At 40.0% G+C, this 142,433-nt stretch overlaps 1 protein-coding gene across 1 annotated transcript; it reads right to left on the minus strand.

The window, feature by feature from the left end:
* Positions 1–55,237: 55,237 nt before the first annotated feature.
* Positions 55,238–104,596, minus strand: LOC150083748 (glutathione S-transferase 1-like). The gene is made up of 5 exons (XM_090378594.1): positions 104,456–104,596; positions 89,640–89,698; positions 78,552–78,693; positions 73,261–73,425; positions 55,238–55,411 (listed from the first exon to the last, which is right to left on the minus strand). The coding sequence occupies exons 1-5, from the start codon at positions 104,594–104,596 to the stop codon at positions 55,238–55,240; spliced, it is 681 nt and encodes a 226-aa protein (XP_090234720.1).
* Between the last annotated feature and the right edge of the window lie 37,837 nt (positions 104,597–142,433).

Here is a 142,433-nt window from a genome sequence, read left to right on the forward strand (position 1 = left end):
ATTCGTCAAAATTCTTCTGACATCCTTTTGAGGGAAGAAGACCACAGGAGGCATTGAATGAAGCGTGCTGGGAATGGTGGGAGGTATTTTACCAAGATCATTCATACATGAGTTGGAAGAAAAATGGGATGCTAGCAGGTCAGTTTTATCCTTGGCTGAAGTGACAATAAAACCATCTGGTTTTGACAGAGGTGGGAGCAGAGATGGGCAAAAGTTGTGGCCAATAGTTTCTGTAAGAGGCCAGAATAGTCGGCTATCATTAGGGCAAGAAGCAAGTTTTCTACTCAGCCTGTTCGAAATTTAGTTTGGAGTGATTAATAACTGCTTTACAATTGTTGCGAGCTTTGGTGTAGGTAGAAAATGAAACTGAAGAATTGGAAACAAGCCAGTTACGATATGCAACATTCTTCTCTTGAACAGCTTAGCACATTTATTGGAAAATCAAGGTTTAGATAAAGGACGAGATTTTAAAGTGGAGTGTGGAATAAAGGATTCCGTTCCTACAAGGATAAGTGTAAAGTGTATTCGTGTCAAACGGCACCAGGGGTTTCCTCCATCTCCGCGTAGTTTTCATTGTGGGTGTAACAGATCACTGTCTAGGCCAGAGATTTAAAAATATACGGATTTTGTAAGTGTAGTGTTATGTATCGTTGTTCCTCTGACCATTTAGATGCTAGATCCCTACTGAGGCCCAACGTTGTCCCACATCTCCCCGTGGAGGCAGACCAGGTACCAGGTAGATTTCTGTATATTCTGGCAGGCCCTTCCACCTATTCCTGAGATTTCAGTGGTTAGGGCCTTAAAAAAAAAAAAAAAAAAAAAAAATCCTTTTCTTTCTTCCGTGGGGTAGTTCGCTAATAGGTTTTTAGCCGAAATTGGTGCGCGATTTGGCTGTCACAATTTTGAAATTTATTTAGATTTTGTCGTGTGGGGCATACGCTGTGTTCTATAGGAACAGAGTAAGGGGGAAGACTGAAGACTGGGGGGAAAGATAGAAGTGCCCATGCCACACCAGAAGAGGAAGTATGGGTGGCGGGGAGGAGGAGACCAAGAGATAGTACCTCCACCCCGCCGAGGAGTGAAAGAGGACCGTGCAAGGGTACAAATCCAGTTCGCGAATAAGGCGCGTCAGCATAGTGACAGCTGTATGTCTGTCTGGTGGTCCTTCCTAGGACAATGTCCCGTCCTTTTTACCCATCTAATCGTGGGTTTCCGTCATTGGGTATCTTCCTTGGTTGGCTTGTATCTGTGGTCGTTTGTCCCGCTTTGTTGGCCGGTTATGTATAGATTTAGTCGTGGGCGTCATCCATTGGTTTGTCTCTATCAGTGGTGGTCTTTCCCTATGTTTATGTCATTGCGTTTGAGTTGTTGTGGATGGCTATTTCAGTTCTTCTTCTGTTGAAGATGTCCTGTGCGAAGAGTCTGAGTGCACTGTACTCTTCTTCTGAGTCTAATAGGTGCTTCATTGGTTTTTTTAGTATATATCGTAATCTGGTGATGAGTACTGATCTCATCTCCTCATAGCATTCGCATTCGTGCATTACGTGCTGCCATGTCTCTATATTACTGCATATACACGTTGGATTCTCTGTTATTCCAAGTGCATTTAATTTGGCATTAAACGGCCCATGGCCCGTCAGCAGAAAGGTGGTGTTTAACCCTGGGTAGAACCACTTTGGTGCCTTGGGACAGGTACTATTCACTTCGGATATAAAACGCCGGGTGATTTCTCCCTTGGTTGTCTCCTGTCATTTTCTCTTAAGGTGTTCCACATTCTCTGCTTTCTCCTGTCATTTTCTCTTAAGGTGTTCCACATTCTCTGCTTTTCGTTTTTGTGGTTGTTTGTGGGGTCTAGCGTGAATGCTTCAAATGTAGTCGGTGTGCGCTTTGCCAAGAGGTATATTAATCCGCATCTAGCCACCTCGAGGTCCACGGGAAGGGCTCCCACCAGGACCTGTAGAGCACTGGTACTTACAGTGTTCCAAGCCCTGGTGATTGTTAGGAGGATGTTGTGCTGGATTATTTCCAGGATTCTTTTGTTCACGGCGGTTCCCGCTTTAGTAAACCATATTAGGACTCCGTATGTTATAGCCGGGACAAATATAGTTTTGTAATACAGGGACTGTGTTTTCTTATTTAGTCCGCATTCCTTGCGTGTTACTCTAGCTATTATTGCAGCGTAGTTTCTCATCTTATCCTTTCGATTGATTAAGTGCTGTTTGAAGGATAGGTTTGAGGCTAGTATGATGCCTAGACATTTCATGTGTTTTACCAGCTTGACTGTGGTATCTGCAATTTTAATCTGTGGTGGTCGTCTGATGTTGAGGGCCCCATTTCAACAAGTCATGAGTTGGTTTTATTGGGGGAGATCTCTAGTGTGTGCAGTTTTGCCCAGCTTTGTAATGCTGTAATAGCTTGAATTCCAAGAACTTCAAGTCGTGATCTGGAGTCCGCAGCTACAGTTAGGACAAGATCGTCGGCAAATGCTTGTAAGCCTACTTTACCCAGGTCCAGAGCAAGGAACTCGTCGATTACGATGTTCGCAGGCGCAGTCCCAGGACGGATCCCTTCGGGCAGCTCCTGCGGACTGGTCTGGTCAGGCTTCGGAAAGGTGCCATTACTTTGATGTTTCTGTCAGAAAGGTAGGATTTAATGCAATTGTATAGATTTGCTGGGATTTCAGCTTTCCGGAGTCTGCCAAGGACGCTGGGGCAACACAAGATGTCGAACGCCCCGGTGAAGTCGATTGCGATGGCCAGGAAATATTTTTTGTTACATTGTGCTGTGGTATCCAGAAGATTTCGAATAGCTTCGATGTTTGAGAGTCCAGGTTTAAAATCATACTGTCTGGGTGACTCTAAGTTTGGTGCTCTGTAGTGGTTAACTAATCTTGTGTATAGTAGCTTCTCCATGAGTTTGCTTAGCGTTGATAGCAGTGCTATGGGACGGTATGAGCTTGGTTCTTCGGGTGGCTTCGTCGGGTTTTTCAGGATTAGCTTAAGGTGCGCTGTTTCCTATCGGATGGGAATCTACCTGTAGTGAGGCAGCAGTTGAAGAGCTGTAAAAGGGTTTCTGGGATGTGCTCCACTGCCTTTTTGATTAGTTCTGGATCCAGAAGGTCCGGGCCAGGGCATTTCCGCATTCGTTTTGCTGCTTCTTGCATTCCCTCCATGGTAAATGTTGGTTCTAGTTGTTCCGTCTTGTATGCTTCGTTGGCTTGGACGATTGCCTGCTGTTCATCACTGAGGGTATCTTTGGTGGTTCTCTTATAACAGTACTCTATACTCTATAACAGTACTCAAGATATTTGCCACTGAATCATCCCACGTTGTGGCGTCAATGCTGCTGTGGTTGTTTCTTCCCTAGGGAGTTTGTTTGTCGTGATCTTGTAGACTACTCCTCAGGGGTCATCATTTCCGTTCACTGAGACCGTTTGTTCCCCGGAGGCTCTCTTACTCTTTTTTATTCTCTCTGTATATATATGTTCCTTATTTCTCTGTATTGTTGCCTAAGGTATGTTACTTCCGCAAGGCGGCCATGTGATCTGGGCTCTCTGGTATTCCTTTATTTTTATCTGTGTCAGTTTTCATAGGCGTTGTAGTTCGGGGGTCCACCAGGGATTGGCTCCGATTGTAGGCGTTTTCGTTTTTATGGCGGTCTCGGCTGCCTCTGTTATTTCTTGTTACTATTTTTTGTCTTTCGTCGGAATCCACGGCCAGGCTACCATCCCCCTACCCAGGTCGTTCCCCTCTGTCTTCTTGGGCTTTCCTGATGAGCCGCTCCCGGAAGAGTTTCCAGTTAGCTTTGGATATCGGTTTTGCATTTTTCTTGCTATTACTGTTCTTGTGGTGGTCCTCCGGACGTAATAGGTGATGGTGCGCTGGTCCTACGTGGTCCAGGCATTTTGCGCAGTCTAGTCGGTAACGTGAGGTAATGTCAGCGTGAGGTCGATGGTGGCCTCCCAAAGTCTGCGCGAGTAGCACAGTGGTATCGTTACCGTCCTCCCCATACCGGGTGAAAAAGGCCGGAGTTTGAATCCCGACTATGACGCGAGGAACTTCTTGAATGGACTTTTTTCACTCCGTGGCTGAGTTAGTCGGGCTCAGGCGTGATAGCAAGGTTTTCCCTCTCCCCAGAAACTGGAGTTTTTCGTCCAGCAAACAGACAAATCGACCATAGAACACACGCAATAAACAGACATAATACACAGCACGGCAGATGAATTTAATTATTCGGGTGGCCTAAATATAATAGTTTGGTGGCCTCCCAAAGTGTATTGCAGAAGGCTGGGAGGCAAAAGGGTTGGTTTTTCACTGTAAGTAGTGAGTTGGACAGGAACTCTTCCAGCTTTTGCCCGTTTTTGGCGCCTCGTCACTCCGGGGTAGCACTGTGCCAGATCGGGAATCGGCAGTTAACGTCTGTGCCAAGTACAATTCTTTGTCCTGCTAGGGTGGTTTGGAGTGTTTGCAGATATGCAATGGCAAAGTCAATGTCGACACGACACCAGATTAGCTTACAAGGATATAGTGTGCATTGTGTTGGGGGAAAGGCGCCTCCGGTGGTTTCCGACATCTGCGCCATATGAACTCTGTGGAGACAAACAGTATCACTGTGAAAGCCGGAAAATTTTTTTGTGTTGTAAATGAAGTATTGTGCTGGGTTCTGTTGCGTGTCCTGGCTTTTGGCCGCAGGGCCCCTGGTGGGACCCCACGTTACCGGCACACACCACTAGCAGATAGCCAGGCTGCCCATAATTCTCTGGCTAGTCTTCTCCAGGTTGCCTGAGCTTCCTGGAAAGAGACCAAAAAAAAAAAAATAATAATAATAAATAAATAAATAAATAAATAAATAATAGGGTACAGGGAGAACAGGATGTGCCGGAGAGGGTAAAGGAAATGAGGTATAGACAGAGCGACGGAGGAGGTAAGTGAAGGCATCCTTCGCAGGTTGGGTGGGAATTCTCCCACCTAAGCGGAAGTGGAAGGAGAGGGCCCTCCAGACGGTGGAAAGACAATCACGTATCAAGAGAGACACGGATGAAACAATTCAAGCGACCTGAGTGTCAAGTTCAGTAGCTAGAAGTGGTCACAATCTAGGTGAAGATGTTCAGTACGTATATGAGAAAAGGATATTGATCAATGTGCATCAGTTCCAGGACATTGAACCAGTGATCTTCTTCTGGTGAAGAGATCATAGGCGAAGGCAGAGAAAGCGTGGTACTGGTCTTCCTCATTGATCAGAAAATGTTCATTTCCTCGAGGCAAGGCATCCATTTTTGATATGAGCAACGTTCGCAGGTCCTCGTAGAGCGGGAAAACATAGAATAGGTGATCCCAGTCTTCGTTTTCACCACAAAGACAGCGAGGGTCATCCACGATGTTCATAGAGGCAAGTTTGTGATTTATGGATCCATGACCTGTAATCAGGAAAGTGGTATATAACCCTGCGGAAGCTTTAGGGTAGATTTGGACTATTTCAGGTAAGAATTTTTTTAGTGATGGAACATTTTGGGGTGGTATTCCATCTGTTTTGCCAGGCGTTAAGAAGGTAGACTGCAAGGCGCTTTTTTTCTTCTTTGATGGTGTTTGCTGGGTTTGTAGTGAAATCCAGGATGGTGGAAGGGAGTCCTTTTGCGAGCCGGTAGTGCACGCCTTTGCGAATTATATGCAGGTCCAGAGGGAGAACTCCCGTCAAGACTTGGTGCGCTGGGTTGCTTACTGTGCAGCAGGCACGGATGATAGTGAGAAGGATATTACGCTGAATGGAGGTGAGCTTCCTTTGGTTACGAACAATTAGTGCACGATGATACCAGACACCTGCGCAGTAGGTTATAGTGGGAATAAATATAGCTTTGTATAGCATTTGCAGTGAGCGGCGATTTAAGCCCCAGTCAGACCTGCTGATCCTCACTACCATTGCCGTGTAGTTCCTGACTTTGCGACGAAGGTAGTCTATATGCGGGTAAAACATGAGCTTGGGGTCGAAAATTACCCCAAGGTACTTCATCTCAGTTGTCAGTTTGATGGTTCTACCAGCAGTTTTAATCTGCGGCGGCCTGCTTATTTGAAGGGTTCCTCTGAGTAGTAGTTTTCTCAGAGGATATATGGAGGCTGGCCCATTCTTCTAGCTTTGTAAGGGCTCCGTTGGCTGTTGTTTCCAGGGAAGCTCTGGAGTTTCCAGTGACTATCAGTATCAAGTCGTCTGCGAAGGCTTGGGTGGAAACATCCCCCAGATCTAGGTTCAGGAACTCGTCCATGACCACATTCCATAGGAAAGGGCCAAGGACAGAGCCATGGGGGCATCTTCTGTAGACATTTCTGGAGACTTGTCGATGGGCATTTCTGACTGTAACACTTCTGTTGTGAAGATAGTCCTGTATGCCGCTGTAAAGATTTGCTGGAACGCTAGCTTCTCTGAGTCTTCGTAGTATACTTGGCGACCAGAGCAAGTCAAAGGCCCTGGCGAAATTCACTGATATTACTAAGAAGTATTTGGTGGCGGAATTTTTGACTGAATCCGTGAGCTGTCGAAGAGCATCTTCTGCTGAACGGCCTGCCCGGAAACCGAACTGGTTTGGGGACTGGAGATTTGCACTTTAATAGTGTTTTTCCAATCTGGATAAGAGAAAACATTCAAATATTTTGCTTAAAACGGGAAGGAGTGCTATGGGTCTGTATGACCTTGGCTGCTCTGGTGGTTTACTTGGGTTCTTCAAAATGAGGCGTAGATTGGCCTCTTTCCAGTCATCCGAGAAGAGTCCAACTTCCAGACAATGGTTGTACAGGCTGAGAAGGAGATCTGATTGCGTCTCTGCAAGCTTCTTAATTACTTCTGCTTCAATGAAGTCTAACCCTGGGCTTTTTTTGTTTTTTGTTTTGCCAATGGCAAGTTTTAATTCATCTAAGTTGAAAGGCTGTTCTATAGAAGTGGTGCTGTAGGATACGTTTTCAGTACAGATTTCTTGTTGGCTGGATTGAGGATCTGTGTTTAGCGGGAACAGGGTGTCCAAGATGTTGTTTACTGACTCTTCCCATGTGAGGGTTGTGGTGCCCTGCGGGGTGACTGTAGAGGAGATGACCTCACCTCCGGGGAGCTTGTTCGTAACAATGCGCTACACAACTCCCCAGGGAGTGCTGTTTCCAGTCGTGGAGACTATGTGCTCCCAAGACTGTTTCTTCTTGGCTCTAATTAAACTGGTGTAGTCATTTCTTTGCCTACGATAGTTATTGCATAGTGCATCAACTTCATGAGGGGGTCAGGTACGGCGAGCATATTGAAATGATTTTCGTGCTGTATGAACGTGATGGCGGAGATGATCCAGTTGGTTGCGCCACCATGGGACAGCACTCGGGAAAGGGTGTTTCTTTTGATGCTGGTTGTGGTTGTGGTTGAGGTTCGTGAGATTGGTGTTTCCAGGAATTTGAAGGGAAGCTTGGACCGTTAAATTAAAGAGGTGCCAGTCTGCTTTGTTAATTGCATAAAGGATGATATCTATTGAGCGTTGAAAGTTAAAAGTAATCACCCTATGGTCGGAAGTTGTCCAAGCCTCGCGGACTTTCCAGTCAGTGATCTTTGTGGCAATGGATCTTGTGGCTGCTGAGATGTCTATTGTGGATTCCCATAGGGTATTACTGAAGGTAGGCATGTTGTTAGGCTTGTTACGGATTACAAGAGAGGATGTAGCGAGAAAGTTCTCGAGTTGCCGGCCGTTGTGATTGCCCGGGCGGTCTTCCGAGTCTCTGTGCCACATTGCAGAACGGCATTTGACGTCGGCACAAAGAATAATCTTCCCATCTGGGAGGAGGACTTGGACTGCTTGCAGATACCTGATGGCAGGGGCTATCTCTTCGCCTGGACGACAATACAATGAGATGATGTAGAACGTTCCCATAGGTCCTATAAGCTGGGCACACACCGCCCATGGGGTACAGAGGGCGTGGATTTTGGTGGTAGTTATGTGCGGGTTCCTAACAAGGATAACCGCCTACGGAGTGTCTTCTTCTGATTGTATAAATTTGTACGTAAGCGGATATCCCCTGACTTTTGTTGCATTTGTATAGGGGTCTTGGGTGAACAGGACGTCTGTATTGACTTCGTCAGCCTTTATTCTTATTTGGTCCACGACAGCACGCGCTCGCTGAGCATTTAGCTGCATAAATTTCATGATTGTACAGTTATGTCTTATATGGGGGCCATAGTTGATTCTTTGTAATTTCACTGACACGATCTGAGCAAACGTTGACATCAGAAGTTTTGAAACAGTAATCCGACCAAGGAAAAGAAGAAAAGAAATCTCGCAGGTCATCTCATTTTGCATTCTTGTAATGCCAAACAACACGAGGTTGGGAATAGCCATGAGATAAAAACTCCACTAGAGAAGAGACAGTCACCAAGTTGTGATCTGAGTTGCCTACAGGACCATTCATTTTGACCTTGTACTTATATGATGGCCAGAGAGAATATTTTCATTTTAGCGAAAATCAGAGTGTTGCTGACTAATATGAGCTGCATCCGGGGTTGGAGCGGAGAAGTTCTTGTTGGTTAACAGAATTAATCTTGATATTGTAAACGTGCAATCCTCTGTAACCAGAGCAACAGCAAGTATTTGAGACAGAGAGCCTTTCTTTCTAGTAATAAAGGAGTGATAGCTGCAGCTTTTAAAACAGGAATTCTCTTACGATCTGTAGAGCTCAACTTGATAAGCGGCTTATTTGGATTTCTGTGTTAATAGCATTTCAGTTTTATATTCGTAGATTGGATCATAGAATATAATTAATGGAATGTGAGAATTCTAATATTCTATTAAAACTTCGTTCTTCTGGTAATAATTAGACAAGAATTTATGTATTAAGTACTAACACAATTCCGTTGTAGCTGGGTTTTAGGGCATCAGCGAAGGCCATATTATTCCGTCTGTAAATTGCATGCGTTTTATGGTGGATTTTCTGTTCTGGACGAAAAACCCGAGTTTCCGGGGGAAACAAACCATGCTACCTCCCCTGAGACCGACAAACTCAGCCACGTCGTGAAAATGGCCTGTAAAAATTTCTCCCATCATCGACGGGACCCGAACTCAGGTCTTTCCCATCTGAGTCATCTGGGGGGGGAGAAGGCAATTCTACCACCTGAGCTACCCACGAGAGCCTGGTTATAGCACCCAAATTATTAATTTGTTATTTTATTATATAATTTATAATGAATATACAGTATTTTACAGTTATTGGCGCAATTTAATTATGAAATAGAAAGGAAAATGCATAGAAGTCCAATCATGTATGATTAGTTTTTTTCTGACCTTTTTTTTTTAGCTTATTTATAAATCTTACATAAATTAAGAAACTAAGCGAATATTGCAGATCGTTCTGATGTGCCATTTAGATGTAAAATACTATAACGAATTGCGATCGCTGACAGTTTTTTATATTCCTCATCAAACTTCGTTCATACTACAATCAACACTGATAATTTTCTCTTCTTGGCTTCCGTCTGGTATTGTAATATTGTATTATGAATTTGCGTAGTTTTGTTTTTGTAGGACGTATGCATGCAGGTACATTATAGTCAGTATAACTGCTACCTTTTAATCAAATCACTTAGAAGGATCTTAGAATTAATACACTGTGGAAAAGGTATTACGAAAAGTCTAACTGAAATTTTTAAGTGAGGATATGCACCGAATTCACGTGCCAAAAAAGTTTAGTTTATTGTTTCATAAAGTAGAACGCACAGATTCTACTACGAAGAGGCCGCCGTAGCCTCTTCGTAGTAGAATCTTCGTGGTCGCCCGTAAGGGTGCATAAGTACACGTCTTGAGTGACCAGGATTCAAGCCCGTGACTGCTAAATACTGTACTCTTTCTTATATTCTTTCCATTTTGTGAACTTCTCTGACCGTGTGGGCCTCCCGTAGTATAAACATAAAATTTATTTATTTATTTCACAAGATCATAAATTATCATTAGCATTAGTAGACGCATATGATTGCAGGAAAGCAAGCTTATACAGCACCAGCCGGGGGGGGGGACCGCTTTTGGATTTATTTAAGCTACAAGATGGAAGTTTGCTCCAGCAATCACCTACCCTCTGAGCAAAGGCAAATTTTCCCATATCTATTCTATAACTGTTTTTCCTCAATTTAAGTGTATGCCCCCTCAGGTTCGTAATCGGAGCAAGAAGAAGAATCCCATCAGCATTGAACCTGATGAAACCATTCAAGGCCTTATACACCTCAGATCACCTCGCAGATACCTAGTCTTTTTTGGTAAGAACATCCCTTTGTGTCTCTCATCAATTTTTTGCCCTTCTCTCTACTCGTTCTGGCAACTCTACATGAGGCCATCTTCCTAAAATGAGGCCTACACACCTGTACGCAGTACTCAAGGTGTGGCCTTACCATTACATTTTACAAAGGGATAATCACCTTATCCTTACTAGCAAACTTCCTGTATATCATTGACAATGGCCCATGACCTGCTCTGGCAGCCTGTCTGCACTGTCAGAAAACTTCATATCTGACCGCACAATTACTCCCAGGTATTTTTCCTTCTCTACCAGCCTAAGTGCAGTACCAAAGAGCGGTACGTTTCTCTAGGGTTACTGCTACCCATATGCAGTACTTTTATTTGTCAATGTTAAACTTCAGTTGCCACTTCTCAGCCCATCTGCCCAACTTTTCTAGATCCTGCTGCAGTAGCATACTCTCATTACTGTCATTAACAACCCTGCCAACCTTTGTATCATCAGAAAACTTCGACTTTAAGCCTGATATAGCTTCATCAATATCACTGATAAATATACAAAACAACAATGGGCCGAATAACGAACCCTTCGGGACTCCACTAATAACATTAGTTCACGAAGAGCAGTGTTTATTAATTATCATTCCCTGTCTTCTATTCAATGTAGCAGTTTATCCTTAAAGCCATACATCTCAAATTTGTACAGTTGTATTCCATGTGCAAGAGTATCAAAAGCTTTCTTAAAATCCAACTATATGATATCAAAATTATTTTTTGCATCCCGTTCCTTTGTGACCACATCATAGTATCCGATCAAATTGGTCAAGCAAGACTTCTCCTTAACAAACCAAAGCTGTGTCTCAACTATTAATGCAGTCTTGTCTAGATGATCCTGCAATACTTCTTTAACCAGAGACTCCATTATTTTTCCTGCAACAGAAGTTAAAAGTAACAGGTCTGTAATTACTCGTGTCACCCTTAATCCCCCTTTGTGAATTGGAGACACATTTGCACATCTCCAGTCCATAGGGACCTCCCGTGAGGCCGAGGAAGCTCTCGTAATTATGGCTAAGCGTTTGCTTACTTCCTTTGCTTCCTCCTTTAATGTAACTGGATAGATCCCGTCCATCCCAGGTGCCTTTCTTATGTTTAACTTCAACAATTTCTCCTCCAATTTGCTCTCAGTTATTAAAAAATCATTTAACTCCCTGCTTGAGTTTGATAAGCTTTTGGCCTCCACTTCCTTACAGATATTTTTTATGTGTGAATGTAGATGCTAAGTACTCGTTCAGTTTGTCAGCTATCTGAACAGGATCATCAATAATAGAACATTGATGTCAAGTGGACAAACCCGATTCATCCCCTTGTATAAGTTAGGACGTCTTTGCTGTTTTTCTTTGCATTCTTTGCCAAAGATCCAAGAAAATTTTGATATCATATACTTGGATTTCAGGAGAAAGAAAATTTAGCTTGTCGGCTACGTTTCTGGATTCTGTAATAAATCTTGTCTCCAGGTGAAGATGTTGGTTAATAAATCAGTAATTGTCTGTTCCAATCCTATATATCGTACGAAATATAAAAGGTTCGGATCAGTAATTGCATGAATCAGTTGTGATGAATTTGTATAACTGTTTTAAGAAAGTCTATCATGGATACAAGTCGTGAGGTGTTGTGAATGATCTTAGAAGGAAATGAAAGCATATACGATGAATCTCAACCCAGCGAAAACTTCACTACAGAAAAAACTCGCAAAAATTGGATTAAATGGTTAAGGATGCCCACTGAATAAAAATTAAATTGCAGGCATTCCAAACATCGCAGTTCGTGTAATCATCATCTACCCTTGTGTAGTTCACCCCTGTCTTTCGCTCGCTATGTGCGTGACCAAAATGAACATTAATTGGTTGGTCATTCATCGTATATTCATCTGATCGGACTGCGTTTTGTTTTCCTTAGATCAAAAAATATCTGTGCAGACATAATTTTTGTCGGATGCTGAGCTGTGAGTACTCGCAAGAGGAACCCTATGTTGCTGTTCAAGAGTTTTAGGTACATCAGCGACTTGGGCCATATGCGCCGTATATTTATCAGACCTTTCTCCGAGGACATAGTGACATAGTGTTTTTTGACAAGCGGCATACAACTTCGCATTTGCATCCCTTGTGAAGTAAGACAGTACTGTCAAGGCCAGATAGCATATGTTAGTGTATGTTCATGTTTGTTTAGTGTGGGTTATGTTGTTCATCTGGCCGCTTATCCTAGAGTCTGTGGAGCACCATAGACCGCTAGTTACCGTCACTGGCACTGGGAGCCGGACCAGGTAAGTAGGAAGAGAACTCTGGCTGGCCAACCCCGGGGTTAGCCTGAGCTTCCCAGGGAAGGGAAGCTCAGGTTTTTTCCGAGGAATAAAGACCGTCCCGCTGGCAACCCCCAATTACTCGTTCTCTATGATAGCAATCCGCGAGTCCAAAAACCCACCATTTATGTCCCGCAGTCAGGGTTTTCTCGCAAAATGTGCGCAGTAGTGTCAACAAATTAGCTCCTCTGCAGTCCCTCCTCCTCGATGAATACGATATCATTTGTATCCAGGAAACTTGGCTTAACTATGGAAGACAACTTACTCACATGGTCGCTCCGCACCGTTACAGAAATATTTGCAATGGCAGGGACCACAAACGTGGAGGTGGCGTCTGCATCTTGTTCAAAGACATCCACCATTTTGTGAGTGCACAACTCAGTGACTCACCAGCATTTGAAGCCATTTCTGCCATGTTTGTAGTCCATGGTGTGAGGACTCAGGTTGCGGCTGTTTGTTTACCTCCAGATCATAACCCCGACACAAGGGATGAACTTACTACACGGATTATAACACACCTCAAGCCTCACACGTACACCTTCGTTTTAGGAGACTTCAACATTCCCTTCCCAAGACATGATGTGGCTATGAGTGACCTCGTACGCTCCTTCTCATCTCTAGGCCTCTCTCTGACACATACGCGACCTACAAGACGAGATCAAAATGACCTCGACCTTCTGTTCCATAACCTGGACAATCTCACTCTCACAACATCGGTTTTTAAGTTCACATCGGATCATCTTCCAATTGCCTTTGATTGCGATAAAAGATCATAATCATCATCATCAAATTATCTGCTCCAGAGGGCTCTCCCCAAGGAGGTGTCCTCTCTGCCGCATCGTTAGAACCATTCCTTGCAAATCATGCTAATTTTACCACGTATTCCGATGATATAAAGTTCTTTGTTGTTACAAAATGCCACCAGTCTCTCCAGTCTACCACAGTGATCGCCAAACGACAGGTACAACAATTTGAAAATTACCTGAACGCGATTGGGCTCTGCATTATCAACGGAAAAACTGCTCAACTTACTATAACCAAAAAGAGAAATATAAACGATGTGAACGTCATGATTAGACTATAAAGTATTTAAGGGCAAAGGCCTCATGCTACGAGGTAGAATGACTAATATGTAGGTTAGTGCAAATGCATCATTTTAACATAGCTATCTACCAAAGTAGGTAAATTAATTAATTAAATTGGCATCGTTTTGGTTATATCTCATATTGTGACTGCCTTCTCAACGAGTTGCCATGGTATTGTACTACCTCGAATAAATAACACTTCACCAGTGGAGAAGACTATTGTTATTTATTCTCAGCGGATACCACCACCCAGACGGCACCGTTTCAAAGCTTGTTGGCTTCTCTTCGGTGGGAAGGCAGGTACCCTGGTGTTGCAATAGTGACAACCCAGTTATGAAGTATAACTTCACAATATGAGAGCTGCCTGATGGTGCATAGTGCCATTTTTACCTCGTAGCATGAAGCCTTTGCCCTTAAATACTTTATAGTCTATATCACTACGTACCATAAGGCATCGCTCATATTGTGAAGTTATACGTCATAACTGGGTTGTCACTATTGTAACACCAGGGTACCTGCCCACCCACCGAAGAGAAGCCAACAAGATTTGAAACGGTGCCGTCGGGGTGGTGGTATTCGCTGAGAATAAATAACAGTAGTCTTCTCCACTGGTGAAGTGCTTTTTATTCGAGGTAGTACAATACCATGGCAACTGGTTGTGAAGGCAGTCACAATATGAGATATAACCAAAACGATGCCAATTTAATTAATTAATTTAACTACTTTTGTAGATAGCTATGTTAAAATGATGCATTTGTACTAACCTACACATCATGATTAGTTAAAAAAAAGTCACCTAGCATAAAGATTTGGGCCTCACCTGGGACAAAGATTTCATGTTCTTGCCTCATTTTAATGCCACTCGGAAAAAAACATATGATGCTATATGGGCAGTGAAACAGGAGATCTCCAACTTCCATAACCCACATCTTATTACTATCTATATTCTCCGTTGTATAACCACATTTCCATTGTATGCCTCAACGATATGGTCCTCGGCACCTCCATCTTACCAAACCAGGTTCCTATCCCTGGAATACTGGATTTTAAAATGGCCAAATAAGGTCGCATGCCTACCACCTACAATCTCAAAATTTGTCATGCTCTCTAATCTAAATATGCTACCTTGGAAGTATCATATAATCTCCAGGAACCTTGTGATCTTCTCCCAGGTTCCTATCCCTGGAATACTGGATTTTAAAATGGCCAAATAAGGTCGCCTGCCTACCACCTACAATCTCAAAATCTGTCATGCTCTCTAATCTAAATATGCTACCTTGGAAGTATCATATAATCTCCAGGAACCTTGTGATCTTCTCCCAGCTTCTCTCCGGAAAATTAAGCTCGCCTGATATCTGGTATATCACTGCTAGACCGTCAGATCGTAATAGAACTCATACCAGCGCACTGCCATTCAGATCCAAGCTACGCAGCATGGAAACATGTTATCCCTGGATAACGTTTCCATTTAATTCCATGGAAATATTTAACAGGTTATCCATTGACTGTCAGAAGCTCTGCAAGGACAAAACGTACAGATCTGCCTCTCTGGCAGATATGTATGCCCTGGTCAAACTGTAGGTTTGTTTGTTTGTTTGTTATTTGGTTTTTAGGAGCATTAGCAACTAAGGCCATATTGCTCCGGGATATGCGGTGGTCATTCCCTGACCTTTCCGCATCCTCCGTATTTGGTGGTGACGGGCTCGAACCCCGGTCTAATCAAGAAGCGTGTGCTACGCACTGCTGCTCCTTCCCACCTGGCTACGGAGGCGCCCGGGCAAATGGTAGGTGATATAACTTCCACGATGCTATATTATCCACTTATTGTTATATTTATGTATCTACGATTATGTATTTATGTAATCAGATGCTGTTTTAGGCCGTGTATTGTATCAATTCATTTGAGTACTCTGTACATAGATTGTAAATAGTATGGCAATATTTATTTATTAATTATTATCATGTAACCTGTGTCTTCTAACTGGATAGCTGTAAAGGGACATTTCTTTGGAAATAAATTGATATTAATAATAATATTATTATGTCTTTAAATAGCTTGTGTGTTTTGTTTTGTAGTTGATTTTCTGTTTGCTGGAAGAAAAATCCGACTTTCCAGGACAAAAAAACCATGCTGCCCGAGACCGATTAACTCAGCCACGTAGTGAAACGGCCCATGGCATAGTTGGTAGCATTGCCTCAATGACGCGGGGAATTTTTATGGGTCTTTTTCACACGTGGCTGAGTTAGTCGGTCTCAGGCGAGAACAGCATAGTTTTTCTCCGTACAACAAACAGCAAATCGACCACAGAACAGACACAATTTACATACACTGAATACGGCGCAATATGACCTGAAATCTTGCTCTCTGTCTCCCCCCCCCCCCACACAATGGTCCCATTATTTTCTGAACACTACGTATTTTACACACTAGACATTCGCTGTCTCTCGAATCCGGTCTTAACAGGAGCAGAGCAGATCTGAGGGCCTTCGAGTGGGGTGTAATAGCTTACTCACGTTTGGCAGTCGTTCCAGTGAAAAAGGTCGTGAAAATCGCTAAGGTATCACGATGAATAATTTCGAAGGTGAAGTCAGCATGCGGAGATGAAGAAAAGGCGTCATTATCAAAGACAACTATGGACGGAAGTGCATACTCAAAAATCGTAATGCGCAGGCATTAGTCCGGACCGCGAGGCGAAACCGAAGAGGAAACTCGTATTCTGGTATGATTAAAGGATTGCAGCAGCACCCCGCCCATGATAACCGAAGCTAGGTTATCATAGGCGTACTGCTCTCGTGAGGACCATTGTAACGGAGGTATTTGCCTTCAGCATATTCATCCCCTTCCCCATTCAAATGGAGAAAAAGGGACATTGCTGTTTGTGTCATTCTAATTTAGAAATGCTGAGAAATTTGGTTTGTTCAGCGACAGTGATGTAAGCAATTCTCAGCACAAACGAGAACACATGCAGTCATTTAACACCAAGATGACAGCAGTGAACAAGAAAAATGGCAACATTTAAGAAGTGAACTGCGGAAGGTTCACGCTGCATGAGTTCTCGTGAAGCGGGCCACGGGCCGAAAGAGCAGTTCCGTATTATGAGTTGCGCATATTTCTGAATAAAATTTAATTTTTGTTATCAACATTTATATTTATAGTTTAAATACGAAAATCGAACAATTATCACATACCAATAATAACGTTCTTATTATATAGTTTTATAATCGTATTAAATACTCAGGAAAATTATTATAAGAAAGGAAGAGGGAAAAATCGAATATTACTGGGGGGGAAAAAACCCTGGATATTTTCAAAAGTCAGTGTGAAACGATATTTGGGAACATGCTAGTTTCAGCCCCCATCCCCTTTTTGTGGTGGGGCTGAAACACAATGATTCGGTAACAGTTCATTTCTGGATCCTTCCTCGGATAGCTTTGAGCAGGAAGGAGGACTGTTTAGACAAATGCTCAATGTGCATTTTTGCGATTATGGTCACAATAAAACCGAGATTACCGCATAAATCTGGGTTGGCTGGAACATAGGTTAAACGGGCTACACACAATGAGAGTTCACTGACCACCTGTCCAGGATCTACTGGTGGAAAAACAAGGAAGGAGTAATTGTCTTAAACCCCCGGTTTCTAAACGTGTTGTTTGCGTCACACCTGGCAACCCCCCGTAGCCTCAATTCTGTGGGTATCGTGTGGTCATGTGAAGCCTTCACGGTTTTGCGATCGGGCCCTGTACGGGTGAGTACTGCCTTACACAACAGCGGCAAATTATCAGCTGGGTGATTAACGCTGAAACTTGCACTTCTGATGTACCTAACAAGCATTTTAAGTTGTGGTTTCACCTGGCTCGTTGCGCGGAAGCCCAACACCGCCAACCAGATCTCAAATAATAGATTACTGTATTTTATAATGTGGCAAACGAGCGTAGCTCATTATTTTGCTCGGTGATGTATATTGTTGGCTCAGTCTGCCTTCAGAGTACCAAGCAAAATCATTTTTATCTGTGAAATGTCGTTTCACCAGACAGCTTGAATAATAATCACTAGATATTTATCTATTCTTCTATAAAATGTGATTGCTGTATCGCACGTGTGTAACGTCATATGAATGAAACAGATATCACTAAAGATGAGATAACGGACAAAGAGAAATTCATTTAGAGGGCCCATCTGAAGGACGGACGATCGCATACCAAGAATTCATTGTTAGCATGGTTTGTACTCCCGGAAAAGCAAGGATTAAAATAATTCAGTAGAAAAATGTTAGTGATTCAAACCCTCCCGTGTGTTTAGAGTAGTTAGCTTGCTGAAAGTTGTAGTACCTTGATACAGTATGGGTTGAAAGTTGGGAAATTAGAAGATTTGTCCACATTGAAATTCGGTTTCTGTAAGTTGTACTTTTCGAGGAGAAAAAAAAAAAAAAAAAAAACCCTATGCGGTGAGAGGATTTTTCCAGAACAGAGGTGGAGATAGAGAGAGTTTAGAGAGTTAATTGAACTGAATAAACATCATTCTCGATCAGTGGCCAGACTTTTCGTTCTCCTACCATTTGAAAAAACGAGTTTGCTATCTCTTTGTCAATTAGTTAGATTAAAGAGAAGACAAAGGAGATCAGAGCCAGAACGAGGTATTTCTGCGACCAGGTCAGCAACATCTACTTTATCGAGAGAGAGAGAGAGAGAGAGAGAGAGAGAGAGAGAGAGAGAGAGAGAGAGAGAGAGAGAGAGATGTGTATACGGTAGATGTGTATGTGAAATTTGTTTCTCTTGCAGGTGTTCTGAATACATTTTAGTGCTGTTTGGTTGAATTGCCTTCAAGTATTGCTTCCAAGTATTTTTCACTTGGCAGAAACTATACGTTTTTCTTGGAGGAATGACTCATTGACACGAACCACGATCACGTTACACAATACCAAAGTAAACAGACACTTGAAATGATCTCGTGCGCGAACACCGAAGCTGCACAATAGCTTAGAAATTCACCTAGAAGTGAAAATAAATTACGGTTGTGAAAGACGTTTAAAGAAATGTCTACTTGTATTTAGGAAGAAAGCGATTGTTTTTACTTATAAACAGATGGGATTTAAAATGTCCCGGCACTAAATTAAGAGCACCACTCACTCCCAAATTTCTCACTAGAACGTTCATTTTTTGATTCCTGTACACGTTCAATTCCCATCTCTTATTAGAAATTTATAAAGCAATATTAAAGAATACGGGTCATGGAAAGCGAGGAACTTTTTGAACATTCGAGGATTGACGCCTTAGGCAGATGCCTAAATGCGAGGAGTGCTTTGTAAATGCAATTAATTCTACTTTTCAGTTATAACAGAGTATCAGTGGATCACCTTGTTCTTTCTATCGGTCTGTTTTTTTCTCTTGCTTCTGAATTAAATACAATAATTGGATGGTTGAGGATAAAATTATTTTATCCACGAAAGGATTATATATATTTCTATAGAGATGAAAATTTTACTGTTTTTTGCGTTTTTCCACAAAAACGAAAAAATAGTAAGAGTGCTTCCACCTTGCCAGTTATAGCAGGAAAGAAGTCGCATACATATTTGTACAAATAAACGATGGCGAACAAGTAAAAACCTCTCGCAATTTGTCTGTATGTCTCTAGTGACGTGGATTTGCTCCAAACACCGCCTGACCTTGAAGGTTTGGGACTACAACACCGCAAAGTTACCGAGTCATTAGATGACCTGTTCGGCTGGTTCCGCAAAGAACAGCGCTTCAGGTTGCAAGCGCCTAGTGGGGAGTACTTCTAGACAACCTTTCTAAGGTCACAATGACTCTTATAAAGCGTAACGCTTGACCGGCGTTGCGTGAAGGAATGTACGAACATGTTGATCAACCCTTTCCAACTACGCGCTGTTTTCCGTACACAGTCTGTCTTTCGTCTACATTTTTGTACTGCGTTTTCTCTTCCCCCCTTCTCTTCCTGATGTGTTTGGTATCCATACAAATTACATCACGTGATAAAAGTTTTCATTTAAATCCTTAGGACCGATCGATGGTTTCGCATGACCCATGAAAAAATTAACTAAAATTATTGTAACTGTTACTAATTGTTAATTTTATGACTCATTTTAGTCGCATTAATTTTTAGAGCAATAAATACAATAATTATACAGTATTTTGGCAATTCTTTCGTAAATTGCATACGTTGCTATATTCTTCACATCAGACAAAGTGCGGTGACCGCCTCTTTTGAAGAGTGCGAAATTCGTTGTGAAATCCTGATGATTCTGTTGCAGTATAGTATCAAGAAAGCACGTTTTTGCACAGTAAATTCCTGCTTCGTAATCATAGGAAACGAGTTCATTGTGAAACAAACCCTCTCTCTACAACATTACTAACAACAGGTCATTCTAGCGGTGTTCATATGGTGGTGTACCCTTCATATTCTAATGCACTGCGTTGCATTGTTAATGCAATGTATTCGTTATATCGCATCAATAAGTTTTTTGAAATATGCTTCGTAATGAGCATATTTCAAAAAACTGTATTTTGAATCTGATCACCTTGGGAGACGATTTGGTGTGACATAGTTGTTTCCTAGCAACAAATGATGTTCATTTCGTGAAAGGTTTTGTTGCTGGTAGTGATTTAGGAAACGTTTCGCTCGCAACAATGATTTAATATGAATTTAAGTGCTTGGGAATCGAACTGAATCTCTGATAGAAGGTCAAAGGTGAAGTGCTAAATGGCAGCAGCTGCGGCAGTAATGAAGTCAAGACAAGAAGATAAATCGAGCCTTTGACTTTCGGGTTACACTCACTATAATCAATTTTCCCCACAAGTTCAGCTCTTTCCTTGACCACTTCACGCCACCTTTCCATCCCGTTAGCAGATCAATTTGACTCGTGTTCTTCATTATTCGTTCTATTTCGCGCAATCGAAACCTTCGGCTATTTCTTCTATTGACGAAGGCTATTAAACGAAATCCTCGAACCCGGGTGATATTTATTCAATCGTCGGTTGGTGGCTTATAAGTTCCATTTCCATGGGTTCGAGGGAAAATACCTTGACAAACAGAGAATGCGCTGAATTGGTGAAACATTAATCAACGTCCAGGTTTACGACCACTTTGTCATTTCATCAAGGAGGAAGTGGCTCTGAGGGAAGCGCAAATAGAAAAGGGATGCTGTCGAATGAACGGATAACTTCCTTTAAGGTAAAGGATCTGTCTCAGTTCGCCATCATTTATTCAGAAACTGCGCCCGCCCATTGTTCACAGGATACACCAGAAGCGATCAGCTCTTGTTATTAAATGAAATGATTGTATAGATCAGTAGTTTTTACCCTTTTAACGGCACCCCTAAGCAATTTATTTTATTTTGTGACACCCCTACTCAGTTTTCTTCCTGTTAGACCCGTCTCTGTGTGTATATATATATATATAAAATATGTATATGATAGTTTTACAATAATATAGCTATAAACAAAATTACAATTCATAATACAAATTATATATATACTGTATAATTTATTTTTATATAGAGGTACTAAATAAAGATCAATTATGTAGTACTACAAAATCACCACAAAATTAAAAAGATACCGTACTCCTTTTTATAATGAAATGAATATATAAATAAAAAATATATATAATAAAAAATAAGTTTAAGTAACTTAAACCCAAATTACGTGGTACCCCCAGAATGTTGTTGCGGCACCCTGGTTGAAAACCAGTGGCATATATATATATATATATATATATATAGTATAACTTTACCTTATCTATACATACACGGAGGCAGCAAAAGATACTAAACGGCTATTCACCATCACTATTTACAATGATGCTCAAAAAAATTGCGCCACTTGCAAAATTTACCGAATTTCTGTGAAATTTGGCAATATATCATCATCATCATCATCATCATCAGCCATTTTCAATCCACTGCAGGATGAAGGCCTCTCCAGCAACTTTCCAGTTCCTTCTGTTTTGAGCACTGGCCATCCATTTACTACTCGAAAACTCATGAATTTCATCTATCCATCTCCGCCTTTGTCTTCCAGGTTTTCTTCTAGCTCCTCTTGGATACCATTCCGTTATTTTCTTAGTCCATCTGTCATCATGTCTTCGAGCTATGTGTCCTGTCCAAGACCATTTTAGTTCTTTAGTTTTGATAAGAATGTCCTTTACTTGAGTTTGCTGCCTAATCCATGTGTTTCTCTTCTTATCTAACAGTCTGATTCCCAATATAATTCGTTCCATTCTTCGCTGTGTAGTTCTCAGCTTCTCTTCCATTCTTTTGGTGAGTGCCCAAGTTTCACTTCCATAAGTCATGGTGGGGAGTATACATTGATTCATTATTTTACGTTTCAGACAAACTGGAATATTGCTCTTCAGTATGTGACTATATTTCCTGAATGCTATCCATCCAAAATTTATTCTTCTCTTGACTTCCAGCCATTTATCATTATTACAGCTAATAACTTGTCCCAGATAAGTATATGACTCCACCTTTTCAATTACTGCTCCTTCAATCATTATTTCCCTTTCCGTGGCATACTTGTTCATCATTACTTTTGTTTTAGCCATATTCATCTTTAGTCCAAAATCCTTACTAACTGTGCATAACTGATTAAGATTTTCCTCTAATTCTTTGGGATCGTGGCTTATGACCACAATGTCATCTGCAAATCGTAAATGGTTTAGGTACTCTCCGTTCACATTGACTCCTTTCTGCGACCAGTCTAATCTTCTGAAAGCTTCTTCAAGGGCAGCAGTAAACAGCTTCGGAGATATTGTGTCTCCTTGTCGAACTCCTTTCTCGATTTTAAATTTGCTACTGTCTTTGTCTAGTCTAATAAAGGATGTAGCACTCTCATATATTTTCTTCAAAATCATAATATATGGAGTATCTATGCCTTGTCTTTCCAGTGCCCGAAACATTGCCTTATGCTGTATGGAGTCAAATGCCTTTTCATAATCCACAAATGCCAGGCATAATGGTGTTTTATATTCATTTGCTTTCTCCATTAGCTGTGATATTACGTGAAGGTGATCCATAGTTGAGAATCCTGTCATAAAGCCAGCTTGCTCTTTCGGTTGATTCTCATCAAGTATTCTTTCCAATCTGTTAGTAATGACCCTTGTGAACAACTTGTAGATATGGGATAACAAGCTAATTGGTCTATAATTTCCAATTTCTGATTTATTTCCTTTCTTATGCAGCAAAACTATGATTGCATTATTCCACTGCTTAGGCATCACACCTTTTCTAGTGCACTTTGTGAAGAGCCTTGCCAGTTTTTGTGTTATGTCTCTTCCTCCCAATTTTAACAACTCTACAGTAACTTCATCTTCCCCCGGGGCTTTCCGATTCTTCATTTTCTTCAATGCATGTTCTACCTCATCAGGAAGAATATCGGGTATGTCGTATGTGTTGCTACTTTGCAATCCATCTTCCCCACTGCTGGTATCATTCCCTCGCTCCTTGTATAATTCTCTATAGTAGTCTTCTGCTATTTGAATTATGCCTTCTCTGCTGTTTATAAGTACGCCATCGCTATTCTTCAGTTTCAGTATCATTTGTCTTTCTGTATTACTGCTCATGGCTGCTGATTTAAATCCTTTGTTTTCCCTTAATGCTTGTTCTACTTTTCTTGTGTTAAATCTTCTTATGTCCTCTCTGAGTCTCTTTCTAATGGCTTTGCATAACTCAGTATACTCAATTTTCTCCCTGTCAGTGTTTTTCTTGCTCTTCATTTGTCGTCTTTGGTTCATCATGACAAGTGTTTCTTGACTAATTTTTTCTTCTTTGGATTTCTGTTTCCCTATAGGTTTCTTGGGCTTTATCACTTTCAGAAAGTTGTAATATTCCTCCTCGATATCTTGGTCCTGAGCAGTCTGCAGAAGCTCAAACTTGTTCTTAAGTTCCAGTACATACTGCTTTTTCTCCTCCTCTGTTATTTCAAAGACCTTTGTATTATTTACTCGAGTCAGTTTTTTCCTTTACTTTCCTACATCTATATCAAGTGTACATCTTACCATTCTGTGATCACTTCCAACATTTACCTTATTCAGGACGGTAACATCATTCACAATATATCTTCTGTTAGTGAGGATGAAGTCGATTTCATTAGTTGTTAATCCATTTGGACTCTTCCATGTCCACTTTCTGTTCACCCTTTTCTTGAAAAAAGTGTTCATTACTGACATTCCTTGAGATTCTGCAAATTCCACAAGTCTTTCACCTCTTTTATTTCTTTCACCAATTCCAAAATTTCCTATAGTTCCTCTTTCTGCGCTGTTTTGCCTTTTTCCAACCTTAGCATTGAAGTCCCCCATGATAATAGTGTAGTGGGTTTTCTGCTCATCTACAAGACTCTCAATTTCAGTGTACATTTCTTCAACCTCTTCATCATCATGGCTCGATGTTGGTGCATAAATCATTATAATCTTTAGCTTGTACCTCTTAGAAATCTTGAGTATTAGTCTTGACACCCTTGGTGATGTACTTTTGAATTCCAAAATGTTGTTTTTAAAATCTTTATGGACCAGAAACCCAACTCCACCTTCACTCCTTTCACTGTTTCCATTGGTGTACAGCAGATTTCCACTTGATAAACTTATAAGTGATTCATTTCTTCTTCTTGTTTCAGCCAAACCGATGATATTCCAATTCACATTTTCTAGTTCCTTTTCCAGTTCTAATATCCTGTCTTCACCTGGCAATATATCATATATATTTTTTGTAATAGCATTACCCTATTACATCGTCCATCTTTAGTAAGCTCTCGTAGACGATGTCACGTGCCATACATGAATGCATCACCATAGCAGCAGTATAAAACAGTGCATATGCCACGAGCCACGTGGTGTTAAAATTGAAAACTTAGCCATGCAATAGCAATGGCTTAAGTTTTCATAATTTACACCGCGTAGGAAAAGTGCTGCTGCGTTGAATGCAGAGGGAAATTCTACACATGAAATAGCTAAAAGGATTCACTGTAATCAGTCAACAGTGGCACGTTTATTAAGAACTTATCAGAAACTAAAATAAAACTTTCATTTCCTTTCTTTTAGTCTAAACAAAAATAAAGGAACTGAATGTCCACGAATATCTTCTACAGCGCAGGACAGATTTCTGCTCCGTTCGTGTGTCCCAAACAGAAGATCCTTGTCGACTGATCTCAAACCAGCTTGGGAGAAAATTGTTATTTGTTTTTTTTTTTTTTTTCTTTTAGGAACATTAGCAACTAAGGCCATATTGCGGTGGTCATTCCCTGACCTTTCCGCCTCCTCCGTATTTGGTGGTCACGGGCTCGAATCCCGGTCTAATCAAGAAGCGTGTGTTACGCACGGCCGCTCCTGCCCACCTGGCTACGGAGGCGCCGCTTGGGAGGAGGATACAGGAGTAAAGGCAAGTACAGGAACTCCCCGACTTACGTAAGGATTGAGTTCCGCGGAATGTTACGTAAGTTGGAATTTCCCCCATGCTTGTGCAGCACTCGAAAATGTGCTCGCTGAATTGATTGAATAAAAAAAAAATAATAAATAAATAAATATAAAAAATTTAAAAAAATAATAAATAAAAAAAATAATAATAAATATATCTTCGACGAATATGTAAATATAATTATTTATTGTATTTATTCAATTTTTTTTATCTCATGCGCAGGAAAAATTACAAAAAGCGTGCAATTTAAAAATTTTCAAAATGATAAAATTACAAAAACAGAGAGGAGACAGGCATAACGTTAATAAGTTTTACCTCTCGAGATTGTTGCCAGAATCGACGTCTTCAGTTGATAATTACTCCGCTGCGGAGGTTGCGGATTGTGGAGCTTTAGAAGAGGTCGGCCGCTCAACCTTACGAAAGAACGTATTAATGGATGACTGGAAGGTGGCTTTTTTCTTTTCATCGTAGATTTCTTTGTAGCAAGCAAGCATATCATTCACCCCTCCGTTAATTTTTAAGAATTGTTCGCTGTCAGGATTCATCTGAAACCTCGCCATTGCCGATGCAATTCCACGAAATGCCATTGCCATCCCTCTGGTGATGAAGCGTCTCGGCTCCTCATTTGGTTCGTCTTGAGCTTCGTCAGCATTCTCTTCTTTCACTATCGCTGCCTGCAAGTCAATAAGTTCTTCGTTAGCTAATTCCTTCTCTTCTTCCTCTATTAACTCCTCAACGTCTTTGGCATTAACCTCCAACTGAAGTAGCTCTGCAACCTTTACAATCTTATCTGTAACTTCCTCATATGATTCGTCTTTTTCAAATCCTTCGTAGCATTTTATGCCGTGGGCATATTTTCTTCCATGCGCTATTTAAACAAACTTTTAGTAATTTCCGCCCAGGCCTTATTAAGATGGCGTGGTAAATATTGTAATATTTCCAAGTATCTTAACGTAAAAATTTTTATCATCGTCTACTGCAGACAATGGGTGAGCAAATGTTGTGCGTAAATAGTATGCTTTTAAATTCGAAATAACATCCTGATTCATGGGTTGGATGAGTGAAGTCGTGTTTCGCGGTAGAAATATGATTCTCACGTTCGAATTGAAATCATCTAGATGCGTAGGATATCCAGGAGCATTATCTAATAGAAGCAAAAGCTTGAAAGGAACGTCATTATCTTTACAATATTTTTCAACCTGGGGAATGAAGCAGCATTTAAACCAATCCTCATTGAGTGATATTGTTATTCATGCTCTCTGGTTCGATCGAAAATGCACGGGTAAGGTGGCTTTATTGATGCCCTTAAATGCACGAGAATTTCCAGAATGGTACACAAGCAGTGGTTTTAATCTAATCTCCAGCTGCATTAGCCCCAAGCAAGGGCATAGCCCTGTTTTTGACGCCTTGAAACCTGGCATTGTATTTCCCTCTTTGGCAATTTATGTTAGATCCGGCATTTTTTTCCAATACAGAGCAGTCTCTTCAATATTTTTTCCAACATCATTGTTGAAAAAAATATTGACGATGTCAATATTTTTGACATCGTTCTTTCCTTTTCCTTCATCAATAATTTTTCCCAACACATCACAAAATTACTCTGCAGCTGCAGAATCGGCACTAGCGACTTCACCGCATCCTTTAACGTTGTGGAAACCAGCGCGATGCTTGAACCTATTAAACCACCCATTGCTTGCCACGAACTTTGGTTGGGGTTCGCCATACTTATCCTTAAAATCTTTATAAATACTTGTTGCTTTTGCTTGAATGGTCATTAGACTCAGGGGTACTTGCTTCTGAATCTGATTTTTCATCCATATTATTAACAGCTGTTCCATCTTCGATATACACCTGAACGCTGTTTTGTGATCACTGTTGATCTTAAGTGCGTTGATCCTTTGACATGTTCTTTTACACGCAGACTGTTCTTTAAAATAGCATTCACTGTTGAAGCAGTGAGAGATCTAATTCCCATTCAGTAGATGACAAACTTTGTCCTGCTTCTTACTTAATCATTTCTTCTTCGTTTCTAAATCAATTTTGTTTCATTTCGTGGCACTACCACCAATTGCACTTTTCTTTGGTTGCTTTCCCTTCATGCTTGTAATACATAAATAAGAATGAAGAGAAGTTTCTGAATTTTTTTTTTTTTTTTTATATGATTGAAGAACACATTTCACCATAATATCGTAAAAATCCACGCAATTGCAGTTATCGGTATTATCGCAAATGCAATAAGATCGAGTTTACTTTACTACCTGTTTATAATTAGATGCACTAACAGAAAAACCGAATAAACCGACAACTGCAAATTGTTTCTATTCTTTTATGGTCGTGACCTTCAGAAACGTGCTTTAGAAAAATATCACAAAGGCATTCAAAATTGATTCTTATAACTAGAACATATGATAACGAAGAAAGGGTAGTTGCAATTTCCATTATAAATATGACCTTTTTGAGAGATAAATAGCTTAGAATAAGCGAAATTTTTAACTTCCAAGGACTTGGAAGGAAAGAATTAGGGGAAAAAAAAAAAAAAACACAATGTGTTATTGGGTTCACATTACGATATTTTCACGATACCTCCATTTATTCCTACATAATGCAAAATACGTTTCCACGATTTTTTAAGTATGCACCTGCCGGCAAAAACTTACATAAAGTCTAATTTTCGTAAGTCGAGTATTACGTAAGTCGGGGAGTTCCTGTACTGCTACAGTACATAGACGCCTTTTCTCATCGAGATCAGTTGCACGTGCCGCATGCTAGTTGGTCTGAAGATCGGTGGAAATGTGTTATTTTCTCTGTTGAATCAAAATTCAACTTGTATGGTGCGGACGGACAGCAGACTGTTAGATGTAGAAGAGGAGAAATTCATCCTGACTTTATCGTCTGAGGTGCATAGTACAAGGATATTTTTGAGACAATATTACTTCCCACAATTAGCGATCACTATGGGGATATTGCCAGTTGCATTTTTCAGAACAATCTTGATCCGTATCATAATGCCCTAAGTACTGCTTCATAAAATTAGAAAAAAAGTTTTAAATTTGTGAAACGTCGCACTCTTGCTAAAATACATGAAGTTTATTTCGCTGTCTTTATCCATAGGGGTGCAAAAATGGTTGAATGATAAATCAATTCGCACAATCCAATTGAAAATTCAGTTAGTAATATTAATAGTCATACAATGCAAGGAAACCACAGGCTTTTGCTGCTCGGGGAAAAAACAAAAAAACAAAAACGAGTAGATAAGAAAATACAAATTACAGTATTTGCTTCCCTCCTCACATTTATAAGTATCTAGTTTACCTTTGAATTTATTCAAACTGTCAGCCTCAACTACCTGTGAAAGCAATCTGTTCTAGCAATCAACGACCCGCTGGCTAAAAGAAAATTTTTATCTCACAATATAGTCTGAACCTCTCCTTCCCCCCCCCTCTGTAATTTGAATTCATGTACCCGAATTCTGGAATTATCTATATAACAGTGAAAATTCCGCCTTCGTTCATTTTCGGCAATGTTCTTGCCATCTTTCTCATAATTTCGGTGGATGACCTCTGATGAAGACTGAAATTTTGAATAACACTGCAATGTAGTCTTATTTTGCCAACTATTTGTCAATTTTTTATATCGTATTTGGTCACTTCATCCAACCATATATCGCTACATTTCATATTTCTTATCCATTTCTTCGAGTTCACTTCTCGTGTATACCGTATATTCAATAGTATAAAACACAAAAGCTTCTTCACACTTTCTTCATATCAGTATATAGTATAGTATAGTATTTTATGTAGGACGGCACCTGAACGTCAATTCATCCGCCTTTGTACACTGTGATGATTACAGAAAGCACTGTAAAAGGCCAGAAATGTGTGGTTATGTTATGTTCGTGCAGTGTGTGTGTTGTTGTGTTGTTTAGTTGTTTCTGGCCGTTTTGTCACCAGGCAGGCGATCACCTGGAGAGTCTGCCTAGTGTCCGTCTACACCACGGGGAGGTAGGCCACAACTACATGTATCGCGACCGCCATCGAAACGCTCTGGTTTACCAGCTCTTACTGCCCTAGTATCAGAGCAAAAAATAAATAAAAAATAATAAAAAATAAAAAATATATAATAATAATAAGAAAAATAAAATAAGTAATAATAATAATAATAATAATAATAATAATAAAGTACTTAAATGTAAGAAAATAATAAAAACTAGATAATAAAATCCTGTCCATCAGGCAGCCCAAACCCAGGGAACCAGCAAAAATAAATAAGTAAATAAATAAAAATAAAAAGTGAGAAAAAAATAATAATAATAAAATAAAATAAAATATAATAAATTAAAAAAAATTAAATAAATTTTATTAAATTTTTAATAAAAATAAATAAAAATTAGAAAAATATTTTTATTAGAAAAAAATAAAAATAAATAAATAAAATATAAAATTGAAAAAAAAAAAATAAATAAATAAAAAGAGAAAAGAAAAAAGAGAGGAAAAAATTATATATATATATATATATATATCTGAACCCGCACTGGCCAAAAGCCAGTGCCAGCAGGGTTCTCCACTAGGAAGTCTAGGAGGTATTCCGTAGTTCAGTGAAAAGGCGTCTCCGGCGATCAAAAGCATGACGAGAAAATTCTTGCAGGGACTGGAAATTTTCTGTGGTGCTTAGGAAGTCCGGCTCATTTCCGGGAACAGTGATACTGGTGGAGAGAAGAAGGTTCTGTCGAAGATCTAAGTACTGATGGCAGTGGTAAAATATGTTCCCAGTCTTCTGGGTCACCACAAGAACAGAGAGGTGATTCAGCAAGGTTGAAAGTTGCAAGTTTTGCATTAAGGGAGCCATGACCAGAGAGTAAGTAGAGAGGTACAGATCAGGATGAAACCATTTCTGGGTGGACTCTAACGTGGCAAAGGTGACGTTAGGGATGAATTTTAAAGTAACAAGACCCTTAGAGGTAGCGGACTGTCTGTCTTGCCAGCTCTGCATCAAAATATTCCAACAGCGTCGTTTCTCTGCCTTGGGATCCACAGTGACATCGATGGTAATGCCAAGAAAGGTGACAGGGACAGCGTGCCTAATGTAGAAGCACAGGCCTCTGTACATAAGAAAGAGATCGAGGGGCAGACAGCCGTTAAGGACCTGCAAAGCAGGAGTAGACACAGTTCAACAGGCCCTGCACATTGCCAGAAGCATTTTACGTTGAATGCTGTGAAGTTTAGTCCGTACTGAAACCTTCTTAACATGCCAGAACCAGGCGGCCATGCCATAGGAGCAAATTGGTAGAAACACAGCTTTGTAATATAATCGTAGAGAACGAGAATTGAGACCCCAAGATTGTTTAGAGAGACGCAGAAGTGAGAAGGTAAGTTTTTTGACTTTCTCTGAGAGATCTTCCAAGTGTTTAGTAAACGTAAGTTTACTATCAATGATCAGACCAAGAAATTTTAGAGAAGAAACCATGGAAAGTGATTTGTTTTGAAGTTTTACAACAGGTGGCCGTGAAATATTAAGCGAACCCTTAACCAGCATCATTTTAGTTTTCGATGAGGATATGGATAATTTATATGTGGTGGACCATTGAGAGAGATCTGACATGACTAAGTTGGCAGTACTTTCAAGGGAGGCACGGGAATTGCCCTGGATCAGCAGGGTGAGATCGTCTGCATAAGCCAGTTTGGAAGTATAAGGAATAGTTTTAAGGAGCCATTCGTCAAGAACGATGTTCCAGACAAGTGGTCCACAACAGAGCCTTGGGGGCAGCCCCTAGTGACAAAGCGGGAGATGGAGTTAGATCCAGAAATAACAGAAACTGTACGGTTTTCAAAATAACTTCTTAAAAGGTTATAGAGAGGAAGAGGACAATCGGCAGCACGTAAGCGAGCAAACAAACTAGACCACCATAACAGATCAAACGCCGCAGAAAAATCAATAAAAATAGCAAGAAACGTATTTAGAATTTACCGAGTTGACTCGAGAAAAGATCATATCAGTATATATACATTATGGCTGTAGGGTACGTTTGCTTAAGCAGTGTCCCTGATCCATAATTAATGTTATCTTCCTTTTCACTACAATTACTTGCCACCCTCTACTCTTACTTATTTTATTAATACTATACTAGGGGGCTCCACCCCGCTCGCTTTGCTCGCCAAACCCCGCGCATTCTTTTCTACGTAATATGTAGAGGTATGACGGAGTAAGTCAAATCTTTTCTACGTAAAAGACACGCCTGTCGAAACGCACTGATTGATATCTAATCTAATATATAAAAGACAATAGAAAGTGTAAGAAAAAACTATAAAAAGTAAAATTGTGTGAATGTTGAGTGAATGAAAGTTATTATTAATTGCATGTTCTATCTTAGCCTCTTCACTGGACAGAGTGATGGCTCTGCAGGCCCTCAGGGGGCCTCAAAGGTTATCCAAGCTGACGCCATGCTGTAGCTTTCCTAGCTGGTATGGTATGGGATGGTGATACTGACCATTAGGGTAATGCTCAGGCCAGTGTGGGACAGAGCTTCAAAAAGCACACTCCCCCATAGGAATCTCTTTCCCTATGATCTTTTATTCCTACCACCTGGGGTGGTTGAATGTCCTTTCCTCACCCTGGGGTGGTCCCTACCCCCTTTTGTGTGGGGACTCACCCCACCAACCACTTTCAACTACCACCTTCTGGAGCAGGATGGGCGTCCTGTACCAGGGGGTCCGTTACTGTCTCCCCTTTCAAATCAGGCGAGTGCCTCAACTACTGCCCCCCTCTGTTCTCTTCCCCTTTTATCCCACCCTTTTTCTACACCCCATTATCTCCCCTCCAATATTTGTTTTTTGAGCTCTCCTTTGACGCCTAGTCTACCAGAGCTTTCTTCCAGAAAGAGCTTTACAGAGAAGAAAGCCAGAGCTTTCTTCTCTTCTAATGTGTTCTGGTGGCTCGCCTCCCCGGAGCGGTGATGGAACTGCGGGTGTTAGCGGCGCTCCATTAGACTTTTTAGGTTCAAAGAACATCCTAATTACGGCTGACGTTAATGCGAAGTCCCATTTCTGGCACAGTCCAGTTCCTGATCCCCGAGGACGGCCGCTGGAAAATCTTATCCTCACCAGGAACCTAAACCGAACCATCCAGAATCTACCAAACCAACTACCTACATATTGCAGTTCAATAGGACAGTCAAATATTGATGTAACCATTACTACCAATGATCTCCAAACACACACATACAGAACTGGACAACCATCCCAGACTGGACGCTTAGTGACCACAGGGTTATATATTTCCACATTACTAATAACCAACCGCCAGTCCCTCTCAATGAACAACAGCCTGGCTTTGTCCGATTCTCCATGAAAAAGGTAGATTGGGCAACATTTGAAGAATCCATTAAACAGGACTTTCCAGAATCAGACTCCTCTCATCTCACAGCGCTTTCGCCTGAAGAACTGGCAGAAAACATCCAAATAGCCATAACCAAGGCATCTTATAGGTTGGCAGGTAAGAAGAGAGTTTGCACCAGACCCTGTGCTTGGTGGACAACAGAATTAACCAGTCTAAGGAGAGATGTCCACAGAGCGCGAAAACAATATCAGACCCACAGAGACTGGCCAGCTCCTGATGTCACCCGCCTCTATAGAAACTACATAAATAAGAAAATACATATTCCAGGGAAATAGCAAAAAGAAAGAAAGAGACCTGGTCCAACTTTGTAAATGAATCAGGTAATACGAATCCATGGGGATTACTATACAAGTTAGCACGAGACAAGACTCTCGCAACTGACATCTTTGGAACAATCAAATCTGCTCAGCAGGAAACCTCTAACTGGGCTGACTCAATCAATGCCATTCTCAACAAACTCTTTCCTGATGATAACCCCCTGGAAGACTTTCCAGAACACAGTACAATCAGAAGAGACAATGAAAAATACCAAACGTCAGTGCAAACTGACCAATTCACAAAACTGGAACTTGAAGCAGTTCTTAAGAAGATTAACATCAAACAATGCCCAGGGATATTGGAATATGCTTTCATTATTACATTACATAAAATTAAAGCTGAGCTCCTGCTACTGTTATACAGTAGCAGTCTTCCAGATTTGTTTCCCACAAATCTGGAAGACTGCACTACTCCGTGTCATCGTCAAGCCCAATAAACCAATTACAGAGCCGAGATCCTTCAGACTCATAGCACTTCTGGCCAACATGGGAAAATTTCTAGAACGGTTAATAGCTCTGCGCATTACAAATCTGTTTCTCGGAATCTGATCTCGCCTACACAATATGGAATTATCCCAGGTAGGTCCTGTGAGGAGGCCCTCTCAGACCTGGTCCTGCATCTGGAGATGTGCAATTACAAGTACGAAATGGCCTTGTTCATTGATTTTGAGGAGGCCTTCGACAACGTGTGGTGGGAAAGCGCCCTGGAACGCCTCAGATCGGCAGAATGCCCTCATAATGTCTATTAGCTAATCCGAAACTACTTTTCAGAGCGATCGATCATCGTAAAATCTAAATACCAACAGATCCACAGGCCTGTTTACCGGGGGTGTCCACAGGGGTTGCTTCTGGGACCCCCTGGTCTGGAATATGGTTCTTTAAAACTGGCACACAAATCATTTGAACATACTAAAGTCATTGCATTTGCCGACGATTTGACTGTCATCATCCCAGGTCATTCAAGATCGGTCCTTGAACAGAAAGTCCTTGATAGTCTCACCTCCTGGGTGGCAACCAACAAACTTCAGATTAATCCCACCAAAACAGAGATGAATTTTGAAAACCAAACTTGACACAAGAAGCCCCCCCCCCAGGTCAAAATTAATGGTATCCAGCTGACCCTGGTCGTGCAGGCCAGGGTCTTGGGCGTGATAATTGATCACAGGCTATCATTCCTACCTCACCTACAACACCTTTGTGAAAAAACCAGGAAGTTTACAGCCTCCATCATTAGAATTTCAAGAAATGAATGGGGCCTGTCCAGGAGGACCCTGCTCCTCTACCATAAAGTGGTATTCCTTCCCATAGTCTCATTCGCGGTCGGAGCTTGGTTCCACAGAGTGGTAATCGTCAAATTGAAGCAAAAACTCAACCAGAGGGCTATGCTACTAGCAACACATCGCATCTGCCGAACGGTGTCCACTGCTGCAATCCAGATTATTGCTGGGACTCTGCCATTAGACCTTTATGTAATATTTAGAGGATTATGCCTCAGGCTCAAAAAAAGGAATACCTACCTTCTTCATGGATATAGACCTATCGCTGAATGATGACAATAAAAGGGAAAAAGCTCGATGCTTTAAAGAGCTAATAAATGTCTGGCAAACAAGGTGGGACAATTCAACTGATGGCACTGTAATCAGAAATTTTCTACCGGATGTCTCCTTTTGTGATGTCGAAGAAGGTTAGTTCATGGTTTACCATTAGTCTGGAAACATCGTATCTTATTACTGGGCATGGATCCCTTAACGAAAAACTCCCGCAGCTAGGCCTGTTAAACACTGACCTCTGTTTCTGTGGAGCAAAATAAAACTGGCAACATCTTCTCCACGAATGTGCCTGCTATGAAGACATTAATTAGGAATGAGCTGCGAAATGAAGTCCCATCCTTCAGCATAAATCAAGCTGACTGACTTGTTCTGACCGCACATCACTTGTCTGCACTCCAGGCTTTTCCAGCTGCTGTCTTTGCCAGAAGGAAAGATATGCTTACTACTAATGCGGTACCAACATAACCTTAAGCACCAATCAAAGATCAACCTATATTTTTATTTTTTATTTACATTTTTTCCTGTCCTCACCTTTCTCTTCCCCCCCCCCCCCTTCTTCCTTCTTTTCTTTTTCTCCCTTTATTTATTTATTTATTTTTTTATTTTTCTTTCTTCTCTCAAAACCTGTACCACGGGTGAATGTTTGTGTGTGGGTGTTCCCCCCCTTCTTCTTTTTGCTGAAGTCCCTCTGGAATGAGCCCCCAGAGGCTCCTAGCAACACCAGATGGGTCAGAGTCTTTTTTGAGACGTTACGTGATATACTGGGACTGGACCACCTTCCCGTGGTGTGGACGAGTATCCAGAATCATCTATCCAGGTGACTGATGCTTCTGGGTAGCCAAGAGGCCAAAACAGAACATTGTTTTGATTTTTTTTGGCGCATTAGCTACTAAGGCTATAATGCGCACCAGAACAGAACAACAGAACACACACATAATATACACAAATCTACGTCACACACATATCTGGCCAATTTGTAGTGATACTGTTCTTCACAGAGATACGAGGTGGAGTTGAACTAATGTTCCAGGTGCCGCCCTTTACATATACACATGTTCATAGGCACCCAGGCCAGAGGAACAACACATCCCACACTAATACTTCACAAAACACACACACCCTGGTCTTATGCAGATTATTGTATTCTACACAGAGTAAAAACGCGGAGTTAGGGGAGACCTCGGTGCTGCCAGACAGAAAACGCTATGTCACTATGATCGATATCTAATCAGGAAATAATCCGTATAATTATTTACCTGTGCGCGGCATTCAATCACTATGTAATTATTTATCTTCCTTTACATAGGTCACTTGGGAAAAGAGCTTTTGCTTCGAGTTCCATAATACATGAGGAATATTGTTGCATCCGAAAGAGCAGGACTAAAATATTTAATTGAAATATTTACAAACTATACAGATATTTAAATATTTACAAAATACTAAACTACTGTATTGCAAATATACAATATTCATTAATATATAAAAATGTTACAATGGAACATCAAATGTTAGACAGTGAATTAGGAGGTAGGTGAACGTTATGGAGGCAGTTGTCAATAATTAATTGCATTTATAGTGACGTAATTGCCTCGCTCTCTTCTCCCATTGGCTCGAATAAATATCACTAGGAGGAAAATATTTTTAATGTAGGTATATATATAAATATATATATACTGTGCATATATACGCGCACACACACAAAAAAAAAAAAGGGTGAAAGCGGTTGAATTTAGACGTTGATTAGAATTTGGCGGCATTATTAGGGGCGTACTCGGTCGGTTTAGTTAGAGTGGGGGAGACTGAAGACTGGGCGAAACAGATAGAGGGATGGGGATGATAGAGTAGGCGTCCCCAAAGAGGTCAGTGGGGACGAGCCCCACCAGGCGAAGTATGGGAGGGCAGGGCAGGGAGGTGTAGAGTGTGTTTAGTGTCAAAGGGCACCAGGGTTTTTCCCCCATCTCCAAGTTTTCTTTGTGGGTGTGAAACTGAACTTTTCATCTTCCTCGTTTATTCATTCAGTTTCCGTTTTCTGGAACAACCTTCCTCAATACGTATTTCCTGAAAATTAGTCTACAGAAGTTCAAGTCAAATGTCAACAAATATCTTCTTTCGTCTTCTCAACGTCCAACCCAAACATGGTACTAAGTACTATAAGTGCTAATACCTCTCGTGTTTGGAGTTTTCATAAAAAAAAAAAAAAAAAAAGAGTTTTCCTCCTGGGTGTTGATTAGGCGACCCTTGCTCATTTGAACGGCTCTGTCTGTTCATATGCAGCCATGACGCATCTTTAGATTTAGTCCGGTAGTGAGCTGTATTTTTTGATTGAGAGATTGAATAATTTTAGAAAAACGAAGATTTGGGAGACACACACATAGATACACCCACAGCTGTAGGTATTAGAATTTCTCATGTAGATGTGAAATATTTTTACAAATCCAGACAATTACCCTTGTTCTGGAATTTTTGTTTCGACACCTTACGATGTAATTCGCCTTTAAATGTATTTTCCGTGACCCGCTTTTTTCACCTTGACCCAGCAAAACGTGGTTAACGCTTTCCCGTCACACATCAAATGTTTCACGGTGTAAAAAGGGGGGGGGGGGAAATAATAAAAAAAAAAACACCCACAATAATGACACGTGTAACCTGGAAAAACACCGCCGACAGCTAGACTTGTTTGCCGCTTATTAAAAAGAGGTCACTGATTGAAAAGTAAAAAATCTTTGAGTTGATAGAGTTTAATCGGTCAGCATGTTACATAAAACAATGTTTCAATTTCCACTTTGCATCTTAATCAGACGGAAAAATAAATTCTTCTTTCTATGATTTTCAAAAACTTCGTCTGTGTACAGGTAAATTTCTGTACCATTTCTTGCGATTCAAATCACAAGTGAACTTTTGAAATTAAGTGGTAAAGGACTGTTAAAAATAAATAAGTAAATAACTAAATAAATACTGAAAAAATGTTGTTTATTAATTTTTAAGCCCAAATAAATTTCACTGCATTGTCCACCAAAATCAATTGGATGCACTTCCTTAGATTTTATGTGTTTCTTAACTAACAGCATAACCCCTCCTCCCTTCCTGTCCTGTTTATCCTTCCTGTACACATTGTACTCCCTAAATTCCAATTATGCACTGCTTATGTCTGTTTGACACCAAGTCTCTGATACCTCAACAATATCTGCTTTTGAAGTCTTGACTAACACTTCCAGCTCATCAAATTTATTAACTATACTCCTAGCATTGGTGTACATGCAAGTATACATGCACCTGTTCCTACTCTTAGTTAACCTAACACAGCCCATGTATTTATTTGCTCCACTATGACTCCCAGTAGTGCTGGAAATCTCCATTACCTTGCTTTCCAGGCTGCTGCTCATTCTAATAGAAGCAGTGCAAGAATCACTTTTGCCTCTGCCTGCGGGCACTGTTAACCTTTCAGTTTGTGTAGCTCCCCAAGCTAGCAGTTTTCCGACCCACCTAACACTGCCTCGATAGCATCAGCAAATATTCTTGCATCCTTTCTAAAAAATAAAATAAAATTTCTGTTTATACTCCGGCACGACAACCAAGTCTCAGTAGAGTTTACAATAAATCGTCAATACAAATATTTACCGTATTTGGTAGTCACGGGCTTGAACCCCAGTCTACTCAAGGAACGCGTGCTATGCACTCTCGCTCCTGACCACTCGGCTACGTCAGGCCTAAATAAACAGAATACAAGAAACAGCACCGTATTCAGCAGTCACGGGCTTGAACCCCGGTCACTCAAGGTACGTGTACTTATGCATCCACGCGCCTGTCCACTAGGCTACGGCGGGCTTTTTTTTTATTTAAGTGTACCCTCATCCCTGTTGAAGCAGTCTCTCCTGTCAACAAGCACAGACCAGGCTGAAAAAAATTCTACCCCTTGAGCCTTGCACAATCTCTCCAGGGCCAAATTGATTGACAAGGCTCTTATCATATACTCGCTCCTATCGCGTCTGGGCAGAATTGCAGACACTTTCACATTCAACCCTAACTCGGGACTTTTTTTCAACATTGAGCTGTACTTGTTGAGTAAATCTGCAGATCTCTTACTCTTAATGTCATTAGTTCCAACGTGTACAAGTGCAAAGTGCAAAGTGTGTTAAGTGTCTAACGGCACCAGGGGTTCCCCCCATCTCCGCGTTGCTTTCATTGTGAGTGTACCAGTTCACTGGGAAGGCCAGAGATTTAAAAGTGTATGGATCATGTGAGTGTGTTGTGTTATGTACCGTTGTTCTTCTGGCCATTTAGCCGCTGGACCCCAGCTGAGGCCCAACGTTGCCCGCACTTCGCCCCGTGGAGGCAGACCAGGTAACCACTAGTTTAAATTTGCACTCTGGCAGGTCCTGCCACCTAGTTTCCTGGGATTTCAGTGGCTAGGACCTTTAAAAAAAGAAAAAAATTGCATGGGAATATTGCGCTAGAATTAGAAAAGCCAAAATGGTGGGCGAACAGCGTAATTTAGACACGGTTATTTTTGGCGTGTGGGGCATTCGCTTGCATACAGATAGAGTTGGGTAGGGAGAATGAAGACTGGAGGGATAAAGACAGAAGAATGGGGTCAATAGGGGAGACGACCCCAGGTAGAATCAGTGGGGCATGCCCATACCCCACCAGAGGGAAGAGTGGGGTCGGCAAGGAGGGGAGGAGACAGAAAAGCCGTCACCTCCCCCCGCCGGGGTAAGGGAGAAGAAAGGGCCGAACAAGGGAGCCGGCTCAGATCACTAACATGGCGTGTATGTAGCAAAGCTGTGGCTTCGTCAGGTCCATGACAGTGTACAGTCCATTAGTTGGTCAGTGTTGGAATAGGATCTCATCCACTGCTGTTCCAATAATCAGGGTGTCAGTGTGGGATGGCGTCACTAAGGGGATATAGGTCTCATCCAGTAAAGTCCTAGTCATTGTTGTCCGTTTCAGTTGTCAGAGTTCCAGTGTCGAGTTTAGGGAAGTTGTGGTAATGCTCGTAGTCTGCTGAACAGTTCGTGCGCAAATTTCGAGAGGGCTCTATAGTACTCCTCCTCCGACAGTACAAGTTGTTCCCGATCCTTCGGGTTGAAACATGTACAATGTACAACAACACCACGTTTTGAAAGTTTGTTTCTACAAATAATACAACAGATATGTGGAGCCCAATTTTTTTCTTGGTCGCCGAAGTACAATTGATATTCAACTTTTGTGACATTGTATATTTTCTTCCTTCGAGTTTTTGGGGTTAAGTGTCCACAAACATAGCAGTTGTCTGGGTGCTTTGTCTTCTCCATTTTAACAATGCATTAACTTAAAAACAGTAAAATCAATTGGTAAATTTGAACAGAAGGTGAATTCTTATAGCGTAGTTCATCATACACTATATATTGAACAGAATGGTGTAATAAAATTAATAAAAATACTGACTTGTCTAGAAAAGTGCATCAAAATCAAAATATACTATATTGCAAGAACAGTAATGATGTACTTGCTTAACTTTTAGCCCAATAAATAAAACCAACCAAAAGTTAATAGGTTTAAAAATTGTACTGTATTTCAAACAGTAATGATATCTCTGTACAGAATCCAGTTATCTATCTATATATTAAAACTGACACGTGATAGGAAATTTTTATGATTGATTTTAAATTCTATACATAAAACGACCAGAATCAACCATTGATTTGTTGGAGGTAAAAATCATGTTGGGTAGTGTTATTTAAAGAACTCATTACTACAACTGCGTTTTCACTCATTTACAGTGTTGAATCCAGGTTGTTTGCACCGTAGGTGGGGGAGAGAATGTATAATTTGGGAGTACATGTAGTATATGTGTATATTTTTTATTATTATTTAATATTTACAAGATGTGTATACGTTATGAATTTATGAATCACCAATTAAAATTCGCAAAACAATCATACAAATTATAATAAAAAATGCAAGTATTATAATAATCTTATTCTTCTTTGCTTTTTCTTTGCATAATGTATCAATCAATTCATTTATTATTTTTTCTGTTATTTATTATTTTTTCTGTTAACGCATTCGGGCCTTCTAAGCTTATCTTCATGCAATCTTGCAATATTACAGTACAGATACATATCACACCTATTCACATAGGCTGCTACCAAACTGTTTTGTTTGATACAAAGGAAGAATTTGCCACAAATTGACTCTTGCTGTGAAAAAAAAAAATAATAATAAATAATAATAATAAATAAATAAATAAATATAAAAATAAATAAAGGGAATCTGAAAACCATAAAGCGAAACTGCCGACGATTGAAATAGTGGCTGCATTAGACTCCCCTCTTTGCCCAGGCATCGTTTAACCCTTTTCCTGAAAGCCGCGGGACACTTTATAATTTCAGTAGCATCGGTCACTTCACTTCACTGAGGTACCAATTCAAGCGAACATATTCACGGCCTGCAACCAGTCCGTCTTGTTTGCGATATACAAACAAAGAATTAGCTGCAAGTATTCCGTTTGTGTGAACACTATCAAGAGATGGTTTGTGTGAAAATAAAAGGAACTATAAAATGAAAATGTCGACACTTGAAATAGTGGATTTTAGTTGTCATTTGTACAACCAGAAATATTGCCTATTTAATTATTTTTAAAAGTTCGTGGTTTTTGCATTTTAGTGGTTTATTTTCGCTGTATACCACCTAGCGAGTACCACTTAATTGCTGTGATTTTTTGTGTTGTGTTTATTTGACATAAATTTATTGAATTCGTTTTTTATAATTACAACATTGTGTAAATTGATAATATTGCCCCTAAAGAGCGCAGTAAGAAGAAAATTTCAATTAAAATTAAATAAAAAATGTGGCGAAAATTTCAGTGTCCGAGATCTTTGAACGAATATTAAAATTAAAATTACTGTTTTTCGCCGGGGAGAGGAATTTTATTCCACTAGGGGTGAAACTCACCCCCGGTCACCCCTCTGGTCACTTATAATAAAAATGGCTAGATACAGCAAAAAAGCGGCGAGGTGATCTGATAGAGGTATATAAAGCCTTGAATGGTTTGAGCATGCTCAATGCCGATGGGATTCTTCTTCTTGCTCAGAATCATTTGAGAGGGCATAAATTCAAATTGAGGAAAGACAGATGTAGGAGAGATGTGCGGAAATTTGCCTTTAGCCAGCGGGTAGTTGGTTGGTGGAACAGATTTCCATCCCTTGTGGAAGTTGATAGCCTAAATAAATTTAAGGCTCAGCTGGACAGGTATTTCAAACGAACGGAGGGGTGAAATGGGAGTGGTTTTTTATTTTTTTATTTATTTTTAATTTTTTTGGCTGATGCTGCATAAGCTTGCTTTCTTGAATCATATGCCTCTACTAATGCTAATGCTAATGCTAAAAGTTATTACAAATAATTTATCGTAAAAGTTTCCGTAGTTCTAAATGTTCCTAGTAGATGGCAGCACATTGTAAAGAAATTAGGCACTTCCTCTACCTACGTAGGGTCAGTGATCATTATCATTATCAGCCGTATGGTGCAAGGAAGAATGAAGTTTTTGCTGCACCAGGCAAAAAAAAAAAAAAATTCTGAGTTACCCTGAAAGAGAAAGAGAGAGAGAGAGAAAGAACGAAATCACCAAGAAAAAGAAGAATGATGATATCCACCTCGGAACCCTGGGTGTGCTAAGCCCATATTCACCAGATGTGAGACTCTGGGGTTTGATGGCTGAGTATTCAACTGATAATGCTAAAGTTGTTGTTCCCCTTGATTTTTCAATGTGTATTTTTTGTAAAATTTATCAGTTTTTATCAAATGTGTTCCCAAAATTTAATATCAACAAAATATTGCAGTCTACAATGAATTCAATGACTGATTAGTTTTGTAGGCCTTAAAGAATTCTTGAAGTGGATCGTGCATGAGATTAGTGAGTTGTCATGCCAGGCTCTTATTACTGAAATATGTATTACAAAAATAATTGAAGAATGGCATGCTGGAGATTAGAGCAATTTCTGTTAGGGCGCAAGGACTACATAAATACTGAATTGATTATATCAATTTAGACTACCCCTAGACTACCTAAATACTGAATTGATTATATCCCCATGATAACACCCTTTTGGATCTTATTCAGGTGTGCGTGATACGATTTCCATATTTCAGAAATAATGTGCTTTATCCAAAAATCAAATGGTATCGCATCACAACATAATGCCTTATATGATTAAATTTCATTGGCGTGTATCAATTATTTTGCAAACTATTGTACTGCTGTCAACCATGCCTTAACTTTTCTAGCTGTTATTTTAATTTAGCCCACCTATATATCGCTGTCTAAATTTATCGCTCTCAAATTTTTTTTCACTATTAATGTTTATATGTTAATCAAATTTCCTTAAACAATATTTTTTTTTACTTCATTAAGTTTCTTTGTCAGTTCCAATTGTAATCATCGTACGAAACTTCAGTTTTTTTTTTTCCCCTGCCATCTGTTGTGAACAGTTATAAAGCACAATGTAGTTGTAGTAGTAGTAGTAGTAGTAGTAGTAGTAGTAATGGAGGCATGGGGTGCAACAAAGCAAGCGCATGAGCTTATGTACCATCAGCCAAAAAAAAAAAAAAAAAAAAAAAAAACAATTTCATGCACCCATTCCCTCTAAAAGTTTGTCCAGTTCCTCCTTGAATTTATTTAAGCTATCAACTTCCACAATGACAGATGGAAGTTTTCTCCAGCAATTAACCACCCGCTGGCTAAAGGCACATCTATTCTACAACTGTCTTTCCTCAATTTGAATTTATGCCCCCTCAGGTTCATAATCTGAGCAAGCGGAAGAATCCATTCAGAATTCAGTTTGCTCAACCCTAGGCCTTATACACCTCAATCAGATCACATCGCTGGTGCCTAGTCCCCAGACGCTGCAATTTGTAGAACGTAAGCCTTTATGGGTAAGAGGACCCCTTCGTTCCATTCACCAATCTTGTTGCCCTTCTCTGTACACGCTCAAGCAACTCTACATCTTTCCTAAAATGTGGCCTCCAGACCTGTACGCAGTACTCAAGGTGTAGCCTAACCATTGCCTTATTCAAAGGGATAATCACCTCCTTTTCCCTACTAGCAAAATTCCTGTATATCATTGACAATATCCCATGACCTGCTCTGGCAGCCTGTCTGCATTGCTCAGAAAACTTCATATCTGACTGCACAATTACTCCCAGGTCTTTTTCATTTTCTACCACCTTAAGTGTAGTACCACACAGTTGGTACGTTTCTCTGGGGTTACTTCTACCCATATGCAGTACTTTGCATTTGTCAAGGTTAAACTTCAGTTGCCACTTCTTAGCCCATCTGCCCAAATTATCTAGATCCTGTTGCAGTAGCACACTGCCATTACTGTCATTAACAACCCTGCCAACCTTTGTGTCATCTGCAAACTTCGACATTAAGCCTGATATACCTTCATCAATATCATTGATAAATACACAAAACAACAGTGGACCCAACACCGAACCCTGTGGGACTCCACTAATAACATTAGTCCACGAAGAGCAGCACCCATTGATTACCACCCTCTGTCTTCTCCCACTTAACCATCCTTTTATCCATTGTAGCAACTTACCCTTAATACCATTCTGCTCCAATTTGTACAGTAGTCTTCCATGCGCAACAGTGTCAAAAGCTTTCCTGAAATCCAAGTATATGATATCAAAATTAGTTTTTGCATCCAGTTCCTTTGTGACCACATCATAATAACCAATCAAATTTGTCAGACAAGACTTTCCCTTAACAAACCCATGCTGTGTTTGAATTATTGCTGCAGTCTTGTCTAGATGATCCTGCAATGCATCTTTAACCAGCGACTCCATTATTTTACCCGGAACAGAAGTTAAACTAACTGGTCTGTAATTACTCGTGTCACCCTTCGATCCACCTTTGTGAATTGGGGACACATTTGCACATCTCCAGTCCGTGGGAACCTCCCCTGAGTCCAAGGATGCTCTCATAATTATGGCTAAGGGTTTGCTTAGTTGCTTTGCCGCCTCCTTTAAAATAACTGGATAGATCCCATCCACCCCTGGTGCCTTTTTTATGTTTAACTTCAACAATTTCTCCTCCACTTTGCTCTCAGTTATTACAAAATCATTAAGCACATTGCTACAATTTGATAACCTTCTTCCATTTTCAAATTGTAATAATTCCTCACGTGTGAATGTAGATGCAAAATACTCATTCAGTTTGTTTGCTATCTGAGCAGGATCATCAACAGTCGAACCATCGATGTCAAGTGGACCAATCATATTTAGCCCCTTCCTTTTAGAGTTTATATAAGTAAAGAAATCCTTGCTGTTTTTCTTAGCATCTTTTGCCAAAGATTTCTCGTAATCCGCCTTCGCCTGCCGAACCTCCTTTGTGACCTGATTACAGACTAGCTTATATCTGCCACAGGCTTCTGCGTCACCTGATAATTTATATGCATCCCATGCATTTTTCTTCTCTGTCACGAGTCTCATTAGTTCATTTGATAACCATTTAGGCCTAAACCTTGAACGATATTTCTTAATCGGTATATAAAGTCTAGTAGCTTCCACGATTAATTCTTTGAATGCTTCCCACTTAGAATTTACTGTTTGTAACATTGTGATTTGGGCAGTTTACTTTTCATTAAGTTTCAGACCAATATAGCTTCGTGATTGTCTTGTTTGCTTCCTCGGATAGATGAAGTGCAGTTTCTTGTTCTTCAGAGGTAACAAAACATTTCAAATTATCTGTATATGTAATGAATTGTTCACAGTTTTGAGCTAAAAATGGGGTTAGTGCTATTGCGAAGAAGGTGGCCGACAATACTTCCCCTTAGTTGTTCTTCTGTTATCTTTGGGTAGAATGATGAGCCTATCAATGATGGGAGCATCTAGTCTACCCGAAATAAGCTTGGAGAGGGTAATTATATTGCGAGTCATCATCATCATCAGCCATTTTCAATCCACTGCAGGATGAAGGCCTTTACAGCAACTTTCCAGTTCCTTCTGTTTTGTGCAATGGCCATCCATTTACTGCCCACAAACTCATGAATTTCATCTGTCCATCTCCGTTGTTGTCTTCCAGCTTTTCTCTTAGCTCCTCTTGGGTACCATTCTGTTATTTTCTTAGTCCATCTATCATCATGTCTTCGAGCTATGTGTCCTGCCCGCCACCATTTTAGTTCTTTAGTTTTGATAAGAATGTCCTTTACTTGAGTTTCTTGCCTAATCCATGTGTTTCTCTTCTTATCTAACAGTCTGCTTCCCAATATAATTCGTTCCATTCTTCGCTATATAGTTCTCGGCTGCTCTTTCATTCTTTTGTTGAGTGCCCAAGTTTCACTTCCATAAGTCATGGTGGGGAATATACATTAGTTCATTATTTTACGTTTCAGACAAATTGGGATATTGCTCCTCAGTATGTGACTATAGTTCCTGAATGCTATCATCCAAAATTTATTCTTCTCTTGACTTCCAGCCATTTATCATTATTACAGCTAATGACTTGTCCCAGATAAGTAAATGACTCCACCTTTTCAATTACTGCTCCTCCAATCATTATATTCCTTTCTGTGGCATACTTGTTCATCTTTAGTCCAAAAGCCTTACTAACTGTACATAACTGATTCAGATTTTCCTCTGATTCTTTGGGATCGTAGCTTATGACCACAATGTCATCTGCAAATCGTAAATGGTTTAGGTACTCTCCATTGACTCCTTTTTGCGACCAGTCTAATCTTCTGAAAGCTTCCTCAAGGGCAGCAGTAAACAACTCCGGAGATATTGTGTCTCCTTGTCGAACTCCTTTCTCGATTTTAAATTTCCTACTGTCTTTGTCTAGTCTAATAAAGGAGGTAGCACTCTCATATATTTCCTTCAAAATCATAATATATGGGGTATCTATGCCTTGTCCTTCCAGTGCCCGAAACATTGCCTTATGCTGTATGGAGTCAAATGCCTTTTCATAATCCACAAATGCCAGGCATAATGGTGTTTTATATTCGTTTGCTTTCTCCATTAGCTGTGACATTACGTGAAGGTGATCCATAGTTGAGAGTCCTGTCCTAAAGCCAGCTTGCTCTTTCGGTTGATTCTCATCAAGTATTGTTTGTAATCTGTTAGTAATGACCCTTGTGAACAACTTGTAGATGTGGGATAACAAGCTAATTGGTCTATAATTTCCAATTTCTAATTTATCTCCTTTCTTATACAGCAAAACTATGATTGCATTATTCCACTCCTTAGGCGTCACACCTTTTCTAATGCATTTTGTGAAGAGTCTTTCCAGTTTTTGTGTCATGTCTCTTCCTCCCAATTTTAACAACTCTACAGTAACTTCATCTTCCCCCGGGGCTTTCTGATTCTTCATTTTCTTCAACGCATGTTCTACCTCATCAGGAAGAATATCAGGTATGCTGTATGTGTTACTAATTTGCGATCCATCTTCCCCACTGTTGGCATCATTCCCTTGCTCCTTGTATAACTCATTATAGTAGTCTTCTGCTACTTGAATTATGCCTTCTCTGTTATTTATAACTACACTATCGCTATTCTTTAGTTTCAGTATCATTTGTCTTTCTGTATTACTGCTCATAGCTGCTGATTTAAATCCTTTGTTTTACCTTAATGCTTGTTCTACTTTTCTTGTGTTAAATCTTCTTATGTCCTCTCTGAGCCTCTTTCTAATGGCTTTGCATAACTGAGTATACTCAATTTTCTCCCAGTCAGTGTTTTTTTTTGCTCTTCATTTGTCGTCTTCGGTTCATCATGACAATTGTTTCTTGGCTGATATTTTCTTTGGATTTCTTTTTACCTATAGGTTTCTTGGGCTTTATCACTTTCAGAAAGTTGTAATATTCCTCGTCGATATTTTGGTCCTGAACAGTCTGCAGAAGCTCAAACGTTTTCTTAAGTTTCAGTACGTACTGCTTTTTCTCCTCTTCTGTTATCTCAAAGACCTTTGTATTATTTACTCGAGTCAGTTTTTTCCTTTCTTTTCTTACATCTATATCAAGTGTGCATTTACCATTCTGTGATCACTTCCAACATTTACCTTATTCAGGACAGTCACATAATTCACAATATATCTTCTGTTAGTGAGGATGAAGTCGATTTCATTAGTTAATCCATTAGGGCTCTTCCATGTCCACTTTCTGTTCACCCTTTCCTTGAAAAAAGTGTTCATTACTGACATTCCTGGAGATTCTGCAAATTCTACAAGTCTTTCACCTCTTTCATTTCTTTCACCAATTCCAAAATTTCCTATAGTTCCAATTCCTGTGCTGTTTTGTCTCTTTCCAGCCTTAGCGTTGAAGTCCCCCATAATGATAGTGTAGTGAGTTTTCTGTTTATCTAGAAGACTCTCAATTTCGGTGTACATTTCTTCGACCTCTTCATCATCATGGCTCGATGTTGGTGCATAAATCATTATAACCTTGAGAGTAGTGATTATATTGCGAGTAGTGATTATTTATTTCCAAGGGGTCATTCCATGAAGCGTATGTAGTATACTCCTGGAGATAGTAAGGTGATGTCCTGAAACCCTATTGAGGGATCGCAGCAACCAATACTCAAGCCCCAAGAACTGCAGGTAGGTTGGAGGAACGGAGGACCATTTTTACGACGCGTAGAGAGCCAAACACAAATTTAGAGAAATCTAGATATTGGTTACTTATTGCCGTAATCAACCAGTTCCTGTCGAGCAGACCAGAGGGCTGCGTAAAATTTTTGTTTCTTGCGTCCTTGAAGTGTTCCAGAAAAGACAGGTTTGAATCCCAGACCAAACCGAGGTCTCTGTGGAAGTTGACAAGCTTGATTTGATGTCCAATTTATAGAGACGTGCATTGGGATTATTCTTTTCCTCTTTGTGAACATCATCCGGGCAGATTTTTCGGTATTTAGCTCGAGACCAATGTAATGCAGAAAGGTGTTTCATTTATTTGTTTTATTGCAGCTCTTTGAACTGAGAGTGCTTGTTCTGGCTGATCCGAAGAATGAAGAGCTTCAAATCATCGGCGTACGAGGTCATGTTTTGGAAATTTGCCAGCAGAGGTTCCAAAGCAGCTGCAAACAGTGCTGCTGACAAACCGCCACCCTGTGGAACCCTGGTGCATTCGGCTTTAGGAGGGGCTGCTCCACTCTGGATGCTCTGGAAAACATTACCAGAGCTGCTGAAACAACAAACCATAAATATCTACTTGTAATCGCAATAGATTTTTGCCGGGGCATTTGACACCCTGTGGTGGCCAAGCGTCCTCGGCAGACTCCGGAAGGCCAACATCCCGGCCAACCTATACCAATGTGTCAAAACATATTTTGGCAACAGAATGGTTGTTGTAGAAACTCCATATCGTTCTATTTCCAGACAGATCTTCAGAGGCTGCCTACAGGGCTCAGTCTTGGGTCCGCTCTTCTGGAACATGGTTCTTGACGGTTTCCTAAACCGAGACCTAAGTCGTGTGGCAACTCAGGCATACGCGGACGACCTGACCCTGGTACTGCGAGAGGACAGCAGAACCAGGCTAGAAACTTCTGCTACTCGTGCCATTGACACCTTACAGAAGTGGACCGATGAAAACAATCTCCGCATATCCTCAACCAAGCCCAACTCAGTACTGTTAAAAGGTACCCTGGACATCAGGAGACCACCCCAAATCCGCATCTAAGGCACTACAATTAAGCTCACAAAGGAACTAAAACACCTCGGGGTTGTCCTAGATAATAACCTCTCATTCACCCCTCATCTGACCTACATACAGAAAAAGATCAGAAGATACTCTGCTCTGATGAGGGTCTCCCGGAAGGATTGGGGCTGCGGAGGAGAGCCCTCAAGCTATTCTATAAAACCGTATTCCTGCCTGCCATAACGTATGCCACTGGCGTGTGGTACCGGAAGGCCACCACGGCCGTCAACAGAAGAAAACTGGACATAACGTATGCCGCTGGCGTGTGGTACCGGAAGTCCATCACGGCCGTCAACAGAAGAAAACTGGACACCACGCAGCGGTATATATTACTTACAATAACAAAAGCTTGCAATACTGTAAGCACGCACGCTCTCCAGGCCCTGACAGCGACTCTTCCCCTTGACCTTGAAATAGTCTTCCGCGGCCTAACATATCAACTCTCCAAGGGACGGGAGGCTAACCACCTGAATTTCACCGTGGACCCTGAAACTGACCACAAAGTGGAACGCAAACGTCTCCTCGCACATCTCAACCAGAGCTGGCAAAACCGCTGGCAGACATCAACCAAAGGTGACATCACTTAAAAATTTATTCCTGATATCCAACTGGTGTACCCAAACTGTCCACCCTGGCTTTCTCCTGGACTTCTCGCCGCCTATCTGTTGACCGGCCATGGCGCCATAACAGAAAAACTCCATGGATTCGGATTGAGTGACACCCCCCCCCCCAATGCCACTGCGGTCTACGCGAGACATGGGGGCATTTGATGTACGATTGCCCACTGTACGAGGATCTCCGCTGCCGATTTATAACCACCACCCAAATAATGCTACGAGACCAAGAATATCTGATACTAACTAAAAAAGATACTTATAGTGACTTCACTGAATATGCGCAAGACCTCTTCACAAGAAGGCGGACTCTCCCGCATCCACCGCCACAACAGCAACAACCATGAAATGAATAACCTATGACAGCAAACAATACAAACCAACAACTAACTGCCTCAGGAAAAAAAAAAAAAAAAAAAAGTTCACACCCGATATGTGGACCTCATGACGGCCTCCGTAGCCGAGTGGGCAGAAGCGGGAGTGCAGTAGCACACGCTCTTTGAGTAGACCGGGGTTCAAGCCCCTGACTGCTGAATACGGTCGATCTGCCAACCCGCACTGGACCAGCGTAGGAGATTATGGTCCATTTCCCCCCCAGCATGAATTGTTGAGGAGGCTTCCATCCTGCAGTGGGTTGATAATGGCTGCACTTTACTTTTTTACTTTATGTGGACCTCCCCCGAACGGGACGCAGCCTCATGAGTGACTTTCTACTCAGCTGAATTCCAACTAGCCCAATGAGACCGCAGAACTTTCTGCATATGCCAGCCATAATGGTAATCTGTGCCGGCGCTCTTGCTGGTCCCATCTTTCTTTCCCCTCCCTCGGCGGTAGGGGAGGAGGCTCTCCCTCCTGCCTTCTCCCCTACTCGCCAACCCAGATTTCCTCTTGGTGGGGCATGGGCATGCCCCACTGACTTATAATGGGGTTGTCTCCTCTATTGATCCCATTTCTTCTGTCTTTCTCCCCCCAGCCTTCTCTCCCTCTCTATCTGCTCGCCAGCGTATACCCTACAGGTCAAAATTTAATAGTTCCAAATTAAGTTCGCTCACATTTCGGTCTTTCAATCTAGCGATCAACCTACGCAAACGTTTTTTTTTTTTTTTTTTTTTTTTTTAGCTCCTAGCCACTGAAATCTCAGGAAACTAGGTGGCAGGACCTGCCAGAGTAAACTTCAACTACTGGGTACCTGGTCTGCCTCCACGGGCAAAGTGTGGGCAACGTCGGGCCTCAGCAGGGGTCTGGCGGCTAAATGGCCAGTAGAACAACGGTACACGACTTCACACACCTCACGATTCATATACTTTTAAATCTCTGGCCTTTACAGTGAACTGTATCACACCACAATGAAAACTACGCGGAGATGGGGGAAACCCCTGGTGCCGTTTCACCCTAACACTTTACTTACCCTTCTGCAGACAGTAAAGGAACGGGCGAGAACATCGTGTTCTACAAGGAGCCTTCTTTCCCGCTTTCAATTTTACTTTTAATTTTATTGAGTACGGTGAGGAGGTTATGGGAGATCCTGAGGTAGTTCTTCAGGATGTCAAATAAAGATGTGATGGAAATCCTATCATATGCAGATTTAAAGTCAAGAAAAATTATTTCGAGAATTCAAAGCTTTCTGTATGTGAAAGAGAGCTTGAAGGAGATTGGTGGTAGTAGATGGTGAGTTGAATGGCCTGCACATCATCTTGGTTGATGTCAGCAGAAAAGGAGAATGTTTTCATAACTGTGTTATTGCAATGGAAAGTCGCAGTCCCAAAATCAAGTGTTAAGCAGAAAGTGAAAGCGAGTAAACAAACACTTGCATTTTTTCTTTTCCACTTTTCATTTGAGTATCTCTTAGCGCAAATATGAGTGTTTCGTGTTATATAAACAGACTTTGGACAAAACGATGTTTTGATACATTTATTTTACAAAGCATAACGTTCCAATACATTCATTACTCGGGCAAGAAACTGCCACTAAATTTTGTTCTTTTAAGAAAACAGATACTGAATGTGATTCAGCGCAATACAGACAGCTTTTAAAGAAAAATGCCCATTTTTCTTTAACTGGGCAACTTTAACATGGCAACTCTTCAGGTTTCATAAATGGTTTTCGGAAGGAAATGAGTCTGCCCAGTGAAATGTCATCTACTTTAAGTCGCTTTTCTGATGCCTTTCGAAGACTTTCAACGCATGAGAAAAGCGACTTAAAATAGATGACATTTCACTGGGCAATTTTTACGCCGATACTCTAAAAGACCAAATTAAGAATGGAGAAAAGCGACTTAAAATAGATGACATTTCACTGGGCAATTTTTACGCTGATACTCTAAAAGACCAAATTAAGAATGGAGACAAGAAAAACAAAACGACAAGTGGTGGGATTAAGACAAAGACGGCCTAATTAAGTCAAATTTGGACGGATTGTTCGGAGGGAGAGTACTTCGTTACATATTTAAGTTTGGATCAACATAAGTAATTTTTCCATCATTCTCATTACTTTCGAAAGGAACTCGACATTAATTTGCACATTTATGAACAGTAATAACGTTTATCAAGAAAAATTTTAATCATTTATTTATTAATGTATATCTTTATTATACAAGATTTACCTCTGAAAAATATTGTGTTGTTAACCTTCGTTATTATTTGAATGTTCCGCTGTACCTGTTATAGTTTAACAGCCAAATAAATACTCAAAACTCACATACGGCAAAGAAAATGGCTTATATGCAGTGTGTATTCGTACATACAACAAATCAAAGTTTGACAGGTAAATATGGTGAAAACTAACGAAGTCGATGTGGATTATCGCTTAGAAAAGAAGAGTCACTTCCAATACAGAGAGAGAGAGAGAGAGAGAGAGAGAGAGAGAGAGAGAGAGAGAGAGAGAGAGAGAAATCACCAAGAAAGAGAAGAATGATGATATCTAGCTCAGCACCCTGGGTTTGCCAAGCCCATACTCACCAGATATGAGTCCCTGGGGTTTCTACATTCAGGGATCTCTCCGTACCGCCATCATTATCTGTGAAGTAAAAAGGCACTCATCAAACTTCTACAAATCCTCAGCCATGCCTTCAGTGGTCATAATCTTACGGGGCTCAAATTCTTTGCTGTTTCGTTTTCAAAGAGCTTTTCCTGTTCCGCAAGCCACATTGCCATTCTCCATAGCCGTATTTCTGGTTCTCAGAGAAGTGAGGTGTCCCGGTGCTTTATCGAATAGCAAATAGCTTTATTGGAAATTTTATTGGCTGCACAATACTGTTCAACTGCTGGAAAAAAATAATCCGAAAACCATGTTTGAAAAAGACTTCTAGTGAACTAGGCCTTATTAGATTTCCATACGATTGGCAATCTTGATCTATTAAATGACGTGGGGAATTTTTATGAGCTTTTTTCGCAACGTGGCTGAGTTAGCCGGTCCCAAGTGAAGTTAGCATGGTTTTTTTCTTCCGAAAACTCTGATTGTTCGTCCAACAAACAGCAAATTGATCACACAGAACACACAATTTATAGGCAATGTATATGGTATAAGTCGCTGATGCGCCTCAAAACGCTGCAACAATAATAATAAATCCCTTAATGGCCCTGGGTTTTCTGAGTAGTAGACCAACAGGGCCTTCAGCTTGAATTCGCTAGCAGTATTCCCACTCAGTAATGTTGTTGAGTGGCAATTATGCTGGCAAATCCAGGCAGGTCGGTGCCTCCTCCTTCAGTGATATCTAAAAGTGCCTTCTTAAATTTTATGGCCCTCTTCAAGTCAGCACCGTTCGCTTTCCAACGTTATGCAGGTTACAACGCTGGCTAAACTTATCAAACCGAATTTTACTGAAAGGTTCAGTATTTTCAAGAAGATCTTTCTGGCAAATATTTCTTCAGATCTTTACATAAACTAATTGTCTCCTCTTCAATTATCACAGAATTTAAAGGAATTCGTTTTCTAACAAATTTAACAATATTTTCATCTCAATCAGAATGTCTAGGGGGACTTAATTTCATTGCATTTAAAGGAGTTAGCCACCTTGGCACATTCCAAGATTTTTAATTGCTCTTTATTATTATGGTCGTTGATGGTGGATCCCGCTTAATTAGACGTTTTTCACAAGCCAGTATATGCCGCTCTCCGGAATCCATTATTTTTAGAATGTCAGTTTAGGTAGCAGTGGCATATGATGCAAGAAAGCAAGTTCATACAACGTCAGCCCCCCCCCCCCAAAAAATCCATTTCCTATTGACCTCCGCATCCATAGTTTTCTAATGATAAGCTTTTCTCGTTCTTCGCTTTATTAGCCCTTGCTGATTCACTTGATCGCTTTGAGGCCATTAAAAAAAAAAAAAAAAAGGAAAGGAAAGGAGAGCAAGGGGGGGGGGGTTAAAGAAAAGTTGAGACCGTTGTTGTTGTAGTGTTTTAGTTGAATCAGCAACTTTAGCCATATTGCGCCGTATATATTGTGTCTATAAATTTCATGTGTTGTGTGGTCGATATTTGCTGGACGAAATACCCGATTTTCCGGGGGGGGGGGGACCATGCTACCCTCGTCTGAGACAGACTAACTCAGCCAATTTGGGAAAAAAAAAAAAAAAAAACCCATGCTACCCTCGTCTGAGACAGACTAACTGAGCCAATTTGTGAAAAAGGCCCATAAAAATTCCTCGCGTTGACGGGATTCGAACTATCTACTCAGTGTGGGGAGGACGGACATTATACCAACTGTACCACCCATGAGGGCCAAGTGGGCGCCTTCTTTCCCTTAACATCGCCTGGTGGCAGGTTCTATGAAATGTATTTTTTTTTCGTGACCGCATCGACATTTTCCACTTATAGCACTGAATGGCATTAGTGCTTTTACAGCCACGAACAGAGGAAACTATTTCCAATACAACAGATATGGAAAGTTAACACAGATGTAAATTACTATTGGACACGAAATGAAACTTTTGGGACAAGAGACATACAACTTTTAGTTTTACATTGTCGTAAATTGCAAATGCTGTACAGAATTTACAGTTTGCCGGTAATTCAGGAATTTACTCTTTAATTACATTATCGGTTAAAGAGAAAATTCCTGAGTTACTGGCGAAACTAAATTTTGCAAAACATTTTCGATTTACAAAAGTTTTGTTTATTGTCCTAAAAGTTATAAGAACACCCACACACCCTCAAGGCATGCACTGTGATTTACAGCTGATTCGAAAATCGGATTGAGGAGCATTAAAAACTCTCTCTCTCTCTCTCTCTCTCTCTCTCTCTCTCAAGGTTCAAAAATTATAGGGCGTTATGGAGAATAATGCTGATGCTGATTGAATTGCGCTACAGCAGGGACAACCATATCGTAGATTAAGTTCTTAAAAAGTATTTGAAATGATAAATATATACCACGTTGGTATATATTTTACCACACACACACACACACACACACACACACACACACACACACACACTTTCATTTTCATTATTTGATACTTTTAAAATATCATTACAAGTTATAATGGACTTTTTTTTTCAGTTCACTTCCGACAATCTTCTGCCACGATGTATAGGACTAGCGATATAATGACGTCACTTATTGTTAGCATTGATAGCTGTGAAAAATTCCAAGTTGTATTTTATAAGCGTATAGATTCTACTTCGTCTTCATTTTCTTTGTCATCCTTATTAAGATATTTTCTTAGAACCCTCAGAGGAACAGTGTTTACTTCATAATCGTAAGGTAGCTCCCATCTCAGCCGCCAAAACCAGTTCCTTATGTTGTAATGTGTGCCAAATTCAAAACCTACTGCCTTAAAAAAAAAAAAAAAAAAAAAAGAAGGAAAAAAAAAGTAATTAATAAATAAAATAAAAATTCTAATATATTCTCATATAAATGTATTATTTATGCAGGGTAATTTGAAAGCAATTGACTCCACGTACGTTTTTAATTTTGTGTTCAAGACAATATCATTTACCTGAATATTTCAAGTTTCACTGCTGCAGCACTACGGGGTAATACTGCAGTGTAATTTTCTGCTTCCTCATATTCATGAGCATTATTTGGAGGAATATACCATGTTGAAGCAACGGAGGACCTCCTTACTTTCCGAAAAATGTGCGGCACTGTTTGAGCGAATCTTTCCGGATCAGTGGATTAGCTGAGATGGATCGATTGGTTCTGGTTCCAGTTCCATCTAGTTCTTTGGACTCCATAGGGGCGTTTGAAAAGCTCGGGGCTGAGTATGAATGGGTTATTTGAGGATTCTAGTAACATGCAACTTTTAAGCATTGTCCCCTTTGAAGTTATTACACTTTTGCCACCGATGCTGCAATGCGTTGATTCCGGCTACGAAGAATATTTTCTATTGAGCTCCGGGAATGAATCCACTGTAGCAATGATGTCACTGTCAGTGTGAAAATGGATGCCAGCTCTGTATTTTTTCATATTAGGAAATAGGTGAAAGTCCGATGGTGCTAGATCTAGTGAATATGGGGGATAATCCAAGACTTCAAAGCCACACTCATGCAATGCAGCCATGGCAGCAGACTTGTGAGCAGGAGCGTTGTCCTGGTGGAACATGACTCATCCACTCAGTTTTCCTCGGCGTTTATCTTTGATATTTTCACGCAAACGCCTCACAAGGTCTTCGTAATAGCCACCTGTGATTGTCTGACGTTTCTGAACGTAATCCACTAGTAACACTCCAGCACCTCAATAACCGATGCTAAGACTTTGCCAGCAGAAGGAATGGATGGCTTTCCTTGGAGGGGAAGAAGAGCTGTGTTTTCACTGTTTGGACTACTCCCTTGTCTCTAGCTGAAAGTGAGGGACCCACGTCTCATCCATGTTCATAAATTCTGTAGGGAAATTTGCTAGATATACTTGAAAAATATGCTTGACAATTCCCGTGCATTTTTGATCTGCTGTCAACAACTTAGGGGCTCATCTTGCTAACACCTTTTTTCCTAGCGACAACCTCTTATTATGTGGTGCATACATTTAGATGAGATGCCCAAGACGCTGGCAATATACTGAATCTGTCACTCATCGATCACGCATCACCAGATCATGCACACTGTCAACTTCTCGAGTGATGGACGTTACAGCTTCCAGACTCTCTTTCCCTCGTTTAAATTCTTACGCCCATTTCCTAACAATAAAATAGGAAGGGACATCCTCCCCCAATATTGTTACCATATTCTCACGAATTGCCTTCGGGGTAGTTCCTTTTTGATGAAACTTCTTTAGTCGCGCCTCCAGGCAGTTTTCAGAAGGGCGATCGTTGATTGACAAATCGCAACTAATATGCGACACAGCAAACTAAACCATAAGTAAACGCATTACAGGTGCTCCGAACAGCCAACACTCATACCAGGCTGAATGCACCGGTTCTAGTCGGATCACCGAAGTTAAGCAGTGTTAGGTCTAGTTAGTACTTGGTTGCAGGCACCGGCAGCAAATTTACCTCACTTATAAATCAGGATCAAAGGGACTGTGTTTGGTATTACACCCTTCCCGTTGTTGCAAGTGCGGATGGAAATAGAATTACATAACAGAGAAACTAGGTAGCGTATGTATTGGGTCATAGTCTCAGTTACTGGGTAGTGCTCCTTTAAATCCTCAACAATACGCCGTGTGATCGTCGGTTTTCAGGAGAGAATATATTGAGAATTTGATGTAATCTGGGTGTCTCAAAGATGCGAAGACAACACCACTCGTATCCCTACGAAAGCCAGGTTCTAGGTTCGCTCTATCCGACTTCATTTAATGATTACAAGTAGTTCACAGTTGCTCCGAAGAGTAGAGTCCTTAAATGCATATTGCATGGGTGAAATTAGAAGAAGAAGAATCTTTATTACATCGCTTAGAATGATATATTTACATAATAATATTTGCAACAGCCCATCACGCACAGTGGCCGTGGATTAACAATGTACTATAATTATTGCCTCAAAACACCAAAAATACATAAATGAATAATAAATAAGTGAAATAAAGTACAGGAAAATGGAGAAATGACTTGAGTATACTACCTAACACCGATGAGTCAAAACATTATGACCAGCGAGTCGTTATGTAAATCGAAGCAGCTGCAGCTGCTTCGATTTACTCAATAAAACACGGTATAAAAAACACCTGATACTGGGCTCTGTTAATCAGTGTTACTCTTGTTCTTCAGATGGGAAAGGCAGCGGACTTAAGCGAGTTTGACAAATGCCAAATTGTAATGATCAACGACTGGGTCAGAGTGTATAGTGTGTTCGTATCTAACGGCACAAGGGGTTTCCCCCCATCTCCGTGTTGCTTTCATTGTGGATGTAACAGTGCACTGTAAAGGCCAGAGATTTAAAAGTGTATGAATATTGTAAGAGTGTGGTGTTGTGTATCGTTCTTCTGGCCATTTGGCCGCTAGACCCCTGCTGGGCCCAACGTTGTCCATACTATGCCTCGTGGAGGCAGACCAGGTACACTAGTATTTAGATATTTACTCTGGCAGGTCCTGCCACCTAATTTCCTGAGATTTCAGTAGCTAGGACCTTTAAACACACACACACACACACACACACACACACACACACACACACACACACACACACACACACACACACACACACACACACACACAGGGTGTCTCAAAAATATTGGTACAAACGTTTAGGGGAGGTAGGTAACATCTAAAGGAATGTGAATCGCATAGGAACCCATAACCGGAAACATCACCGTAGTAAGTCGGTAGATGGCGCTGTTCATCAGTTCGCGAGAGGAAAAATTTCTGGTTTACTCATTCAAGCAATAGTCGCCGCACGAAGAGCATGCATCGATATACGAACAGTGAGCTGGCAGACATGCACCTAGTGCATGTCTGCCAGCCCCTAGTGCATTCCCCTAGCAGGGGAATGAACTACCACATAGAGAAAGGAATACCTTGTACATACTATGGCTATACTGTGGACGTTAATGCACCACAAAAAAATGAATAGACAAGACTGCAAAAACACCTGATGCAAGTTTGGCAGGAGCGCTGGGCCAACTCAAATAAGGGAAATATCACCAGGAAATTCATTCCGAACATCGACAGGATGTACCCCAGTCCCCCAACTTGGTTTCAACCTGGCTTATACACCACCTATTTACTGACTGGTCACGGGGCCTTTAAAGCCAAGCTGACAGCGCTGGGGATTGAGGTGGATCCCAGCTGTGCCTGTGGGGAGCTTGAGTGCTGGGAGCACATTATGTACGATTGCACCCATTATGAGGACCTCAGGTGCAGACTGATCACTGCAATACACTACCTCCCCAAGAACTTGGAATCACATCTATTGGACTCACTAGAGGAATACAGGGAGCTAAAGGAATATGCCCAAAAACTATTTGGTAGGCGTAAAACACTGATAGCCATCTACAGAAGAAGATAAAAATAAAAAATAATAAAATAAAATAAATAAATAAATAAAAAGAGACAGAACACGAGTGGAGAGGACTCAAGGAGAACCTCCCTCAGGAACCTGCTCACTACTAATCATCTAAAACCAGCGATCGCAAGAATAACTCCATGGAGATGCGGATCTTCCCATGATGAAGAGAACCACAGCCATTGATAACAGACTAACAACGGACCTGACCAATGTTCATAGCTGATGACAAATCTGGATACTAAAGGCTACCAATGACAGAGAAGACCGACGAAGATAGAGAAACTCCAAGTTGCTGCCTTGACGGAGCTATATTGGCTCAAGGCTCTCCACTCTCTTGTGCAGTGCAATTCTTTTACTCCCACACCCGGCAGGGGAGGGAGGTGACGGCTTGCTGTCTCCTCTCTTCCCTGCCATACCATTCCTTCCCTCTGGTGGGGCATGGGCATGCCTCACTGAATAATTGGGGGTCACCTACCCTATCGACCCTCTTCTTCCTATTTCACCCCCCAGCCTTCACTCTCCCCTCCCCGCACTTTCTCTTGCACAGTGTATAGCCCTACACGTCCAAATTTAAAATACACACAAAAAAAAAAAAAAAAAAATTTTCGCCCAACCTTTTAGGCACTTCAGAAACAGGCCTTCAGCGTCAAACCCCATATTAGCGCTTTAATGTAAGTGAACTAAAATCAACCGCGGTCGTTCCAATTTTATTTTAGGTCCTAGCCACTAAAATCCCAGGAAAGTAAGTGGCAGGACCTGCCAGAGTACAATTGACTCAATGGTAACACCCGGCTAGCCTCCACGTGGCGAGGTATGGGTAACGTCGGGTCCCATTAGGGGCTTGGCGGCCAATAAGCCGGATAAACAATGGGCACAACATATAACACTACTCATGACCGACACACTTCTAAATCTCTGGCTTTGACAGGGTACTGTCACCGATACATAGAACATTCGCGGGGATGGGAGAAATCCCAGGAGTCGCTAGACCCTCAATATACCTCATACATGCACCTAGTGTATGGATAAGTAGAGGGCAATGGACGAGCCGCTCAACTAATTTATGGAGAACGCTTCCAAGACAGACATGTACCGGACCACCGTTTCTTTGCGCATGTGCATCAAATTTTGTGCGATTATGGGTCATTTAGAGGTAACAGGAGTAGTGCGGGCAGACCACGTTCGACGCGAACTCCCGCCATGGAAGAAAGTGTGTTGAATGCCGTCCAGAATAATCCTACTACCAGCACATGTGCCGTTGCCTCTGCCTTAGGAGTGTCTCGTTGCAGTGTACAGCGTGTCTGGCACGACGATTCCTTAAACGCCTTTCATCTCCAAAGGGTTCAGTTACTGCTTCCCCCAAGATCATCTTGCACATGTGGCTTTTGCGCAGTGGTTTCTCTAAGAAAGTGTTCCAAGACTTGAATTTTCCAGCCTATGTTTTGTTAACGAATGAGGCTATTTCACTCGGGAAGGCTTATTCAATCAGCACAATGCTCATGTGTGGGCACACGACAACCCACACGGTGTGCGCCCCCATGCGGCACAACATCGCTTCGCAATAAACGTGTGGGCAGGTATGGTCGGTGACTGTTTAGTCAGCCCATACCTGTTACCATCCCGCATGAACTCCGCTAAATATCAGATCTTTCTTGAACAAGTTCTACCAGAGTTACTTGACGATGTTCCAGCAAATGTGAGACGCAACATTTGGTTTCAACATGAAGGGGCGCCTGCCCATTATGGAAGGTGTGTTCGTGACCATTTGAACAGACGTTTTGGGCGTCGATGGATTGGCCGTGGTGAACCCGTTGCCTGGCCCCCACGCTCACCTGATTTATCGAGCTTTGATTTCTTTCTGTGGGGGGGGGCCTCAAATCTATCGTGTATGAATCGCATGTGGAGACGGAAATGGATCTCGTGGCGAGACTCGTCTGCGCTGCTGCTACTGTCAAAGAAACTCCAGGTGTGTTCGACCGTGTCTGCCAATCCATGCTGTGTCGGTGTCACGCATGCATCGCGTCACCTTCGAGCATCTGTTGTAACATCATGAAATGCATCTATCTCGTACTCCATTGTTAATATTATGTCAAATAAATGTTTGCCACTAATTCCGTAGCCGAGTGGTCATGAGCGAGAGTGCAGTAGCACACGCTCTTTGAGTAGACCGGGGTTCAAGCCCCTGACTGCTGAATACGGTCGATCTGCCAACCCGCACTGGACCAGCGTTGCAGATTATGGTCCATTTCCCTCAGCATGAATTGTTGAGGAGGCTTCCATCCTGCAGTGGGTTGATAATGGCTGCACTTTACTTTTTTTACAAGAAGTCATTTCTGCACAAGAAGTCATTTCTGCTTCTTGTGCCTCTACTACTACTTTCCCGTGACGTTTCCGGTTATGGGTTCCTATGCGATTCGCATTCCTTTAGATGTTACCTACCTCCTCTAAACGTTTGTACCAATATTTTTGTTGTTTGTTTATTTGGTTTTTAGGAGCATTAGCAACTAAGACCATATTGCTCCGGGGATATGCTTTGATCATTCCCTGACCTTTCCGCATCCTCCGTATTTGGTGATTACGGGCTCGAACCCCGGTCTAATCAAGAAGCGTGTGCTACGCACTGCTGCTCCTGCCCACCTGGCTACGGAGGCACCCAATATTTTTGAGACACCCTGATATATATATATATATATATCAGTAATAAGAGCAATTTATAAATATTTTATATAATGTAATACAATATAACGTAATATAATCCAGATCGGATTAATGCCATCTATATTAGATAGTACATTACATCCGTCGTAATATAATTTATTATAGCCTTAGTAAAATAGGTACATGCTATTTAGTAGGATATTATGTTAGTTATATTGGTAGAGGCCGAAAATGTAAAAAACCGAATCTATTCATGTATAAATATACGAACATATGTAATTTAACATGCTGACCACAATATACCTGTAGATCAAATCACCCAAGAAACTCTATAATAGCCAATACCGCTTTCCGTGGCCAAACGGAAAGCGGTATTGTTATTTATATTAATTAGTATTCTTTTATATATATATATATATATATAAAATAAAATAAAAATTCTCACTCGGTGGGGGTTAAGAAAATTGAGTAGAAAGGCCAAATGAGTTTAGTGTGAACGCATTTAAATTTAGTCATTAAATTTTTCAAGTTATGTGGGGTATACGCTAGCGTATTAGGTAGAGTGGTGGGAGACAGAAGGTTGGGAGAAAAGACAGAAATATGGGGATGATAGAGAAGGCGACTCCAGATAATCAGTGGGGCAAGCCCATGCCCCACCAGGCGATGAGAGGAGTGGCAAGGAGGTTGGAGATGGAAAATACCGTCCCCTCCCCCTTCCCGGGGAGAGGGGAAAAGATAGGACCATGTAAGGGAGCATGGTTTGAGAACCAAGATGGCCAGCAGCAAGCTGCAGTTGTTCTTCAGTGGTATATTGGTGTTCCCATTTGGGATATCACTCATGGGACCAGGTTCCGTCCAGTTTAATCAAGTCAGTTCTTGTCATTTATTAGGTAGGTTCAGTTGTTATTCCTGGTTGTTATGTGTTGGGTTCAGTTGTGCTCCATTGCAGCGAGCACTCGTCTTCTTGCGAAGAGCTATTGGGCATAGCAGGAGAAAGCCAGGTACTCTTGTTTTGTATCCAGAATGTTGTGCTCTCGTCCTCTAGGACAAGGTATAAAGTATAAGGTATGTTCGTGTCAAACGGCACCTGGGATTTCTCCCAACTCCGCATTGTCCTCTAGAACAATGTAGGATCTTTGTTATTAGGATATTTGATATTTGTTATCAAGTCAGAGCATATCAGAAACGGCTGGTCACATGCTCACGGTCAGCCGTGGTTAGTTACCTACCGAAAGTGGTCCGAGGAGGGGGAAACCCACGAACCGCCGGCGAGGTGTTCGACGATCACGTCTTATCGCTTCTCGAGGTGAGCGAAGGCTCTCCCAGATGGTATGTGGCAATGAAGGACGACTGTGGCGCAACTCGCCGGTAATTAGAATGCTGATGACGGGAGTAATGTGTCACAACACACACAGTACATAGAACCCTGCTGAAAATGGGACTGCGTAGCCACAGGCTGCTCCAAAGTACCCATGCTAACTATGGTTCACCTGCGACAGCGCCTACAATAGGCACGCGAGCATCTAAACTGGACCTTGGGTGATTGGAAGAAGGTCGTCTGGTGTGATGAATCATCTTTCCTGTTGCACCATGTGGGACGGCCGGGTACGTGTGCGTTGTTTACCTGGGGAAGGTAAACAACGCACACGTACAGGGTATCCATGACGCGGTGGTGTCATGGATACCCTGAGTCTAGTCATCCATGTACCAGGCACTCTGACCTCTACCTAAACGTACGAGATAAAGTGAAGTGGCTATATGCCAAGCTCCAGCGAGGAACACGCATAGATTGGGGTATAAAGGTGGGGTGCCCTCCACCTCCTTTATGATAACATCTTTACTCCAATCTTGACTTACCCGGCTGGGGCTTGGGGAGGGTCTATTGAACACACTCATGTCCGTAGAATTTTATTCTCAGCACAGAGGTTTGCTCTCTTCGGGATCACCAGGGCCTGTGGCAACTAATGCCTTGTGTGTCCTTGCTGGTAAGATGCCTGCAGAGTTGGTTGTAGCGCAGTATGCGTTGCGGTATGCACTTAAGCGAGGAATTGCTAGACAGATTTTTGGCGTCAGGTCGTGCCTGGTGGGGCAGGCCGCTGCTTTGTTCGACTTGTCAGCGGAGCTACGGCGAGTCAATGATGAATTGGGTGCCATTTGGCAGTTGCAATGGACCAATTCTGAGAAAGGTAGACATTTATACGCCTATATACCGTCGGTCCAGATAGTGAGCAGGGAACGATGTTCCAGACTCCAATTCGGGTATGCGGCTGGTGCTGTTCTCACTGGACATGGCTTGAGGTCAATGTTGTTCCGGTTGGGGTTGACCCCCTCGGAGGGATGCGAGTGTGGAAACCAGAGACTGGCCTCTACATTCTGCGCCCTATTGTCTATTTTATGTGGACCTTAGAGTGCGACTGTAGCGAGGGACGCTCGCTCTTACTGAGTATAACTTGGTGGATTGTTCAATAACTATAACCACTTCAGTTATTTCATAGATTTTGTTTAAAACGCTTACTTATGATGTAGGGCGATGCCCGGCTGGTAGTCGTTGACCTACCTCCTCGTGGTGGGGACGGTAACTCGTGGTGGGTGTGTGATTGCTTGTCCCCTCCACAAGGCTAAATGGTCGAAGTAATAATTATCATTGTGTGATTGGAGTTGATAAGTTGGTCTGATGTTTTGTTTGTTTGTTGTTTTAAAAACCTATTGTAATATTGAAGAAACAAAACATGAATGAGAACCGAGTCGCATAAGGGTGAGAACCCAGGTGGCGACTTTGGGATGGAAGCTCACTCAAATGACAAATAATTCTTACGTACTATCATAACATTGTGTTTGTGTGCTCCTGCTTTTGTTGAATATATCTACGGATCTAGCCCCCCCCTTACTGAAGAAATGTCACCTCGCTTTTTCGAAGTATTGGTGAGTTTAGTGATATAAGTTTGGTAAAAGGATTGTTAAGAAATAAGCAGATCAAAATTTACAGACTTGTAATTTTTTTTTTTTTTTTTAATGAGATTTCTCCATAGATTTTCAATGGTAATTCTGTAAGCACATGGTATACGTAAGACTGTGGCTGACTACCTGTAGTGTAACAGAGTCACATAAGAAAAGCATTAGCAGCCATTGTATTTAATAGAAGAAGCCAATAGGGAGTCCTTATTGATGTTTTTGGAGGAAAACTTTCTTGGTAGTGGCCATCTTGTCTCTCTCAAGGCGCCTCCGTAGCCAGGTGGGAAGGAGCAGCAGTGCGTAGCACACGCTTCTTGATTAGACCGGGGTTCGAGCCCGTCACCACCAAATACGGAGGATGCGGAAAGGTCAGGGAATGACCACCGCATATCTCGGAGCAATATGGCCTTAGTTGCTAATGCTCCTAAAAACTAAAATAACAACAATAACAACAGCCATCTTGTCTGTAGCGCCATCTACATAGTATAAGTTAAAATAATATAATTGAAATGGAAAATATAAGACCCTCAAAGGGCTATAGTGTATGAGTGGACAGTATTCTCATACCACTATGCATAGAAATATACAGGGTCATTCACTACCAGTGCGACAAACTTGCAGGAGGTGTAGGGGGCACAAAGACGAATCGGAATCACATAGCATTGCAGGGTCCGAAATACCTTCGTCATGCGGTAGAGGACGTTGAACGGGAGGTCGCGTGAACAGCGATCCCGCTGGAAGCCCCAGCATTTGCGAACGTTCAACGTCTTCTACCGCATGACGAAGGCATTTCGGACCCTGCAATGCTATGTGATTCCGATTCGTCTTTGTGCCCCCTACACCTCCTGCAAGTTTATCGCACTGGTAGTGAATCACCCTGTATATATATATTAGATATTGGCTCTTTTGGTCTATTTTTGGTGTGACCTTTGAACTCAAATATCTCTTCACCTATTGGGCAAATTGGGACCAAACTTTCTACAGATCCCCCTCCAAATTACTCAATTTACATAATTATTTGGCGCCACCTGGTGGCTAGAACGGGAGTTACAAAACTCATTGTTTTGCAATTTCAAAAAATTCCTGCAATTTTTCATCCGGCTGGTTAGGAAGACCTTAGTTTTCCAGTATATAAAGACATTATAATAATTATATTGTTGTTTCTTGAAAGGTTACTGGTCAGTTACTGGTTTGTACTTTAAATATAAGGATCCAGACCTGAAAAATAATTTGAAAGAAGATAAATTCAAATTGGAATGAAACAAAATAGTTGAATTTCAGGGAAGACTGGAATATTATTTGAAATTATATATTTTGTGTGTACTGTTTCATTTATCAACACAACACTATGGATACTAGTGTATCACCTGTGCATGATTCTGTTGGGGACTTGCCTTCGTCGCCTGCAGATAAGCCTACTAAATCAGCTGGGAAAAAAACATACCAAAGTAATAATAACTAGAAGTGATCAGGGCAATTCGGCAGATGATAAATCTATTTCATCTGCTTCTGATCCCAGTAGTTCTGACCTGGATAAAAATCCAAATCTAAACAAAGATCAAAGCAAAGACACAGTTGCCAACACTTTGGCTAATGCACAAGAATTCATGCAAAATACATCATTCACCGAAGGCTTGGACCTAGAGGGGAGGGTCTTTAGATACTTCGGTGGTACTTTCAACAATGGCTAAGATTAAACAAGCACTCGGAGTGTTTTTATCTGCAGATAGCAGCAAAGTCACTAAGGCAGCTTCAAACTATATATATCGTTTGTGGTCGGACCTGGAGTCACTTACGAATGCATTACTGATCGACAGTGAACGATTGAAAGTAAAAACATCAGCATTACAAATACGCACGGAGATTTTTGACCATCTAATCAAGGACCAACCCAAACAACGTACCTTTGTTGAAGCAATTAGAGGATCAACTGCTGCTACACCAGGCATTCAACGTACTGAAAATATTGTACATAAACCTAGAGGAGAAGATGAAGAATTACAATATTATTTTTCTCAACTTTCTTTGGACAAAGGTTTTATTCCCCCATCAAAAAAAATAACTTTAGTGATCCTAAAAACGTCATTATATTGAGACCTAATGCCGATTCTGAAATTTCATCCAGTCAGGATGTTAGAATTAAAGTGACAGAGGTGTTAAAAAAAAAAAAGAACATCGAGATATTAAAATCAAAAATGTGAGGTTACTAAGAAACAAAGGTCTCTTAACTGAAACTACTAACCCGATGGATGCAGATAAAATTGGGCGCCTCCGTAGCCATGTGGGAAGGAGCAGCAGTGCGTAGCACACGCTTCTTGGTTAGACCGGGGTTCGAGCCCGTGATCACCAAATACGGAGGATGCGGAAAGATCAGTGAACGACCACCGCATATTCCCGGAGTAATATGGCCTTAGTTGCTAATGCTCCTAAAAACCAAATAAATAATAGCTGACAAATGCAGGTTTGTCTATGTACGAACCACGGTTACTAGACCCCACAGTTTTAATTTATGGTTTGCCGAAGGAATACACAAAGGAGGTTATTTTAGAAGATTTGTGTATAAAGAACCTAAAAGATCATGGGTTTGAACAAGAGGAAGTTAAAATGTACAATGTTCAGATTCAATTCAGGCTTTGGAAATAAAATAAGAAACTGGGTAATAGGATTCACTCCCCAAATTTTTAAACGCATACTACAGAATGATCGTATCTTTCTTGGCTTCACTTCACATAAATTCCGTCGTTTCACAGTGGTTACTAAATGTTTCCACTGTCTGGCCTATGGCCATTCAGCTTTAAATTGCACACATAAGACTGTGTCTTGTGGCCACTGTGGAGGCAGTGAACATGTGTTTGCTGAATGCACACACAGGGAAGAAACCCCTCGGTGTGTCAATTGTAAAATACGCAACAGAGATCATCAGCATTCAGTCCGAGACAGTAACTGTCCGGAGTATAAACGAGCTGTTGAACTAGTAAACCAGAAAACTCATAATATGGCCACTACAAATTTTTCTAACATTGTGGATGTGAATTTTAAGGGTATAAAAATACTGCAAATAAACTGCCAGCGTTCACGAGTGGTCACGGATGAAGTAAGAGTAACGATGATTTAAAATAATTACGATATATGTTTTCAAGAACCTTATTATTCGGTCCAAGTAGGGGGCTTGATTCACAGGGTTATGGGATTTTATCCCTGTTATCCCTCAGAATTGTTCATTCTATAGAAACCCCTCCTAAAACTGCAACAGCAATATGGAGTCATGAATTAGTAGTGACAACCATCTCAGGAGAGTGTACAGACACTGTAACTTGTCTTCTGATCTCGTCTCAAATTATTACTTTTCATCTAATTTCTCTGTATTGCCCTCCGTCAGCAGATATTCAAACGTCCTTACGATCAGCTGGATCGTATATGCACAAAATTTTCTTCAAGGAATTTAATTATATGCGCTAACTTAAATGCCAAATCTTTTTGGCACAGCAGAATTTCAGACAACAGAGGTTCTGCTGTGGAAGACTTGATATTGTCTTTTAATTTAGTAGTTCAAAATTTGCCAAACAGACCTTACACATTCTCGTCCATAAGTGGAACATCAAACATTGATGCAACTATCATCTCTATTAAACTGGAGGAAAGATAACTGATTGGAATGTTCTACCATCACTTATAAACAGTGATCATAACGCTATAGTATTCAGTATCAAACGCACAGTTAGAAATGTGGATCTACAGCTTCTGGACTTGAGAAGATATTCCATGGAAAAAATTAAATGGGACAAGTTTAAGGATTTTCTCAATTTGTTCTTTCGTCCTGAGGTGGCTTCTACTTTAAATTCCTTATCTGCCATAGAATACTCAAACTATGTTCAGTCACACTTATTCATTCTTATGAGCTACTCTGCTAAACGTAAACAATCCAGATGCCCATCTATCCACTGGTGGACTTACTGCATTAAGAACCCAAAACATGAATGCTAGGAAAACTTACCAACGAAACAGGCACCTGGCGGACACTGATTCCCAAAGACTGAAAGAACAATACAGTGATCTAAGGAAAAGGCTACATAAAGCCATCGCAGATACCAAAATTGAATGTTGGCAAAATTTTGTTCGTAACACGGGAAACACCGAACCGTGGAGTCTGGTATATAATATTTCCAGGAAAAAGCTAATCTTCGGAGACATATATAACACTGTTATAGTGAACCGACAAGAAACCACGGACTGGTACTCTACTGTTGATACAAGCAGAAATGTATACAATGTATACATTTCCAATAATACAATGTATTATTGGAACATGTGACGTCAATCCTTTTACTCTCGTGAACTAGGAATAGCTGTTTCCAAATTAAACAGTAAAAAACGTCCAGGGATGGATCTGATAGAAAACCAAATAATAGTCAAATTTTATGACCTATTTCTTAATATCCTCCTCAGTCTCATGAACAAGTGTTATATCTAGGGAGTCTTTCCAAAACTGTGGAAGATTACCCTACTTCAAGTTTTACATAAGCCTGAGAAGTCGACATCTGATCCCAGGGCATACAGACCAATCTACCTATTGGCAAACTTGGGGAAACTTTCTGAAAGGCTCCTCTCTCCAAGAATGCAAAAAACGTTACAGGATAACCATCTATGTTCAATTAATCGGTTCGGGTTTAAAAAAGGTTCAACAGAAGATGCCATTGCCACCCTCAAGAACTATGTAGAAAACTCCCAAGCTCAGTATGTATTGGCTTTTGAGACTGTACGGTGGGAGAATGCCCTCGTGTCACTGCGCTTGGGAAGATGTGACAACTATACTTATAGAATCATCAGATCCTACTTCCAGGACAGATCCATTAGAATTTGTGCCAAACAGTGTATCCAGCTACCGTTTCCAGAGGATGCCCTCAGGGGTCAGTACTGGAGCCTCTCCTCTGGAACGCAGTTTTAAATCAGTGGATGACAAAATACCACGAGGAGGTTATGAAAATAGCTTACGTCGACGACTTAGTAATTGCTGTTGAGGGTCGTTCGAGGAGGATACTCGAGGAGAAAAAATGAAAATTATATTAAATGATCTATTTGTATGGACCAAACGTAAAAACCTAGAAATTTCACCAACAAAGACCAAATTTATGACCTTCAAAGTTTATTTCAATTATGGTCGACCTCCTAAGATCTTGATAGACAACTCTGAAATCCCGTATGTATCCCAAAACAAATATTTAGGCATCCTAATCGATGATAAATTAAGCTTTCTGCCACATGCATGAAAACTTGGAGATAAAATAAGGAATTTTTCTGCCTCAATAATAAGAATATCAAGGAAAGAATGGGGACTTAGTAAAAGAATCTTGTTTTTATATTATAAAACAATATTTCTGACAATAGTCTCATATGTGGCAACGATTTGGTATCATAGAGTCATAACGGTTAAAATGAAAATGAAACTTATTTCTCTTCAAAGATCCATGTTATTATCTGTTTTAAATTCCCCTAGAACTGTATCAAACCACGCGTTACAAGTCTTAGCAGGAACCATTTCCCTGTATCTGTATATCGTATTCAAGGGGATGACAGGTCGGCTTAGGAAAAGTTTAGCTTCGGAACTAATGGGAATAACATTTGATCCAGTGAACGAGGTCAAACAAGAGAAGAAAAGATTGTGGGAACATCTGACATCTGTGTGGCAGGATCGGTGGATTGCCACCGAACATGGAACAGTTACGAGGCAATTTATAATCAAAGTGGACTTTACTGCCGCCAAGGAAATAAATCCTTGGTTTGCTCCTTCGATGAATACAACGTAGACAATAGAGTAACAATAGAGAAATGGCAGATACACTATTATTGAAATGTATCTCACCATGGTGGATTCGTCTGTTACGTGGTGCAGATGTTGCTTGCATATCCATCTCAGTCTAGTGGCTTTTGTGAAGAGTATGTCTACATGCTGGCCGAAAAGAAACTTTGGGTCAAATCCGATTCCAGCAATGTGATGTTGGACAAGCAGGATGGAGGCTCCATTGAGGGTTGGTTAGATTTTTGTTGGCTGTTGCTTTAACGAGAAAACTATTAATTTTGACTTCTCAGGATTGATACGCAGACCAAATTGTTTGAGGTAAATACGTATTGAGGAGTGAGTGGAGATTAGCCCTTCTGAGATTTGTTGAGGGTCTTGGTTTGCCTTAATTGGTGTGAGTACCTTTAGATCGTCAGCATATTTAACATTTGGATTACCGGTGGGGCAATAAGGGCGGTGAAAAGGAGGCAAGATAGTACTGCTCCTTGCGGGATTCCAACCGAGATTACTTTAGTATTGGGAGTTATCTACAGATAATTTGACTATGCGGTTATTCAGCAGAGATGTGAGGAAAGCTAAGATGTCGCCTCCTATCTGATAGTGATTCTCTAGTAGTTTTAGAAGAGATAGGATGAGCACAGCATCAAATGCAGATTCAATGTCTCCATAGGTAGCTGCCAGCTCTTCTCTGTTCTCAAAGGCTGTGCGGGTTCTGTTAGCTGTTGCTAGAAGGTTGGTCACAGTTGATTTGTGTGGGAGTGCATAGTGGATTTGTGGGGGTTGTCTGGCAGGATTTGCTTAGTGTGGATCGGCAGCAGTATTTTTTCTAGCAGTTTCAATAGTCAGGATGAGTTTGAGATCGGTTTTTAGTGTTTCACAAGTGATGGAACTCGAATTTTAGGCCTTTGTTTGACTAGGTATTCCTTCCATTGGTGTGAGAAACAGTGCTTTGAGAGCTCTGAGTTAAACATATGTAACAGAGGTTGCAGGATGTAAGGACTCAGGCTCTTAGGCATAAATTGCGGAATCCCGTCAGATCCAGTAGTACAAAGTAGAAGTTGCTAGCAGTGAGTAATTAATGGCAGTAATTAACTTTTATCTCGATATTATTAACTGAGATTAAAACAAACACAAACGATTTATTCAATAAAGAAGAAACATTTCACAAATATATTTCGAAAGAGCTTAAGATAAAACCAAGTGAACATTCGCATTTTCCCTCTAAATGACATTCAATATTATAATAGTCAAATAAGCTTAATAAGAAAACTACTTAAACTGGCACGAATTTGTCATCCAACATTTCGATAGTGGCTTTGCTGTTGTCATCAATCAGCACTGAATTATGGAATAAAAGTTAAGAATATAATCGTTGCGGTTCAGAACGAGCTACCTTCATAATAAGCTACATTTAGAGAGAATTACATTCAGAATCTCTCTCTCTCTCTCTCTCTCTCTCTCTCTCTCTCTCTCTCTCTCTCTCTCTCTCTCTCTCTCTCTCTCTCTCTCTCTCTCTCTCTCTCTGTGTGTGTGTGTGTGTGTGTGTTGCAGTCGGGATGCGATTTCTGATAGGGTATACTGATAACCAGTGTTTTGATGTGGGATAATGACTGGATGGTAGTGACAGAAAAATGTCTCACTAGCCCTAATTGTCGGTGTTATCCGATAATAGCCGGATATAGTGGCATAGTATATTCTTTTAGCATATATTTACAGATACTGAGAATTTTGCTATCAGCTGTTCTGACTCAGTATCTGCATATTACTGGCAAATGGTGTGTGATTCGGTCTGCAATGTGCAACTTTTCTAGCATCCGACCAGGCATAACAATTTAAGTTGGCAGGCTCTGTGTATGTATGTGAGCCAATTTAGGTTTTTAAGGTTCTCTTTCTATATTAATTAGATTACTTTAAAGGTTACTATAAAGTATTTAAGGACAAAGGCCTCATGCTATGAGGTAGAATGACTAATATGTAGGTTAGTGCAAATGCATCATTTTAACAAAGCTATCTACCAAAGTAGTTAAATTAATTTAATTAATTAAATTGGCATTTTTTTGGTTATATCTCATATTGTGACTGCCTTCAACGAGTTGCCATGGTAGTGGCAACTCGTTGAAGGTACCACCTCGAATGGTACCTTCAACCATGGTACCACCTCGAATAAATAACATAACACCAGTGGAGAAGACTATTGTTATTTATTCTCAGCGGATACCACCACTCAGATGGCACCGTTTCAAAGCTTGTTGGCTACTTTCGGTGGGTGGGCTGGTACCCTGGTTTTGCAATAGTGACAACCCGCGGTGGTATCCGCTGAGAATAAATAACAATAGTCTTCTCCACTGGTGAAGTGTTATTTATTCGAGGTAGTACAATATCATGGCAACTCGTTGTGAAGGCAGTCACAATATGAGATATAACCAAAACGATGCTAATTTAATAAATTAATTTAACTACTTTGGTAGATAGCTGTGTTAAAATAATGCATTTGCACTAACCTACATATTTTAAAGGTTACTGTAAATAGCACTACAACAGTTGTATCATTGGTGGGAACCAGATACAATACATGCAGTTGTATCTAGTGAACGTAAATCTTTCAGATACCAAACACTATTTATGTACAGTATTTGATTTTGTCTTGAATAGAAAAATAAAATGGTATACAGCTTTAAAAAAGTGTTCAACTACTTTTGAACCACTCTGTACGAGCATATGAAAACGTTACATGTTGACTAATTCAGCAAACATATAAAAAAATAAAAATAACAATAAAAAAAAAGAATTTAGTCCCTTAAAGATTTTTCAATTTTAGTCATTTATCTTACGTACCTCAGCAAACGTGATATTAGCAAACGCTGATAAATCTGCCAGTGTCAGATGATCACCAGCTAAGTAATCTCTCGTTTTCAAGACACACTCCATAATATCCAGCGCTCTCTGGAACTTAGCAGCGGCCTCTGGATCTGGCAACTCATTCCGAAATATCTGTGGGTACTGGTAAAGAGATATATTTTATGATTTACACTTTGTTTCCTAATATTTCATTATTGTAGCATGCCAATTTCTTTATTATGTTTTAATAAATGTTTTTAATTTGTAATTCTTTAAATAAACTAAATCTAAATCAATAATCATGCACATATATAACGAAGCCATATTAAGAATGTTAGGTAACATACAGATCGTGTTACATTTCAGCCACATTTGATTTTTTTTTTTTTTTTTTTTTGTTTATCGAATTAATGGAATATTTCAGTTTTTTGTAATTAATGGAAGTGAAAAGTAAATGACTAAGTATTATCAGTTACAGTCAAAGCTCTATATAACGAACCCCGTTGGAATGAGAAAACGGTCGTTATATTGGAAGGCGTTATATCGATTTTTTTTCATAAAATAGCATTAGGTTAATGAGAAATTGGCCGGGATCAGCCACACAGGACGTTATAACGTGTGGGACTTAAAAAAGGAGGATCACTATAAAGAGCTTCGACTGTAATTACTAATTAAACCAATAATATATAAAGTAATACTTTTCATTTCACTGGACTTACTCATCTCGACTCGATTATTGAGTTCCGATTTACAATTTTGAAAGGCTCAGGTTTAAATGACTAGATCCTACAATTATAGTTCACTACTATCACTGTTAGGAGTTTTCTGTTCTTCATTAGTCAACACTCTTTATCTGCATAAAGAGTGAACTTTTGTTGGATCTTCGAAGAGTCAAAAACCAGAGATGTAACGAGAGTGGCCCGCGGCCTCGGACACCAATTCATTGTAGGCGCCGAATGGAGTTAAAGACTTAGAATAATTAAATTTATAATTTATTTTAAAAGTATGGCAATTATTATTAACTATTATAAAAGTATGGCAATTATTATTAACTTAATCTATTATAAAAAGTCTCCTTTTTATAAAATATATTGTTGTACACGTTGGAACTAATGACATTAAGAGTAAGAGATCTGCAGATTTACTCAAAAAGTACAGGTCAGTGTTGAAATAAAAAAAAAAAAAAAAGTCGCGAGTTAGGGTTGAATGTGAAAATGTCTGCAATTCTGACCAGACATGATAGGAGGGAGTATATGATGAGAGCCTTGTTGATCAATTTGGCCCTAGAGAGGCTGTGCTAGGCTCAAGGGGTAGAATTTTTTTCAGCCTGGTCTGTGCTTGTTGACAGGAGAGACTGCTTTAACAGGGATGGGATACACTTAAATAGAAAGGGTGCAAGAATATTTGCTGATGCTATCGAGGCAGTGTTAGGTGGGTCGGAAAACTGCTACCTTGGGGAGATACACAAACTATAGGGTTAACAGTGCCCACAGGCAAAGGCAAAAGTGATTCTTGCACTGCTTCTATTAGAATGAGCAGTAGCCTGGAAAGCAAGGTAATAGAGATTTCCAGCACTGCTGGGAGTCATAGTGGAACAAATAAATACGTGGGCTGTGTTAGGTTAACTAAGAGTGGGAACAGGTGCATGTATACTTGCATGTACACCAATGCTAGAAGTATAGTTTATAAATTTGATGAGCTGGAAGTGTTAGTCAAGACTTCAAAAGCAGATATTGTCAAAGACTTCAAAAGCAGGAAGGATAAACAGGACAGGAAGGGATGAGGGGTTATGCTGTTAGTTAAGAAACACATAAAATCTAAGGAAGTGCATCCAATTGATTTTGGTGGACAATGCAGTGTTGAGTCTGGTGTGAAATAAGGACTGGCAAAATGAAAACGTGAGTGTAGGTGTGTGCTATAATCCTAATGAATCTGATGAGTATAATGAGCAATTGTGCAGAAAAATAGAGTGGGCCAATAAATCATAATAGCTTATAATGGGGGATTTTAAACTTTCCAGATATTGACTGGAACTTGTGGATTAGTCACTCACACACTAGCAAGACTTGTGAATTTATTGGATGACTGTTTTCTACAGTAACGTGTTCCAGAGGCTATCAGAGGGAGAAATACTCTTGATCTGATTATCAGCTTATTATTCATGCATTAAGTATTTGCAGATAAAGGAACCACTGGGTGACAGTGTTCACAATGTACTGATGTGGGAATTACTTAAAGATGTAACTACCATCAAGGGTAAAGGGAAGGGCTTTTCCTTTCGTAAAGGTGACTACTGAGGTCTCAGACTGATTTTCAATTCTGTACAGTGGGATCAACTGATGACGTTACCAACGTTGAATTCTAAATGGCCTCCAGGGACTTAATTTTGGAGGCTGCTAGGCTTTTCATTCCAACTAAGAAATACTGTTCGTTTAGGCCTAAATGGATGTCAGATGAATTAATGAGGCTCGTGAGAGAGAGAGAGAGAGAGAGAGAGAGAGAGAGAGAGAGAGAGAGAGAGAGAGAGAGAGAAGAATATTGTATGGGATGTATATAAAGTATCAGGTGACACAGGAGCCAATGGCAGGTATAAACTAGTCTGTAATCAAGTCACAAAGGAGGTTAGGCAGGCGAAGAGAGATTACGAGAAATCTTTCGCAAAGAATGCAAAGAAAAACAGCAAAGAGTTCTTTACTTATGTAATCTCTAGAAGGAAAGGGGTGAATCAGATTGGTCCACTTAACATAGATGGGTTGACTATTGATGATCATGCTCAGGTAACTGATAAACTCAATGAGTATGTTGCATCTACATTCACACATGAGGAGTTATTCAATGAGGGGAGTGCCAGAAGTTTATCAAACGATAACAGGGTGCTAAGTGATTTTGTAATAACTGAGAGCAAAGTGGAGAAAAATTGTTGAAGTTAAACATAAGGAAGGCACCTGGGGTGGACGGGATCTATCCAGTTATATTAAAGGAGGCAACAAAGGAAGTAAGCAAACCCTTAGCCATAATTATGTGAGATTCCTTGGACTCAGCGGAGGCCTCCATGGACTGGAGGTATGCAAATGTATGACCAGTTCGGAAAGGGGGTTCAAAAGGTGACAAGTAACTTCAGACCTGTTAGTTTAACTTATGTTCCTGAGAAAATAATGGAATCACTGGTTAAAGAAGCATTGCAGGATCATCTAGACAAGACTGCAGTAATAGTTAATCCACGGCATGGGTTTGTTAGAGATCTTGTCTGACCATTTTCATTGGATATTATGATGTGGTCATAAAGGCACTGAATGCCAAAAATAATTTTGATATCATATACTTGGATTTCAGGAAAGCTTTTGATACTGTTGCACATGGAAGACTGCTGTACAAATTGGAGAGGTATGGCATTAAGGGTAAGTTGCTACAATGGATAAAGGGATGGTTGAGTGGGAGACGACAGAGAGTGGTAATGAGGTAATCAATGGACACTTCTCTTTGTGTACAAATGATATTAACGGTGTTCCCCAGGGTTCGGTGTTGCGCCCATCGTTGTTTTGTACATTTATCAATGATATCGATGAAGGTATATCAGGTTTAATGTCCAAGTTTTCAGATGATACAAAAGTTGGCAGGGTTGTTAACAACAGTAAAGACAGTATGCTACTCGAACTGGATCTAAATAAGATGGGAAAATGGGCTGAGAAGTGGCAACTGAAGTTTAACATTGACAAATGCAAAGTACTGCATATGAGTAGCGATAACCGTAAAGAAACGTACCAACTTTGTGGTACTGCGCTCAGGGAAGTGGAAAGTGAAAAAGACCTGGGGTTAACTGTGCAGTCAAATATGAAGTTCGCTGAGTAGTGCAGACGGCCTGCCCGGGCATGTCATGAAGTCTTGTCAATGATATATAGGAATTTTGCTAGCAGGGACAGGGAAGTGATTATCCCATTATACAACTGAATGGTCAGGCCACACCTAGAGTACTGTGTACAGGTCTGGAGGTCTCATTTTAGGAAGGAGGTAGAGTTGCTAGAACGGGTACAAAGAAGGGCAACAAGATTAGTGAGGGGAACAAAGGGGTGCTCTTACCAAGAAAGGCTTAAGTTCTGCAAATTGCAACGCCTGGAGAGTAGGCACCTGCTAGGTGAAATCTGAATGAGGTGTATAAGGCCTTGAATGGGTTGAGCAAACTGAATGCTGATGGGATTCTTCCTCTTGCTCAGACTAAGAACCTGAGGGGGCACAGTTTCAAATTGAGGAGAGATAGTTGTAGAATAGATGTGCGGAAATTTGCCTTTAGGTGGAAGTCTGGTGTAACAGACTTCCACCTTTTGTTGTGAAGCTAATAGCCTAAATAAATTTAAGACTGAGCTTGACATGCATTGGGAACGAATGAAGGTGTGAAATCGGAGGTTTTTTTTTTTTTTGCTTAAGCTGCATAAGCTTGCTTTCTTGCATCGTATGTTTCTACTAATGCTAATATCATCTCATTTATAATAATTCAATAATTAATTATTTTTATAATTAAATTAATACAAAAATGCTTGTTAATTAACGTAACTAATTTAATTAATTTTTTGAAAACGAAAGCCTGTGGCCAAATATACGATATTTGGCCACAGGCGTAAAAATTCCTAGTTACGGTTCTGGTCATACTACAAAGTATATTGACCGAGATCAAATGCTCAATCGACGGTAGATTCAAAGTCCTTCAAATACTTCCTCGCTGGCATCTCCATTTGAAGAAGATAGCTGTTTCCTCTTTCCAGTCCAAGCTGTCGTTGAGTTCAACTCTTCATTAACCAAATCTTGCGAAAAAACACCCTCCCTCAGAAAAAAATTTGAAAACTTCAAATATACCCAAATCCATATATATATATATATATATATATATATATATATATATATATATATATATATATATTACGTTAAAAGTAAAAAGTATTACGTTAAAAGTAAATGTATTTTTATTTTCTAATTTTAGCTGCTTACTACTGTTGTTTACTTTGAACTTGTAGTCGAACAAGAGGGGAGAGATAAAATATTGAAGCGTATAGCTAACTTCAGAATCAAAGAAGCCCATGTTTTTACCTAAGATAGGTTGTATGATGTCTCTTATTTCTCATGCGTACGGACAGACATGGGGAAAGCAACAAGCCCTTTATGCATTTGCAAACGCATCAAAAAAGTATAGTTAAAATTAAACAATTCACGAAATTTGTTTATAGAAAGTAATTTTAAGTAATGTAATATTAATAATTTATTAGTTTCAGCATTATGCCTGGACTCGTTTCACTTACCAAATAGTCGACTTGGGTTTCGTACAGAGTTTCAAGATCAAAATAAAGCATCATATCTACCAGCGCCCTCTGTTTGGGATCTTGCGGATAAATAGGATCCATGGGCGCATATTTATTGGCCAAATATGTCATGATGGCCCGGCTACAAGAGAAGAAATTGAACAGAATACAGTACACATGAAATAAATAATTTTGGATCTGAAACTAATCATACATACGATATATTAATAATGAACATAATTGAATGATTAGCGATCAAGAGATTTCAATAATCAAACTATTCATTCGTTAAAAATCATCAAGTTCATCGAAATTAGAAATGACAGAGGAAAGTTCAGCTGGTTTAGTTTAGTAAGATTCAAAATTTCAGGCTGCATCATATACGAGCCGAACATAAGGCAGAGAACGTCTTGTGGTCGGCCCTCCACCACCAACACAACACTATATATATATATATCTTATGAAGAAAGTGTAAAGAAGGTTTTGTTTAATCATATTGAATCCACGGTAAACACCAGAATTAAATTTTACGAAATGGATAAGGCGTGTAGTGATATATGATAGGATAACCAGGTAAGAGACGGAAAAGGAACAGATAGTTGGTAAGAAATTAAAATAAGAAATGAAAAGGCGACCAGAAAGGTTACATTGCAGTGTTTTTCACAATAATCAAACATAAAAAAATATGTGACATCAATATAGATAACATAATCAACAATAAGTTATGACAAAAAAACCCATATACACCAAGTTTGTAAATAGTGTACAGTATATACAATACACTAGGCCTCTGTGGTGTCTTACAGCTTAGAAAATTTGTACCCACCAATTGGCCTATTTAATAATTGTACTATTTAAAACTTGTACCCACCAACTGGCCTAATTAAAATTTAATTTAAATTTTAATTTTCATTTTCATTTCATTATCCATCTATCATATTTCTCTCACTCACACAACTGACCTTAAATACATGATGTACTCACTCCCAGACCTTCGTTCAGGGTCCTATCTATAGGAACGGGTTTGCAACCCCGAACTACCGAGCCCAACTACTTACCTCTACTTCATTCATCTTTCTGCTTTACTTGTCCCTACTTTTTATGTCCTGTGAGACATTAGTTTCTCGAACGCAATATGCGGTATACTACCTTCTTACTTTACCAAATCTATTTTTCAACTTAAAGTTTAGCAGCTTTTCACTGCTACTTTGCAAGCTATTATATATCTCTACTATCCTGGGCACTTTGGGCACCACGTATTTAATAGCGTTCATTTCAATTTATACATCCAACAAGCTTACAGACACCATACCATGAATTTTTTTTTCTCTTACACCATTTTCTAACGCTAGGTACTGTATGGGTACCGCTAGCGTACCCATACATAAATATACCGCCACGCCGCCACATCGTTGTTTTGTTCAGTTGTAACCATTACATAGTAATGGTAAGTTCCTTTATTTGTACCTATTCAGACTTCATTTCTTCATTTTTACAATTCTTTTTACTTGCTTCTGTAAGGTCATCCATGATCTGTATGTATTACATTTATTAGACTTTATTTGGCCTTATTCTTACCGCAAAATTTCAAATTTCTTTCTAAACACGTGTGTACTGCACACGGCTCCTTAGCATGCAGAACATGTTGGAAACAAAAGCTAGAGCATTGCCGTCTTTCTCATAATTTCGGTGGATGGCCTCTGACGAAGACACTGAACTTGTGAAAAACACTGCAATGCCTTTTCATTTCTTATTTTAATTTCTTACCAACTATCTGTTCCGTTTTCGTCTCTTATCTGGTTATCCTACCATATATCACTACACGACTTTTCGTAGAATTCACTTCTGGTGTATACCGTGGATTCAATATGATGAAACAAAACCTTTACACTTTCTTCATAAGATATACAAATTTTTGTATATGTATACACATTATGGCTGTAGGGTACGTTTTGCTAATGCAGTGTCCCTGATCCATAATCAACACTATCTTCATTTTCGCACTCTCGAAACTCTATGATTACTTAGCTTCTTAATATTATTCTTTTATTATATATATATATATAAAAAGAAAATAAGAAATCTCTCTAAAAGTGTTAGATAAGTAGTAAATGAATAAAACTTTAGATTTATTTTTTAAAAAAAAATAATTTTTTACGAAATACTGTATTTAACTTAATACAGTGTTAAAATATGTACAAAAAGAGTTACACGCGTCTCTTCCAGCAACGTAGATTTTCCTTCCTAACAGGCTTATTTCAAATCCGTGAAAATAACAAGTGAAGAAAAATTCTATTATTTTCAAAACATTTACATGATATTCTCTTTTTGAACAGTAATACTGTATTTAATTAAATTTTCAATTCTGTATTTTGATGAAATACAAAGCTAGAAATTTCTCATGAACTGTGGGTACTAGAAAAATTTATTTTTCTCATATTTGAAATCAGCATGAAACGAGAAAGCATTGTATTGTGGTGCTGGGGGGCAGAGAGAGCAGTGCCCCAGTTATTAGTGCTGGGGGAAGTGCACTATCGATATGTGTGCGTATGTGAGGCTAGTGACTATGAATGGTACTTTAGGTGTTCCTAATATTTTTCACCGTCAGTGTATTATGTACTGACTCACTGTAGTCTCCGTTTTCGTCTAGTGGCGAGGTAGTATATCCTCAATATAAAAGAGGGGGAAAAGGACGCCACCCCTTTATACCGCAATTTGGATTGGCGTTGTTTACATCAAACGTCTAGTTATGCAAATAGCCCAACCCTCGATGCCGCAATTAACATATATCTTATTTCCATATCTGGTTGGTGTGGATGAGGATTAGCAGATAGAGACAATCATATAGGAAAACAGAACATTTATTAAAGACCTCTCATAATTAATTAATTTAACTACTTTGGTAGATGGCGACGTTAAAATGATGCTTTTGCACTAACCTACATGTTAGTCATTCTACCTCGTAGCATGAGGCCTTTGCCCTTAAATGATTTATAGTCTATATCACTGCACACCATCAGGCATCTCTCATATTGTGAAGTTATACTTCATAACTGGGTTATCAGTATTGCAACACTGGGGTACTTGCCCACCCACCGAAGAGCAGCCAACAAGCTTTGAAACGGTGCCGACTGGGGGGGCCTGATGTCCACTGAGTTTCCTCGAATAGGTAACAACAATCTTCTCTACTGGGGAAGCGTTGCCTATTCGAGGAATATATGAGCTTTTGTGTGAGCTGAAGGAGCAACTGTCCCTTTCTTTCTTCTACGGCATTTCCTTCCTCTACCTCTCCTACTATCACCTTCCTATATCTTTATTGCTTTTCTTAGTCTAATAGGGATAGTATGAGGATAACGAGAACTATTATCCCATACCATATATCAAAACGGTGCCGTCTGGGTGGTGGTATCCGCTGAGAATAAATAACAGTAGTCTTCTCCACTGGTGAAGTGTTATTTATTTATTGGAGGTAGTACAATACCATGGCAACTCGTTGTGAAGGTATTCACAATATGAGATATACAAAACGATGCCAAATTAATTAACTTAACTACTTTGGTAGATGGCTACGTTAAAATGATGCTTTTGCACTAACTTACATATTAGACCTCTCATACACAATACATTCGCAATTTAACATAAATAATATAACAAGTTCGAATGGTATTGTAGTTTTACATTAGGGAATATATCCCACATCTTCCTTTATTTTAACTCCGCGCAAGAACATATATAGAAGGATTCCATTTGTTTACTAAGAGTGCTGAAATACTAGGATACATTAATAGTTAAGACACCAGAAGACTTTGGCTGTCTTTTTAATAGTGTGAATTAATATTGCAAACTTAATTTTTCTCGGTATAAAATGTTCAAACCTAAGTTATCTCTCTTATATATATATATATTTTTTTTATAATTATGTTTTTAATATAATAATAATAACTGTAAGTTTAAGGACTCTTTATGTGCTGTATTATAATGACTAAGTATATTAAAGTACCACCGCTTAATTTTAGCATTAGCATTAGTAGAGGCATATGATGCAAGAAAGCAAGCTTATTCAAGCATCAGCCAAAAAAAAAAAAAAAAAAAAAAAACACACACCACTCCCATTTCACCCCTCCGTTCGTTCGAAATACCTGTCCAGTTGAGCTTTAAATTTGTTTAGGCTGTCAACTTCAACAACAAATGATGGAAGTCGGTTCCACCAACCAACCACCCGCTGGCCAAAGGCAAATTTCCGCACATCTATCCGACATCCGTCCTTCCTCAATTTGAGTTTATGCCCTCTGAGGTGATTATTCTGAGCAAAATGAAGAATCCCATTGGCATTGAGCATGCTCAAACCATTCAAAGCCTTATACACCTCTATCAGATCACCTCGCCGGTGCCTAGTCTCCAGACTCTGTAATTTGCAAAACTTAAGCCTTTCTTCGTAAGAGCAACCCTTTGTTCCATTCACTAATCTTGTTGCCCTTCTCTGTACCCGTTCCAGCAGCTCTACATCCTTCTTGAAATGAGGCCTCCAGACCTGTATACAGTACTCAAGATGTGGCCTAACCATTGCCTTATACAAGGGAATAATCACATCCTTATCCCTGCTAGAAAAATTCCTGTATATCATTGACAAGACACCATGAGCTACTCTTGCAGCTCGTCTGCACTGCTCAGAGAACTTCATATCTGCCTGCACAATTACCCCCAGGTCCTTTTCATTCTCCACCACTGTCAGTGTAGTACCGCAGAGTTGATACGTTGCTCTGGGATTACTGTTTCCCATATGTAGTACTTTACATTTGTCAATGTTAAACTTCATTTGCCACCTCTCAGCCCATCTGCACATTTTCAGCACTAACCTCTTACGAATCCGCTTGGATGTGATTAGATTATAGAAGACACATAGTTAATAAGAATGAGAGACTTACTTGTACTAAATCATTGCTGAAGTCGTGGTTCAATTTAAATTTTAAAAAATTAAACATGAAATTTAAACCATTAAAACATGCGCGTAAGAAAGGGAATCTACATTACATTCCACGGTTGTCAATTAAAACCGTAAAGGTGGGGATAACCTTGAATAGATTAATTATTAATGAATTGCATCTCGGATAATAACTTCTTCTTAATAAGAAGAGCTATTACCCGAGATGCAGTTCTTAGCACGTGGGAACTTTATTTGTGCTAAGTCCGAAATAGGGGCGAGTGTTAACTATGCGTCTTCTATAATCCCATCACAGCGGATTCGTTAAGAGATGAGTGCTGAAAATTAAGTGGTGCTACTTTAATATGTTTATAATAATAATAATAATAATAATAATAATAACAACATGCCTCCAATCACATGCCTCCCAACGATGTACAAGATCCTGACCAGCTGCATAACTAATAAGATATCAGACCACTTAGAGAGTTAGAACATAATGGCCAAACAGCAGAAAGGATGTAAGCGGAGGAGCAAAGGATGCAAGGAGAAATTAACCATAGATGCCGCAGTTATGGAGCAAGCCTTCAAGAAGCACCGCAACCTATACTCGGCCTACATCGATTAATGCAAAGGCCTTCGACTTCGTACCTCATGCTGGCTAATAGAGACCCTGAAGATCTACAAGGTCAATCCAATAGTAACAAACTTCCTAGGAGCAACAATGGCAAAATGAAGTACCACCATTAAGATCGAGAACATAGTATTTCAGGCCAATCTCCATTAGAAGAGAAATCTTTCAGGGAGATGCTCTCAGCCCACTATGGTTCTGTCTAGCACTCAACCCGCTATCCACCATGCTCAACGGCAGCAAGTATGGATATGACCTCAAAGAAGGAAGAAAGAACCTGTACACCCTCACTCACCTGATGTACATGGATGACATCAAACTCTACGCGGCAACCGAGAAGCAACTCCAGCAACTACTCCGGATCACCGAAGAATTCAGCAAGGACATCAGGATGGAATTTGGTCTAGAAAAATGCAAGACCCACACACTGCACCAGGGAAAATTAGTTGGCCGAAACTACCAGCTGCTGACTGGTAAAGAGATCGAAGCTATGACAGAAGGAGAGACCTACAAATACCTAGGGATGATGCAGGCTGAACAGTTGGAACACAAGGAAATCAAGAAGTGCCTGACCGAAAAATATCATCAAAGACTCAGAAGCCTGCTGAAAGCAAAATTGAACGGAGGGAACACAGTTAAAACACCTATGCAGCTCCAGTAATAACATACACATTCGAGGTCATAGATTGGACTAACACTGAGCCTGAAGATATCATGCGAAAGACAAGGACAATGATGACCAAGAGTCGCCAACACTACCCGATGTCAGCAGTGGAGAGAATAACAATAACTCGGAAAGAGGGAGGAAGGGGCCTGATAGACCTAACAGAACAACAGAAAACAGTGATAGTTAACCTGAAAGATTACTTCGAGAACAACACAGCACCGCTCTATCAGGCCATAAGGAAGATAGATAAGTGGTATACCCACTCAACCTAAGCGAGGAAACCCCTCCCGCCCAAACGGTACAAGAAACGAAGATAGAAAGATGGGCAAAGAAGACACTCCATGGCAGACACTACAATGACCTCTATCAAGATCACAACGATAACATTGCTTCCAGTGCATGGCTCACAAGCGAGACGCTCTTCCCCGAGACTGAAGGATTCATGCTGGCCATCCAAGACCAGGTAATCAACACCAGAAACTATAGAAAATACATCTCAAAGGAGCCCGGAATGTCAGATGACAATTGTTGACGATGCCACCTGGCCTCAGAAACGATCCAACACATCACTGCGGGGTGCAAGGTGATCACCCAGACTGAGTACACTCATAGACACAACCAGGTAGCCAGGATAATACATCAGAAGCTAGCGAGGAAATACCCGTTGACCAAAGAAAGTGTACCATACTACAAGTACGAACCCCAGGCAGTACTAGAGACACGAACTCACAAGCTGTACTGGGACCGCGCCATAATAACGGATTAGACCATCCCGCACAACAGACCAGAAATAATCCTTGTGGACAAGATGGAAAAGGCTACCTACCTGATTGACATAGTGGTGCCGAACACTAGAAATGTCCAAAAAACCCATGAGGAAAAAATTAGAAAGTACACGAACCTGAGACATGAGATCAAGGAGATGTGGCATATGCAAGAAGTATCAACCATCCCAATCATCGTGTCAACAACCGGTATTGTACCAAAGACTCTACATAGCTGCCTAGCAGCAATAGGTCTCCCAGAGAACACCTACAAGGAACTCCAGAAAGTCGCAATCCTGAACACCTGTAGGATAGTCAGAGATTTCTTCGATCGACAGTAACACCAGACATTACAACCACCCTGTGTACTCCGTGACGGGTAGCAGTACCCGTCACGGAGTGGAATCCCCCAATCAGGGAGAAATAATATAAGAGCAATAATAATAATAATAATAAAAAAAGGAACATAAGATACCAACACCAAATATTAGGAAGGAATCATTTATTATTATCGTTTCTACATTGGTAGGAATTAACCTGATTATTTCTATTAACTCATTGTTATCTCAGACATTCTCCTCCCATACTTATGGAATAATATTTGTAATATAGACAATTTCCATTTACCATACTCACTATGGCGCTAGCCTTCAGAGGTTCAGGCGGTCGGGGGACTGAAGAACCAGCCTAGATATTTGGATGTTGCCTTCCTTTTCTTAGCGGCAAGCTCCATCAATTTGGATGGTTTCCCCGGCCTCCTTCTCTGTCGAAACTCCTCTTTCCTCCGTTGATCTCTTCCTCACACCGATTCCACTATCCAACAACATACAACAGCCACTAACTCCCCCTGTTATACCTCGGTAAACTCTCCCACCAATTATGGGAATCTTATCTTTTCCATTCGCCCGTCCAGATCTGGGACTGAGGTTCCTATCACTTACATAACACCTGATCGTGTTCGATACGATACTTGTCAGCGGTTACCACACTTACATAATCAATTATTCGATACTAAGAGTTTCGGATATTTATCTCTGATTACAACTATGCAAGGTGGATTAAATTTCACTATCCCCTTTCACCTTGGAGTGGTAGCGTTACTATTTTAAGAAATAGTTGAGAACATTGGGCTTCAGTTACAACGGAAATAATTTTACTAACTGTACTCCTCATTTATCAGCATGAATTAATAATTGCTCAAAATACCTGGTTTTCATTAGTATTAGAACAATATAAGAGAATAAAGTTCTGTATAAATCCTTAATAAGTGGGCATTGAAAAAGGAAATAATTAAATAAATAAGGATTAATTTGTAATAGGAAAAATAAAGGACGGGTATGTAAAATATAAAGACAGGAAAAATTATGTCCGTTGCAACAATTGTTTTACATTTGGAGCGCAATCGATTATCAAATAACAGGATTTTAAAACGTCTGTATTATACTCAAAAAGTAAATTTAATCTCATCTAATTTCAGACGTGAAGTTTCGCAATTTCCGAAAGTTGCTCTTTGGTGATTATATCACCGCGTCAGCATGGTTTTATATTTATGCTAAGTGTTCCTTCCCCATTCAGAGACTGAATGACTATCACAAAATTATGCGATGCCTTCCTGCGTGTTTAAAGAATGCATATAGTTCAATTTAATAATTTTATTTTTTTATTTTATTTTTTTATTTTTTTGGCTGTACCGTTCTCGGTCTTTCAAATGTAAATATTTTTATTAAAAGTCACATACATTAACATGGTTAAAAAAAAATCGGAATACCGTTACACACGGTGTTCAGATCTTAATTTTTATTGTTTGAGGAGGAAGGGTGATCATATCTCACTCGTCCAGTCAGGGTCTTTTCTTGTAACAATTCCATTTTAAAATAAAATATATCTAATTTAATCGACCAGTTTTTCTTCCAAACAACTTCAATATAATCGAAATTCAGACTTTAGTGCTGTCTCTTTCTTGTCAGTTACCCACAATTCTGTAATGCAGAATTACTTTTGCTATGGGTAAAAGAATTATTAAGTGGAAGAAGACAGAGCGTAGTTGTCCAAGGACTAATTTTATGAGTGGATTCCCTCCAGGGTTCAGTCCTGGGCCCATTGTTGTTTTCAATATTTATTAATGATATTGATGAAGGTATATCGGTTTCATGTCAGAGTTTTCAGGTGATTAAAGGTTGGCAGGGTGGTTAACGAGAGTAATTAGGGTGAGCTATTGCAACAGTATCTAAGAAATTTGGGTCAATCGGCTGAGAAATGGCAGTTGAACGAAGTGTAACATTGTTAAATGCAAGTTACTATTCAAGAGGGTAGCAGAAAATTAAAAAGACGGGGGGGAGGGGGTTAATTGTGCAGTCGCATATGAAATTCTCTGAGCAGTGCAGACATGTTGCCAGAACAGCTCAGGGGTTTTGTCAATGATATACAGGAATTTTGTTAGCAGAGATAAGAAGGTGATTATCCCTTTGTACATGGCCATGGTTATGTCACATCTTGAGTATTGTATACAGGTCTGAAGGCCTCACTTTAGGAAGGATGTAGAACTGTTGGAACGTGTGAAGAGAAGGCCAACGAGATTGGTGAAGGAAACAAAACTTTTGTAGAAGGCTTCACTTCTACAAATTTCAGCTTCTGGAAACTAGTCACCAGCGGGGTGATTGAGGTGTTTAAGGCCTTGAATGGATTGAGTAAGCTGAATGTGAATGGGATTCTTCCTCTTGCTGAGACTACACACACGAGGGTCCATAAATTTAAGTTGAGGAAGGATGGTTGCAAGATAGATTTGCGGAAGTTTGCCTTCAGGCAGCGGGTGTTTGATTGTTGGAACAGGCTTCCATCTGTTGTTGTGAAAGTGGATGGTTTTAATAAATTCAGGGAAGAAGTATACAAATTCTTGGAGGGTATGGATGGAAGAAGTGTATAGTTTTTTTTTGCTGGTGCTATATAAGCTTGCTATTTAGCATCATTTTCCACCATTACTAATACTATTACTTTCTGCGGAAGGAGAATCAAAAGTTAAATGAGATGGGCTATATCGGTAGTCGTGAAGTGGGATTTGTATGGTAATTCTTTTTAGGGGGCGAGGGGGAAGGATGAAGGTGTAGCATATATAAAAAAATTGGTACAAAGGCTCAGAAGAATATTCTAAATAAGTCCAGAGGGCTTTAAAAAGATCGGAGTTGCCATTGCAAATTTATCGCGATGTACCTTGAGAATCGGCAAAGACCATTTGGAACTCTACAATATACAATATTTCGCTTCACATAGAAGCGAAATGTTGCTTTGCTGACTTCCTTCATTCTAATATTTCCTAAAAATTCCACGATTTGTAAATTCATTCCCTCCCTCCCTCAGTTAAGGTTAGTGCTCATAAATGCCTATTTCTGTGTATGTAGGGAGGTTTTTCTTTATATTTATCTATATATCTATATATATATATTGTGAAAAAATATATTATTTATTTTATTTATTTATCTTGATGCCAGCAATCCAATACCATTGGCATGGGAGTGATGGCATTTAAATTTTGCATTACTTACCTCTTATAGATGTAGACCTATCTTATAGTGAATAAGAGTATAAAGTGTAGTCCCCCTCCTTGTAGCATGGACGGGTACTAACTTTCAGCTTTCCTGGTGATTTCTGCTTCTTGGTAATAAAGTGACTTGGTAATAAAATATCATAGTATTAACACTTTCAACATAACATAGCAGACAAACATTTCAAATTGAGGAAAGACAGTTGTAGGATAGACGTGCGGAAGTTTGCCTTTACCCAGCGTGTGGTTGATTGCTGGAACAAACTTCCATCTTTTGTTGTGGAAGTTGATAGCTTAAACAGATTCAAGGCAGAACTAGACAAACATTTGGAGCGAATGGATGGGTGAAATGAGAAGAGTTTTTTTTTTTTTTTTTTTTTTTGGCTGATGCTATATAAGCTTGCTTTCTTGCATCATATGCCTTTACTAATGCTAACATAACACTTTACACACTCTTCTGTCTCTTTTACAAAATTTTGTATTATCACAGAAAATGACAGCGAAGTTGAACTAAATTCACCAATTAATACAGGAGTACAGATTAAGTACAGAATAATATAAGCTTACCTTTCCCAAAGGTAAAACCCATTGTCAGCTATGGTTGGCACACAATTCTGAGGATTGATCTGAAATTTAAAATAATACAAATAAATCTGTTTAATATAAAGCAGAATTGTTAACATTAAGTAATACCTATGCCAGCAGTCATCAACTAGCTGTTGTGACCGGCCAAATTATGTGAGGTAAAAGTAGAGCTGTTTCAATGCTTATAGGCGCCGTTGTGCGAAAAAAAATTGAGATCGATATCAGTAAACATTCAGGTACGGAAATCTGTGTTATCTACGTAAAAAACGTATTTATTAAATTATTTACTCAGTTTAATACACTATTCCCGGAACAGCCATAAGCGTTAGAAGGGTGCAGCGAAGGTGGCGCTTTGTGTTCAGTATATTCAAAAGATGAAAATTTTTATTTTTCATAAATACATAAAAAATAAGAGAATCTAATGTAAATGAAGTCACTAATATGAAGTCCACGACGAAATGAACAGAAGAGTTCCAGCGAAGAAAGTCGCCAATATTCTGATGTAGATATCAGTTAAAAGACAAGTTGTTTATAGAGATCAGCAAGCATTATCCTCTTGTTGGTCTCATCTTCACACACCTTTCGAAGTTAAACTCTAAAGTGCAGCAGAAGTCGATTGTATTGCTAAATTTGCGGTGTAGGTGAGATTGAGAGCCACCGCGGGGCATAATAATACTCGTATAAAGTCACATCTCTTATGTTGTATTAGTATTACACATATCAAATCAAATTATTATATTAGGGTCACCCATTTTTTTAATATATACCCATATATGTAATTTGCGTATGTTCTCTGATCGATTTGCCTGTTTTGCTGGACGAAAAAAAATCCCCCACTTTCTGGGGGGGGGGGAACCTTGCTATCTACGCCTGAGACCGACTAACTCAGCCACAGAGTGAAAAAAAAAAAAAAAAAAAAAAAAAAAAAGAAAAAAACCATTCAAGTTCCTCGCGTCATCGACCGGATTCAAACCCGGGCTTTTTCCACCCGGTGTTGGGAGGACGATGTCAATACCACTGTGACGCGCAGACAGTATTACACGTATATAAAAGAAAATCTGAGGCTTTTGCTGCACCAGCCAAAATAAATAATGAAATAAGAAAAAATAAATTATTTGACTCCCTCCTCACACCTTTTGAATCTCCCCAAAGTATTAGCCTCAACTGCCCATGGAGACAACTTATTCCAGTAATTAAGTTTTACCCATTATGTATGGGTAAAAGAAAGCATCCTGCAATCCAGTCTGAATACCATTCCCACAATTTAAATTTATAGCTCCTAGTTCTGGAACAATTTAAAATAGTCAAAATTCCACCCTAATTCATTTTACTTTCACCTCTCAGAGCCTTATACACCCCCATACAAGTCTCCTCTAATGTGTCTAGTTTTGAAGCTCAGTAGCCCACATATTTGAAGCCCATTCCTCGAATGGACGGCGTTTTGCTGATTTCACCAGGTGCGTTGCTCGTCTTTGGGCTTTTCACTCAGATCGATGTAATTTATTAAATGCGGTCTCTTCACTTGAACATTATTTCAAGAGCGGTCTTACAATGTACCTGCCAATACTGCTGGGAGAATTTCATGTCTGCCCGTTTAGGAACTACCAAAATCCTTTCTTCTGCTGCTATTTTTAATTCAACTCTGCCTTGGCTGTTTATTTTAGAGTTGCTGTTCACCAAGTTTCAGATCTTGCATTTTGTTGCATAAAACATAGCTGCCACTTTCCTGACCATCCTGGAAGCCTAAATAAAAAAAAAAAAAAAAACACCCTTGGCGTTAAATAAATAAATAAATATTTCATACTAGGTTCGACAGAACAAAGTAATCTGTAAAAGTTGCATGTTTTCATGTTTTCTCTGGTCGGTTTGCCTGTTTTTGTGGATGGGAAAAACACTGGGATTTCGGGAGAAAAAATTTTCTATTCTTGCCTGTCAGAGGTCAACTAAGAGAAAGTGTGAAAATTCAAACAACAGCTCCTTGCTCTATTGACAGGATTTGAACCCAAACCTTTTCTGGTTAAACTTTACAACATGGTAACCGTTCAATGGATTTTTTTCCTAGAAGTGGCCTGGTCAAAAGGCTACACCTCTGCAAAAATCGAGGCCCTCCTCCCACGTGTTTGTGTCACAATGAGTTTGCTGAGCTACAGGAGCGCATGACATCATTATGCAAATTAGTTCTAATTAAAGGTGCGAAATTAATTCTTGCCAATTGCCAGTGCTAATGAAGGCTTCTTAGTGGTTTCTGTTTTCAGTTTGTAAAATTATGCAAATTAGTCTTAATTAACCGTGTAAATTTATGTAAATTGGATAATCAATGCCAATTACTGGTGATTTGCATTAGCCGTCAGTCCACATTGTGGTTACCACATTGTAAACATGCGAGAATGTCGCCAAGATCCATGGAATACTTATTACTCCTACAGGCTGCACATAGTATACAGAAACACTGTTTCTGTATACTCTGTGCTAGATGGTCATTACAATCTAAATTTTCTGCTAACATGCATGGGATACTGCTTGCTGCAACTGGATGCAAAGTAATGATGGTTTCCACTAGAGTGAATGCCGTCTGTCGACCGACTAAACCCGGCAGATTTCCGTAAATGTATATAGAAATATGGGTTACCACTTTCTGCAGATGCAAAGAAAGACGAATATAGCTGGTAGGCAATGCTAAAAAATAGAAAGAATACATTTACTTTGCCACTGGCCTGCAGAGTTAATTGCTGGTTGGTGAAGACTAATGACTCGTTTCAGAAATTCCATGGTTATATCTTGATACTCTTTCTGACTTCTCCAAATAAATTCAGCCAATAAGAGTCAAATTGTTGTTCTGCAGGTCATTCGGCACTTGTCCTTTTATAGCACTTCATGAACCTTCTGTGCAGTTGGTGTTCTCGTCTGTTTCAGGTTTGCAGAAATAAAGCAAGTGGTTCACAGCAATATGCTGAAAACCTTTGTACCCTAGGAAGTCATAAGACTTCTAGCAATCCGAAACTACAGAAGTGTCAGGAAAAATGAAATTCTTAATGCCGCCTAGAAGGGCGTTTTTTTTTTTTTTTTTTTTACTTTTGTTTTAAACGACCTTAAAAAACACCATGTGGACCTGTTCTACACCACCAAACAGTCATTTCCCATTCACTCACTTTCCCCAATTATACTTCCTTTTACCAAACTGGCTTTTGATCTCTACCACAACACCCACATCACCACCAAGCATACAACTTTCTCTCACACATATTAATATAGACCGTCTGACAAAAGCTCCTCCAGTCAGTCATGCTCTTGGAACTCACACCAAATTCATGCAACACAAACTCACACGGCATCTTCCGAAACCAATAATAAGTCCAAAGAAGCACTTCAATCTTTACTAACTTGCTTTCCGCGAACCAGGACCCCTTTCGCACTGGCCTTTTCACGTAATGAGCATTCAAACCTCTCAGTTTACACTTCCATTCATAGCTAACCATAATATTCTTTTGCTCAGTCAACTGCATCATATTTCCGCACTTATACCAGAAGAATAGCAAACCTACACTCATACACCATTCAGTCATACTTGCCGACCGGGCTAGTTAGCTGGGTCAAGTGCCTGGCAACCCGAAGGTCGCTGGTTCGAATCCCGCCTCGGGCTTCGATCACAGTAAAATGCAAAAACTTTGGAAGTGCATTATGGCCATAGAAGCTGATGCACCAAAAACTAACAAGAAAATGGGAGGGAAAAAAAAAAAAAAATCAGTCATACTCCTACACCCATTCGTCTCCAAACCATACAGAAATCTTGCAGTCAGTCTCTCCTGAGGGTTCATGGCGTGCTTCTCTCACTGCGACAAAAATGCAAATGAGCACTTCACTTTTCTTGACTAGAACAATAGATCAGCAACAAAAAGAGCAGGAGCTGATAGCCAATCAAACCCATTCGAAAGCAAATGAGCATTAATCAGCAACCAAACAAACACATTAAAATACGAAGAGGCTGTAAATAGCCTTTTTCCCATAACGTCAGAGGACCAAACCGGCCAATGACTGCTTGCCGCCACCGATGGATTAACACCAAGTCACAAAGAGTGTAAGGCGTCACTAAGAAATTTTTCAAAGTTGTCAATACCACATACCCAACAATGTGAATTGATTCTATTTTTTTTTTTTTTAGCATGAACTGCCAGGTTTGTCGGTTATACTTTGTATCTTTAGAATGTGGTTACCGGTGTTTCTGAATATGGTTTCTGAGTGTAATCAAAAACAAGACATAACCGTAGAATTTCTGAGAGTAGTCATTACTCTTTACCAATCAACAGAAAGTGATTAAGATTCAGGCTGGTGGTATCAGGTAAGTGTATTCATCTATTTTTAGCATTACCTGCTGGCTATAGTCGGTCTTTCTTCACATTTTTGGAACGTGCCATGTTTCTCTATACAGTTATGGCAACCTGAAGGGTCAGTCGAGAGATGGCATTCGCTGAAACACAAACCACCGTTACTTTACAGCCGGCAAGAGCAAGTAGTATCCCATGCATGTTAGTGCAATGTTTAGATTGTGATAACGAATGTTTCTGTATACACTATACAGCCAGTAGTTGGCGCGTTCGTAGCCAGGTGGGCAGGAGTAGCAGTGCGTAGCATACGCTTCTTGATTAGACCGGGGTTCGAGCCCGTGACCACCAAATACGGAGGATGCGGAAAGGTCAGGGAATGACTACCGCATATCCCCGAAGCAATATGGCCTTAGTTGCTAATGCTCCAAATAACAAACAAACAAACAAGCAGCCAGTGGTAACAACCAGTATTCCCTGGATCTTGGCGACATTCTTCTCATGTTTAGAACGTGGTAACCACTATGTGGACTGACTGCAAACTACTAGTAAATTAGCAGTATGTAAACAGCAGTAATTAGCTATTTACATACTGCTAATAGCAGTATTAAAATATTACAGTTAAATTTAAAAATATATACAATTCAATTTTTAGACAATTACAATAATTAAATATAAAAATCACCATAATTAAGAAGACACGTTCATTTTACAAATATATGTGGTCTAATTTCTAATTTGAACGATGCCTATTTCCATTTACAGTGTGCGAAACCCAATGTACTTTTTCTGATTGATTGATTTGGTTTTTAATGGTACATTGGCTGCTAAGGCCATAATGCGCCAAGTCAGAACTTTTTCTGAAAGAATCCCTGTTATCGGTTGATTCAACCACTGCTCTTCTCAGCTGTCCGAATTATTTTCTGTGTGATTCCTTTCGCTTCAAAGGTGGTACTTGTGCATATGTCCGTTCTGATATTCCCTATCACAGACTTAGTAATTTGGAATCTCTTCTTTTCGACCCTCTGGGGCTTAAAATCTCTCTACCACATTCTGTCAAATTCATCTGTTGCCTCTATCGTTCTCCCAACAACACTAATCTTTTGGAACTCTTTGAAACTTGACTTTCTTCAATCCAACTTTCCCAACGGTGAGGTAATTTCCCTTGGCGATTTTAATATTCATAACTCCAGATAGCTCCCATTTTCTAGTCACATGCACCCAGCTGGTCTAGATGCGGAGGCTTTTGCAATTACTATTGATTCAGCACATATAGTTCATTTTTCTAACAGAATACCAGAAAATCCTAACCAGGTAGCTAACACGCTTGATCTTTTTCTCACAAACAGCCCTTTTAAATACACGGTCGAGGTGAATAGGCACCTCAGATCACAACTTGGTGATGGTCTCTTCCCCAATGGAGCCTTTCTCTCGTGGCCATTCTCAACCTTGTGTTGTTTGGCATTACAAGTATGCAAAATGGAATGATCTGCGAGATTTCTTTTCTTCTTTTCCTTGGTTGGATTACTGCTTCAAATCTTCTGATGCCAACGTTTGATCAGATTGTGTTAGTTAAATTATTCTTGTAGGGATGGAATCCTTTATTCCACACTGCACCTTAAACTCTCATCCTTTGTCAAACCTTGGTTTTCCAATAAATGTGCTAAGGCTGTGCAAGAATAGAATGTTGCATGCCATAATTGGCTTGTTTCCAAATCTCCAGGTTCATTTTCTGCCTGCAAAGCTCACAACAATTGTAAAGCAGTTATTAATCAGCCCAAACTAGATTTCGAAGAGGCTAAGAATAGAAATCTTGCTTCTTGTCCAAATGGTAGTCTATCTTTCTGGTCTCTTGCCAAAGCTATTGGCCGCAACTTTTGTCCAGCTCTGGTCCCTCCTCTATCTAAGCCAAATGGTTCTATTGCCGTTTCGGCAAAGGATAGAGCTGACCTGCTAGCATCCTATTTTTCTTCTAACTCGTGTATTGATGATCTTGGTAAAACACCTTCCATCAGTCCCAGTGCACTCCAATCAACGTCTCCTGTGGTCTTCCATTAAAAGGATGTCAGAATGATATTGATCAGTCTTAATGCTAAAACTCTCTATGTCCTGATAGTATTTCTCCACTTGTTCTCAAAACCTGTGCTCCTGAACTTCCTCCTGTTCTGCGTCGCCTTTTCTCACTTTCTTATTCCAAAGGTGTTTTTCCTTCTGCTTGGAAGTTTGCTCATATCCAGCCAGTTCCTAAAAATGGTGAAAAATCCCTCCCATCCAATTATCGTTCCATTGCACTTCTACTGTTTATAAAGTAATGGAGAAATCATTTAACCATCATCTCCTAAACTATCTAGAAACCTTCCATCTGATCAACGATCGCCAGTAAGTAGATGTTAGATGCCGGTGATGATAGATCTACTTACTCTGTCTACTGACTTCTCCACTAAAGCTGGTGTACCGTCAGTGTCAATCCACTGATGATATTCTGGCTTATATTACCCATCTATGGGCACATTCAGTGGAAAAGTTTGGCGAAACTCAAGCAGTTGCTCTTGACACCTCAAAGGCTTTTGATCCTAAATAAAGGGCTCCTAAATAAGCTTCCATCTTATAGTTTTCCATCTGTTTTTTGTAATTGGGTATCCAGTTTTCTCCCTCACCGATCACTGCCGGTGATGATAGATGGCTCTCTGTCTACTAACTTCTCCACTAAAGCTGGGTCTCCCCCCCCCACAAGGTTCAGTTCTTTCTCCCACTGAAGCCGATGCGCCAACAACTAACTAACTAACTAAATCTTTCTCCCACTCTATTTCTCTTGTATATTAATGTTATTATTTGGTTTTTTTAGGAGCATTAGCAACTAAGGCCATATTGCTCGGGGATATGCGGTGGTCATTCCCTGACCTTTCCGCATCCTCCGTATTTGGTGGTGACGGGCTCGAACCCCGGTCTAATCAAGAAGCGTGTGCTACGCACTGCTGCTCCTTCCCACCTGGCTACGGAGGCGCCTTGTATATTAATGACCTACTTCCATTGATCGGAAATCCTTTCCATGGTGTCGCTTATGATAGCATATTGCAGGGGTAGCCAACAAGTCGATCGCGGCTTTAATTTCGGTCAGTCACGACGAATTTTAAATATATATATAAATAAATTAGTCAAAATCTAATTGTTATTATTATTATGCGCCCCACTGCATATGCCAATTACAAATCCGTCGGATCACGTGACTACTCTTGTCGCCACGCAGCCGCTAGGCTTGTCTAGTGAAAATTCACGGTTACTTTGTGGAGAGCATCGTGTATGGGTAGAATTCTTATTTAGCTTAATTAATATTAATAACTGGACAGTACTTATACGTTAATTTAATACCGTTTGATTTAAAATGAATACTACGAAAAAGAGTAAAACGTATCATTTGCATCAAGAGCGGGAGCTAGAATACTTTTATGTAATGATAAAAGAAAAATGTTGTTTGATTTGCAATGCTTCCGTGGCTATACCCGAAAAGGGAAATTTAGAAAGGCACTTCAACATACTCCATGGTAAACACCAATCGAATTTTCCGCCTAATAGTGACCTTAGAAATAATAAATTAAAAGAACTTAAATCCAGATTATTCGCACAACAAAATTTCCTCGTGACACCTAATTTACAATCTAAAGAAGTAAATGTAGCATCATTTAAAGTGAGTCATCTTCTTAAAAAAAAAAAATGCAAACCATTTTCTGATGGTCAATTCATCAAAGACGCATTTTTAGAAATAACAGATTCTCTTTTTGAAAATTTTAAGAACAAAAATGAAATTAAAAGTGCTCTTCAAGATCTTCAATTACCTCGAAATACTATGATGCCACGAATCGAAAAAATGAGTAAAAGTGTAAAATATGTGAGCAAACAATTGCGTGCTCATATTGCTAATTGTGTGGCCTTTTCTTTACAACTGGATGAATCTACAGACGTCAGTGATACAGCTCAATTGCTCGTTTTTATTCGTATGGTTTTTCAATGATTCTGCCACTAGAGAAGAACTGCTGGGTATGGTTTCGTTAAAAGAAACAACTAGAGGTATTGATATATTTAACACATTCAAAAATTTTATCGAAAAAATTAAATGACCACTATTTAAGCTCGTATCAATAACAATAGATGGAGCCAAAGCAATTACGGGCATCTTAACGGATTCATCACATTGTGCCAAAAGGATGACGAATTCCCAGATTTTTTGAGTTACTACTGCATCATTCACCAACAGTGTTAGCCAGCAAAAGATTAATAAATAAATTCTTTATTGCTAATAAGTACAGGACATGTACTAGAGACAATAATACTCAACACGGCGACATGGCCAGGAGTTTTACATTATAAATGAAATTATAAATGAAATTAATTGGCAAAAAGGAAAAAAATTACCGTTACATGGAAATTAAGAGTTACAAACATGTAAATTATGAGTTACAAACATGTAAATTGTAATAATGAAAAATGAGGACTAAAAGTCATATGGAGGAAATTATCCCAGTTCCACCGATGGAATCCACTCGAGGAGCATGTGACGGTATTTGTAGTCGGTAGCTAATTTCTGAAGGTCGACTCCAAGCTAATTTCTGAAGGTCGACTCCCCAAGAATTTTGGGGAGTGCCTGGGCAGGTAGGAACCGACTACACAGTTTCAACCGGTTGTATTTGAGGATTAGTGTGGGCTCTGACCTCAAGGATGGCGTAGGATTGTGCCACTGACAAAAATCCCAGATGTTTGGGGCGTTTATTACTCCTGTGTACATTTTTACTGAAGTCATTAAACGCCTGCTGTCAATTAAACTCGGGATCCTGGGTACATTTAGCTGCTCAGCCATGTCAGTTGTTCTCAATTGAGGGGGTCGGCGATGCTTATTTGTGGCCCATTTCAGGGTCCAGTATTCACACGAGAACACCGGTTTTTGAAGTGAAGGCGGCGCAGATGCCCAAATTTCAGCAGCATATAAAATAGCCGGATAAACAGTGGCTTGAAGATATCTGGTAGTGGTTGCGGCATCGTTGGAATGAAGTAAGTGTTGTTTCGCGCTCCAGCGTCGGGTGTTAAAACGCTTCTGGAGGTATTCTGTGTGATCATTAAATTTCAGCTTCGGATCAAAATATACCCCGAGATCTTTATGGCAGGTAACCACTGGAATTAGAGTACCTAAAACTGAAGGTTGAATTATTGTTGGTTGCTGTTTCAATGAGTAAGTCATTATTGCAGATTTTGACGGGTTAAGGTTTAATCCAAACATCTTCAAGTAAGTTGAAAGAGTGGTCAAGTTCTCTGTGATGGAAGACGTAATTTCCATTGGGTTTGCAGACGGTGGGATTAAGGTAAGAAACTTTATATCGTCGGCATATATTAGAGCATCATCACGATGACTCATGAAAGGAATCAGAATCGCTGAGAAGAGAAGGCCAGACAGGACACCACCTTGAGGGACTCCTGCATTAATTTTTCTTGTAAAGTGGGTTTTCTTCAAAGTGAGGTGGACACTTCTATTTTTTAATAAGGCGGTGAGGAAAGCTAGTAGGTCTCCATTAATCCTGAAGAAGAATTGCAGGAGTCTGAGAAGGGCTGTGACGACTAGGCTGTCAAAAGCAGCTTCAATGTCAGCGTACACTATAGCTAATTCAGATTTAGTTTCGAAGGCTTGAAGAATTGATGTCTGTGCGGCCATGAGGTTTGTTATGGTGGATCTATTTTCAACTGCGAAATGGAACTGTTTCTGCTTCTGTGGCATCAACTGTTTGTTTAATGCCGGAAGGAGTACCTTTTCTAGAAGTTTGAGGAGGGTGGAAGAAGTTGAGATTGGTCTGAAATCTTTTAGGCTTGTTGGTGCTTTAACCTTAGGCAGTGGCCTCACAGAGTATTCATTCCACTGAGCAGGGAAAACTCGTGTGGAAAGAATAGAGTTGTAAATTGAGAGTAATGCATCTAGAATATAGGGGCTAAGGCATTTAATTATGAAATGAGGTATCTTATCACGGCCTGCGGTACTAGATGGTCGCAGGGAGTTAATAGCATATATCAGTTGCTGTCTTGTGATGGAAATTATGGAAAGGTCATCAGTAGGAGCAAATTGGAAGTTTGGGAGAGGAATTTCAGCAGAGGCGGAATTGGTATTGAATCTTGAAATGTAGTCCATCCAGTTATCTAGATCAAGATTTGAATTAATGCGACTGTGTCTTGATGAATATGGTGCTTTTCCTTTAGACAAGGTAGCATCAGTGTATCTCTTTAATGCTGATGCCTTGAGTCTGTTGAACATAGCTCTTGCTCTGGAGTATAGGATTCGATCTTGGGTTGTGCCAGAGATTTTCCACTGCCTGTGAAGATACTGTTTGTTGTGGAAACTGCACGCTAGATCTTTGGTCCACCAAGCTCTAGTTCTTGGAGAAATGTGTACGGTTTTAGCTGACGCGTAGAGGGTGACTGTATTTATCCATCTAGTGATTAGATCAACTGCGAGCATTGGGTCACATCCATCAAGCACATGCCATGGAATAGACTGCGCTGCCTCGAGGCACTTTTTTGGATATAGCTTTCAAAATCGTGAATTCCATCAGAGGACAATCTCTTCAAAGGAGACTTTTCAAAATGCAACTCGATGAAAAAGAACCAGATCTGATATTACACACAGATGTGAGGTGGCTGAGTCGAAGTAAGTTTCTACAGAAATTTCGAAATTTGCTAAATGAAATTAAAAAATTTGTTGATCAAAGGGAATATGATTATCAGCAGCTACAAGATACGGAGTGGTTGTGTGATCTGGATTTTTGGCAGATTTTACCAGTAAATTAAGTGATCTGAATTTGGAATTAGAAGGAAAAAATAGAAATGTGGGTGACATGATTAGTAGTATTTCTGCATAGTAGTATAACCAAATATTATTGTTATTTGGTTTTTTTTTTTTTAAGGAGCATTAGTAACTAAGGCCATATTGCTCCAGGGATATGCCGTGGTCATTCCCTGACCTTTCTGAATCCTCCGTATTTGGTGGTCACGGGTTCGAACCCCGGTCTAATCAAGAAGCGTGTGCTACGCACTGTTGCTCATGCCAACCTGGCTATGGAGGCGCCATTTCTGCATATAAATATCAATTTTTGGCAATGGCTAAGGAGCTCAAAGAAAAAAAATTCGATCATTTTGTGAATATGAAAGATCATTTGCAAAAATTTTGAATTTAAATTTTGAATTTTTGAATTTAATAGTGAGAAATATGTTTCTGAAATTGAGAAAGCTGTGGATGATTTTTATACAATTGAAGACATTGTTCAATATATTTCTTATACATTTAATGTCGACTTAGATGCGAAACAAATTGCAGAAAAAATCGCTGTGATTTTTCACATGGAGAAAATATTACTTGAAAATGAAATGATTACATTGCGAAACGATATCTTCCTAAAAGCCAGATCATTAGAAAAATACTTTTGGAAATATGTTTGCCGAGAAAAGTACCCAAATGTAAAAAAAAAAAAAAAAAAAAAATGCGGTGAACTTTTAAATTCCTGTTTTAGTTCCACATTATCTATGTGAATTGGGCGTTTCGTATTTGAAACAAACAAAGACGAAGAATCGCTCTACTCTTACCAACTTGCATACAGAAGATTCTTTACGGTTGGCCTTACCAAGGTATATCCCCGATTTTGAAAGCTTGACAGATTACATGAAGACTGAAACTTCACATAAATTAAAAATTTAAATATATATGAATTTAAAATAAGAATTCTGAATTGTATTTAATTTTAAAATTTATAAACAACATTTTTCAATATGTGTTCATTAACTTTTTTAACTTGTGCAATGAAATTCTTGAGATGTTACATTTTGAAAAAAAAAAAAAAAAAAACTAGGTCGTATCACAAATTAAGTTGGCCACCCCTGGCATATTGCATTCCACCTTCCAGTTTGAGAAACCTTGCCCTACACAAACAGTTTAAACTCTGGAATATCCATTACCAATTTCTTAAATGTTGATCTCCAGGTAACTCTCAAGTGGGGCAAAAATAACTTATTTGATTTCAGTCCTAATCCTTCTAAAACATAGACCTCTCTTATATCTCGTAAAAAGGATTCTTCTGTTCCTGTGTTTCTGATCTGATATATGATCTTGCCTATTTCTAGGCAAGATCATATATCTCTGTTGGCGTTTCCGTGATTTCTAATCTCTCTTGGCATAAGCACATTACAAATATTGCTTCCTATGCATCTAAAATCTGGGTTTTCCCTTTCGCTCTCGGCGTTAATTTTCTTCGTAACAGCTGTTTACTCCGTACAAGTCGCAAAGACTCCCTACCATGGAATATTGTTCTCACATCTGGGGCGGTGCCTCCAAAAGCTCTCTCAGGCTTCTATATTCCATTCAGAAGAGGGAAGTTAGTTTAATTAATGACTCTTCTCTAACAGATTTTTCTCTCTGCTTTCTCTACTCTCTATTTTATAGACGTGTTTCTGCTGCATGCTTTTGTATAGATACTTCAGTTGGCACTGCTCTTCTGAATTGGCTTCTATAATTCCCTCGCTGTCTTCCAAAGCAATCCGAACACGTGCCGCACCAGTCAACATCCTTTTACTGTCCAAGTTCAAACTCACAGAACCAACTTTTCTTCTTCCTCATTTATTCATTCAGTTTCCGTTTTCTGGAACAACCTTCCTTCATATGTCTTTCCTGAAAATTACAGTGTACAGAAGTTCCAGTCAACAAACATCTTCTTTCGTCTTCCCAACCTCCAACCCAAGCACGGTACTAAGTACTATAGATTCTAATACCTCTCGTATTTGAAGTTTTCATTAAAAAAAAAATAAATAAATAAAATAATAATGAGAAATAAACACAGAAACTTTATGAGCTACTGATCTTAAGAATTTAAACTTACAATAAACCTAAAGGAATGTTGCTTTACAAAAGGTAAGAATTAAATTCACAAAATATCACAGAAAGTAACTTAAAAAATTTTCAAAATTGAATTAATTATATTATGAAATTAAATTTGAATTATACGAGGGTTTTTAGACATTACGAAGGACAAATAATCTTTTTTTTCTTTCTTTTTTTAATTATACGCTTGACTCCACGTTATTATTTACTCAGTTTTAAGTATTTGTGTTGATAACAGATACCCAAAGTTGGATCCGAAACGTCAACACGAATGCAATATTTCGTACAGTGGGCTTGACTTTTAGTAGGAAATAGGTTTGCCTTTTGTCTAATTTTTACTTCTGAGACTCAATAAACCCTTTAAAATTGCAGAAATAACGTGGGGTCAAGTGTGTAATTATTTTTACGTTTTTTGCTTTAGGATTTTTAAAAAATAGGCTTTTTCGTTTCTGACAGTTAATCTTATTTATTTTAACGTTATCTTAATCTTAAAACCTAAGCCTTTGCCTATTTTTCACTCAAGAGACGGAGATCCTCCCTCTCAACATCTTCATTGTATCGCAGAATGCATCGTTTCGGAAATAGGTGTTCTCTTTTTCTTCGATGGGCGGGTAGGCACCCTGAGTGAAGAGTAGACGAATCTAGAACGAAATATTTTCACAATATGAGAGATGTCAAAAGATGTATAAATTAGACGTGATGCAATTCGCGCATTTAAGCCCTCTATTGTATTTCGAAACGGTGCCGTCTGGGTGGCGGCACTCTCTGCAAATAAGCAGCATTTGGGAAACATTACTATTCGATAGTGCAAGGCTAATCAACTCGTTGTGAAGTGTTTCGCAATATGAGATGTTATAGAGAGGAGCGATGTCATTTTGCAAACTTCTTTGACTTTATTGTAGGTTAAAATGGATTAGCCAAAGGCTCACGTAGCGTTGTATTACAAGAGGTAGAGAAATGATTTGTGTGTTAAAATTATTCTTGCTGCACTGCTATATGCGTTAGTTTAAAGCTTAAAATGGTTAAATAAATTAAACACTAGGCTTAAAATGAAAATAATTAAATAAATTGAACACAAGTGTACAATTTATTTAACTATTTTAGGTGTTTTTCTCTTTAGCAAAGATAACAAACAAGCGGGGGACACATTTAAACTAAAATAAATATATATTAGTATTAACGGTCCCTAAGCCTGCACTCATAACCGTACATGTATTATATCTGTATGTATGCTCACGAGCCGATTTGCCTGTTATGTCTGATGAAAAACTCGGAATAACTTACTGGGAAAAACTTCGCCTGAGATCGGCTTAATTAGCTGATCAGTAGTTTAGTCGCGAATGTAGAGACATTTGGAAATTCCTCTAGGCTGCCACGGAGGGATTGCATGTAAACTAAAGGTGAATTACTGCAAATATAAAAAAAAAAATTTCAACGAACATGAAATTAACTACAGGGGGGAAAAAACTATTACTTAATTCTTGGGCTTAATCTTCTGGAAAAATGGTTTGGTTGAAAACATGAATAATATAAAAATAAAACGATATTTATTTAAAGTTAAACGAAAGTGAACTTACGCTTAAGAAATGTAAATTGATTTCTGCTCCTACAAAGATATTTATATGTTTAATCCGCACATCCAAGCCAAGATGCTTCGCCGTCATGAGTACTGCTCTGCAAGGGGGGCTCGTTGGCATCATATACAACACGATAGGCATAAATTCTTGTAAAGTTACACTTAAACGTGAGATACAAATGTTTGCGAGTGAATATCAGGATGCTTCTAAACCTTTAAGTTCTCAGGGAACGAGGTCAACTTTCGAAAGTCAAAAGAGATTTATTGCTTGGATTTTTCAAATATAGCACCTGCCATGGCAACGAGTTATGTATCCACCAATGGAATGTTATATGAGGTTGATGACGTGGCGTGGAGATATACACAGCATTGTCGCTCCGATGTTACGTAAGTCAGCAGCCAACTGGCTCTTACTTTATTCATCCGCTTAACTTGAACGAAGTCGATAGTTGACAACGTCATTTGATAACTTTTTTTCGTTAAAGCGAATCTTTTACAAGCGAAACAAAATCTAAGGTCGTCCAAGTGCAGTTTAATAGTACAATGAAGATTTTTTTTTAGCACGGGCCAGTTATTAATGTTAAATGTTTAAAGTTAGTGGTACTTAGGTCACAAATGCTCTCTTAGAAATATAACTTAATGCGCTCTCAGTTAGAATCCGTGAAGTTCTGAGAACTAATGTGCAAAAGTGAACCCCTCCCCCTCCCATTTACTGTGAACTTGGCTGGATAGCGCTGCACACTCAAAAGTTATTCGTGGGGAACACATACGGTGAACCCATAACCCCACTATTTGTTTCATGGAAAGTTCAATGAAAGGACAAGAAAGAAAATATGAACTTGATAATAGATTCAATATGTTACAATAGTATGACCACTTTAAAAAAGGGGGGGGGGGGGGAAACATTGATATACGCATAAAGTATGAATTCAGAAATTGGATAATATTATCAAAACAAGACAGTAGGATCCTTTTGTAGAATTATTTGATAATTTTTAATTTGTATAAATGTTCTTGTTTTGTTTTTTGTTTTATTTATATTTTATAGATCTTTGAGTCTACTTTTTGTTATGAGCTGCATTTTTAATAAGTTCTTCATACACTGTCATTTAGAATTTCAGTCCATTTTCAGTCAATATTTGAAATTGAACAAGTTAGGTCATTTTATTATAATTACCTAAGAACAACCCAGTTGTGGCATTAATTTGTTTCGTGGTAAATAATTTTTCTTTTCCATAATAGCCTTGAAGTTGGGTAATGTGTGCAGTGCGTTACATTTCAGGCGCTTTCGATTTTCATTTTTTAAATAAAATGTGATATGCATGAAAAAAAAGATTAAAAAATAATAATTTCCGGGTTATATTTGCTGGATTTAAAAACAGTTATAAAATTTCACGGAAATCCGTCCACTGAGAGAAGAGTCGTAGATGTGCAATATGTCATAGATGGACAAAGATGGTGAAGACAATAATCCCAGGGGCTCACATCTGGTGAGTATGGGCTTGGCACACCCTGGGTCCTGAGCTGGATATCATCATTCTTCTCTTTCTTGGTGATCCCCTTCTCTCTCTCTCTCTCTCTCTCTCTCTCTCTCTCAGGGACGGCACCTCCGTAGCCAGGTGGGAAGGAGCAGCAGTGCGTAGCACACGCTTCTTGATTAGACCGGGGTTCGAGCCCCTCACCACCAAATACGGAGGAAAGGTCAGGGAATGACCACCGCATTTCTCGGAGCAATATGGCCTTAGTTGCTAATGCTCCTAAAAACCAAATAACAACAAACATCTCTCTCAGGGTAACTCGGGGAATTATTTTTGGTTAGTGCAGCATAAGCCTCGGGCTTCCTTGCACCACATGGCTAATAATAATAATAATAATAATAATAATAATAGGCGCTTATGTGTATCTATTGAACTCGACTAAAAAAGCATGAAACGACATCAAATCAGAAAGGTGAGAAGATAAGAGGAAAGAAGCGTAGCCAAAACAAGAATACAGACTAGGTAATTAGATTACGCTGGTGTACAGAAGTTTAGGTATAAATAACAAAAGCGCAATTAGTTTGCACAGTAATCAATACAAAGCAAATATTTGGAGTAGAAGTCCATTATGTTATGATGCAACAATGCCGTTTGCGAAATTTTGAGTAGCATGACATTTTTGATATATGCAAATTAGATAATTTGCATATATCAAAATGATTATTTGAAAATTATTAGCAAAGGAAACTGTGGACTTTAAGTAGGTGGGAGGAGAGGGCAATTACTGCTAACAGCCAAGAAACACCCACAACGGGCTCTAGTGCTGTTAATGAGTGTTCAAGAGTCCTGGATGATGCCTACTCTACAAAGAGAGCAGTTCATAACTGATATAAGGCTTGCGAATAGAAATTTGTTTCCCTAAAACTTCTAATATAGTCTGGTGAACTCAGTGGCCGTTTCATTCGGAAAATACTCTCACTCTGGAGAAAGCTCTTCGCTAGATGCATTCTATGGCGGAAAAGCATTAGAACGAATCACGAGACTCACTATGGCGGCAAAGCATTAAAACGAATCACGAGACTCACTATACCTAGAAGTCTAACATGGCTTTCAACAGTTAAGTTCTCACTTTATGTGTGACTGTGAGCTCTATGAGGACTTAAGATGTACAGTACTCTCTTCACCAAAATCCACTATCTCCCAAAAAACCTGGAACTGCACGTTCTTGATAACGCCGAAGACTACATTGCCTTCACACACTTTGCTCAAGAATTTTTCATCCGACATAGGGCGCTTCCACGAACACAAACTTGAAAACTGTACAGTACCACTCACAACTCACGACGCAGTTTTGAATCACTGATTGGAGCGTCAACTGAGAGAGAAGTTTCATTAACGCACAACAGAAGATAAGGAAACTGACACACTCAAACCCCATCAAGTGTTATCTGGTGATTCGATCTAAGTGCCTAATCTAGTTCCCTTCAAATCCCCTTCCCTAGGCCGGGGGGAGGATACGGGTTTCTGTCTCTTCTCTCCCCCCCATCTTCCCCTTCTTCTCCTGGTGGGGCCTGGGCCTTCCCCACTGACTTTTTGGGATCGCCTTCTCTATCGTCCCCATACTTCTGTCTTCCCCCACCCAGTCTTCGGTCTCCCCTCCCCACTCTGCCTAAACCGTCAGCGTACACCCTACACAATGTCAAAATTCAACAACGTCCAAAATTAAATCGCATTAATATAAACCTCTTTCGGCGTTACTTTTCCAGGGTTTTTTGTCTCCCCCCCCCTTTTTTTTTAAGGTCCTAGCCACTGATATCTCAGGAAATTAGGTGGCAGGACCTGCCAGAGTAAAAATTTAAAATTACTGTGTACCTGGTCTGCCTCCACGAGGCACAGTGTGGACAACGTTGGGCTCCAGCAAGGGTCAAGCGGCTAAATGGCCAGAAGAACAACGATACATAACACTGCACTTACAAAATCCATACACTTTTAAATTTCTGGCCTTTAAAATGAACTGTTACACCTACAATGAAAGCAACGCGGAGATGGGGGGGGGGACCCCTGGTGCCATTAAACACGAACACACTATACACTATATATCTCGCCACCATTTGGTGGCCGAGCGTCCTGGCGAGACTATGGCGGGCCCACATGCCAGAAAACCTCTACCAGAGTATAAAATCATATCTTTCACCGAGGACAATAAGTGTCATCGCACCTTATGGGAAACTAGATCGAACGGCCCACAGGGCTCTGTTCTTGGTCTATCATTCAAGGACCTGTGGAACATGGTCCTTGATGAGTTCCTGGCCATGGACCTGGGTGAAGTTCACTCCCAGGCCTTCGCGGACGACTTAATCTTGACGGTCGCTGCAGACAGCAGGACCCAATGGAGGACAAGGCGAACCGGGCCCTGAGGATACTGCACAAGTGGACGCAGACTCATCTACTGAAGATATCACCGACCAAAACGTCCTGGATTTTGTTCAAAGGAACACTTGACCTATGCAGGCTACCAAAAATCAAAGTGGAAAATAAGACTATGAAACTAGTGGACCAACTGAAACACCTCGGCCTTATACTTGATTCTAAACTATCATTCAAGTACCATCTGACATGCATCAGAGCAAAGATTGAGAAATACTCTGCACTAGTTGCCAGAATCACAAGACGAGATTGGAGGCTCAACAAACGCACCCTGTCAGTGTATTATACAACAGCCTTCCTACCAGCAATAACCTATGCCTCTCCAGCCTGGTTTCAAAAAGCCGTAACCGCCGTAAATCGACGAACACTGGACGCCACTCAACGGACAATATTGCCAACCATCACTGTGCCTGCTGTACCACAAGCACTCCCGCCCTACAGGTATTAACAGGGGCTCTCCCCCTGGACTTAGAGGCTATTCGCTACGGCATCACTCACAGCATTGCAAAAGGACAATTCTTCCTTCACCTTCATTGGCTTTACTGTAAAGACAGCTGCGAATCAGAAATAAGAAAAAATCAGACTACAAAGGCAGTTACAGCAGGTATGGCAGGATCGATGGACTGCCACAACCAAAGGCAAAATTACAAAAATTTCTGCCCACCATAGACGGGTGTACCTGAAGCCCCAACCCTGGTTTCAACCCGGCCTCTTCACAACCTATTTGCTGACAGGCCACGGAGCGTTCAACGCGAAATTAGCATCTTTCAGAATCCTAGAGGACCCACATTACTCCTGTGGGGAGCCAGAAACCTGGACACACATAATGTATGAATGTACCAACTATGAAGACCCACGTTGCAGATGTATGACAGCAAACGTATGACAGTATGACAAAACCACGTACTTCCAAAGACATCTCGAGTCACACCTACTAGATTCATGCGAAGAGTACAAGGCACTAAACCAAATTTGCACAGGAGTTGTGTACCCGGCACAGAACACAAATTGCTGTTCACAGGGGTCCACAATAATGAGAAACTCCTGCAGGAGCTGCTTTCCCTCCCTTCAGCACAATACATAACTGCTGTATATAAAAACTTCAATAAGGAGGGACGTCACGGACTTTTAGGACAATGACTTACTTGATAGAGACGCCAAAATATGACTGACGTGTGTGCTGATACCCGCTTGTGCATCGCCTGCACACAAGTAGATATGCTAACAACAGGACGGAACGGGAGTGTTCCAGGATTGACGACTTTCACAGCTTGGACACCACGACTACTGTGACTACACGCAGCTATGCTTTTGACGCCATAAGGCGATCCTATACCTGTGTGCACAGTGCTTTTACTCCTCTTCCTGGGCGGGGGGGAGAGAGGGGACGGTTCTGCTGTTTCTTCGCCCTCCCCTCCTTTCCTCCTGGTGGCGCATGGGCATGCCCCACTGACCTTCTCTGGGGTTGTCTTCGCTATTGACCCCATATTTCTCACTTCCCTCCAGCCTTCAGTCTTCCCCCTTATTCTGACCAAACATCATAGCGTACGCCCCACACTACCAAAATTTTAATTGTTCAAATCAAGTCACGCATGCTCTTTTGCCCTCTAATAATCTCTTTATCGTGTTACCCCGAAAATCGCCGCGTGTTGCATTATCTTTTTTTTTTTTTTTTTTTTTACATAGGCCCTAGCAACTGAAATCTCAGGAAACTAGGTGGCAGGGCCTGCCAGATTAAAACTTCATACTACTGTGTACCTGGTCTGTCTCCACGGGGCCAAGTGTGGGCAACGTTGGGCCTCAGCAGGGGGTCCAGTGGCTAATGGCCAGATGAAAAACGATACACAAACTACACATATAAACAAAATCCACACACTATTAAATCTCTGGCCTTCCCACCGAACTGGTACATTAACAATGAAAGCAATGCGGAGATGGGGAAACCCCTGGTGCCGTTAGACACCAATACACTTTACACTATCTCCTCTAAAGATGGGTAACTTCGCAACATGCACTGCACATTGTCTATCCAAAGTGCCTCTTCTATAGCGGTGCCATACCCCGATGTTTAATGGCTTACCTAGGACTCTCTCTCTCTCTCTCTCTCTCTCTCTCTCTCTCTCTCTCTCTCTCTCCTCTGGTGTTAGACCTAGATAACGATCTTCTGCTGGTGCAGTAACCCATGGTTGACCTTGTTCGGCTCTTGGCGATACTTCTGTCTTCAATCAGGATATCATATTTGGATGAATATTCAGAAGCCTTGCACCTCCGCTTTAATTGGCCGCTTCCGCCCTCGTATGGTGTCTTTGTGTTATTGAATCATAAAACATTAAATGCGCGGTATTCGTTCACATTCGATGATACCACAGTGGCATTTAGCGTTTAGTGTCATTTGTAACATCCAAGTATTTCAATACACGATCGCTGACTTAACCCCAAAACAATAAAAAGTCAGTGGTAAAATGTTAAGTGAGCAGTGAATGTGAGTTTAACTGTACCAGCCTATCCATTGTCTACGAAAGTGTTGTTCAGAGAGGTGTTTCTGGTCTCGCTTCCATGGGACGATGTAGTACCTTGTTAAAAGTTAACGGCTGCAGCACTGTCTGCTGTTGGAATACTGGAAAGATACACTTTTGTAGTTTATAGTATGTTTCGATGGGGAAAAATGTATAACACGGGGTCCCCCCCCCACCCTTCTTGGTGAAGAACAGCAAACTAGATTCTTTGACTGGCATTGGAAAGGGACGTGTTTGGATGGGTGGTTTAATGGCGTGAGCTAACTTTCTTTTAATTAATAATAGAGGTCGTCACAGATCTCCTAGTCAGTCAACAGCCTCAGAAGGAGAGTATAATCCAGTGGAATGGCCAGCCAGATCCCGTTCCACCCGTGCTTTTTTAGGGAGAATGGAAGCGGTGATGGGTATTCGTTCGATCCCGTTTGAAGATATACCTGTTAAATCACCTGACGCCACACCCATGGATTTTTGCGCATTCGCACTTTTGTTGTTGTTGTCCTTGTTGCTATGGGCGTTTCATGGAGCATACCGGACTTCTGAAAAGAGTTCTCGGAAACCGTCGCTCTAGAACTGTTGAAGGTTTGTGGAAAGTCTGCCAACAGGAATGGGAGAAGATGGACTTGGCAGTTTTGCAGTGGGCTTTACTTCAATAGAAATTGTGATGCCGTGCGATAGTCCATGAGCAGGGAAAACAAATAGAACACAACTGGTGGTGGTGGCACGGAATTTCGTAGATTTAAAGGACTGTCAAAATCGTTATCAAAAGGCTGAATCAACCCTCCGTATACACTGGTAGTTCTGTAATTAATTTCAAATTCATAGTTTATTACGCCTTGTGCGTTTATTTTTCTATGCGTATGTAATGTAAGATTGTGCAAGAATTTGAAGGTTAAACCAGTACACCAATTTAACATACCTTTCCGTTTCCGTAGTAAAGCTAAGAAATTTTAAGACTGTCATTATAGGAATATTTCCTGGAACCAGCAGTCACTTTTGTTGTTAGCCTTTAAACGCCTCGGACATTTACGCAGAAATACTAATCCAGATAAGGATAAAAAAACTGCTCAGTGATGATTAACCGGGTTGCCGTGTGCAGGGTTGTGCACCGCACAAGGGCGACTAATGAAATGGGGCGCCATCTGGAGTTTAGTAGTTTACAAATTTTAAAAATTAAAATGAGAATTATAAATTAAAAACGAGAATAATAGTTTTTGATTGTACTTGACTAAAAAGTTACCAGCATGTTATGACATCAACGTCTAAAATTTGTTTTCAACTATAAATCGTTAGAAACAGCACTCCCCCCCCCCCCTTTTCTTAATTACATATTTGAATTAAAAAGGGTAACACCACCACCACCACTACTAGTATTACTAATAATAAAAATAATAATACTAATAATAATAATTATTATTATTATTATAAAGATTTCCCCCGTCTCGTGACGAGTACTGATACCAAGTGCATGGGGCGGCTGGTTGTTTCCGGTTACTATTATTACTCTTGGTCGAAGTACTCTCTTACTGTCCTACAGGTGTTCAGGATCTTGACTTTCTGGAGTTCCATGTAAGTGTTCATTGGGAGGTCTATTGCTTCTAGGTTCTTATGAAAGGTCTTTGGAACCATGCCGGTGGTTGAAACGATGATCGCAATGGTCGTTACTTGTTCCATTTGCCACATATCTTTGACTTCCTATCTTAGGTCTGAGTACTTTCTGATCTTTTTCTCTTAAGTTTTCTGGAGGTTGCGGTGTTGGGCACCTCTATGTCGATCAGCAGGTAGCCATTTCCCTTCTTGCCGATGAGGGTTATATGTGGTCTGATGTGAATGATCGTCATGACAGTTATTATGGCACGGTCTGTGAATAGGGGCCTGCGGTTTGTACTTGTAATACGGTAAACTTTCTTTGATCAGCTTGTATTTTTTCTCTGGCTTCTGATGTATTATCCCGGCCACCTGGTCGTGTCGGTGAGTGTACTCCGCCTGGGTGATTACCCAGTATCCTGCGGTGATGGGCTGGATTCTTTCTGGAGGCCAGGTGGCATCGTGACATGTGTCATCTGTTACTCCAGGATCGTTGGCGACGCATACCCTGTATTTTCTTCATTTAATCGGTCTCAGGCGTAGATAGTAAGGTTGCCCAACTTTTCAAAATCCCCGGAAACTCGGGTTTTTCGTCCAAAACAAGCAAATCGACCATAGAACACACGCAATTTACAGATAAAGACACAGCACGATAGATGAATTTAATTATTTGGGTGGCCTAAAAATAATAGTTTGTGGTTTTTATATTGTCTTCATGGAGTTCCTTGTTGGACTCGGTTCTGTGATTTTGGAACATTGCCTTCAACTGTTGGATTCTAACTCTGGCTGGAGTGCTGGACCTCATTCATGGTGTTGGGCCTAGTGCTCTGGTTAGTTGTCTTTTGTGCAGTGATCATGAATGCTTCTGGATTCTGGGGTGCTAAGCCTGATTCACTGCGTCGGGTAAGGTGCTCTAATGGTTCTATTTTTCCATGGCCGATAGTTGGACATTTACTGGACAATATCTTTATTGGGTTTTGAGGTTCCAATGCTTGTGGAACAGCAAATGAAGAGATATTCAGTTGAACTCTTATTTTTGAAGCTTGTAGTTGTGCCCCATCCAGACTGTTGATTTTTAATTTTTTTTTTTTTTTTTTTTTTTCCCTCTCCCTCCTTGCTGGCTCCATGTTATGGGCAACCGGGAGCGGGATTGCTGGTACCCACTGGTATTACACTACATCCTGTGGTTGCGAATTTCATTCGCGAATTGCACTAAATTAAACCAGACCCAGGTAATTCAACATACTTTTCCAGCCCCTCCACAGTGTTTAATGTTATGTACAGAGCACCTAAATATAAGAAAGTGCATTACCCCTTAAAATTTTAATTGTGGTCCGAATAATGTAAGTATATGGCAATATTTCTTACAGATTGCATCAGATAAGATTGACACGCGTACGTGATGACGTAATATTGCATCAACTGTTACTTTCAGCTATATAAGCATGCTCTGTAAGAGTTGCAGTCATTCCTTGTAATCAGTCGACAGTGAGAGATTTCTTTCCAAACTCAAGAATACTGGTTCTGCTGATAAGAAAAAAAAAAGGAACCGGACGCAAACGAGCCTCCACGCCAAAACAGGACCGCGTTTTGAAGCGCTTATGCCTTAAAAATCGTAAAGCTTCTTCGTCTGAGCTGAAAAGAGAATGGGAAGAACATACAGGAGTGGTAGCAAGTGCAATAACAGTCAGAAGACGCCTCTTCAAAAATGGACTTGTAGCCCGTCGTATCTCCTCACACAAAAAATGAAAAACACCCGATTAATTTGGTGTAAGGAGCATGTCAAATGGACATGTGTATATGTATGGGCGGCAACTAGAACGTTTGTTCAACTCCGCCTCGTATCTCTGTGAAGAACAGTATCACCAAAATTGGGCCAGATGTGTGTGTGACGTCGGTTTGTGTGTATTATGTGTGTGTTCTGTTGTTCTGTTCTGGCCTCTTGGCTACCCAGAAGCATCAGGCATCTGGACAGATGATTCTGGGTATTCGTCCACACCACGGGAAGGTGGGCCAGTCCCAATAAAACACGTACCGTCTGGATGTTGTCAGCAGGTGGGCCAGGAACCTCTGGGGGCCCATTCCAGAGGCAAGAGAGGAGGAAAAAAAAAAAAAAACTACCTTTGGTGCAGGTTGTAAAAAAAATAAAAAAAAAGAAAAGAAAAAAAATAATAATAATAAAAATAAAATAAAAAATAAAAAATAATAAAAAAAGCTAGTGGTGCGTGCAGATAATATATTATAATAATAAACTGACATTTATGTATGAGAAATAAAAATAAAATAAAATAAAAATTGATAGTGTGGCAAATGGAGCAAAAAAAACCGATAATTATGTTAATAATAATAATAATAATAATAATAATAATAATAATAATAAAAATAAAAATAATAAAAATTAAAATAAGTAAAATAAAAAATAAAATATATAGAGAAAAATAAATAAAATAATAATAAAAATAATAATAAATAAAAATAAATAAAAATTTGAATTTAGCCTTCCCCTTTACACATCTAGGCTGTAGAATTGTTTGTCTGGTTTTGGTTGGCATTGGCATACATGGTCTTTCGTCTGGTAAAAATGCCAGATGCAAAGGCCTGCAGGGAGGAAAGATTGTCTGGAGTCTGGATTAGTTGATCCACATTGGTTGGTGAGAAGTTCAGTATGTCTCTCCGAAGTTGATCTCTGAGATCCTCATACAAGTCACAGTCAAAAAGAAGGTGGTACCAGTTTTCCTTACCTCCACAAAAGCATAGGTCGGTAGCGAGAAGCCCCAGTTGGTACAGCTTTTCATTCAGGGAGCCGTGGCCGGTCACCAAGAAGGACGTTTCAAGGCTGAGAGAGAACCAGGATCTTGCAGTTTTGGTCATGGCAAACTTTACCTCGGGGAGGAATCTTTTGGTTACTGTGCCTTGTGGAGACGTATTCCACCTGGTTTGCCAGATGTTGACCAGTTCGCTGTAACATCTTGTTTTTCCCCACTTATCATCTGCAGTGAGATTAAGCTCAATACCCAGAATCAGAATACAGGTTGGTATTTTCTTTCTGATTCTGAAGCAGAGCCCACGGAAGATCTTAAACAACTCAAGAGGGAGAGTTCCCGCAATTACCTGAATAGCTGCCGTGGAGACAGTCCTGCATATACGGTGGGTGGCCAGGATCATTCCTCTTTGAATGGAGTTCAGTTTGTTTCTCATTTTTATAAAAACTGCACGATGGAACCACACACCGGCAGCATAAGTTACAATGGGTAGGAATACTGCTTTGTAGTATAGCGATAACGTTCTCTTAGACAAACCCCAATCACTTCGAGAGACTCTGAGGATGGAGGCAGAAAAACCTTTAACTTTGGTGCTGAGGTGTTGGAGGTGTGGGAAGAAGCAGGGTTTGTGGTCTATAGTGACCCCTAAGACCCTCGCTTGCGTAACTAAAGGCAGTTGCACACCAGAGATCTTGATTTGCGGGGGTCTCCGCAGGTCAAGTTTGCTCTTGAAAATCATCATTTTGGATTTAGCTGGATTTATATGGAGCTTGTTTAACCTGGTCCAGATGGAGAGATTGGACAAAACATGCTGACATTAGCTTCCAGAGCAGAGCGTGAGTTTCCAGAAACGATGATGGTGAGATCGTCCGCAAATGCTACAATTTTTGTGTTGTCAAATGTACCCCCAGCAGTGAAGGCCACTTATTTTCTCTGAGATGAAAAGAAATTCAACCTGCATGGTTCTGATGGGAAACAAACGATTCGCTGTAGACGTGGTGAAGAATACCATCCAGACTGTATGGTGTCTACATTAAATTTCCTACCAGCCAAATGATATAGGGGTGCATTTCGTATCGCGTAGTAGGTCATCCGCAGTTTATAAAAGATTCCGTAAATGCTAGTGGATACCGGGCTATATTGTAAGTCAAATGCTGCCAACCATTAGAGACCATTTTAACCCGCCAAGTAACTGCATCTTTCTGGACGACTCTGCTCCTTGTCATTGGGCGAAAAGTGTAAGTAGGCACTTTTATAGTTACTTTAGCTTCATTTCTGCATTAGAGGTTCGACGGTAATATGTTTACATTTGTTACAGGTGAAAAATTGGTTGGAAGAACAGTCCATTACAACTGTTAGCTAGCCAGGAAACAGCCCGGACATGAATCATATAGAGCAGGGGTGGCCAACGAATCGATCGCGGATTTAATTTCGGTCGATCACGACTAATTTTAAATATACAGTCATCCCTCGATTTGTGCACCTTGTGCAATGAAATTTTTGAGATGGTAGATCGCGGCACATTTTGAAGGAAAAAAGTAGATAGCATCACATATTAAGTTGGCTACTCCTGATATAGAGAACTGTTGGCATCGTGTGGAATGTGCAGTTGCCACAAAGAAACCAAAGACCCTTCGTGAACTTCAGGAAGCCATAATTCGTGTTTGGAACCACGAAATCTTTGTTGATTATCATCGGAAATTGATCTTGTCAATGCCTCGACGGTGTGCTGCTGTCATCAGAGCCAGAGGCGGTTCAACTAAATGGTAGTTTGCACCTGGTGAACTTTTCATTTTGTTTTCCATTTAAACTGAAGCAAATTGAGGGCTTCTGATAACATTTCAGCCATAATTGTCGTGTTAACCAAAACTGTTATATAAAGGTTGGAAATGCTCATTTTGGAATATTTTGAGAGCACCTGTCAAATATTACTTAGCTCTGCCTTAACTATTAATAAATATCTTTTATTTATATTTCTATTTGTGATACTAGTCATTAATGTAGTATACCATCGCGAAAAAGGGTTAGAAATGTGAAATTCCTAGGTGATGCACTTTCTTTGAACACCAGTGTATATAAACCGTGAAATGCACCCCTATATCATTTGGCTGGTAGGAAATTTAATGTAGACACCATACAGTCTGGATGGTATTCTTCACCACGTCTACAGCGAATCGTTTGTTTCCCATCAGAGCCATGCAGGTTGAATTTCTTCTCATCTCAGAGAAAATAAGTGGCCACCACTGCTGGGGGTACATTTGACAACACAAAAATTGTAGCATTTGCGGACGATCTCACCATTTTGTACATCAAAGTAATGTATATTACTTTGATGTACAAAATCTTGAGACTGTGTATTGTGTGTAATTAATAAATGAATGTAGTTCTTAGAGTCTACGCGGGTGGCACAGTGGTATCGTCACCGCCTCCCCCCACCGAGTGGAAAAGGCCCGGGTTCGAATACCGTCGATAACGCAAGAAACTGTAATGGCCTTTTTTTCACTCCGTGGCTGAGTTAGTCGGTCTCAGGCGTAGATAGGAAGGCTTTCCCCCCTAGAAATTGGTTTTTTTTTCGTCCAGAGAACACACGCAATTTACAAACATAATACATAAATGGGTATACAGTATGTAAGAAATTATGGGTGGCACTAATATAATAGTTTGAGTTTTGTAGTTCATAGGATTCATACTCGCCATCTTGGATGGTGAGCATAATTCCTTCGGTCTCGGGGAAGAGTCTTCCGTTCGTGACTCAAGCGTTGGAAGCCATCATCATCGATGTAATCTTGATGAAGGTTACGTAGTTTTTTTTTTTTTTTTTTTTAATAAAAACCCCAAACACGAAAGGTATCAAAACCTATAGTACTTAGTACCGTGCATGGGTTGAAGGAGAAGTATGGGGGGAGGGGGATACCGGAAACTTTGCTCTAGAGACTAAACATGGGTTTCACCACTTCAAGCCTCCAATAAGCAAAGTGGTGGTATTTCACCGGTTGATGAAAGTCATCTACCACGTAGTGTCTGCCATAGAGTGTCTTCTTCGCCTATCTTTCTGTCTTTATTTCTTCTATCTGTCCTTATTGAGGTTGAGGTTGAGTGTTAGTGTATAGTGTGTTCGTGTCTAACGGCACCAGGGGTTTCCCCATCTTCGCGTAGTATGCATTGTCGTGTGATACAGTACACTGTAAAGGCCAGAGATTTAAAAGTGTATGGATTTTGTAAGTGTAGTGTCGTGTATCGTTGTTCTTTTAGCCGCTAGACCCCTGCTGGGGCCCAACATAATAATAATAAATAAATTTTCTGTTTATACTCCGGGACGGCCAAACGGTCAGAGGAGTTCACAAGATAGAAAGAATACAAGAAACAGCACCGTATTGAACAGTCACGGGCTTGAACCCCGGTCACTCAAGGCACGTGTACTTATGCACCCGCGCGCCTCTCTTCTTGATTAGACCGGGGTTCGAGCCCGTCACCACCAAATACGGAGGATGCGGAAAGGTCAGGGAATTACCAGCGCATATTCCGGAGCAATATGGCCTTAGTTGCTAATGCTCCTATTAAAATAAAAAAAAAAAAAAAAAAAAAAACAACAACAACCCGCGCGCCTCACCACTAGGCTACGGCGGCCTTTTCCCACACTATACCTCGTGGAGGCAGACCAGGTACACCAGTATTTAGATATTTACTCTGGCAGGTCCTACCACCTAATTTCCTGAGATTTCACTGGCAAGGACCTAAAAAAAAAAAATAAATAAATAAATAAATAATAATAAATAAATAAAATAAAAAGAAAAAAAAATAAATAAAATAAAAAGAAAAATAAATAAATAAAATAAAAAGAAAAAAATAATAAATAATAAAATAAATAATTAAATAAACAATAATAAATAAATAACATAAATAAATAATAAATAAATAACATAAATAAATAATAAATAAATAAAAAATAAATAATAATTATTATAATTTGGGAAGTAGTCGCTGAAAGGTTAGGCCGAAAGGGGTTTTCGTATGCAGTTGGAATTTTACTGGGCGTTCGCTGGTGTTTAGGCAGAGTAGGGGGTAGACTGGAGAAAGAAGGGGGGGGGGGGAGAAGTCAGATATGGAGCCAATAGGGAAGGTGACCCCAGGTCAAAGTTTTAAATTTGAATTTAGACTGTGGGTTACGGTGTGAAAGTGAACAGAGTAGGGGAGAAACTGAAGGCTGGGGGAGGAAACAGGAATTAAGGGATCGTTAGAGGAGGTGACCTCGGTCAGTGGGGCAGGCCCATGTCCCACTAGGAGGAAAAGGAGGGCGAGGAGGGGAAGAGACAGTGAAACCATCCCTTCCCCTCCCCAGGGAAGTGGAAAGAGTACCGTGCAAGATGTTTGTTGTTTGTTATATGGTTTTTAGGAGCATTAGCAACTAAGGCCATATTGCTCCGGGATATGCGGTGGTCATTCCCTGACCTTTCCGCATCCTCCGTATTTGGTGGTGACGGACTCGAACCCCGGTCTAGTCAAGAAGCGTGTGCTACGCACTCTGCTCCTTCCCACCTGGCTACGGAGGCGCCACCGTGCAAGAGAGCACAGGTATAGGATCTCCTGTGGCGTTGGCAGCAGAGCTACAATCAGGCCAAATCCATGGTGTGTCTTCTATTTAAGTTCTACTTCTTCTAAAGAGATGTCAACTTCTAGGGTTGTGGGTCATTCCTAGGTCAAGTCCCGTATTTGCAGTTCAGGTTGTTGAGGTTGCGCTTGCAGTCTGTCATCAAGTTTTCGGTTTTAATCTTCTTCCGTTTAAAGAGGAGAAATGCTGGTTGGCGATATGTTTTGTCTTTGGGTTGTCATGGTCGGGTGGCATTTCCTCTTTTGCTCAGTGTATGGTAATTTGCGCCATTCTTCTCGCGAAGAGGTCTTGGGCGAATCGTGACAATGCTTTATAATCTTCCGTTTCAAGGAGGAGAAATTCTTGTCCTCTTGGAAGATATCTCATTTTGTAATCAGACTACATCTTAGGTCGTGAGGGCGCTGTATCGTCCAGTGTGGCTCATGTGTTCTGAATGTGCTCCTGCTTTTTGAGATATTTAATGCGTTCATTGACAACCCCCTTATGTGTAAATATGTTTTCCTAGAAGTTAAAGTTGTGGTGAGTTCATAGGTGATTTTTTGGTTGTTGGGACCGTGGGGTTGTGGAATTATTTGCATGAGATTATATTACAAACTGAGTAATTGATTTCATAGTCGTACATTGCATTGCATAGTGCTTATACATATATCACTGAAATCTCCCATAGAGATACCATTATTCCATAGACTTTGTATGGATGATAATGGCGACTTGAAATATTCCATTTTTTGAAATTAGTCATGGAGACGGAAAACATTTACTAGCGCCATCGCAGTATTTTGACTTAATATCGTTTGTTCATTAGTTTACTTAAGCCTTCTGCTGGATAACATTGTGGGCTTGTTTGGGCTATCATTTCTTAATCTTAAAGTTGATATTTCTCCTCATCTATTGGTCCTTGGGACCCCGTTATTGGTAGGTGAGGATCTTATAAAAATACTTAATTTCAAGAATTTTTCTGGCGCCCTCAGGCTATTAGGGACTGAGATCTAGACACTGCTTTTCGAAGATTTCAGAACTTCCCTTCCACTTTCCATCCAGCTGGATAAGTGAAATACATATTGAACATAGACATATTGATATAACTCTGTCTTTAGGGTACTAATGAGTATCCTATTAGGATTGAGAAGACAAGTTTAGAACAAGAGGATAGACAATAGTCGTGTGGTTTTTTTTTTTTTTTTTTTTGCCTACACTTATCTGACATGGATACTGACTTGGACCATGACCAAGTTAGGATACTGACACAAGATATTGACATTGAGAATTCTTCTGGATCAGAGTCTACGGATTCATCTAAGAAAAAAAAGGGATGCAGGGGGAAGAAAACTCCCAAAACTCCTAGAATTACTCAAGCTCGAGGAGATAAAAACATTGTGGTGGAGAGTCCCTCTGTTTCGTTGGCTTCTGAGCCGCCGATGGTCATTGTCGATAGTAACTCGATTCCAACAGAATCTTCTGAAGATCTTTCTCTAACAGAGGGATTGGACCTGGGTGGGTCTTTGAATGCTTCAATTGTATATGCGACGGTTGCCAAAATCAGGAAAGCTCTGGGAGAGTTTCTATCAAAGGATTCTAGCAAGATAACTAAGTCTGCCTCTAACCGCATTCATAGTCTATGGGCGGATCTAGAGGCAGTTACCACCGCAATCTTAATTGACAATGAACGACTTAAGACCAAAGCATCTGAATTGGAAATCAGAGCAGGTCTTTTGGACAAGATGATACAGATCCAACGTGATCTACATCCTCATAAGACTTTTACGGAAGTTGTTCGTGGTGGGACAAAGCGAAATAGACAGACTCCTGAAATAACAGAGATTCCTCTGCTAACGTCTTCAGTGGAGGTGGCAGCTTCTTCGGGCAGACCAATTGCTGGTGAAGATAGGATGGATTCCGGAAGTGGGATCTCTGATTCCGAAAACATACTAATACTTAGGCCCTCAGCAGAATCTTCCCTGGCGTCTAGCCAGGATATCAGGAAGGCAGTTACTGAAGTGATTAAAAAAGATCACAAGGACATGAAAATCAAGGGTGTACGTCTTTTGAGAAATAAAGGTGTGTTGTTAGAGACAACAAATCCTGATGATGCCAAGAAGATCTCAAGTGCTTCTGCATTAAAAAAAGCAGGATTATCAATAGAAAAACCCAGATTGTCCGATCCTACAATTTTGATCTACGGTGTCCCGAAGGAATATTCTAAGGAGGATATTTTGGAGGATTTAATTAATAAAAATTTAAAAGACTTTGGTTTTAGCCAGGAGGAAGTTAAGAATGAGATTACATTCAGATTTAACTCTGGCACCGGAACCAGAGTGACCAATTGGGTTATTGGTTTCAGCCCACGCCTTATGGGACACGTGATTCAGAGTGACAAAATTTATCTAGGTTTCACGTCACATAGATTTCGTAAGTTTACACTTGTAAGCAAATGCTTCAGATGTCTAGGATATGGTCACAGTGCGCAGTTCTGTTCCCATAAAGCTGTATCTTGTGGCCACTGCGGGGGTGGAGGCCATGTTTTTTCTGACTGTATTCACAAGGAGGAACCACCACAGTGTGTTAATTGTAAACGTAGAGGTAGGGATTGTAATCACTCGGTCAGGGATAATAAATGCCCTGAGTATCTTAAAGCTGTTGAATTGACAGACCGAAGAACCAGACATGAATAATACAACGGTAATTGATTCAACAAGTGTTAACCTGCAATACGGCGAAATAAAAATTCTTCAGATTAATGGGCAAAGATCTCGTGCAGCGGCGGACGAGATTAGGAAAGCTGCTGATGATCTGGGGTTTGATATTGTATGCTTGCAAGAACCATATTACTCTTCTCAGGTAGGGGGTTCAGCGTATAAAGTTATAGGATATCCAATTTCGGCAAGGATTATTGCCTCAAGTGACGATCGACCCAAGGCCGCCATAATTATCTTTAACAGTGAACTAGTAATAACAACTATCTCAAGTGAATGTTCTGCTACCACAGTTTGTATCCTGGTTTCCTCCAGGGACCAGTCGTTTTATCTGGTTTCCCAGTATTTTCCTCCCTCAGAAGATATTCAGCCAGCCTTACACAGACTTGACAGGGTATGTAGCAGATTTTCAGCTAAAAACTTACTAATTACAGCAGATTTCAACGCTAAGTCTACACTTTGGAACAGCGGCTTTTCTGATGCTCGAGGCGAGCAGTTGGTTGATCTGATCTTGGATCATAATCTCTGTGTAAAGAACTTGCCAAATAAACCATATACATTCTCGACGACAAATGGTGAATCTAATATAGATGCTACTTTAACCTCCATTAATCTGGTGGATAGGGTGCAAAATTGGGACGTCAATCCGTATCTAATTAATAGTGACCATCGAGCAATCACCTTCTCGATTTTACCGGAGGATAGGCAAGTGAATATAACAATAAGGGATTTAAGGCGTTTTCGGATGGACAGGGTGAACTGGACCAAGTTTCGTGAATATCTGAATACAATTTTTAATGGAGATAACAAAGTAATCATTAACACCTTAACAGCAAAAGAATATGTTTTTCTGGTTCAATATCATTTATATCAAGCGATGGCCTACTCGACGAAAAGAAAACAGACAGGAAGAACTTCTGTCCCATGGTGGTCTTCGACACTAGCTGAATTGAGACAACAAACTCAACAAGCACGAAAAGCATACCAAAGGAACAGGCATCTATCGGACGCAGACACTCAGGCTTTGAAAAATGATTACAGAGACTTGAGGAAGAGGTACCATAAAGCAATTGCTGATAGCAGGCAAAATTGTTGGCAACGTCTGGTGAAGGAAACAGGAAATGCTGACCCTTGGGGTATAATCTATAAGCTTTCAAGAAATAAACTTTTGTGTGGTGAAATTTACAACACGATAATTAGAGAGAATCAAGAAACTTCGGACTGGGAATCTACAGTCGAAGGGATAGTGAGTAGCCTATTTCCGGAAGATTTGCCGTTTATGGACAGCCCTGATCAAGCGGAAATTAGACGCATTAATCGTGAATATAAGGGGACAACCGAAACTGCCATTTTTAATATGCTTGAGCTAGGTGCTGCAGTAGCTAAATTGAACCATAAAAAATGTCCTGGCATTGACCTCATTGAGAATCAAGTAATTGGAAAATTTTATGAATTCTTCCCTGAGATTTTATTAAACTTATTTAATAAATGCCTGCTAGAAGGGCTTTTCCCTCTCGAATGGAAGCTTGCGCTCTTAAAAATCTTGCATAAACCGGGAAAGCCAAAAACAAACCCCAGAGCATACAGGCCAATCTCTTTATTGGCAAATCTTGGCAAATTATTTGAAAGGATGATTGCCCCAAGGATTTTTAAATTATTTACAGAACATAATCTCTCCTCTGATTGCCAGTTTGGATTCAAAAAAGGACGTTCCACTGAGGACGCAATCTCAACCCTGCTAACTTACATTCAGGAGGCAAACAGCAAATATGTTCTTGCTGTTTTTATTGACTTTGAGGGCGCTTTCGATTCCCTTTGGTGGGAGAGTGCTCTCAGGTCACTGCAACTGGCAAAGTGTGATGACTACCTGTTCAGAGTCCTCAGATCTTACTTTAAGGATCGACAAATTAGAGTATGTGCAAAGCATTTATCATACACGACTACCGTTTCAAGAGGATGCCCTCAAGGTTCAGTCTTGGGACCTCTCTTTTGGAATGCAGTGCTAGACCAGTGGCTCACGAAGGATAGCGATGAGTTCATCAAAGTTGCATATGCAGATGACTTGGTGGTGGCGGTGCAGGGAGGATCAAGACAAATTCTCGAACAAAAAATTCAGTCAGTTTTGAATAATTTAGTGGCATGGGCGGGTTTGAATAAACTAAAGATTTCTGTCACCAAGACCAATTTCATGGTGTTTAAACACCACTTCGATTATGGAAGGCCGCCAAAGGTAACCCTATATGGTACTCAAATTCCATATGTACAGAACACCAAATATCTGGGTTTAACTTTAGATGATCGTCTCAGGTTTCATGTACATGTCACTAAAATCAATGAAAAAATCAAAAAGTTCGTAGCTGCAGTTGTTAGAATTTCCCGCAAGGAATGGGGTTTATCCAAAAAAACTCTGGTATTGTACTACAAGACGATATTTCTTCCCATTGTAGATTATGGTGCTGGTATTTGGTTTGCGGCTGCTACCAAGGTTACAACCAAAGCCAAGCTTCTGTCCCTGCAACGTACAATGTTGCTTACAGTTATACGCGCTCCAAGGACAGTGTCGACAAATGCCTTACAGGTTATTGCAGGTACCATCCCCTTGGATTTACACATTATTTTCCGAGGTATTGTATATAACTTAAAGAAGGGAAGGGCGTTACAAATATTGAATATCACCTCTAATCCAAATAACAACATAAAGGAGGAAAAACGTAGAATTTGGGGCGAGCTTGTGAATTGCTGGCAGCAACGTTGGGATTTCAGTGAGTATGGAACCATTACAAGAGGCTTCATTCCAGCCGTAAGCTTTGCAATGGACAGGAGGGTGTCGTCTTGGTTTGCTCCCACCATGACAACGAGTTACTTAATCACTGGACATGGCTTAAGGGCCAAACTATTTGAAAGAGGATTAGAACCTGACCCCTACTGTTCGTGCGGTGAGGTGGAATCTTGGAGACATGTCATCCTTGAATGCGGACTGTATACTTCAGACAGGCAGGAATTACTAAATAGGTTGCCAAACCTCACGGAGAATAATTTACCTCTCTTGGTTCAGAGGAGGGACATCTTTGCTTTGCTTCAGGAATTCTCGGCCAAAGTTTTTAAAAGAAGACAGGAGCTAAGAAATCTATTGCAGGATACCAATTAAGGGAAGTGCTGCACATTTGACGACAGAACACTTCGTGTAATGTCATCTTTATAGGATGTTTCTTGTCTACAGCGAGTTGATCTTCTGCTCCTGGACACCCAATTCAGGCTTGCATTTGTGGATGGACTCTAAAGTGGAGATAATGTTAATGTTAATGTTTCTAAGTGTTAAGTTAATGTAAGTGTATGTATTTGCTATTTGCATGTAAATAATCGTATAATGTTGTTTTTTTTTTTTCAACAAGTGTACATTGTTCTTAGTTGGAAAATTTTTATTTTATTTTTTATTTTATTTTTATTTTTATTTTTTTATTTTATTTATTTATTTTTTTTTTTCACTGGCCTCCAAGTTTGGGCAGCCTTGGGGGCGGGATTGCTGGCACCTACCAGTATAGCACTACTTCCGGTAGGTGCAGGATTTGTGCATTACAGCACACATAGAGAATGGTGGATCCAGGTGTTAGTTAATCCCTGGTGGCGAAATGGCCTGACATAATGCTCTTTTTTTCAGGCCTGTCTTGCAGACGTTCTGAGCTTTCTCAGGAGTAAAAGGTGGAGATGGGCTTGTGTCTAGGAGCCACCCTTCATATCAGGACACACACACAATCAATGTACAGAAAGACTACAGTATATATAAGAGCATGTATATAAATCTGTATATAAATATTGTATATAAATTGATTAATATTGTATGTAAATTGATTAAGATAACTTGAGAATGTATATACAGTTGTGTGTTAATAAATAAATAAATAAAATAATACATCTTAGGTCTTCGTAGATTAGACAGTCAAACAAAAGATGGCTCCAGTCTTCTATCTCTGCACAAGTGCAATGTGGGTTTTCTGTGAGTCTGAAGCCAGCGAGCTTTGAATTGAAGGGGCTATGCCCTGTTATTAAGTACGTTGTTTGAAGTCCTGGGAAAAACCATGATGGTGATTTCGGGTATACTGTACTCTATTTGTCTGCGGAAAAAACTTGCGGGTGATCTCTCCTTTGGTGGTACCGGCCCATCTGTTTTGCCACTCCTTCATCAGGTGGTTCTGTAGGCGTACTTTTTATGCTTTCTTATTATTAGTGGGATCAGTTGCAATATTCAGGAAGGTAACTGGAACTCCTTTGGAAAGGTAATAGAGCATTCCAGTTCTAACGATTTCTAGGTCTAGGGAGAGCGTTCCTGCTATTACTTGTAAGGCTGGAGTACTCACTGGTAAAAAATTTCTTAAAATTCTGCAGGCGCGGGTAGTGGCGCGGATGATGGATCGCTGGGTAGAATCCAGCGTTCTTCTATTTACTACTAGCGTGGTCTTATCGTACCATATGGCAGAAGCATATGAGATTGCTGGGATGAAAACTGTCTTATAATAGAATGTCAACGTTCTCTTGTTGAGGCCCCAGTCTCTTCGTGAGACCCTGGCACCAGGGCCGAGTAGTTTCTGATCTTCATTCTAGCACACCTGTGCAGGAAGCACTCCAGATGGTTGGGCTGTGTAGTCTTGCCCTTCATTATGGTAGCCATACAGGAGACAGCGGCATTCGCTCCACTGTCGTCCGTGGGAGAATGTCTCCGACTTTTCTAGCTGACCCGTCTGCTTAAGGCATGAACGCAAGTGACTTTATCCTGCGCCACACTCGATGTAATATGTTCAATGTTTCTACTTCTCATCATCATCATCCAGCTATGGAGGTTGACCTGTTTGAGCTTTTGGCTTTTGCATCCAGTGGTAGGTTGCACTTATGGGGGAGACACCATATGGCGCCACTCTCTTCCTCAGCCCTCACTTCTACCTCTAATATGGTAGGTCCGATGAAGCGACTTTCTCGATTTCCCCTTCTTTGCAGTGGAATTCGAACTGGCACCACTCTCTTCCTCAGCCCTCACTTCTACCTCTAATATGGTAGGTCCGATGAAGCGACTTTCTCGATTTCCCCTTCTTTGCAGTGGAATTCGAACCGGGGTCGATGATATGCCGAACCGGCATCCTAACCACTGGACTTATCACAACCCCTTTATTATTATTATTATTATTATTATTATTATTATTATTATTAGGCTTACAATAAAACTTTCGTTTGGCATCAAGGTTTTATTGAAGCCTCTTTGACCATCGAAAAATATAAAAGTGGTCAATTTAAACGATTTTCTATTTTTCGCGTTTTGATGTTTTTGCCTTGCTTTCATTTGCTACTTACTGCTATTATCTCCACCAGACAGAAAGTGGAAGTAACTGAGACTGATAATGCTTCAGGTGAATCTAGATCTATAAACATCACCGTTTAAGAGATTTGTACTAAACATCCATCTTTATGTTTCGTTGTAATTTGAAGTAGGATAGCTGATCAATGGGACAGATTTAGTTTCTTTCTGTGGAGCCCTGGATGGAAGATACTGTAGGAATTGTATTTAATAACTAATTTTAGAAAAGGTAATCCAGTATTGTTGTACTCTAAATATTCGTCGTATTATAAAGGATCTGAAAGATTTTTAGAGTTTACAATTATTTGAGAGTAAGAGTTACAATCTTTTTATACTCCTTGTTTATTTGCCGCTGCTTGTGACTCTTGACATGTTAATTATTTGAGAAGATGAAGTTAATACTGCCCTTGCTAACATTCGGAAAGATGTTAAACCAAAATGTTAGAGAAGATTTTGATCTCAGCTATTCTTCCTATGTCACGCTGTAAGATGCCAAAATGTATGACTAGTGAGGTTTAGAGTTGAATCGAGCAAAACAAACAAGCATGGGACAGTTACGTAAAATCACGTGATTCCGAGATGTATGAGCATTATAAAAGCTGTGCAACAAAGCTGTTGACGAGGTAAGATGTACAAAAGTTGATTACGAGAAAGCGCTAACAAAGAGAGCTAAGAACGGAGGAATTCTCATATGTGAATACAAAAACAGAAGAGAATTAATTTGAGAAGATGAAGTTAATACTGCCCTTGCTAACATTCGGAAAGATGTTAAATCTAAAATCTTAGAGAAGTTTTTGATCTCAGGTATTCCTCCTGTGTCACGGTGTGAAAACTGCTTATTGCGTTTCTGCACTGAGATATTTTTTTTAATATTTTTGATTCATATATTTTAAAGGAATTTATCCTTCATTATGTCTTCAAAATAGCCATCTTCTTCAACTCCTTGTGCTAGTAAGACAAAATGTATTAATTTCGGAGTGAAACTTTAAGCACCTTGAAAATGGTGATCGTATGATGGATGTTACTAATTCAGTGTGGTTGGCTGAATCTATTGTGGGTACTGTAAGGACAAAATAAAGACGTGCGGTAAATATCTAATCAGGATATCCATTTCTTCTCTAATGAAACTGTTAGCTCTCCCCTTATCACTGGGCGCGCATATTTGAAATGAATTAAGGGCTGTTCACCTTTATAGGCAAAATATTTCCGTATCTCAAAGTCACCCCGTATATTCTGCAGTCAGTGGGGTTACCAAAAAGTTTTGTTATGATAGTGTACTACGTCTATAAATTAAATGCATTCCATAGTCGGTTTGACTGTTTGCTGGATTGAAAACCAGAAAAGAGTCACACGGGAACTTCATATGATTCAATTTTCCATCGCCCCTCAAAATTTTATAATTGTGTTCTCCTGTTTGTGTTTCGCCTTCCAACATGAAATACTTCCCTCATCCATTCTGCTATTTTTAGGGCCATAAATACGTCTATCGGTCACCTCTAGAAGTGTCTGGACGGTTTTGCACTTATATTTTGATGATCCTTATAGGGATAACCCTTAGTACTTCCAACCAATCTAGTTGTTTTTCTTTGGATCCCTCTCTAGAGCTTCTGTGTTATTTTGTGGATAAAGGCTTTAGATCTGAATACAACATTCCAAATTTCAAGTGTAGGTTCACCATTGTGAAAGCACATTTGGAATATTGCAAGGAAAACTTCCTGTCTACTTTCTGCACAGTGGTATGTCACCGTCCACCCCACACCGGGTGGAAAAGGAGCAGGTTCGAATCCCGTCGATGACACGAGGAACTTTAATGGGTTTTTTCACTCCATGGCTGAGTTAGTCGGTCTCAGGCATAGATAGAAAAGTCCCCCCCCCAGAAACTGAGGGTTTTTTCGTCCAGAAAAACAGGCAAATCGACCAGAGAACACACGCAATTTACAGACATAATACATACACGGGTATATTAAGAAATTACGAGTGGCCCTAATATAATAATTTGAATTTGTCTACTTATATCATGACTCCTAAATCTTTCTAATCCTGAACCATCTTTAATTTCATATCTCCTAGTCTGAAAGTCATTCCTTGATTTTTGTTCTCTAAGGGGGAGAAAAAAAAAATTACATTTCGGAGGATCATACTTCAATAGCCATCTTCCAGAACTCACGAGTATGTGTAACCACTCTGTCATATTGAATGATCAATGCCTGGTCCTGATAGTTTACTGTACTACCTAACATTAAATCATAAGCAAGCTTCCAAGCTTCGCTGTATACCCTCATCAGTATCATTAAGGAAAATCCGATAAGATGGATCCAAACGTTAAACACTGAGGAACGCTGCTTGTCACATTTGCGTACTCTGAAGAATACCTATTAATTATCTTCTGTCTTCTCTCTCTCTTAGCCATCATCTGATCCACATGAGGATCTTTCCAGTAATCCCAACATGTTATAGTTTGCCCAGTAGCCTCTCATAATTGAAGCAAATCAGAAGCTTAAATCTAAATATATAATATTGAGATTGCTTCCAGCACTTAAATGTTTCGACTTCCTTATAAAATTTCTAACATGATTTTTCAAGCAAGATTCCCTTCACAAACCGTGCTGTGATTCGTTTAGGATTTCCTTATCAAGATTTATGCACAAGTTTATGCACTGTATCCTTAATCACCGATTCCATTACCTTGGCCACCACAGAAGTCAAACTCGCCGATGTATACTTAGTCACCCATCTCCAACTTAGTTCCTTCTGTACGAATAATGAGACATTTACACTTCTCCAGTTCATAGAAATCATCTTGGAGTACAGTAATTATCTGAGTAGCAATCCTAATAGCATAATGCCCTTGCCACATTCATTAGTATGAATGTAGTAAGTGCATTATTATTGGCGATAATCTTATCGGTAACTGGTCCTCTTTCTAGTTAGAATGTGCTTTAAATTACAAAAATACAGTATATGCAAAATTCCTAATAACTCTTGCATAACTACTCGAAATTAATAATAGTCTTCAATATTTTGAATACTTTGTAATGTTTTTATTCGAAATCAATGCAAATAAATTATCGCCTATTGCTTACTCACTGGGGTGAAAAATCTGAATCCTGTCCTGCATTGAGCCTCAATTCTCAATTCCAAGAGCGTGTGGGGGTGGGGTTTTTTATCTATATTTATTATTTTTTTTGTCTATATTATTATTATATTTATTATTATTTATATGTACATATTCTTAAAAATCCCCACTTTGCATCTGACTTGTTATCTCACAGAAGAATTCCGGTCCTGTGGGAGTTCCTATATTAGTGCACTCCTCCTTTGGATTTTTTTGTTGTGTGTTCAGAAATGACCAAACACTATTTGCATTTAGTTAGATACAATTAGTTTATTATACATAATTACAAATAAAAGATCAAGCAATTCATTACACATTATTCACTTCATATATAGGTACATGGCATGGATTACGTTCCTGGTCATTAGGCTCTCCTATCATCATCTTCTTAATATTCGGCAACTAACACATTCCTACGATTAAATATAATTGACTTTTTGTTTTTTTGTTAATCGCACTTATCTAGCACCATCCTACATTCTTCTTCATGGTTAACACAATTCTTCTACTGGAATTTAATGTCCACTTTACACATTATTCTATTCTATTCTCACCCTAACACATTAAAATTACATGTTAATGAAATATACATTGGTTTATCTATTTCTTCATCCTCTCAGGTAAACTCCAGCATTTAGCGACTAATTTCTCTACTTCAGTGACATTATATAAGTAACATACAACTGTACCTGCTCTATAGGCTAACCCGTCCAAAATTATTACTTTCCCTCCATTAATTGATCAGTAAATAGACCACACCTGTAAACAATCCTTCATTAAACTATTTCTATGATATTTCCTTGCTTATCTATACAACATGCATTGAATTAACTGTATGTTTCCCTAAATCTCACTTAATATCTATCTAATCTTCCCTGCAGTCCTTTGCAATTACATAGAGGTATATTCGTTGTTTAACCACTTACTTCTGGGGATTTGGATCCTACCGCTAATACAATGTTTGGCCTGTGACTTTCTGCTCTGCATCGGGTCCTCCATTGGTTTGGGAACGTTCTTCCCCGATTCCGTAATGCTAACTTCTGCCAGGGACACTATTCGCTTTGCCGATCATCCTGGTGTCGTATCCTTCTTTGCTGTGCCGGATCATTCAGTAGGAGTCGCTTCCCATCACTTTATTTCTACAGGACGGTACGGTGTTCTTCCGTAAGCATTATCTCGCTGTCTTCCTTTCAAATATACCTCTCGGTGGACGCTCTCGGACTTCTATGTTCCATCTCGAGAAAGTTCCCCTTTCTGTAACTTAGCTATACTTTACTAACACTATCAGAACTTAGTCAACTCACCATAACTGGTTCTACTGGTCCATTACTTCCAGGGACTGTTTCCCGAGCCTACCTCCGAAATACTTTCATCGCCCTCCAAAAAAACTTTATCACTCCCGAAAAAACTTTATCACATCTTATTCGCGCGCTCTTGCCTTTTTATTTCCCAAAATTTCGTAACGCCCTTCCCTTTCTCAACCAATCAATTCTATCTGACCATCATCGTCTCCATTCTCATTTGCCTATGACCCATGACACGATGGTCGAACCCCTTCCGGTGTAGAGAGGACTTCCGTTTCTAGAGAATTCTCGAATATTCTGGAAGGTGATCGAAATTTCGGAGCTCAGTATCATCCAGAAAACACCTGCGTCCATTTACTTGATTCGTCTCGCCACGCCCGCTCTGTTTGCAGTAAACAAAAACGCTTACACCTGGTACCCCTATTGTAATCTCAGGAGCACTCCGTCCCTTTTGCCATGCCATCAATTAACCCCCCACTGTTCCGTCTCGTATCTTCACTTGCTGCTTCAGGTAGTGGGCGCTGATCATATATTTCTTTCTAATGTTTATTTTCACGGTATATTTGCTTGTACATTAAATTTAACCTTCTCTTAAATTAATTCCATTAGCTTGAGACCCATTATCTTAGACAATATTTGTGATTTTAAGTATTTTCTTGTAAGGTCTATAGTATCGCTCTATCTAGCGTTCTTTCTTTAATTATATCGATATTTAATTTTACTTTGTAAGACTTTGTGTCTTACAAGCGGATCAGAATATGTTTTTTTTTTTTTTTTTTTTTTTGCTAAGGTTTTAGAGCAAGGCTCAACCATGCATCTTTGCGACAAAACGAATGGGCAGGTCTACTTCCTCCTACTGCTTCGCAGTAATTGGCTGCTAATTACCACGATTCTGCGTTAGAGTGAATGCCGTTTTGCTCTCTGTTCCTGTGGGTAATTTCGTTTTTCAATTTAAAATCAGCGGCAAAGGGGGAAAATCGTTTCTCAAATATCTCCCTTTGGTGGCGCTGGTTGAAAGTCTGAAAGTGATTTTCCTCCAAGGACTAGATCTTCTAATCACTGGGAAGCAGTGGGTGGTGCTAGACCTGCCTATCACTTGATGTCGCAAAGATCCATCGGTAAGAACCTTGTTCTAATGGCCAACTTTTTTTTTTTTGGTGTTTCATTTAAAGGAATACTAACTACCATTCGATGGTTCAAGGAGAATGCCAGTTTAAAGAACAAACCACGATCATGATGACTACGCGTAACAACGGAAGCACAAGATAAGACCATAACACTGATTTCTAAATGCAATCGACGACTTACTGCTCCTGAAATCCGAGCTGAGTTTAATAGGAACAGAAAAATCCCGTGTCTACATCTACCGTAAAACTTCGTCTTAAACAAGTAGAACTTCATAGTCGTGTAGTGGTCCGAAAACCCTTATTAATTAAAGCCAAAATCGAAAGAAACGGTGACCTTGAGCCAAGAGTCATAAACATCGCACAATTGAAGAGTGGAAAAACGTACTATAGACGGATAAATCCAATTTGAAATTTTGGATTCAAGCGTAGAATTTATGTGAGGCGATCAACTGGGAATAAAATAAATAAATAAATAAATAATAATAATAATAATAATAATACAAAAAAAAAATAATAGTAAAATAGTGCCAAATTGTTTAGTGCAGTGCCTAGAGTCAAGCACCGTGGTGGATCCATCATGATCTGGGGTTGCTTCTGTTTTTCTGGAGTGGATGACATCGTTAGAATTGATGGAATTTTAAGAAAAGAAGGCTATAAAAACATTCTTAAATATAATGCAATATTTTCTGGATATCGACTTTGTGGAAGAAATTTTATATTACTGTACAACAAGAGAATGACACGAAGCACCACTATAAGCTGTGCAGGGACTTTCTGGAAACTAAACAACAGTAGGGAGGGTGTTGCAAATTATGGCGTGGCCATCCCAATCGTGTGATTTAAACCCAATAAAGATTTTATGAGACCATCTAGACCAGGGGTGAGCAACAGCCGGCCCGCGGGCCACATCCGGCTCGCGACGATGTTGAATCCGGCCCCCTCGGTAAATGCATAAATATAGAAAATCCATACCTGACTACACTCGCCGTAAACGTTCGGCTTAATTCGGTTCAATCGGGAATCGCGGCCAGTACAACAGTAACCAAGTGATTCTACGCAGCGTCAAAGAGTTATTTCCTAATTATTATTGTAGCATCGATCGAACGAAGTTCCTTTGGGTTTGACTTCTTATTGAAAAAAAATAATATTGGTGCGAGATATTTTATGTTTTATGCCTTTTCTAATTATTACATTATAGCCCATAAAATGAGCCAGTTAAAAAAAAAAAAGAAAAATTGATGCCGAATGCCGCATTTTCAATGATAATTGGACATTCAGATATTTTTTTAAAAAATACATTAATAATTTGGTAATTCAAGTAATATAACATAACATCTAGACCGTCAAGTCCGTGAAGTTTGGCCATCTTCACAAAATTTATGGCAAACCTTGTAAATCCCTTGGAATAATGTTAGTGAAAACACTATTATCAAATTAATCGCCAGAATGCCGCATCTGTATAAGGTAGTGATAAAATCTCGTGGAAGATATTTTGTTGAAAAATCAGTATAGTTAATATTAATCATTTCAATTTTTTTTGCTGTAAACTATGTAATGCTTAATAAAAAACTTAAAATACTCTGTAGTGCGGTTTTATATATATATATATATATATATATATATATATATATATATATATATATATATATATATATTAAACCTTACATTGCCATAGCTAATTTCAAAAAGAAAAAAATAAATAATAAATAAATAACGAAAACTGTTGTCATACATTGTGATTCCAAACTTTTAGTGTTGGCGGGGGGGGGGGGGTATTTCTCTTCTAATACTGATGCTACCCAACGCCTGTAGTTTAGATGCAAACTATCGAAAATTAATTGATGGCGTGATCTAAAGAAGACATCATCATCTCTTTACAATTTCTAATGCTTTGTTCATAGAATATCTGGTACGCGCAGTTGCTAGGGTAGAAGATGAACACTTCCTGTATCGAATTTGCAACAGATGAATCATGGTGCTATCCGAACGACCGGAGATCTAAAGCATGTGTCACTATTGGATTCATGTTGATAGAGAGCTCTCTGTATTCTAACTTGTCAATAATGGCGATGCACCCGAAGGTTTTAACTTACACTCTTTTTCTATTGCATGTTAATTTCCTCCAGTATATTAATGTATATAAATGACTTGCACGGTAATGTTTATAAATGACTTGCATATTAATGACCTTCAATGTAACACACTACCTTCCTGTTTTTGAAACATTGTTTTGCCTAAATAGCTTCCAGCTTCTTGAATATACAGAGTGTCCTTGAAATCAACGTCTATGTTTATCGAAGGAATGGTCCATTAAAGTACAAGAAGAAGAAAAGTCTTCATTCAGTTTGAAGTAGGAGCAACGGGTTTTCAGTTAGAGCGTTAAACAGATTAGTGACATCATTTCCACTTCTCGCGTTCTGCGAACATCATGAAGTGGGGATATGTAAATCATATTGTTGCACAAAATGCTATGTAAATCGTCGTACAGTATTTTTTTTTTTAAAGGCGTGATGAAAATATAAGGCTGTAAAGAACGGTTGTTGCTATAGTATAGTAACTTCATTACGTGTGTGGCGAAGTAGAGCGCATTAATGTTAGCATAATATGCAGACATTCACTTTGTGTATGGTGTGTGTAAAGGGAATACTAGGGCTGCGCCACCGAATACCGGCATCATTGCCCAACAAGGACAAAATATAAGGCTGCAACGAACATGTAAAGCGATACCCTAATTGGCTTGTGTTTTTCAACGTCCACCGTAATTTAAAGGAATAGGGTACAGTGAAAGGGCATTACGACCGAGGCCTGCTCCGATCATATTCTACACAAGCAGAGGAAGAGGTGCTGGATATCATGACATTACATTCCTCCACCAACATACGAAGAGTTGCTGCAAGAACGTGTCATCCCAAAACCTTCGTTTGGCGCACACTGCGTTAACGCTGGCTGTATTCATACAGTATGCAGATTTCAGGCGGTGCAAGCAAGAGATTCACTTGCGCTTGAGCAATTTTGTTTATGTGTATATTTAATCGTATCAACAACAACCCTAACTTTCTTGTCAATATCCTGTGGACCAACGAGGCAACACTTACTCAAGATGGGACGTTCAACATGGTCAGTGGAAAATCCTCACACCATTCGGCAATCCCGTTTCCAAATGAGGTTTAGCGTCAGTATGTAAACCGGCACTGTAGGAGATAATTTATTCATCATGGGTTTCCTGCCGCCTAAACGCTGATTGTTACTTAAGGTTTTTGCAGAGGACGTTCCAACACTTCTGGAAGATGTTCTTTTAAGTATATGTGCCAATATGTGGTTTCAGTAAGACGGAGCACCTCCCTCCACATATTAGGAGACAAGAACATTCTTAAATGATCGTTACCGGAATCACTGGATTGGTCGCGAAGATCCAATTTTTTCAGCGCCACGCTCTCGTAAGTTTAACCCGTTGGATTTTTTTATGTGTGGGATCACATGAAACAAATTTTTTACGCCAATGAGGTTAACAACTGTGATGATGACTTGTTGAATCGCGTCCAACAACACAGTGCTACTCGTTCGTGTACAGGATTCCTTTCTCGCCGTGTTGAAGCCTGCTCCTGTCACATGGCACTCCTATAGAACATCTTTTGTGATATTTCTTTTGATCATGTTTAAGTACAGAGAAAGATGTCACATGGCACTCATATCGAACATTTCTTGTGATTTTCTTGTTTGTTTTGTTTGAGTTTTTGTGCCGCAAAAGCTGCTTCGGCTATATTGCGCCGTGATTTTCTTGTGATCGTGCTTCAGTTTGATTGCAGTACTAATGAAATTCATTTACTCCTATTGTACAAGGTTATTGAGTTTCTGAATGCTCTTCAATTCATAGCTAAATTTTAATCAACGAACACTTATTGTTCTGGATTTATTGATAACCATGCACAGTACAAGTAACTTTATTCCGAAACTTAACAATAATTAAAATAAAACCGGTTTTACATAAATAATGTGGGAGGAAAAAATGTATAATTAAAGTAAGTTTTCTCATGATTGCTTTTCTTAAATTTACTATTTTACGCGAAACGCTAGAAGCGGAAATGATGTCACTAATCTGCTTAACGCTCTAACTCAAAACCGTTGCTCCTACTTCAAACTGAGTGTAGACTTAATGTATTTTAATAAACCATTCCCTAAATAAATATTGACGTTGATTTCAAATACACACTGTATATACACTAGCTCGGACCAGGGCAAACTATAGCCCGCGGCCCGCTGCACATTTTTGTGCGACCCGCGAGCTTTAATTGTATTTTCGAAAAAAAGTTTACTATTTTATGCCTTTTGCGACGCCTTTTTGAAAAATAAATTTGTATATGTAATACATTATAGAATTTGTCGACTTGTAAATTGTTTTATTGTCTCTGTATTGTTCAAATTGAGATAGAATTTGAAATTGTGCGCGAGCCAACGGGCGCTTTTGTAACGGTATAATTTGCGATTATAAACTAACCACGCGAAACTACGGTAACAGACAACCGGTGATGACGACAACGGCTTTGCTGCGGTTGCGGAGTAATAGGATAGGACTGCTGACCGGCCGCAGTTCCAATCTGTTTTCTCTGACGGTCATCCCGCAGTTAGTTTTTTTGCGTTATCATCTTGGTGCCAGTAGCGATAAAAATAATATTTACGCCCTTCTTAAAATGAATAAAAAACGAAAAATTCAAAAAGAGCATCGTGTCTTCAATGAAGAGTGGAACACAAAATATTTTTGTGCCAACACAAATAACGAAACTATTTGTCTCATCTGCCGGGAGAGTGTCTCAGTGTTGAAAGAGTATAATATTAAAAGACATTTCACTACTAAACATTCCGAATATGGTGTCAATTTAACTCCGGAAGCGAGAAAGAAAACTGCTGATGGATTGATTCAAAATTTATCTAGACAACAAAATGTGTTTACGCGTTTTGTTATTTCTCATAGAATTGCAAAAAGCTATAAAAATACGGTGAAATGCTGATCTTCATATAATTATTCGATGGGACGAAGAAAACTTAGTCAACTTATAAGACATCGTCAATCCTTATAAGACTCAGTCCTGTGTTATTTCTCGCAAAACAATCTTTTGCTTCCATGATCATCTACGATAGCACTCAATAAACAGCCCTCGTGAGATAATTACTGTGACTTCGTAATCTCTTTCCCTCTTGATAGCACAGTGTTGGTATAATCTCCGTCCTCCCCGCACTAGGTGGAAAAGACATGAGCTCGAATCCCGTCAAAGACGCGAGGAACTTTTATGGTCCTTTTTTCAAAGTCGAGGGTACGTGGTTTTTCTTCCATGAAACTCGGGCTTTTCGTCCAACAAACAGCAAATCAACCAGAGAACACACGCAATTTACAGACTTATTATATACGGCGCAATATGGCCTAAGTTGATGATGCGCCTAAAACCCTACGGCAACAACAACTCCATGATCATATACGATTACAGATTGCAGAGAAGGCCACATATCTCTACTGAAGATCATTCCTACTTCTAATCACATTACAAACGTTGCTCATGCATTAAAAATTTGTTTTCTTTTTCGCTTTCAGCTTTATTTTCTCCTAAACAGATCTAAACTGAGGACAAATCTGAAATACGCCCTACCATGGAATATTTGTTTACATCTGGGGTGGTGACCCAAAAATACCTCTCAAGCTCCTACACTATATCCAACGAGGGCAGTCAGGCTAAAATGACATGTCTCTTCACTCTTTGCCTCACAGACGTCAGTTTCTGCTGCATTCCTTCTCTGCAGAGATTTCTGGACACAGTTCTTCGGATTGGCATCTATAATTCCAATCTCTATTCCTAACTAGTCGGAATGCGTGCCTCAGCTAGTCAAACTTTTTCTATTCCTCATTTGTCCGTCTATTTTCTGTTCTTTGGAACAACTTCCCTTCATATATGTTTCCTGAAAATTACAATCTAAAGAAATTTAAGTCTTCATAAACCGTACAAAGCACTACAAGTTCTTATATCTTTCGTTTCTAGGCGCCTCCGTAGCCAGGTGGGCAGGAGCAGCAGTGCGTAGCACACGCTTCTTGATTAGACCGGGGTTCGAGCCCGTGACCACCAAATACGGAGGATGCGGAAAGGTTAGAGAATGACCACCGCACATCCCCGGAGCAATATGGCCTTAGTTGCTAATGCTCCTAAACAACAACAACTTTCGTTTCTGGAGTCATCGTTAAAAGGGAAAATGTAAAATTCGAAATAAGTTCACATCATATCTGGATCTTAGGTTAGGATTGTCGCGCGCAATGATGGAGGTAGGGTTAAAAAAAAGGGGGGGGGGTTGTGTACGGGGACACAACCGCAATCGTTTAAGGCGTGAATCCGTCTTTGTGTTATTAGAGGAAGGGTAAGATATAAATGAATAAAGTCTTTGTGGTTATAAGTGAAGTATAATTTTTTTTTTATCAAAGGCCGATGATAGGAGAAGTAAGATACATATGGCATAGTATTTACATCGACGTTTCTTACAAAGGTTAAAGCTATACAAGTGTTGCCCAGAGTAGTGGGCGATGTAGAAATGTACTTCAAGTTGGAACTCGCGTTGAATTTTTCTTTCCAATGTTATAAGTATCTTACATTTCTGTTCATATTTCCTTTGCAATTTTTTCGACATTATGAAAATTTTCTTCAACTCAGCACAGTTATCGGCTTATAATTTTACAAATTTTATTTTATCGCTTATTGCTAAATATTATTGTAGATCCTGTTATTCTCTACAGATCGACACCAATTTCAACGTCCTATCTCTTTGCAATCCAAAGTTACACTGCCCGAACGCCGCGCGGCGTTGCCATTTTCAGTGTTCACGCGCAAGCGCTACCCCTCACCGCTACACACCCACTACCCACCATTTTAGATACGGACATAACCCCTCTATCCAACAAAATTTAAATCATTAGATTACATTTATAGTTTACAAAATATAAGCGCGACAAATCTTATCTTGCCATTTTTTTTTTGGTCGCTAGAGTTTTCGTAGAGAAAACTATACCGGACCGAATTTAACCCCCCCTTATACTAGACCGAATTTAAAAAAAAAAAATTATTATTACTACTAAAATCAGTTTATTTCCCAAGAAACCTTGGGTCACACCGGGACGGCTCTGTGCCAGAAGGGTGCACAATAAGAGAGAGGAGTGAGAGAAAGGTGGAGTGAGTGAGTGTGAGAGAAAGATAAAGAAAGCAAGAAAAAGCTTCCAAAAGAATTGTACTCATGAGCACATGACTTCCCAAGAAACCGCTTACATATTCATGCAGAACTAAACTCTTAACAATTTTACAGCCCATTTCCTGGACCAGTGGAGTGAGCGTGTCTTTATTTTGCTCTTTCATTGCTGAAGTTGTGAAATTAGGCTCTTATCGACGTCATTAATGTACATACTGGAAAATAAACGTAGTGTTACGGCAATTCCAAGATCAACTGTTACCTGCAATTAAACGAACTGACTAAACACATTCTCTCGACTCCGTGTGAACTGTCCTGTATAGAAGGTGTGGCTTGGGGGCCGGTATCAAACTTATGCGGAGTTCGTGAGCAGCACTACTATTAGGGTGACCAACACTTGATCAGCCAATTTCGGGATATCGACCTTAAAAAATCGGGACACAACTAAAAAAAATCAAGATTTTTTTCATTGGTACATCAGATTATAAAATACCTTGCATTTTATGGCCGACCCCCGCGTTATCTATACATGCCAACGAACATGTTTCACATATATTGCGATGTGGCAGCACACACGCGTACCAATTAGAAGCTTGAATTTTTTTAGTGTCCGGGAATATAAGACAAATAAACATCGAAAATGTAAATAGAGATTTATTTTATTTAAACTTTCTATACACATTCACGTTATGCTAGTTAATGAATTTTAGTACGATCTATTATTACATTTTATATTATTTATTTTATGTGATAAACCGGGACAAATGGCGTCCCGCCTAGGGTTATTTCGGGAGAGCCTCTATAGAGAGCCGAAAATCGGGATGTCCCGCAAAATTCGGGATGGTGGTCACCCTAACTATTATGCATACTGCACACTAGTGCATGGAAAAAAGTTATAATCAGATTCCGTTTATAATACGGGGAAAAAATCAGCAATAAGTGCAATAAAAATTAGATATGGGGGTGGACAATATAATCCTCCTGAAATAAAGGTAAAGTGAAGCCATTATCAACCCACTGCAGGATGGAAGCCTCCTCAACAATTTATGCTGAGGCAAATGGACCATAATCTGCCACGCTGGTCCAGTGCGTGTTGGCAGATCGACCGTATTCGGGGGCTTGAACCCCGGTCTACTCAAAGAACGTGTGCTATTGCACTCCCGCTCCTGACCACTCGGCTACGGAGGCCTGTATCCTCCTCCTGAAATACCTGATCTCAAAGTAGTAGTTTTTGTAATGGCTGTATGACGACGTATTTATGAACATGGTAGTTTTTTTTTTTTTTTTTTTTTTTGCAGTAGTACACTGTAGTGAAGGAAAGACGGTAAAAACTGATGTTCATTTAGAGGCGATATAAAAAGGTACATGAAGAAAATGACGGACTGTCTGAATTCAGGGGTCAAATTGTTGGTGTACGTTTAGCAGGTACATCGGTGACTAAAACTGCTGATTCGTTAACCCAAAGCAACTGTATCGAAAGCGTGTACATGGGGGAGGCAGGCGTCACCAGTGATTTCCCACGTCTGCGCTGTAAGTTCTCTTGTGAAGAAATACAGTGACACTGTAAAAGCCAGAAAAGTGTTGTGTATATAAAGTGTTGCGTTGGTTTCTATTGTGTTTTGGCTTTTGGCCGCAGGGCCCTTGGTGAAACCCTACGTTGTCCAAACACACCGCTAGGAAGTAAGCCGGCTGCTCATTCTTCACTGGCTGGTCTCCCCTAGGGTAGCCTGAGCTTCCTGGACGGAGACCAAGATAAAATGAGAGGAGGGGGGGTGAAAGTAAGAGTGAGGAGATGTAGATGAAGG

Source organism: Mastigoproctus giganteus, chromosome 7 (assembly GCF_048544385.1).
Source record: "Mastigoproctus giganteus isolate SK-2022 chromosome 7, ASM4854438v1, whole genome shotgun sequence".
Taxonomy (NCBI): Eukaryota; Metazoa; Arthropoda; class Arachnida; order Uropygi; family Thelyphonidae; genus Mastigoproctus; species Mastigoproctus giganteus.

Bases quoted from the DNA above. Each gene is read 5' to 3' on its own strand.
- LOC150083748 (XM_090378594.1), bottom strand. From the start codon at position 104,596: ATGCCTATCGTGTTGTATATGATGCCAACGAGCCCCCCTTGCAGAGCA. The intron at 89,699-104,455 runs GTAAGTTCACTT...TTTAAATTTCAG, and splicing joins TCAATTTACATTTCTTAAGC to ATCAATCCTCAGAATTGTGT. The intron at 73,426-78,551 runs GTAAGTGAAACG...TCTCTTTACCAG, and splicing joins AAACCCAAGTCGACTATTTG to TACCCACAGATATTTCGGAA.